The sequence below is a fragment of the Amphiura filiformis genome, chromosome 3 (genome assembly GCF_039555335.1).
Source record: "Amphiura filiformis chromosome 3, Afil_fr2py, whole genome shotgun sequence".
NCBI classification, from domain to species: domain Eukaryota; kingdom Metazoa; phylum Echinodermata; class Ophiuroidea; order Amphilepidida; family Amphiuridae; genus Amphiura; species Amphiura filiformis.
In genome coordinates this window covers 19,161,822-19,306,000 of record NC_092630.1, presented here as the reverse complement: position 1 = coordinate 19,306,000, position 144,179 = coordinate 19,161,822, and the positions used below count along the sequence as shown (strand labels likewise).

At 36.2% G+C, this 144,179-nt stretch overlaps 3 protein-coding genes across 3 annotated transcripts; 2 read left to right on the top strand and 1 right to left on the bottom strand.

Moving 5' to 3' along the window:
* The first annotated feature begins 15,012 nt into the window (after positions 1-15,012).
* On the top strand, positions 15,013-20,847 carry LOC140147649 (uncharacterized). Its single transcript, XM_072169419.1, has 5 exons — positions 15,013-15,373; positions 16,289-16,357; positions 16,992-17,153; positions 19,869-19,937; positions 20,458-20,847. The coding sequence occupies exons 1-5, from the start codon at positions 15,047-15,049 to the stop codon at positions 20,635-20,637; spliced, it is 807 nt and encodes a 268-aa protein (XP_072025520.1). The 5' UTR covers positions 15,013-15,046; the 3' UTR covers positions 20,638-20,847.
* Positions 20,848-86,979: 66,132 nt separating this feature from the next.
* Positions 86,980-119,405, bottom strand: LOC140148167 (zinc transporter ZIP13-like). Its single transcript, XM_072170028.1, has 9 exons — positions 118,917-119,405; positions 114,009-114,113; positions 112,704-112,804; positions 104,083-104,364; positions 95,674-95,763; positions 94,370-94,420; positions 90,925-91,057; positions 89,728-89,827; positions 86,980-88,688 (listed from the first exon to the last, which is right to left on the bottom strand). The coding sequence occupies exons 1-9, from the start codon at positions 119,257-119,259 to the stop codon at positions 88,613-88,615; spliced, it is 1,281 nt and encodes a 426-aa protein (XP_072026129.1). The 5' UTR covers positions 119,260-119,405; the 3' UTR covers positions 86,980-88,612.
* A 3,644-nt stretch (positions 119,406-123,049) lies between these two features.
* On the top strand, positions 123,050-142,485 carry LOC140148165 (protein-lysine N-trimethyltransferase SMYD5-like). The gene is made up of 12 exons (XM_072170026.1): positions 123,050-123,160; positions 124,847-125,095; positions 126,761-126,882; positions 127,575-127,644; positions 128,963-129,067; positions 131,446-131,508; positions 131,655-131,725; positions 132,530-132,636; positions 134,156-134,212; positions 136,715-136,809; positions 138,209-138,279; positions 140,215-142,485. Exons 1-12 carry the CDS (start codon positions 123,077-123,079, stop codon positions 140,333-140,335), a joined length of 1,215 nt encoding a protein of 404 aa, XP_072026127.1. The 5' UTR covers positions 123,050-123,076; the 3' UTR covers positions 140,336-142,485.
* The last annotated feature ends 1,694 nt before the right edge of the window (positions 142,486-144,179 follow it).

Here is a 144,179-nt window from a genome sequence, read left to right as displayed (position 1 = left end):
ATTATAAAGTATACCTAGTTGCTTCGAGGACAGTTGTTAAATGTCAATTTGTAATAATTTGCCATAACATTTATATTATGTCACGAATTTCAAACAATCCAAATTATTTGATATAAGAAGGACATTCCGCATGCAGTTTGGTGTGTCTGATGTGCTCTCATGCAGGTCTCACAAAAAAATACTGTGCAAAGGTGGGTTACGGCGCGGCGCCCTTAAGCGCTAAAGCATTACACAAAAATGTCAATGACCTGAGCCTTTTCGTAATTTCTATGAAATTATTATACGTCATTGAATTATAATTTGACAGTAATGCAAGGCCTTTGGATCATGTCTCACCTTCTGTATGAATTATGATATCCAAGAGAATCTTGTCTACCTGTCTTGAAGACCATAATCCTCATATCCTCAAATAATACCGCCCATACTTGATAATCCCCTGGGATAATCCAGGTTTAATGAGTTTTCAAACCACAAAACCGATTGAGCAAATCGGTGACGAGTATAACATTAATACAGTACAAAACTAGTCCAATTAGATCGATTTGATTTCCTCTTTCCAAAAAACGCAATATCGGAAACGCTTATCATAAAACATCGCAGTCATGCTTAGATGGTTTGTGGATGAAATATTTAAGTAACTATTAGCGTCAACATAATAAAGAGAAAATATCGGCAATAATTGGCAGATTAGATTAGTCCTAAAACATGAACTGATTTTAGATCATTGCCCCTGGTCGGTGATCCTAATCGTAAACTAACTACTAGCTTGAGTCGGTATGTTAAAAATCCGTGCGCAATAAAAATGCACCTTCCTTTTAGCAAGAAAAACTTGGCCCAAATAGGGTAAAATTACAACATTTAAAAGAAGTCCCAATAAAACCGGAACAAAATATGTTCTTCCCCAGACCCCCCCCCCCCTAAATTTTCATGCTTCCACCGCCATAGTCCATCCACACCCAGTGGCGTAACCAGATGTGACCTTCAGGGGCGGCAAGATTTAAAAATTTCGCAATTTCTGATCAAAAGTAGTGGTATTTATTTGCGGGGTAAATTTCTCAAGTGTATTAGAACCCATGTCATACCTGTTGTGTGTCAGCTTTATTTGTCTCAATATTTGAGTGCGATACAATTTACAGCCATGTGAGGGATGGAACTCAGACTTCAATCATCAGGCGCGGGCAATACACTGTGTGTACATAGGCATACTGCATTTAGTTAAAATTCTGACATTTTTGAAACAAATTGATTTTTTTTAAACTTTTCCACATCAGCAGTCTATCAGCAGTGAAAGGGAACCTAAAGAACATTATTTTTACATAGTACATATCTGTGCCAATATTTCAAATAAAATCTTCATTTTGATTCTGATACTGAACAGAACCCTCTGGTATAGCGCACATGACAAGGAATACTAGTTACCCCCTGTTTGTTCATGCAATACGAAAAATATCACTGGTTTGAGGTCGTATCACACGAGGCCACAGGCAACGCAGCAAAGTAAATCTCGGTCTACTCCCCTTAATCTTTATCACGTGATGAATACGGAATAAATCGCAATATTTTTAACCGGGATTGATGTTATTGCAATGACGCCCTACAATGAAGGCTGACAACAATTGAGCACGTCATTGCACTAGATAATTTCGGTGCGGGAATTTTGAATATCGCGTGTTGAGAGCCGGCTGTTTTTATTCGTTTTTGTGGTCAATATGAGTTTGTTTTAAATAAAACCATGTGATTCGTGCTTGATAATCATTTTTCTAACATAGAAGGCATAATGTTATAATTGCGGGAGACATCCTCTAATATTTTAGCTTCGAACTGGTAAGTATTTTGTGCGAATTTGTTCGTTAAAAGTTATTGTGAGTGAAAACACTTCATTCACTCTACTTCACAGATTTTCACCAAATACCACCCCAATGGCAAAAAGAAATCTATGCCACACTATAATGGGAGTCATACGTGGGGATGGATTTGGGTATGTGTTTTTTTGTGAGAAATCCTTATACACACTGTTACACGTGAGTATATGCTTTGAAGAAAATAATCCTAAGACATGGATTTCTTTTTCACGATATAAACTCATCATGTGAACTCATTTTACAGTTTAACCTAAACAAAAATGATGTTTTTAGCGTCACGCGAAATTTAGGTGCTAAAACATTTACTTCACCGAGGTGGTAAAAGAAACAAAAAACCAAAAATACTACCCAGCTCCCTTGATATTTAATGGCGTGTGTATACCCAGCAAACACAAAAACGTTTTAAAAACGTTTTAAATAAGTTATATTTTGGCTTTTGGTTTAGGTAAAAACGTTTTGATAACATTAAAATGTCGGGTTATATAAAGGTCATGATAACGTTTTAAAACGTTTTGTATGAAAACACACTACAACAATATTTTAAAATGTTTTCAAAAAATGTTATTGTAAACTATTTTTGCAAATATTTTTGCCAAATATTGTGTCAATACTTAAATGACATTATGTTAAAATATTTGAACCCAGCAACCACAGAAATGTTCTTAAAATGTTTTTTTCAAAACCTTTTAATAACATTTAAATGTCGGGTTATATAAATGTCATGAAAACGTTTTTAAAACGTTATTGAAAATATTTTGGGCAAACATTTTTCGCAAAATATTTTTTCAACCCCAAAATAACATTTTGTTTAGAATGTTTTGTATCAAGTTTTCAATAATGTTTTTGGAATGTTATTAAAACGTTTTATACCCTTTGTATAACCCGACATTTAAACGTTTTCTGTAAAACATTTTTGTTTGCTGAGCAGTAGATAATCAAAAATGTTTTTTAAGGTCATGAAAACGTTTTATACTGTTAATATACCCTTTATATAACCCGACATTTAAACGTTTTCTGACAACCTTTTATAACCTTTTGCGAATGATGTCGAAAACGTTTTGCGTTTACTGGGATGTTACCAGTGATGAATTATTAAGGAGGAGGTAAATTAAACTAGCCACTCGTGCAACCGCTAACACATACTTAGCTGTATACTTTAGTTTATTTAAACAAAATCAGTTCCGGTCTTATTCTGCAAGTAATCCTTAAATTATTTATTATTACTGTTACTATAGGAACACTTGAATAATTATCCATAAAGACTAATGACTGATTATCTGCTCTTTTTTTTGCGATTAGAGGAATGCCCAAAGCTTGAAATGATAAGAATAAGAGACGAGATCCGTGGGCGTAGCTAGAACAGTGATGTAGCCTACTGTAAGTTATTTGATGGTGCCATAAAAAGGAGATCAGTATTAGTATAAATAGACTTGTATAAAATAGTACGTGAGATATTCAAGTGGCCCAAAGGATAAGATTATTATGAATTGTTGCTAATAATATCTATTGGACACGGACATATTCAACTTAGCTGATGCTCAAAGTTTGGCTACATTTGTGATTCAATATTAATTCTCAACTTCGCTGGGTGAGTACATCAACTTTTCTGTCACGTGTTAGGAGGAGGACAAATAACGTTTGCAAGTATAACTCCTAATTTTTACTCTGGGCAATCATATGAATTTCGCGTTTCATTTTTTTATATGGATATTTACGAAAAACCTTCCTTGGATTAACTTAAATCGGTGACAAATCTAAGATAGATTAATTAAATATTATATCGAATCAAATTTGATTTTATATCACTATGGAATCACTAAAAGACTATATCATTAAATTTATCAAATTTACTTCGAGGACTGTTATATCTCCAAAATGTGAAAAATATCAAATTTTAATAATTTGTCATAAAATTTGTATTATATCGTGAATTTCATAAAATGAAAATTATTTCATATCAGAAAGACATTCTTCGTATTCAGAATGCAATTCGATAGGTCTGATGTGCTCTCATGTCCCACAAAAATGCTGTCGAAACGCTCAAAACGCTCATTCCAGTTCCCTTAAACTCTCTCAAAATCATGAAAAAATGAAAGTGGGTCCAATGATTCAATTTACTTGTAATATTCCTTTAATATTACGGGACCACGGCCCCTAAATTATGCCATTTATAATTACAAACTTTCTATTTATATTTCATTTCCTTAGCATTTAATGATAAAATATTTCAAATCGCTGTTTGTTGTAAGTTTACCGAAGGATACCAGTGATTTGATAAATCTGAATATGTAAAAATAATCTTCACAATTCAGGTGTGTGCATTTTTGTAAAGAGCATAGCGTGCTTAATACCCAGTGTGTTAGTGCAAATGACTATACGGGGACGTACCACAAAAGTGGGTAGCATTTTTGGCCTCAGTTTTGGTATATCAATGACCCCCTTTTCTAGGGCCATTTTGGTAGATGGATGGGTCCTTTTCAAAATGTTCACAATTTTTTGGAAAATATCCCAATTTTGCCTCACTGTAGCCAGAATGTTTGACATTTCCCCAACTGAAAATTGTGGGGAAAATTTGTAAAAATAATAATTTTGAATTTTGGTATAGGCCCTATCGATGTGTCCACATTTCTTGAAAAGTTGATATATTGATGGGTCCACTTTCAAATTCCTAGCGGCACAACCCTACCCAAACCAAACTTGAGTACCACCGTGGGGCTTAACATACCCTGGCCAGGGTATGTTACGTTTATCAACACTGCCTATTTCTTCCTTTTGTCATCATTTTTCATAATTCATGAAAAAATACCTAACATGCCTAATGACATGTGTATTGATTCCATTTGAAATTATCCCTACAATTTTAATTTTAGACGCCATAAGCTTCGTGATAGAGCCGATAGAGCCTTGAATTGTCCCCAAATTGTTACCAGATTAGGCTTAATTTTTGAAAAAACCATTAAGGGTAGACGAGGTATATTGTTGGTCGAAGCAACCTAAAAATCTATTTTCATTATCTAGATCAATATATTATTGAAAATTAACACCTTGATGCTTTGCAAAAGTTCATTCTACAAATCGTATACTTTGCAAACTTGCTTAATTTATTGTTGTTATTGAGTTATGTACGTTTTACAAAAGTGTTGTTGTTTCAGACCTCTTTACAATGTAACTAAAGAACCGCAGCACCTATAAAAGTATATCTGTGATATTTTAATAATCCTTCTACACGCTCGCTATGAATTAAGCAATGCAGTTTTTGCCAAAGCTCACTACCATTCGTAAGATGCTGTGAACTACCAAATCACAATAGTTTAAAATAATTAATAACCTTAAAGGCCCATTCGGTAATTTGCTCATCCGGACGATCGCAAGAACATCAAAATTCAGATTTTGGTACCTTTATCATTGTCATAGATGTGCTAACCCCGGGGTGCTAACATAGCCTGCTAGTGGTTCAGCCGAAAGCCGTGTATTTAAGACAAAATAAGGCATTTACATGAACTTGTAATTTATATACTGACGGTATAAATTAGTTATGTATTTGAATCAGGGCTTCAACTTCGTCAATACTGATGTTTTCTTCGTTTTTTGCCAATTTTTTCATTTCAAAAATACCAAATGACATTTCAATTTGAATGACTTATCCTTCACTGTTAAGCAATTTATAAACAATTTTAATGTTTTTGGGTGGGTGCGGCGTGCCGCACCCACCCTGTATTCTCTGACTATTGACCTACTTTTTCACATGCCGCAGTGTTGAGAAAATATTCGTGCCGGTTAGATCCCAAACACCCACAAAGGTGATAGTTTACGGCGAGTTTTGTAATTATTACTTGATTTTGATATATAAGTAATACGATAAAGTCGTCATAGGCAGTAATGTGTTTGTATTAAAAGAAATAACAAAAATAATTATTTAAGTAATAGAAATACTATTTGGAAATTGCAGCAAGATTTGCAGATGTTTTTATTTGAACAGTACCAGTTCACCAGTTTTGCTAGTTTTCCTTATCTTTGGGCTAAATTAATAGCATCGTGAAGGTCATATCATTTTATACTGACAGCTTCGGCATGTACTTAAATACAGCTTGTATGTGCAGTGTGTACATAGGCTATTTACTTTTCAAATCTTGTGACAAATAGTGCTTGGTGATGCTTGTATAAGGTATTATAGACAAATTATTAGAATGCATGTGCACCAAATATTGAATAAAATAAATAAACATATGAATGAATATTTTATTCCCTGGATTATTTTTGTTGGGACAAAATAATGATATAGTTTGACGCTTTGAAATACAGTTATGTTAATCATAATAAAGTTACAAAGTTAAAAATAATATCGAAATATTGTAAAATCAAACATTTCCCTCATAAGTTGCAATACAACATATTGAGGAAATTGATATGACAGATTTTTAAACTTTGATATGGAAAGATACCCCAGCCCTGTTGTCTCACCAGAGAAGATGAGCAGAAATCTTTCTATCTGATGATTAAAAAAAATCTAGGTATGATTACGAAAATGTTTTAAATAACTATTATCTACAAAAGTTTTATAACCATGTTTTATATAAAATGTTAACATAAAACGTCTTGTGTTATGATGTGAAGGGTTAATATAAAAACAGGGAAAATCTGTTCCAACTGACCAGCAGAGAACAAAGGATAAGCAATAGATCAGACTATTAAAATCAGGGAAAATATGACACAACCTCCAATGGGGGAATAACAAACGTATAAACGTATAAAGTTAAAAACTCTTTTAACTTTGTTTATACGTTTTGTGTTATTCCCTATTTGAAATCGATGTTGTGTCATATTTTCCTGTTTTAATTGTGAACTTGACTTACTCATTCTTTCATTTCTCTTGACAATTTTTCATTTGCCCACCCTATTCCTTTTAAAGGAATTTTTATTACTCTTGCGCTGGGATCACTGAATGGGCCAATTACCATCTTATCAACATCAGTAGGGCTCGCAAAATGCTTACAACAGAAGCTGCTAAGTTAGCCGTGCCCGGGAGCCGTGCATACCCTTGTTAGCAGCAGACTGGACTATTGCAACAGCCTCTTGACAGGCATCAGCAAATCTCTTATCATCTGACTCCAAAATGTACAACGCATTTCAGCCAGGATCATCGCTAAGCGTAGAAAATTCGACTCAATCATTCATGAACTTGTTGCGCTCCACTGGCGCCCCATACAGCAACGCATCATTTTCAAAGTCCTCCTTTTAGTCTACAAAGCTCACCACAAACTGTCTCCTTGTTACATCTCTGATTTGCTTCAGCCACAACCGGTTCGTCGACAACTGCGGTCATCAACATCATCTCCTCAGTTTCTTGAACTCAGAACCCATAGTGTTTCATTCGCAGACAGATCTTTTTCATGCTTCGGACCAAAAGAGTGGAACAAACTTCCCATCCATATTAAGAATGCTCAGACTGTTGGCATTTTCAAAAAGCTGCTAAAATGCCATCTGTTCAACAAGCCTATCAGACTTGAATTCTTGTGTCTGCCTTTCAGCGCCTTTGAACAATTGACTTTTTGTATATTGGCGCTTTATAAATGTTTGTTGTTGTTGTTGTTGTTGTTGTTGTTGAATATAAAAATATAATCCAAGAAGCGTTTTATTTATAAAATGCACTTTTTACGTTTTGTAGCTATATATGTATAATGTTACATGACGAGCCTCATAAAACATAAAGATGCAACTATATCCTTTTTTCTAGTAAATAGACCCATTTATATCAGTTCGCCTCACCACTTCCTTGGTCGCTGGATGCATGCACCACGCAGGATTGTGTTTTAAATATTCAATTATATTGAATAAAAATCACTAGGGGCCTACCTATTTACCGGCTCTATCGGCGTATTCTGCGGATGCTATATTGTTCTGAAGATTTGAGATTTGCTGTTGCTAGTGATATTGAGATACCATCGATGACATCACATGTGTTTATGACGTCACTTTGACTTAGAGTTGTTCATGTGACATTTGTACCACCAGCCTATGGTTCATGGTGGTGACGACAATGTAGACCTACTATGTAATTTACGGGAGCAGCAGCATTTTGAAAGTATTTGGTAAAGAAAAAAGAAAGAAAGAAAAAAAAAAAGAAAGAAAGAAAGAAAGAAAGAAAGAAAGAAAGAAAGAAAGAAAGAAAGAAAGAAAGAAAGAAAGAAAGAAAGAAAGAAAGAAAGAAAGAAAGAAAGAAAGAAAGAAAGAAAGAAAGAAAGAAAAAGAAAGAAAGAAAGAAAGAAAGAAAGAAAGAAAGAAAGAAAGAAAGAAAGAAAGAATGACCCCTAAATGACATTTGACCCCAATTCTGTGTACAACTTTTAGATACTGGCTATATAGACGATGCATGTGTGCAAGTGATGTCATGGTGCTATGTAATATGGGGAAGGAGTAGCATTTTAAGTGAAAACACGTTTTGGGTCATAATGACCTTGACATTTTCACGTGACATTTGTGGCACCCCCCCCATGGTCCTAATAACCAAATTTCGTCAAAATTGACAAACGCATATGGCTACGATGGCTCATTATACGATTGGTAGAAGAAAGAATCAGAACCTGAGAGAAACAGACCTTAGCCAAATGGCATTTGGCTAAGGAAATAAATCCAAAGCGGCCAGTTCCAGATCACAAATGATGGTGGATGCGATATCGTCATTTTTGACGTCGCCATTGGATTAACACATGATCATGAAATCTTCACAAACAATTCTAAATTTGTTATGTGTTGTCCAAGCAAAATTATGTTATTTAAAACCGTTGGGGTTCGTACCGTTACCTTGGTGGTAATGCATGGGGCAGAGCGACACGAGCATTGGCTGATCAGGCGAGTAAGGCGTTGAACGCACTTAGAAAAACGATGTCTGCTGTTGGAAATATTTCTTATGACTCATACTTCAAGATATTTGATACAACAATTTTGCCTATTCTTACATACGGCTCTGAAATCTGGGGTTACAAAAAATATGATTGCATTGAAAAAATTCATTTCAAAGCATGTAAACATTTTTTACAGATATCTCAAAACACTCCCAATAATGCTGCTGTTGGTGAATGTGGTAGACTTCCAATTTATGTTACTTGTATGATTCGTTGTGTTAAATTTTGGTTTCAACTTCTAAATATGGACAATAACAGGTATCCAATAAAGTGCTACCTTATGTTATTGTATCTTGACGACAGAGGTAAATCAACATGGGTAATGCATGTTAAAACATTCTTTTAACGTATGGCTTTGGCCACGTTTGGTACAATCAAGGTGTTGAAAATGAATATCTTTTTATGTACATATTTAAACAGAGACTTGAAGATGTTGCAAAACAAGACTGGTATTCTGATGTAACTTCACTTGATAAGCTACGCACTTATTGCACTTTCAAGTATCAATTGACTCCTGAAAAATATCTTTTTGATGTAAAGCACGCCTCATATAGGCGTTTTTTTAGCTAAATTAAGGTGTTCCAGTCATATTCTTAAGATTGAAACAGGTAGAAGACTGAAATTGGATTTGGAGGACCGGGTTTGTGATCTGTGCAGGGATGGGAATATTGAAGATGAATATCATTTTGTCATGGTCTGCAAGTTTTTTGATAAGATTCGTCAAAAATATCTTCCACTCAGGTACAGATCGGAACCGGGTCCCCCAAAATTCATTTCTATCATGAGTTCAGATACACCATCTGACATCAGTGGTCTTTCATTATTTGTTTTTCATGCTATGAAACTTCGTGAAATGATTGAATTTATGTAATTATTTCTTCACGTTATTTATATGTCTTCCTCATATGTAATTATTATGTTTGTAGTGCAAAGGGCCAAGGGCCTATATACAAATAAATCTAAACTGAAACTGACAAAGTACCCTACTATGATAAGGATAATGAACTGAGTGCAATGCATTAGTCAAGATAATCGCACGCGCCGTGGAGTTATTGCATTTAGCTCGAGAGCCGATAGGCTCGAGAGTTAAATGCAATAACTCCATAAAGTGCGATTATCATGACGAATGCATTTGCACGAATACATATCCGTCATATACTGAGTAAATTAAAACAATAGACAATATTAATTGCTGCATTCATTATATTAGTTTGAATATTAGGGAAAATGTCTTAAATTTTAACAACACCGTCAGGTCATTGACCAGGTAGCATTTAACTGGTCAAGAAAATCAATCACTGTATAAATTAGTTATCAATGATATCGATTGCGCCATACGTCATACTTTAGTAACTTATTCACGCATGGTTTGTAACCAATTGACTTTATGTTGTGATCATTTAATATCGTGGTTCCAAACACAGAGAGCACTGAATCAGTTGACCTGGAAACGATCGATTTTGACGTCCTACTAGTAGTACTACGGTGAATGGAGATGAGAATAAACTTATATATCAATATCAATTGGACTGTATAGTTCTATAATTTGAACTTTAAAATCTACTTATTAAAACACACGACAGTGGAATTTTACAATTTGTTCAGTATTATAAAACATGATCATGATATTATGCGCTAGTGTGTGTTTCCCGTGGGTGTTTATGTTATCTTAGATACAGGCCTACATATATTTCATTTGTAAAATGCTGAATATTTTGTAATGGTGTCATCTTGTATAATTATGGTCCACCTGTTTTTAGCCCTTTTTAATTAATAGAAGCTCGATTATTCTCATTTGAGTTCATTATTCATAATTTATGGCAATGATAGTTGCAAAATAGAACACAGTTTGTAACCTATGATTTACATAGTCGTACGCATGAAAAAATATACAATAACCTATAACTATTTTGACACCACAGAATATATATTCGTACTTTTTTGATGGTATATATATATCGAACAGACAAGTTATATTATGTCCTCTGAAAAGGACTTCTCTAGGGAAAGATCAAATCTTACTCATGTTTACCGACCTAGAGTACCAAGTAATTTCAAATCATTAATTATTGTTGTTTGCAACTAAGTCCGAGCAATTTTGACCTGTTAGGGGTGCTGTTGAACTTTCTCCATAGCCTATAATGATCTCTAAAGCTAGCACTATATCTCTGTTTGGTAAATTAAACATGATCTGCACGATGGTTACTCAAATCTACATGTATTATAGGCTTCCCATATTCAACTAGGCCTACTAACATAATATCAAGTTTTCATCAAATGATTATTTATGGATGAAAAAGACACAGACTGCAAATTAAATACAAATATTTGACCACCGGAATTGATGACGTTTGTTTCCGAAATTGGATTTTTTTTAAAATACAGGTAGTACCAGGTAGTACCATTTTTACCTTAAAGCAACAGAAACAGGAAGTAGAGCAGGAAAATCGAGAGTTCCTCTCAAAATAGCGGTGCGGACCAAATTAATATATTTTCAAACATATCATCTTCAGATGTGATAGCAAACATTTAGAAGTATAAATTATTGTTGGTTTAGTACTTGTCAGAGAGCAATCAAGGGGCTACAATAAAATTATTGATAAACTATCCAAAACTGAGCAAGAGGATAATACTGCGTGTCCCAGAAAAAGTTACCTGTACGAGATTTTTAAGCTTTTGAAAATTGTTTATTTTTTGATAACAACAATATTGAAGCCCATTTTTATTTGCAGTAAATTTTGGCATTATAAAGGTCAGTATATAACGGGAGTATACCAGTATCATGGAAGTGTGGGTTGGTCTGGGGTGTTGTTTTTTTGGTCTGTTTTTTTAAAATTATTTTTTAATTTGCTAAGTAACGATAAGGATTATCTATATAGCTGAGACTTGGTACATATGTAGTACATGTAAAATAGAAGTATATTACGTTTAGCATTTTGCTAATTTTAATCTGCATCACTGTAAATTGGTCAGAACACATGGAACGCGTTCATTAATGTAACGGTTTTTTAACACAGTCATGACACGTGTTCAACTTATTTAGAGAACACTGGTGTTAATTAGAGAACACATGTGTTATTACCTCAGAACACTAGTGTAACATGTTCTAATCCTTTAAACTCTGGTGTTCAAAATTACTATCTATGAACACCTCGGACACATGAAAGAAATGTAACGGTTTTTTAATACATGACACGTGTTCAAACATTGATTTTCAGAATGCTGGTGTTCAACCTTTATTTATACATTTTCAAAATATCATTACTCGACAATAAACAAATGCATGGTAGTATAAACAAGATAATGGCGGTGTTCCGAAGAATTCCGATGAAATCAGAGAGTTTTCACCTAAGGCAAGCCCAAGGCTCGAACCCTCGCCGATCGTATCTCCCGGCTGACAGCGCAACGCATTAATCGCTCGGCCATAGTCACCCTCTTGTGTCTCTCCGATGCTTGTTCATCGCTGTCAACAGATATACGGGCTCCGAGTCGCTCCCAAAGTTGCCCTGAATTTCATTCTTCTCTAAATCCTTCGAATTTACTGTCACTATCACCCCATTTGTCTTGAAAAAGACAGTTTGGAATAGCGTTTCCCGGGAGCGTTTCCACGTTGCATCGCCATTGTTGTTGTTGTTGTTGTTACTTATATCCCTCCTTCAAAGGAGCACCGTGTATTTCTCGCTGACACGTCGCAGCTCTCCAACGCCTCTATCTGCTCATGCGTTCCATTTTTGAACACCAGTATTCAATATAATCATTCAGAACACTTGTGACACGTTTGATCAATACTATGTGTTCTACATTATACTAAAAGAACACTAATGTGCAAGGCTTATCATATTTTCAAATACACTAGTGTTCTAAAGAGACAATTATGAACACCTCGGACGCGTCTGAGAAGCGTCATGTGTTCGGGAACATTTGCAGTGTAATTAATTAGAGGCTATTAGAGTTATATAAGAAATTAATCCTAATTAATTATGCAAGTAAGGCCAAAAAGTTTTGTCTCAGGACTTTTGGCTAAAAGGCTATGTCCTATGCGATTTTGTTTTTAGCAATCCTGTTTTGGGGGCTTTTTATTTAGCAAGAACGCTACCCCAAGTTACATGCCTTACGAAAATGTATTTCTACCTATTCTAACCGTCACTTCCTAACTAAACCCTATCCCTGACCTAAAACTAAAAATATGCGAAGTAATCAAACCATTGAAAACTTGCGAAGTTCTGAAAAATCACGATCATGTTGTGGGAAATGCCAATGGTGTAAAATTGAGCACCCCAAATAAAATTGAGCACCCCAAATATTAACAGGCCACTAATTTATAGCTATTTTATCCTACATTGAAACATTACCGTAAGTAAGGAGCTTTTATGTGCTGAGGAAACTCCAATATTTACTCGGCATGACATGAAAATTGGTTAAATGATGATCTATTCTCCGGTGTACTGATATTAAGGGATCTGGAATGAGCGTTTTGAGCGTTTCGACAGTATTTTTTATGGAACCTGAGAGCACCTCAGACGTATCGAATTGCATTCTGAATACGAAGCATGTCTTTCTGATATCAAATAATTTTCATTTTTTGAAAATCACGATATAATACAAATTTTATAAATCTAATGATACATTCTTAAAGTGTATGTAGCAGGAAGAAAAAGCCGACTGATCAATTGAACATTTTGACCTTTCATATTGAAGATATGGATTTTTTCCCAAAAAGACCTAATTTTTTTTGTGTTTTGGGAAAAAAAAATCCATATCTTCAATACGAAATGTCAAAATTTTCAATTGATCGTCGGCTTTTCATCCCACCTACATACACGTTAAGTATAAATCATCAGATTTATAAAGTTTACTTCAAGTACTGTTAAATATCAAAAATATCAATTTTTAATGATTTGCCATAAAATGTGTATTACATTGCGAATTTCAAAAATCAAAATTATTTGATATCAGAATGTGACATGCTTCGTATTCAGAATACAATTCGATATGTGTGATGTGATTTCCCGATTACGATGTTCTATACAAGGTAGAGATCTATATTGTTCCGCTATTTTTGACTTTTTGTCTAAAATTATCGTAAATTGTGTTGTGCCCAAAATGTAATTTTCTTTGAAACTACCATGATTTTATCAATAAAAATGCACTGGTATGGCGGGTTACGCTACTCGCCTAAATCTCATTCTCGCCGCGGTGTCCTGAGACAAACCCCCCTTTTTTGGACTTAACTTTATAAATATAATGATATGTATTTAGAGTGTATATAACGTATATGTAGGCAAAACCGTCAATCTTTTGAAAATTTTGACCCTTCGTATTGAAGATTTTAAAAAATTCCTAAAAAGACCTGCAAATTTTATGTCTTTTTTGTTGCTTTAGTGAAAGTAAACCATTTTAAATAATCATGTTCCGTTAATTTACCACTAGACCTCGAAAGATTAATACATTATTTAACTTGAGCCCATATACGGCAACGCCTATCAACCCATAACTTGTTAATTGCTTACACACCATAATTAAGCAGAAATATGTTCTTAGAAATGAGCAATATTAATTAATGAGTTCTCTTCATTTGGGTGTTTGAGAAGGGCATTCTTATATCACCTGTGCCGCGCCGGAAGTACGAGACACCCTATCGTTTGAATAATTAATTACTCAATAGCCAATCAGAACGCTAGCAATTAACAGATGTATTTCCGACACTGCCTACGTATACCATGTATACTGGGATCGTAGACTTACCAGACTATATATATTCAGTCAAATCTATCAATTCTTCAGTATTTTATCTGACATAGATTATTTAGATTTTCCGGTGCGTTGCAAATTTCCCTTTACATTTTCTTTTGTCTTATCGTATTACATGTTCGATAATTTTAAACATATTTCAAAAGGTTCTATATGATTGATGTATTTAGGGCTATGAAGTGATGTTTTTTTCTGAATCTATACGATATTTGCAATATCTTCCAGGATAGATGCTGAAAAGTTGTTAAACGTACTTTACATTGTAGTTTCGCTGTTGTAAGATAATGTGCATATACCTATACTTATAACAACTCAGATTGGGATTTTGAGTTACTGGAAATTACTTTCATATAAGCCATAGTTAACAGCAACTGTTTATTTATTTGTGTTTTGTGTGTCTGTCTGTGTTTTAAACGGTGGCGTTAAAATATATGTTACTAAACTTGGTTGTCAATTTTATTTCTTCACAGATATTCTCGACTACGAATGTCAAAGAATTGAACAAGTTATCTTCTATACTTTACAATCAAGATGTTTTCCAATTTATTCTCGCTACCATCATCATCATCATCATCATTTTCATCACGTGGAATTACTTTTTGCTCACACATAACCCTTGTGAACATTATGCGTCATATATATGTAATATGTGTACTCAACTCAATTTTGGCGCCATTTTACTTGTTTCACGCGGAAGCAGCTTCACTACGAGATTTTGGATTACTGAGTCCTAGACACAGACGGCAGCACCGTCAGCCAATACACAATATATGCCAGTTGGAACAATCTTCTGCAACACAAGTGCATGGAATTTTGAATTGGCTCAGGAATAAATCACATAGACTCTACATAACTTATGTAAGTACGTTATCATTATTTTGTTAATAAGAAAATCAAATCGGATATCTTCTATTGTTGGATATGTATCGGCTTAAAACCCACGATCATTCTTGTGACGAAACAATTTGTTTCTTTCATTGGACTTAAAGACCCATTCAGTGATCCCAGCGCAAGTGTAAAAAAATTAAAATTGTTTATAAATTGCTTAAAAGTGAAGGATAAGTCATTCAAATTGTCATTTGGTATTTTTGAAATGACAAATTTGGCAAAAAACGAAGAAAATTGCAGTACTGGCGAAGTTGAAGCCCCATTCAAATACACATAGCTAATTTAGATACTGTCAGTATCTAAATTACAGATTTGTGTAAAATGTCTTATTTTGGCTTAAATACACGGCTTTCGGCTGAACCACTCGCAGGCTATGTTAGCACATCTATGACAATGACAAATGTACCAAAATCTGAATTTTGATGATTTTTACGATCGTCCGGATGAGCAAATCACTGAATGGGCCTTTAAGTAATAAGGTAAATTACCTAAAAAGCAATGCTACAAGGTATTTGCTTTGATACCAGCATCTTTATTCGTAAATGTGCTGGAATTCTGTTATATAAAGGAATACTACTTTAATAAAATATATCAACATGGTCGGTAAGCGCATTGTATTGAAAGTTTTGCATGCACGACTCAATGTTACACTCATATCGAATATGCTATATGAATGATAGAGTTATATTTCAAATTTAATTTGCAGTGAAAAAATAGATCTTCAATTTGAAACTGTCTTAAACAGTGTTATATTTAACTTACCATGCTTACCATGCTTACCAACATGATCAGTCAAGTCTCTTGGCAAAGTATACATGATATATGGGCAAATATCCAACATCCCCAATGTGACAATAATTTTGGTAACTTTTTTTTCACTTTCAGAAAGATGAACATGAACTTCAGACAACAACTTTGCTGCCATTAAGACCGTTTTGCTTAGACGAAAACAATGTAAGTCAAGTATTAAATCAAATCAGACAATATATGAAATTATAGTTTACATTTTGATATTGTATAAAATTTACTCTGAGACTGGGTTCTTATATGCAGACATCGTCGAACAGGCATGTCATTTAGTATGGATTTATGAAGGACTGAAGATCTGAAAGCGAGCATTAAAATTACTGTTTGGACTCAAAATCAATGTGCTATACCCGATGTTCGATCATTGCCTAAACATTACTTGATCACCTTCGCAGACACAGCTGAATCCTGGAGCTGAATTGTATTAGTTTCTTCCATTAAAGGAGACTGTGTCTTTAAGCATTTTGCCACATTATAGAGTTAGGGTGTCAGGCTATAAACCTCTCTTGCAACAAAACGTTGCTTGATTCTTTTATGATATTTGAGTTGTTTGCAACTTGATATAATATAGCAAAATGTATAGCCACGTCAGCCCCACATTTCGAAAACATGTTATTCCAATGATTTCTATCATGTCTATACCCGTTTTCTTAGCATTCATGGTCGATTGAGTTATCATTTCAGACTATTTTGTAATGAATGATGTATCCTTTCTTACCCACAACATCTTGAATATCCGGAGTAACCAATGTCGAACATTTTCATATTTTCTTCTTTCTAGTTAAATCATGGGACAGAAACTGTGACCCGTTTACAAGAATTGCCGCAATTCGGTTTTTGGTTATGGCGAATGATGGAGCAAGAGAATAACACCGAAATAGCCGCTGATATTCAGTACTTGAGCGAACTTATCAATAGTACTTCCACAAGAATACAAGAAGCTGTAAGTACATAAATTCATATGAACGTTTAATCCTATATCTGACTCTAGACAACCAGAGAAATGGATTCATCTTTAACATGGTCGTTCAAACTCATTACATGTGTTGTATTATATAGGAGTGATGTAGGGCATTCTATTGTGGCGAATGAACTCTCCGACATTTCTTATAAACATCTCAAAAAAAGTAACTAAACCCCCCTTAAATAATGACCATTATTCAAAAATGGGCGATTGTATTACAAATCTGTTGGAAGCAAAATTTATTTCTGCACATTTTGACACCTCATAATGTAGCAATTGACTAAATATTGACGTCATAGCGTACATTTAAATCAATGTAACCCAAGATTTGAAGTTGCAGTAAATTGTATTGATTTTGTATTCAGTACATGCAGTTATAAACACCTTATTCGATTTGTATTTTTCATACCCTTAAGAAAATACAAAAATGTGCACAAGGGCACGTTCGCCCTTTGAGGATGGGGCATGTTCGCCCTATATCTTCCCGGGCGGACTTACCCCAAACTGGAGGGCGGACCTGCCCCATCCGCGTATTATGCAAAATATTGATAATTATACCATTAAACAAGGTAAAACAACTGAAAAGCATGTTTTTTAAAGTTATGTGGTATCAGTATATTGCTCATACCACCCTTTATTTCCTAATCCATAATCTCCCCGAAGTTGTAAACATGGTACGTTTAAACTCACTTTGGACCCCTACATTTTACCCTGACCCGACCCCTGCAACAAATTTAGTGACTCCCCAGAAGAGAATGAATGCCCTGTATACCCTTGCTAAATGTTTGCATTGAATATGTTATTGTTATGCAATGTTTTTAAACATTAAAACCTTTTTGGGGGATTAGGGTGAACTTACCCCACCATATGGGCGAACCTGCCCCAATATGGGGCAAGTTCGCCACTTTGCAAAACTTTTTTGTTTGCTCTATCCTGTTGCTATTGTAAGCCCTATAGTTCTGGGATTGTGGCCGTATATAGCTAAGACATAGGGCTTTCACATGGGCTAATCAGGTCATCCCTAACCTTAAAATTGACATCGCTAGGCTGGTCAGAAAAAAATAGGGCGAACACTCCCCGCTCTCCCCTATAATGGAAGGAAACCTGTGTAAAGGAGTCTTTTCGTATTCTATGTAAGTGCAGCTTTCAAATCTGGACCTCAGTACATTAAATTGACCGGTGTTTTATTGTTTTCTGGGCTATCGTATTAAATGAGGTGTCAACATACGCAGAAATAAATTCTGCTTCCAACGCATTTTACAGATTTGTAATACAATAGTCCCTTTTTGAATAATGGCCATTATTTAAGGGGGGTTAGTTGCTTTTTTTGAGATGTTTATTTGCGCCACTGATGTTCGTATATACATGGATGACAGAGTATGATATCGCTCTATTGCTCAGCTCGTAATCGGCGGAAAATGTTAGGCTTTTACCACTACTCCGAAAAGTAGACCGACAGCTACCGACGTCAAGAGTGATATATACTGCGCCAATAAAGTATCCTTGCACTTGGAAAAATAATCACAATTTCAAAACTGAACAATATTGGGGTAAATTTGTTTTTTTAATAGATGCACTTTCTAATCCTGCACATTATGACACCACATTGAATCCAATGTGACCTCAAGAAGTATTACAAGCAATTGAATAGACGAAGGTCCGGTTTTAAAAGTGACAAACTGGCCTATACAAGGCGCAAAAAGATTCCAACAAGCGAAACAAAGAGACAGCACAGTTTCTTCAATGAAGCGTTATTTAAAGCAGTTTTTACCCGGGAGTTTTTATTTCAGTTTTGTTTCTCTGTACTTTTCATAACTTTCATTTTATTTGTCAGTTCTTTTGTTTTAGTTTTCTTGTGTTCCTTTTGTTTTAAATTAAAGCCAAACGCATAAATTAGCCATTCTCCACTCTCAAACCAGATGTCTAGTCTGTGGAGTTTTGAATAGGCCAGTTTGTCACTTTTAAAACTGGACCTTCGTCTAATCAAATGCTTGTAACTTTGCTTCTTGAAGTCACATTGGATTCAATGTGGTGTCATAATGTGCAGGATTAGATAGTGCATCTATTAGAAAAACAAATTTACCCCAATATTTTTCAGTCTGGAAATTGTGATTATTTTTCCAAGTGTAAGGATACTTTATTGGCGCAGTATAGTTGACAAGTATAGTTTAGGTTTGCGTGTTAAAGAAAGTAGACAAAGTATAGGACTTCAATTAATAACTTGTGATGCTCCAGGCGAGATGACACAAGACAATTCTCAAAATAAAATAGATTGGTATTAATCAGCGATGTTATAGGCTCGCCGATTACAAGCTGATCAAACTGTAGTATCATGTGTGTGTTCAATTGGGTTCTAGGCGCTGAGTACAGTTTGTCCACTCTGAAGTACAAAGTGACAACGCGCGCGTATGCAGCGCGTAAACAGTGCGCAGTGATGCGTCTCTGCTGCAGGTATGCGTGCCTTCAAAGTCGGCACACTGTGTGCGTCCGCGTCGGTACTTTGTACTTCAGAATAGACAGACTGTAGGTTGAGACTGTTTGCGGATATATTCAAAGCATGGATCAAGACATGTATATGTACTGACTGTGTTTTACAATTCCAAACAGACTGTTCAAAATGTCCCACAGGCCAGTCTAACCATTAAAATAATTTAATGCTAATAATTTCACCTGTTCATTTTCTTATTTCTTCAGGTTACCTCAAGAGTAGAGCAATGTGAATGTTATACACCACCCGTGCCATATACATCTGAAAACTGTTCGGTAAGTAGTACATCATGCACGCTCTGTTTGCATAATCATCATAAAATATTCCGCGTATTTGTGAACCTAAATAGTTCTAAAACCTTAATTATATGCATAGGAAACAATTCGAATGAACGAATTATGAGAATGCATCGTAACAGCCTTTATCATGTACATTCTGATGCTTTTTAGTCGTCTTGATTTATGGCTCCGACTCGGTACAATAATAGATTGACAAGCATTAATGATAGTCTAATCAGATATTTTTTATGAACTAGACATGTGCATATTGGGCTCCCTTGACATAATTTTAGGCGCAAACTAAAAGTGTCCTCCAATAAACACAAGAGCACAGAGTCTTAATTATTGTTGGGATGTTCAGAGGAGGGATATCCCGGGGATATCTCTATTTGTATACGACATTTACCCTAAAGCAAAGGAACCCATGTGCGCCACTATCTATTATGGTATAACACATTCTTTTGGGTTGGTCTCAAAGAAACTAAACAGGTTTGGTTGATTTTTGTTTAATTTTCAGATACCATCTCCGCCGGCAGCATTCAGTAGCGAATTTTACAGGGAAGGAACAAGAGTATTATTTGAAATTAGTCGTACTCTTTATAATCTCAACTTGCATTTGGCTCGAGTAGGTGGATTGGCTCGAGTAAGTGGATCTGCTCAAGTAGATGGATCTGATCCAACAACGTCAATTTGCTGAAAACATGGAGGAGGAGAGTTGGTGCAAAACTTTGCCAATCTGAAGATGTGTAAGCTTACCAATAACAAAGATGTTAGGAAATATTCTCTATCATATCATGCCAAAATATGTTGACATTCCTGTACTAGTTTAAGATCAAATCAAATTTGAATACTCTAAGTGTACACGCACACTTGTAAGAAAGTTAAAGTACTACATATTTATTATGAACAAAAATATCTAATATTTGAGCAATCAATATTTATATGAGTCGCGTAGATTGAATGCGCGCACTTGAAACAGTATATGTATATAAAAAAGTATCTTTAATATATTATGTCAATCATATCAGCCGTATTTTTTTAAATTATAAACAAAATTCTGTATTAATAAAGCCGAATGTGGTATGACCAAATTTGCTATAAATTAATGGCCATATTATAGTTCGAGGTCTTACGGGCGTTCATTGTGACAAACACATTTTTGCCCAAAGAAGTCCTGCAGCACCAAAATGTACTATCGCAGCGGGTAATTGGTTAACGTAACGGTAACATAAACGAAAGACGCACCGCTTACCGCACTCATGATCAAAAACGCACGCAAAAACATCGGACTACAGCCTGTCTCAAAAAAAATTGTGCAAGTGAAAAGCGCCCTCGTTGGCAATTAGAAAATACCGTTGTGACACAATGCTTACATCAACGCCAAGGGCATAGTCTTAGCTCTCTAATGCTGTTTAGTCTGTTCAATTTGCTTGTTTTAATCTCGAGATACGCTTACTTAACAACGAAAGGGTAAAATCACAATTGTGCCACTTTTACTAGGGAATAGGGCTGTACATGTAATTGTAAATCAATGATCAAGAGTTCCTTCATGAAATCAAAAGAATGCATCAATTACACAACAATACAAAATTGTTTTTAGTGTTTTATCATGATAAATGTATAATGATTCTCTTTTTCCACTTACGACAAATTAAACGATAAATGAATATATCACATTCTGCTGTAAAATTAAATACATGTGCATGTCAATGATTTTACCATGGTAAATGCTGTTCTCTTTGTCATTCAAGACATGTTAAAAGACAAACAAATATTGCACACTTATAGGTTAATGAACTTTAACAAGTTCATGAACTTTGACAAATTAATGAAATTAGACAAAATAATGCACGCACGCTGGTGTTTATGCGTCTAATGCACGAGCCCCGAAAGGGGGGGTGCATTAGACGCATCAACGTCAGCTATCATTGATTTACATGTACAGCCCTATTCGCTAGTAAAAGTGGCACAATTGTGATATTACCCTTTCGTCGTTAACTAAACATATCTCGAGATTAAAAAGAACCAATTGAACAGAATAAACGGTATTTGAGAGCTAAGATTGTGCCCCTGACGTTGATGTGAGCATCATGTCACAACGGTATTTTCTTATTGCCAGAGAGGGCGCTTTTCACTTGCACAACTTTTTTTGAGACAGGCTGTATATCGGCTACTGGCCCTAACTGTACTATATACTGATTGTACTAAAGGCGTGCAATTTCCTTACCATAATTCTCAGATTGCGATTTGACACTACATCGTAATCCGCCTTACGGCTTTTGTGCTTATTTTGATAATTACTCTCAGATGTACCTAATTTTTGAGGAATTTAAAGAAGTAAATCTAAGTCGCAGTACAAACGCATGGAATGACTATCCCAGCAAACACAAAAACTTTTAAAAACGTTTTAAATAAGTTATATTTTGGCTTTTGGTTTAGGTAAAAACGTTTTAATAACATTAAAATGTCGGGTTATATAAAGGTCACGATAACGTTTTAAAACGTTTTGTATGAAAACACACTACAACAATATTTTTAAATGTTTTCAAAAAATGTTATTGTAAACTATTTTTACAAAAATTTTGCCAAATATTGTGTCAATACTTAAATAACATTATGTTAAAATATTTGAACCAAGGAAACACAGAAATGTTCTTAAAATGTTTTTTTCAAAACATTTTAATAACATTTAAATGTCGGGTTATATAAAGGTCATGAAAACGTTTTTAAAACGTTATTGAAAATATTTTGGGCAAACATTTTTCGCAAAATATTTTCTCAACCCCAAAATAACATTCTGTTTAGAATGTTTTGTTTCAAGTTTTCAAGAATGTTTTTGGAACGTTATTAAAACGTTTTTATACCCTTTATTTAACCCGACATTTAAACGTTTTCTGTAAAACATTTTTTTTTGCTGAGCAGTAGATTATCAAAAAATGTTTTTTTAAGGTTATGAAAACGTTTTATACTCTTAATATACCCTTTATGTAATCTTTTGCGAATGATGTCGAAAACGTTTTGTGTTTGCTGGGTATACCTGTCTCACGTATTGGCTTTTTGTTATGAAATTAGCCTAAATGCTGCTACTTGGATGGTGTAACCATACGAATTAATAATTGCAAAATTATGTAATAATATTATTACCCTTGATTACTAATATTTGAGGTTTATTATGAAATGAGAAAATTCTTTGAAAATGTTTACGTAATAAGCATTGGGGATTTACCAATCTAACCGAATTCCTGCTGATCACAGTATGTGCAATGTGTCAATCGAATTGCGGTTTATTATTAAATCAATTAATTAAGACGACGATTAGTCATTGTATGTGTTTTAGCCATGTTAAGGGTGATGCTGACCAGTGATATATATTTTTTTGTAAATCACCACAATTGTGTGACGAATTTAAGCAACGGTATTAACGTCAGTTTTACAGTGAACCACCAGATTCCTAAAGATTTTGGCATTATACTCTGATCAGCTCGTATTAATAGGCGGGGCTCATAACTTCGTGGATTGATATAGAATGGCGTACAACTTTGCGTAGCACGCGAAGTGCGCTTTGCGTATTGCGTGACCGACTCGCGCTTTTGTGAATTTACGCGGGCGTAATTTGGAACTTTATTGACTCGCGCAGTAACAAAAACTGAGTAATTCTCGCCTATTACGAGCTGATCATAGTAGGCCTATATATAAATGAAACAAGTGCAATGATACAGACGTTTGAATGTTGACCACGGTACAATAAAAGTACTCAAGAACGACCTGACCACGCATGACCATGATGACCACGACCGGCACAACGATGTCGACCAAAACAAAAACAGCAATTGTGATAATGACGGTATACCACAACATCATCTCACCATTATCAACAACAAATTGAACATCAACATTAACAACAATGCAACAACAAAAACAGCAACAAGAATAACCAGAGATGATGACACCAAAAACAATAAGGAAAACGACGACCAATAACAGTGATAACGCCGTTATCACTTTAATGTTCACTGAAAAAATTATAAATTATTACAGGGTGTCCTGAAAAAAATCCACCTTGCACATGTTGCACTGACTAAAAGTCACGCTTCGGGCACAACATGTTATTTGTATCATTTTAATATTAAGATTGTAATTTATTTATGTGTTATTTATTATGTATCATGTGAACTTATTATATATCTGTAGTTTTATTATTTACATAGTAATTATTTATTTATTATATAACTGAAAGTTCAAACATTCACCTTGATATATCAAATACTTGTTTTTGAGGATTGTCGATGTAAATCGCACTTAAATTGACTATGGATATTTTTCCTTCCTTCATATTCGATATCAATGTATAACCGACTAAATCGAACCCAAGGCGAAAAACAGAACAGAACTGTGATATTAGATGTTGTTCTTTAAAATACATAGAGTGTCAAACACATTGAAAAAATGTATATATGTTAATTGTGTGTGATGGTATTTAAATTATGTACTAATCTTGTCTTTTATTGTTATTTAAACATGCGAAACCTATTGTCATAACATGTAAAGATGTTAATTATTTATAGATTAATAAACATGATAAATGAGTATCACTTGTTGAGAGAGAAATTTGACTCAATGATATACTTGCGCTAAAATGTTGATGAGTCCAATTTGAGAGCCCCGCAGGGGAGTGCATTGGACCAGACACGAATCAACATTGGGCTATGCCAGAAAATAAGTGCACATCTCCTATACCATGTATATACTGGAGTAACTTTAAAATAAAAGAAACGTCTGGATTTCCAAGTTGTTTTCTGAAAACGAAAACCCTGGAAATGCTATTTTATTTTTTATTGATTTTAAAATCAAAGGAAAATCACGGAATTAGCTATCAAATTGAAAATAAGCTATCAAATTGGGATTTTTTTGTTTTGAATAATTTTCTGCTGGATTTTTTTCGCCTTTGGACACTTTAAAAGTCTGGATTTCAAACAATCACGATTAGGCAAAAAGTCTGGAAATCCGAACTCCTCTACTGGGGGTGTGCATCTATTTTCTGAAATTCAGCGACAAGGAATTTCTGCAAGTTCTACATAAAAATGATGTAAAATTTGACTAATATCAATGCACCATAAATCCTGTTAACATGGTTAAAGTTAAGAACGCACCCTCCCATAGCGTGTATACTATGAGAGTGCAATTAAACAATAATATTTTATGCACTCCGCGTATTTTTCTTACAGCTTTTTTGATTGGCTATGTATAAGCTAATTATAATTAAACTGTTGCGCATGGAAGTATGTTGGTAGAATTATGATAGGATAATTTTTATGATGATTGTGAAACTTTTAGAATAAAAAAGTTAAGGGAAAAATCGGTTTTCAATCAAGGTTTTTCCCACTTCAGTTTTCAATTTCAAAGAACTTAAAGTGTAGGTACAACATATTTTCAGTTGTTAGAAATATGAAGACGTTTTAATTTTTAATCAATTTACAAAATGTATTTTATGTTTATTTAATGTATATTCCAGTGCTAGTGAATTGTTCAAATGTCAGTAAAAACTTTTTAAAGTTTTCGTTTAACATCTTTAAAAAAAGAATGCCTTAACTCAATACGGGTTTAGTGACCCAAAATGATCTCTCTTCACCCATGGTTCTGCGGATTGGGGAATTTAACTTAAAACATCGGCAGCAAAACTAAAACTTTCTTAAACATTCACAAACCATGAAGTGTCTTCTTTAAAATGGTGCAAATGTGATCAAAATGGTACAAATGTGATCAAAAATCCGTATTTTAGTTTAGAATGGAAGACTGTTGGGTAGGAGATAGAACTTGCCTGATCAGCAACTATGCCTCCTCTGTTATTGATGTTAATTATCAGGTTTTTATTTATTTCACTATCACTTGGAACATTTGCTTGTTCGCTGTTGACAATGGGCAGTCTTCAATGAACGGCTCTTTTCAGAGCCATCAAACCTTTTAGCAGATTGATAAGGTCTGCTTGTTCTGCTTTCGTGGTTTTTGAATCTTTAAGAAACAGGGACGTAGCGACGGGGGACGCGTTCCCTGTGCGCCAATTTAGGGGGCGCCGAATTTAACCAATTCAGCATCGATTCTGCGCCCCCTCCAAGCGATGAAAGTCACAAAATTTTTGCGCACGCGCATTTCAGCACAAATAGCAATTTTAAAGTTCAATTTAAGATCGAAAATCAATTTCATTTTACCCAAAATTAATGAGCAGTATTTGTGTGAATTTGTATGCGCTCCATGCGCAATTATTTCAAGAGTAGGGGGAATTACGTATCCTAGCTACGCCTCTGTTAAGAAAGTTTAAATTTTACTACCAATATTTTACGTTAAGGGATGGGGTATGAACGTTTGGACAGTATTTATTGTGGGACATTAGAGCACATCAGACATATCGAATTGCATTCTGAATACGAAGAATGTCCTTCTGATATCAAATAATTTTGTTTTTTTGAAATTCGCAATGTAATACACATTTTATGGCAATTCATTAAAAATCGATATTTTTGATATTTAACAGTACTCGAAGTGAAAGGTCAACATTTTCAATTGATCATCGGCTTTTTCTCCCAGCTACATACACTTTAAGAATATGTCATTAGATTTATAAAATTTACTTCGAGGACTGTTATATATCAAAATGTGAAAAATATCAAATTTTAATAATTTGTCATAAAATTTGTATTATATCGTGAATTTCAAAAAAGAAAATTATTCGATATCAGAAACACATTCTTCGTATTCAGAATGCAATTCGATATAACTGGTGTGCTCTCATGTCCCACACAAAATACTGTCGAAACGCTCAAAACGCTCATTCCAAATCCCTTAAGTTCTCTAATCTACAGAGCCTATTTTTATTGAGACACCCTGTACGTTGCCCATAATGCGAGCGGATTGATCGATTCAAAGTGTAAATTGGTAAATTTTGGGGAACAATCCAGATCACATAATTTATTTATTCATAAATAATGGTGTTGTTGTTAGCTTCTGTGGCGCATTTAATCTCATACCATAAACCTACATTCTTTGATCATGTCTTCAAATGTTATATTATGTGTCGCCCGTGTGATATTTTAAAAGCATTAATTGGATGCACGCCAATGGCTCAAATGAATAACGTTTATTTATTAACCATCACCAATGAGAGTAATGTTCATGTAATTCTCTTTAAAAGTGTGCGCTAACTGATGATGCAACAAAATACATACTGAAATGAAATATATTTATGAAATATAACTTATTTTGATGTGAAATAAATATTTTGCCTGAATCAAACCCATTTTTGTGATTGTGTAATCATTGTGATGTTATATGTTTTTCATAGCACGTTTAGATTCCTCGTGGTATATAACTTTTGAACAGTGGCGTAGCGTGGGTCATCATATGGGGGGGCACAAGCCGTTTTTGGCCATTTTTCTATGGGATTTAAAAAAATTTCAGATCGATTGGGGGCACGTGCCCTGTGACGCTACGCCACTGATTTTGAAAGAAAAACAAACCCTTCACTTTAAAGAAAATAAGTTGCTTTTTGTTATAGATTCATCAGGATTGTAATGTCAAATTAATTTATGTAGACAGATGCAAAATTCTAGTCACTGTTAGACAGTTTCGTCACCCAGGTCGGGTGACTTCTTCAGTAATGCGATGATCCACCTTTCCCACCCGCTTTTCCGCGAGAGTTCTCAACAGCGGATAATATATGCCTTCATCCCGATTCAGCGTGTCATGCCCCCTCTTTCTGATCCACAATGCCTCGCGTTTCCATTTTGTGTGTTTATTTGAGTTTTTCAAGTATCTTTGCCCCTCCCAGCATGTCCAGGGTATGATATGATTCTTCTATGCCACGTGGTCAGTGATTGTCGACTTGTGCCGTTCTGAGAGGAGTATTTTTTGTGTCATTCAGTCTTGTTTGAAACTTCTTTCCTGGCGCCGATAGATGCTTTATAGAAAGTTTGGCCCAGAATCTTATATACATGCACATCGCAGGATTGAGGTACTATCTTGTCTTTTGGATGAACAAGCAATCGAGTGTTGTGGGCTTCATAGGTTACTTTGTGGCAACAATTTATAGAAGTGTCAACAGCTATTAACGTTTTCTTCCAAGCAAAGAATTTCATTTACTGAATTGTCATGACTAATCCAAGCATCGCCGTCTGATAGGTATTGCTATCTTGTTGTTTGACGTTTTTCCACGAACGAGATTGCGATTTCCAAACGTAGCCCTACATATCAAACACCGGTGCAATTTATTCAAATTCCCTTCACATGAGAGTGATTTTGAATAGATTGCACGGGCGTTCGATACGTACGTTTGGAAATCGCAATCTCTCTAATGACTGATTATCGATCAAATTATGATTTTTTGAAAAATTGCACCCGAGCTATCAGTCACTAATATCATTATGTAAAAGAAAATATGTTAACATTGACTGGGTACAGTAGCGTAGCCAGGACTTGTGCGGGGGGAGGCAACTTTCGAGTGAGTAAAATTTGACGAAAATGGTCAAAATTGGGCTAAAAAGTACAAAAAGGGTTAAAAGTCTTCATGTATAACAGGATGGCTTTAGCATTCCAGTGGGAACAAGGGGGGCAAGACTTCTAACAGGAGGCCAGCCCCCCCTTGGCTACATCATGGGTATGCATAGTGCAACAATCAAGACGTATCTCTGCGTAGCAGTTCTTAGACCCCTAGTTCAGCATGTTGATATCACTTTTATTCCAAGGCCAACGGTTTGCGGAAAATAAGGATTCAATAATATATAATTTGAAAATATTTTATCTACATACCATCAGAAAATAGATTCAATTTTGACGTCCTAAATGCAAACAAACTTTACAGTCTTTCGCACCAAACGTGTTATTGATTCAAAGGGGAACAATATCAAAATGTTAGTATGTAGTATTTTTATTATGTGTAGTACATTTTTCGCATTTGGGCATTAATGCTCCTTTAATGCACTGTACATCTATACATAGTATTAAATAACCTGCCAGTTTGATTAGGGAATTTAGTTCCCAGATCTTACTCAACTCAAAATAATGCATTGGATCTTTTTGGAGACCCACAATTTCCACAAACAGGGCTATTTTTGCATTTTAAGCAATGTCATGGGCAGGTTATCATGGTTGTTAATGTATATATAAAACAAAAATCAAAGGTCCAATTATTGAGCCCTGCGGAACACCAGACTCTACAGGAAGCCAATTAGAATGAATACCATCAATAATAACTCCATGTCTTGCTATCAGGTATTTGTTTAACATACCGTTGCAAAAGTTCACAATGAATTTCAAAAGAACAAAGCTTGTGCATAAGAAGTTTATGAGATACGCTACGGAAAGCCCGGATCGGAAGCTTCAGAAAAACCTAAATGTGACCGTACAGCTCGAATGAGCCGTAAATTCCCTAAATTGTATTCTGAGTTACAGTGTAAAATGTGTTTGCAGGTCGTATTCATCGGCATCTCTAGCTGGCGCGACATCTATCTCATTTTTATAGTCAAACACCAATCAATAATCCTATTATTGAAGAGGATAATAAGCCTCTACCTTAAATGGCAATATAATTTTTAATAGTTCTGGTCTTTGTTTGCTTTGGCTAAATCCTGTTCAAGTGGTGGGTATACCAGGCATTGTATTTTGTATAGGTATGTATAACCAACAATTAACAATGAGAGAACTTTCTTGAACCTCGTTGACTTGGGGATGATTTGATATGACCGCCAATTATGACTGTTTGATATTTATTGCCAGCAATGTGGAAAAAGAGACACACGTAGAAACGAAAAAAGCTACCATTTTGTTGAAGGAGCAAAGTTCAACAAACCATAACCCTGCTACTGTATATCGTTTGAAGTCAAATAATATACCATGTTAAAGCTTATGATGTATATTTTCTAAACACAAAATAAAACAATTTAGACCGGGGGAGGAATTTACGGCTCATATGGTCACATATAACAATAGCCAGCGTAGCTCAGTAACTAGCGTTCTGAGTGCACACGTACAGATATGGAACAATAATATTTATCATTGTGAGTAATTCGTTGCCGCTTTGTTCTTTGTTCTTATAAAATGTGTATTATGAATGTTGACTCAAACCTTTCTGTCCTTTGTTTTAAATTTCATTAATTTTATGTTTAGTTCCCGGGGTTCAGTTAGATTTTACTATTTTAACACAAACATGTTGGAAGAAATAATACGATCACTTGCAAAAAACATCACAGTCTCTTGTTATGTTTTAATAGTTTGAAAATAAATACGTATACAAAATAACATATATTAAAAAATATGCTAATGATCCTAACCCTCATTTTGATCAATTTATTTATAAGGGGACTGGCATTTTCTTCGGAAGGGAGGGGAGGGGTCCCAAATTTACAAGAAGTCTGCGTCAATAAATTTGCCCCCCCCCCCCTATTTCGGCAACAAAAAAATTATGACACCCCACCACCACCATAAAATAAACACACTATCTGTGGTCATCTTGTGACTCACTACATTTTGGTCATCAACATTTTTATGAACCCCCCCCCTATTTTCTTTCCAAATATTTATGACCCCCAGTATATTTAGGACCCCCCCCCCCTTTCCGAAGAAAATGCCAGTCCCCTAATCTGTATATGGTTGGGCTCTCAGGATGAACAAGGGCATGTCAATTGTGAGGTTTTTATTAGTGGCTTTCCATAAAAAAAACCTTTTAGGTCCTACGTGCATAATCGAAGCAAGTGTCTTTTAAGACACTTTTAAAAAATACACGATATTGAAGATGTAAAGTATATTGTTAATGCTCTGCGTGCTAGCCATGCGCTTCAATGGAAAAATTTCAAGTTTTGAAATATTTTCTCAAAATATCAAGAGCTATCTTAAGAACTACTGAATCAATACTAGGCTTGTTTGTACTCATTTTAATGCATTTTTCATGCTGATTCCAAATATGGTCATGAAATTTTACATTTTTGAAATTTTTGAATTTTTAAAAAAAATTTAAAACTTGTCGTCTGCAGTCGACACCCGCGTGAAGAGAATTAAGTTTACGTTAATAAACGTTAATAATACATTTGTCTCAAAATTAGGCTGGCCAAGACATGCATAACAGATTGAGGCTTCGGGTAACAATATATGTTTCTGTAAAAATATAATGGATTTTTCTTCTATTTTTGAACGTATGCCTGGATGAAAGAAACTGATACAATGATCCAATTGTAAAATTGTACGCAAAAGTCGTCTTAACATATCTAGTTATATTTGAAGTCATTCCCAAGGAACGTAACTTTATGCTTACTTTACAGATAATACAAAAATATATACGAGCGTATTTTACCTCCGTTAATATTGCACTGTATTGAGTAACTACCACTTCTAGTATGTATTTATCATAAAACGGGGTTTCTCTTAATATTATCATTATTGCTCTTTTAAATTAAAGGAGTATTTCGTGATCCTAGCATCCTCTTTTTATGACATTTTTCAGTACATATCCACGAAAAAAGCATATTCCCAAAATTTCAGTTTATTCCGATTTTGCGTTTGCGAGTTATGCATGATTATGTGTATTACACTGCTCCATAGACAATACGTTGTAATTTCGTTCTGCACCAGAACGAAATTCAAATTTCGCGATATCTTTGCTAAACGAATTAATCTGCAAGAAATAGTTTGTACATAAACATTATGTAACCAGAGTATTCCAGTGATATAAAATGAGAAAAGTGGGGGGGATGAGGCTGTGGATCACGAAATGCCCTTTTAATTGACATGTTAGAAGTTTCTCACCACCGTATATATCAAAACCACTATAAAAACAAATAAACAAAAAGTTTCTCTTCTCACTGCACTCTTTACCTTAAACCTTATAGTTTGATCAGCTCGTAATCGGCGAGAATTGTTAGGCTGTTACCACTACGCCGAAAAGTAGACCCACGCCTGATAGTTGACATCTCTGGTCTTACTTGTCTTATGTGCGTGTTAAATAAAGTAGATAAAGTATTGACTTGAATTATACTTCGTGATACTTCTGGCGAGATGTCACAAGACAATTCTTGATATAAATTATATTGATATTAATCCGCGATGTTATAAGGCCCGCCTATTACGAACTGATCAAACTGGAGAAATTATTTCCAAACCGTGTTAAGTCAACAATCATTATGTTGCTCATTTTGAAGAATGCTGGTTAACAAAAAGCAGGTCATTGTCTCATTTCGTGAACAAAGGTACACATACCATTGTTTCCTTTCGTTTCCTTTATAATCGGTTACCCAACTGAAGCTATAATACCAGCTTTATTGCGATGTCGCACATGTAAAACAGACACTTGTGCACAACCAGAGAAGATCTGATTTAATCAGTTGAGCTGCTTCAATGAGTGTTATCTTTGTTTAATAGCTTTTAATGGGGTTTAAGTCCTGCAAAGGTCGAGATGAATTCTACTGTAGACATGACTGCATCATGGGTCATAGGGCAGAGCCATTATGCCCATATTAGGCTGTTTTATGCAGACATCCGCTGCGCTCCGTGCGTGCGGTACAAAAAGGTGATCGTAAAAGGTTTATTACGTTGAGGGCGGTGCACAGATTGCAACCTGCACTGTTTGTCATGTGGACAGACCGTGACCTGGTCGATGCGTACAAAGCAGGGGATCACGACTGTTACACAGGTCTTGTCCTCAGATATTTGTACCGCTAGCCTGATCGTACATGTACTGGTCTACTGGGAGCACGTGTGGCCGAGTGGAAAAGGCGCCCGACTCATAATCCATAGGTTGCGAGTTCGAGCCCCGCTCGTGCCAACGTGTTGTGTCCTTGGGCAAGGCACTTTATCCCCATTGCCTACTGGGGGATGGGGTTGGGTTGGATTGGATGTTTGTATAGTTGTATGTTGCAATATTGGCGCTGATTAAGCTGCTGCCTGCAAATTGCATTGTGTCTGTTCAGTTGTGTTTAATGTACAATTCTAGCAATTTGACCTGCGGGTCACCATTAGAGTTTGAAATAAAAACCTTCCTTTTAATATATTTACGCGTTGATTTTGAAAAATGTACAGTCGTAAGTGAAAAATGCCGGTGCAATCAAAACGGAAATTCTAACAAAACTCTCATATAGCCCGTATGATTAATATGCATAAACAGACACTTCATTTCTTATCGAAGGCAATGTGATCATACAGACCGTTACTGTTTATGATATGATGCGATTTAGTTGTTTTTGCTGACTTGAAAATTTCGCCGTATTTGACTATGTCCGAAACAGGGGAATTTTATATTATAGGCTATACATGGGGTATGACCTAATTTTTGTAAGACGAGGCACGTCTCCAAATTTTGAACATGAACTCCTCAAGTCTATGAATAAATAGGAATAACTTAAGTTTTAATAAATACATAATAAATATATTGCACATTATAAGTATACCATAGGTCCTCTATGCAAAACGGTGGGTGCTGGACGGTAGACTGTTTGGTACACTCGCATGAGTTGTAGGTATTTCATCTTTGCCCTATAGGCCTATACCCTTTGTTGCTTGGTTATGACAAATGGCTTCTGAATTTTAAAACCTGTGTGTTAAGATACAAAGAAAACGTTATGCAAGTCTTGAACCCCAATATGGGCTCCCAAACGCTCAATGCTGAAAAACCACAAAGGCAATGGGTTAATTTGGGTATGAATTGTGAGACACTGTTTGCTATTGTAGCACAGTCTCGGGCCGTTGTTTCACGATTCTAAACTGGCCTCAAAAAGAAACTTTTTTTCACAAGGTCATATCTTAAAATCCTCTCCATAAAAATGAACAAAAATTGCACACAGGATTACTTCAATACTCTACTCTAAACACATGTCAGTAACCAAGCAGTTGTTCAACTGACACAACAGCAAAATGCACTGACATGGAACACCTTCCTGGACCAAAATTCACAGCCAGGATAACTTCAATACTCTACTCTAAAAATATGTCAGTAACTAAGCAGTTCTCCAACTGACACAACAGTAAAATGCACTGACACGGAACAGCTTCCGGGACCATATTCACAGGCGAATAATTGCAACCCTTAAAAAGGTCCGCTACTTCTAAGTTTCGATATCACTAATTCAGAATAAGGTTCGCTAGTTCTAAGGTTCGATATCACTAATTTTAAATAAGGCTCGCTATCACTAATTTGTTGAAGGTTCGCTATCTCTAAGGTTCGCTATCACTAATTTTAAATAAGGCCCACTATCTCTAATTTTATACACCTCACAAGTTTTGTTTGCAAGCTATTGATTTTCTTTAAATCATCATTTGGTTTGAACATTTCTAAAATATAGGATCATGCATCAATAGTGGTATGTTACATGTATCCGTATGCGTTTCAGATTTTTTACTCACTCTAATAGGTTCAAAGTAAAGGTGTATACCTATTATAGACCGTCTTCATCAAAGGCTAGGCTGAAACCTCATTGAAACCGTCATAAGAATCTCTTCCATTCTCATCATCGCATGAATGAGTTGTACAGCAGTTGGGTTGATTGGGTGATTAATCTGAAATATTTACACATAATAAGATTTGATAAATAGTTTGAGGACACGTAATTCCCTACTTAAATTATTACTTGTTGCCTTGTAGAACAACAGTATACGAAGAGAGTTCTTCTTGTTGTCAACAAAAACAAATACAATATTTCATTCACCAGGCCGAGATTGAAAACCATGGCCAGGTGTGGCCGCTACCTGGCTTGATCAGGCCGTTGCAACTCATATGCTAGCGCAATACAAAAAGGTGGCGACAGCGTCGGCTTTCCCTGCGTCGCCAACAGGCACCAAATTGATTCACGGGCGGCGCCATATTGGACAAGTAAAGAAAAATGCTGCTGCCACCACGATAGTACTAAAAGCTACGTAAAAAAATATGCGTAGTGCTGTGGAGACTTATGCTAATCAAAGAAAAATGCTGCTGCCACCTACGTCCACATGTTGCAAGCGTGACGACGTCGGTGGCCTCACATCGACGAACGGAGTTGCAAGTCCATCGCACTTCGTGCTCTATTCTTCGTCCATGGCTTGATCTGCATCAACATTTGTTCAGGACGTGCACAGTCTTGAAGATATGGTTATTATTATCAAGCCCAGGTTTATATTACATCCTGTTGCCCACCATTTCGCTCGGTCTATTGCAACCTGCCACCGAGTCGTATTATTTGGTTCATAAGTTCAAATCAAATAAGTCTTTTGCATAGTTTTTGCATTTTGCAAGCATATAAAAGTTTGTCGATTTAGGGATTCAATCATGTTTCACCGTTGTTCATCACCGATTAACAACGATGCGTCCGCGCCGTCTGCGTGGTTTACTTCGCTCGGGCAGCTTCGAGCTAAAGCTGCCCGAGCGAAGTAAACCACGCAGACGACGAAAAGAAATTAAATATCGTATATAATTCACGAAAGAAATTAAAGATCGTATATAATTCACGATTATTTTATGAGGAATGTCAGTTAATCATTGCCACTCAGCCTTACAAAAATTTCGATGATTTTTATGTTGATATCAGCAATAAAACTACAGAATAAAATGGCAATGTTTAGCCGCTACCTGAAAAATACTGAATTCAACTTGCAAGCTTGTATACGCACAAAGGTTCCAGGCATCCCAGACAAACGAGGCATGACGAATTTTACGCGCTCTCGCGTAACGCGTAGTCTCGCTCGCGTTCGCGTATACGCTACAGTAAAAGTGTTGATTCATCACCGCGGATTAACAACGGTTGGCTCCTGTACAAAGGTATAGGAAGAGTTGTTGAAACACTGATCAAACTTATTCCCACGTCAAGATGCATCCATTGCTGAAAATAAGGACGTAATTACGAATTGCCCTTGAACGTGGTCTAGTCGAAATCTGGCAAATTGCACCAAAATGTCTGTGTCTTTTGAACCCTTCGATGCTTTCTTCTCATATAAAACATGTTTTATTTTGGTTTGAAGTCCCAAGGCATGTCAGGGAGCTTAAATAGGAACAAAATATTTATCATGAGTAAGTAGTTGGACAACTGCATCTTAAAAACATTTTTATGGAGATTATCCAAAGCTACAATAAAGCTTACTAAACTTTCGGCGTAACTTTTTAACCGTTTCCGACATACCAAATCTGTATTCACTTTGACCAGCATATCTAAACAACCAAAAAATAACTTCTTCTTTTTTTTTGCCAAGATTTAAGAATATAATCATGGGTAATTTTAATATCCTGGCACATAAGATAAGAGAAATGTGCTGATGGAGGTAGAATGTTTTGAATGACCCTCGTACTTCTCCATCTAAAAATTTTTTCAAATAGGTTGATTATCTCCAAAAAATGTATTAGGCACAAACCAGTCAACCAACCAAAGGAATGGATCAAGCACCCGGATCAAGCAGCACCAGTTGATCTCGTGCGCTTGTTTGAAATGTTTTATGTTCCAGTGTATGGTTCGTAACCCTCTTCCTTTGTATGAATGAGAACAAGTAAAACATTTCCATGATGCTAGCTGACCTGCCTGCTCTGGCTGAGGAGACTAAAGGCTAGGACCAGGTGGAGAGAGGTATTAAACACCAACATGTCAAATTATTGTCCCTACTTGACCTTTATAGTCTATTGGGATGGGGAAGGCAAGACTTGCAAGCCTTTGAAGAAAGTGCAAGCACCGTTCAAGGTCATTGACTCTTCAAATAATTGTACTGTTGACATATCTTCCTGGTCTTCTTCAACGTTAGGAATGTATGATCTTGCGACTAATTCCCAACTACCAAATGTCTTGTTGTTTTTCGCCAGCCACCACATTTTGGTAGCTCGTAGCGTAGCTCTTGATATATATAGTGTCTAGCGCATCTTTACTTCCTTATTTGTCAGGCTCAGGAATTTGAAGCAGGTTCTCAGTGTCTACAGGGAAGTATTTCAGCTCCCATCCTGCTTCTTGTCCTTTTCTAATAAATTCTTCATTTCTGCATTTTTGTTTGTAGTTTGCTTGTGCCATATTCGTCAACTCATTGATGCCTGGTCTCGTTGACGAGGTTATTCCCGGGAGGTTACTATTTCTGGCGGGAATATGATTCGGTGCTTGCCTTCGTCCCACACCGCTTTCCAGTCGTCAGAACTATCATTGTGTTTGTCTTCTAATGTCTTGAAAGATATGAGAGTGTGGGGTTGTCTTTCATTATCCATATTTCTCATAGTTCTTGCTCGAAGAAATGTTAATAGCGTCATCCATTATGGCTGACGCTAACTGTTGGACAATTTCTAGGAGTACCATGCCATGTCTCAAGTTATATCTGCCAGAGCTAATGGAATACTGACATCAATTGAAGATATGCATCATTGTATAGTTCTTGTAGCCACACAATGCACACTGTCCCAGTGCATGTTGATTCCAGTTCTTCAGATTGGCTGGATACCTAGTGTCTTGAATTGTGTTGAAGTAGAACTTCAGCATTTCTGCAGACCAAGAGTAGAGGAGCTTGTTTCAGCTGGTGTCCATTTATATACCTGTTTCTCAGCCCAGCCATCTACCTTGTTGTGCCATGTTGTGGAAGTCATCCGCATCACATCTGGTTTTAGACATAATTCACCTTTACCACCTGTTCAAATTTGTGACTCATTTATTCAACCTGTAAATAATGCTCGCAATCTTGGTGTAATTGTCCAGAATGATCTGAGAATGGATTCTTTTGTTAATAACATTTGTCGCTCAGCATCTTTTGCTCTGTATAAAATTGGCCAGATCAGAAAATATCATGATAAAAATTGTACTGAAATGCTTGTTCACGCTTTTATTACATGTCGCCTTGACCAATGCAATAGTCGTCTTTACAGTTTACCCGACTCACAGATCTCCAAACTCCAACGAATTCAGAACTCGGCTGCCAGATTAATTTCGCTTACTAATAAACGTGATCACATTACTCCAATCATTCATGATTTACTTTGGCTACCTGTGAAATACCGCATTATATACAAAGTTCTCCTCCTCACTTATAAATGTATTAATGGTCTTGCACCTGTCTATCTTCAAGAACTCATACAGCATTACGCGCCTCCACGTAGTCTTCGATCGTCAACACAATTTCGTCTAACTAGTTCATCAACTTCTGCTCAGTATGGTCATCGCTCATTTTCTATTGCTGCCTCTGAACTTTAGAACAGTTTACCATTACATGTAAAAAACTCTCAGACTGTTAATCAGTTTAAAACATCTCTGAAAACTTTTTTATTTAAATTTGCATACTAATGTTTATTTGTTATGTTTTTGTCTTGTATAATTTGTTTAAGCGCTTAGAGACTTTGATGTAAAGCGCTATATAAGCATGGTTTATTATTATTATTATTATTATTATTATTATTATTATTATTATTATTATTATTATTATTATTATTATTATTATGTTGTAGAAGGATATCAACATCTGTTCCTCTGATACTTCTTTCACCAGGCAGGACAGGGCATTTCTATTAGGCTGGTCTATGCGTTTGCCTGTTCTAGTGAAACCAAGGCCATGCCGAGTATGTTGTCCTCTGCAGACCTCGATAAGCCGATGTCTTTCCATCCTTTTCATGGAGTTCTTTCATACCATTCCACTGCTTCTTTCCTCCTTGTTTTGATACAATGTGACCATACACAAATTGGTTCTAAGAATCGATAGCATATTTCATGATGTGATGTTTCATAATTTGCATACACTTGAGGTGCGTGGCGAGGGCCTTCAGTTGCAGTCCTTTGTTCCCTCTTTTCTTATACATTTGTATATCTTGACAACCCTGTCCATCTCTTGAGGTAGTTGGTGCCAATACTCGAAGCGCTTTTAGGATAGGGAAGAACTATTATGCCCGCTATTATGATGAACTCCCATGATATTCTACTCACAATGTGGTTCATAAATTCACAATTTTCCTATACTGCTGACCTGGTCTCTATTTGTTTTCTCCAAAAGAGTCTTCAACTTGGCTTCCACTCTGGATCTCATCTCTTTATCACTGAGGTCCTTGAAGATCTCTTGGTCCAGCAATCTCATTGAAATCTGACAGATGAAGGAGATCTCTTCAATGCATAGGTGTGGGTTATAGGGCGTGTAGGTTGTAGATATCATCCCGCCGGGTTGAAACACTCTAACCTTTTTCATGGTCAAGCTCTTTCTGGGTTTCACCTTCACTGTTCGTGTCCACTTCAGGAAGGTTTCCACCAGGTGTAATAGTTCTCTAAAACATCAATGTTTCCTGCTATCAGAGCCAGATCGTCTGCATAAGCTTTTTGAGTTTGATTGAAATTTGGGCTCTTCAGTTGATAGCCAAGGTCTTGTTTGGTCTTGGGAAGATCTAGCAGGAGGCATATTGTAAAATTGCTTGCATCTGCTCTAGCACACATAGAGTACAATCAGTACAATGGAAATACCGTAAACGTTCGCCTAATGGCGCACCTGGGCTCATTTGCCTTGGGGTAAATTTCATGTGCAAATATAGAGCTCCCTCCTCTGAAATCCCAACAAGAATTAAGGTTCTGTGCCATTATTTGTTGGTGGGAATTTTACGGGTGGGCACTTTTAGGTTGTGCCTAAAATTCCACTTGTGTCAAGGGAGCCCATTGCGCCATTAGGCGAACGTTTACGGTATCATCAAAATATCATGCAATTTTGCACTTATACACCATGATTGTACACCTACCACAAAATCAAAACCCAAACTCCGACCATGTGGAGCTCCTTTCATTGTATAGGTCATCGTAGTAGGTGTATATTAGTTCTTTGTCAAGAATTGGATCTCAATCAATAAAAAGAAAATCCGACAAGTTGTCCATCGGCTCTTATAAGAACCACTAATTCAATGAAAACACAACGGCAGTGGACAAGTCATTATAAATACGGAATATGTGGGTTAGCGTTAGACTTCTTGCATTTCGGTTCAAAAACATGTACCATTATGTCTAACATATACCATAAAACACAATACCATTATGTCTAACATATACCATATATGTTTATGTATAAAGAGCGAATATAAAATCAAAATTCTATTTAGCGTTTAACGGTTATCATGGTTATGCTGAACTATGGGCGAATATATTTTAATCGAAAGAATCTGCCAATATAATTAAAGGAAGGAGATTTTTAGAAACGTTATGTTCAATTTCAAGCTTATTTTTTAGCATGAAAAGTCTACATGTACGTATGTCCGGTCCTCCACCGATTTTCCATTCGTATTTCAAATGGAGAGCTAAAGATATTTCTCATTATTATGATAAAAATGGAAGACCTCCACTTCACTTGATAAGATGCAACCACAGATCCTGGACAATTATTGAGCCAGTGGCTCATACATATTCATTATAATAATATAATATAGTAAAAATTAAACTCTAGTTACCGAGACAATGTAGCCTTTCAAATACTAACCTGATAATCTAGGCATGTATCAGCTGGTCCCCATAATTCATGACAAGCTTCAACGGCATCCATGTTTGTCAACTGTCAAATTAAAGAGCAGCTTTTAAAATCTATGCTTAATTCTATTACCCCCACGACACATTATTCAAAATCGCGCACTGTGATTTGTTGAAACGCGTCACGTGACAGACCATTAATTAGCGATAAAGTGTCAAGGGCAACGAACTTTATGTTCTTCTATCATCACAGCGCACAGCAAATCGAACAGCACACCTGCTTATGTAGGGAAGAAAATGGAATGTCAGGGGTGTGTTATTGTATGTGCATACCTGCTTATAGGGGAGAATGGAATGTTAGGTTGTGTTATTGGAATGTGCATACGCTTTGGCTACGCGTATGCGCTCCACCTTGAGGAAACAACTTGAAATATTTGGGCAAAAATTGAAATTTTTTTAAATTTTCTCTTTAAATCACACTAGTTTGTGGTAATAGAATAGAAATAAAGGGTGCAGCATTATCCTTTACACGTAAATAATGTGTCCTCGGCAGTAAAAACGTTTAAATAATGAGTTCGGCTGCGCCTCACCCATTATTTACGTTTTTACTGCCTCGGACACATTATTTTCGTGTAAAGGATCATGCATTACCCTTTATTTCTTAAATAGAGTGTAGTTCGTCACGTCACATGTCGGCCATTATCAGGAATACGTCCAGGTAATATATTGAATATTCTCAATCATCCATTTCATTCTAATAATGCAACTAATGGAATCTTTTTGTACCTGTCAAATATTCCATGCAATTATTGAATACAATAGTTTCACCTGTTGCACTTGTACAACATTTCACCCAACACTGTCCAATCATTGGATACAATAGTTTCACCTGTTGCACTTGTACAACATTTCACCCAACACTGTCCAATTATTGAATACAATAGTTTCACCTGTTGCACTTGTACAACATTTCACCCAACACTGTCCAATCATTGGATACAATAGTTTCACATGTTGCACTTGTACAACATTTCACCCAACACTGTCCAATCATTGGATACAATAGTTTCACATGTTGCACTTGTACAACATTTCACCCAACACTGTCCAATCATTGGATACAATAGTTTCACATGTTGCACTTGTACAACATTTCACCCAACACTGTCCAATCATTGGATACAATAGTTTCACCTGTTGCACTTGTACAACATTTCACCCAACACTGTCCAATCATTGGATACAATAGTTTCACCTGTTGCACTTGTACAACATTTCACCCAACACTGTCCAATCATTGGATACAATAGTTTCACCTGTTGCACTTGTACAACATTTCACCCAACACTGTCCAATCATTGGATACAATAGTTTCACCTGTCAGTGGCATGCCTGTTGGACAAAGATTAACCGGTTTCTTCCAGTATATACAATATTTCATCAGTTTATAGACGAATCCAACGAGCCAAGTCATGGTCAGGATTTGGTCGGCCATGACGGGTCCCCGCATGCACCAAACTGGTGTAGTGACTGCCCAATTGGGTGGATTAAAGCCGCTTAAAATTCGATGTTAGATTCTTTTGTGTTGTACACTGTCATTATTCTTTTGTCTACGTGTAACACAGGTGATAGAATGCAGTTTAAAATACCCTCCAAGGCCGAATCATTTCACATTTTAGGTGAGATGGAGCCGACGGGGACCCAACTTTGGCAGCCATTAAGGTGTAGGAATGCGTGATATTGGATTCGTCTATAGAAGCACGTACCAAGGTGAATAGTGATATTAGGATCGATTTAGCACTGAGATGGCGAAAATGTAATTACCTTTATTTTGCACAATTCGAAAAGATTTAAACTGGATAAACAGATAGATATTCTTGTAATTGTCCAAACTATACGCTTTGACACATGCACTTTTTTCTTTAAGATGGGAAAATTCTTCATCACATATAATGTATTTGACCAGATAGGTAGTTTATTATAGATGGCAATCGATAGACAAACAAATGACTTTACAAACAAAATGAACACTATACCTCTTGATTCAGAGTTCTCAAGGTATCTTGATGTATTTGCAATAGATGGCCTGCTTCAGTTTTTATTTCCAAATTTGCGTCAACTACGTCTGATTCAATTTGTCTGCTCCACCACACCATGTTGTCTAATTCTGTGACGAGTGACGACAGTTTATTCATTTTCTGTATCAAAACAATTAGAGCAAGTTATGTTGTTACGATTAATTTGATCACACTTATTTCGAAAACAAATAGATATTGAGTTAAATATTTCCGTACATGTATTATTCATTTCAATTGCATTATTAATAATGCTGATAACTTTAGGCTTTTAGCTTTACTCTTTTTTATTTGAAGAACTATTCTTCGGTAATAAAGACACTGTCAGCGATTCGTTATATCAACAAATCTAAAAACATCACCAGATTTAAAGAGTACACATAAGACCAAACACGAACATTCCCGGGCTGAGTTCTTATGACGCAGAGTGTATCAAAATGATTGAGTACACCACATTTCGCCATACTGCATTTTAGAAACGCTTGCTGTTAGAATAAAAAAAAATTTAATTGTAATTATTGCACAGGTCACGGCAACCCTGTGACCTTTCCGGAAAAAGCCGAGTGGCAGGTTTTTCAAATAAATATTTTCTGTGTAAAAACTGTACCATCAGATAGGTAATGGAATATATGAATATTAACTGTACATCTATCATAACAATTTATGATAACAACTTGCGTCACAATTGATCTAGTATAAAAGGTAGAGAATTTATTTCAATCTTATATACGCCATTTTTTTTTGGGAATTAAGTGAAAATTAATTCTGTAAAAACTGTATTTTTTTATGTAATTTTCACATTATACCCAACAAAAGATTACCGTTTTGTTGTTATGATAATCTAATCTTTTGATTTCGTAAATAAAATTAGGGGTCTAATGTGGATTTAGGATGCCAACTGGAACAATCCAATGCCTTGTCAAAAGCATTTGCTTCAAAATGGAGTTCGGATGCACTTCGTAATACAACTTCCGCTATTTGCAGGAAACCATATGCACAGCAGAGCACGTGGCCGCCATATCAAATCTTAAAATGTTAAATTTTAAATGGAGAAAATTGGGAAAACAAGAGGGAACGCGAAAATTTTGAGCGGACGCGAGGGGGGAACGCGAAATGTTTTGTCGATATTTTTGCCAAAACACCCATTCCCCTCCCCCCTGCCGTAAATAACGATCGGTCCCTTAAACGTCCAAAGACAAAGCACCCCATAAGTATTTAAATAGTACTAAGGAGTCACTTTTCTTCATTTTTCTCTTGAGTTATGTGGGTTGCTTTATATACTTGACAGAGGCTGATAAGCAATCCAGAAGTTGCTCTATATCGAAGACCTGAAATAGAACCGTAATAACAATCCCAATTTTCATCTAAATGTAAACCGGGTATATAAACAACCATTATTATCCCATTGAGATAGAAAGTAATAAGTAATCAGCTCAGGTAACACAACAGTATCTTAATAATTCTGACATCAGAATTCGGAAGACTTACAGTCTGTGTGTTGGTTGGTGAGTTTGGCAGGTTGCATCCTGGGTAACTAATACCATTATCATCCAGATTGCGTAGAGTCATCTGTAAAAAAATATTTGCAAAATGTTGACTTAAAACTAGTCTTTTGACATTCACATTTGTCTAAATAACACAATTTTTGTTTTTATAAACCATATTTAAATGTCTTTTTTAGTGATTTACTCATCTGGAGGATCGTAAAATTATCAAAATCCAGATTTTGGCACCTTTGTTGTGCGAACATATCTGGCTAGTGGTTGAGCCGAAAGCCGTGTATTAAAGACAAAATGAGACATTTAACGTGAATCTGTAATTTCTATACTTAGGCTTTAGTAGAGAAATTAACTGCATTTGGGGCTTTAACTTTGTCAAGTACTGCTGTTTTCCTCGTTTTTGCCACATTTTTCATAGCACAAATAGGCCTACCTAATGCCAGTTTTAATGACTTATCCTTCACTATTAGACAATTTGTAAACAATTAAAATTTTTTACACATTCGCGTCAATCGATAATAGCTGTAAATTATCAAAGAAAATACGTTAACAATACTGTTTCTTATATTCCCGCATGGACTACAAAATAGCAAGTTGTTAACTAGTCAAAAGTTCAAATATTGGCAATCTCTTTTGGTTTGGGATATGTTGTTGTATATTAGTGATTGAATTCGATTAAAATTATTTTCTGTTCCAAACGTCAAGCTTGGTATATACTTTTGTGTGTGATCATGGCGTACAAGAAATCATCTTGCGAAATGTCGTTCTGTGCAAGGGGATTAAGTTCACGTAGTGTCCTACTTCTAAGGGGCCGGGATTTGACAAAGCTAACGATAACTTTAATTGAGCCTTTAAAAATGGGACCCCTGTATAATATACATAATTGAAACATATAATATGATAAGAAGATTAGCGCTGGCTCTTGACATAATCCCCATTAGTTATTGCCTAGCGAGTTCATGCATGTTTATTTAAATCAAGCGCCAAAGATAGAGTCTTTGGTGTTTGAGTGTGACCAACAACCCACTTGACAGAAAAGGTAGAAATGTTGCTGCAGTCGCTTACACATGGCCCCGCACATGGCTTTCTTTTGATCACCTATTGATACACATGTCCCGAGTTTAAGACGCTGTTGGTGGACTAACCAATTAAACGTTCGCGTTGAAGTAAATTGGAGCAAGGAAACTAATCGATATATGTGAAGTTGACGTAGAATTGATCTTTTAAAAGAAAACATTCGTAATTTCCGGCGTAATTGCCTCTATATTATATTATATAAGAGGACGCTAATTCCAATAACATAATTTATGGTATAAACTTTACGGTACTACTGGATTACCACTATTTTTCACAGATTTTAATGCTACATACGTATTCTTCTTTAAATTCGGAGAGTCGTGTTCTCCATCCAATTTCTGGTATTAACCGGTGTGTCAGTAAGCTGTAAACACGAGGGCATAAGGTACAATTTCCATCTAAGGGTCGGGAACATGTATATATCGGATGTGCTTCGGTAGCTAGAAGGAATACAGCAGAAGCGAGAAGACAAATTTGAAAGATGGCTGGATGTCCTGAATACATTGTGAATGAAGTTAAATATCTGCAGGAGTGTGAGAGGAAGAATAGTGTTACTTTATTTATTATATCATAAGGCAATAAATGAATTATCAAATAAAACGATGTCAAATATGTAAACACGAATATAAGTTCATACGTGCTAATAGACTATCCCGGGGGGGGGGGGTACTCAGTACAAATGACCATACGGGGACGTGCCGCAAATATGGGTAGCATTTTCAGCCTTCTGGTATATCAATGACCCCTTTTTCAAAGCCTATTTTGGTATATGAATGGGTCCTTTTTCAAAATTTTCTCAATTTTTTCGGAAAATATCCCAATTTTTCCTTAATCTAGCCAAAATTTTCAAAATGTTCCCAAAATTTTGGGGAAATTTGCCAAAACTAAGACAATTTGGGTTAAATTTGGCCGAAAATTTCGACTTTTGGTATATCAATGGGTCCAAATTTCTTGGAAAATTGGTATATTTATGGGTCCACTTTCAAATTCTCAGCGGCACGTCCACACCAAAACCAAACTTGAGTACCCCCGGGTAGACTATAAACGAGTTGACACTGAGGAATGAATGGATTTTCAATTCCTGTGTCAAAACACATCGAAAGAAAGATGGTCTAATATACATTACAATAGATACAATGGTTCAGGCCACCATTTTGCTTTGCCTTAATGTGCTTTGTAATTAGTATTTATGAGTATAATATAACTTTTTCCGTTTCAAACCTTCATGAAGTTTAGATATTTTGAACACTTACTAGGTACCGAAAAACGAATAAAGTTCCGATTTGATGAGATGAGAATTTTAGCAAGTGTACAATTAACAGAGCTCTCTTCTGATAATAATGACTTCTAGCGTCTGCACAGGTCCTCCCAGGTTTGTTCTCACATTGGCCCGTCGGATCCATATTTATACCACTTCTTTAAAAAGCAAACACTGGTGTAAGTTAGATAAATTGCAACTTTTGTCTTATTACCATACTCATGTGGTAACGGTGCATAAAAGGGGAATTTTTCTTCACATGAAACGATCTGGTATCGAAAGCTGAAATGTTTGCGCATCAGGTAATACAAAAATAATCTCGACAGTTGACTTAACGCGTGGTGTGTGTGCTAAACCAGTACATGGGTCAAATTTATTACAACACTTAATCAATGAAGTATGTAAGAACGGATATCTGAAGTGAAATATCAATGAAAACCTATCTGGAGGGCACTATCTTGGATATGGTTTTTTTTTTGTTTTAGGTACATTCATTGAACTTAATTCTCTCCACGCTGGTGTCGACTGCAGACGACAAGGTTTTTTTTCAAAAATTCAGAAATGTAAATTTCAGAAATGTAAATTTACATGACCATATTTGGAATCAGCATGAAAAATGCATTAAAATGAGTACAAACACGCCTAGTATTGGTTCAGTGGTTCTTTAGATAGCTCTTTTAAATATTAAAATATTTTGAGAAAATATTTCAAAACTTGGAACTTTTTCCATTGAAGCGCATGGCTAGCAAAGATACTGTTTAAATCCTTCTGAAACTACTAACAAAATTTGAAGTTATTTTGTTGTTCAACAATATTTGATCACTTGTAGACGTTTTAAGTCTTCCGCACGAGAATAAACTCATTTTTTAAAATCTAACATATTTGCTCTGACGTAAATATCTCATAATTAAAAATCACATTATTTTATAGCCCTAAATATTAACTGATCCTGAAACGATAAAAGTTATGCATACATAAGTTGTGTGTGATGGACTTTCTCTGCTTGATTAGTTACCATGATTTATACGAGCCTCCCCCGCTAAAGCACACGAAGGAAAAGCATATTTTGTAATTATGGAATTATATTTTGTAATTATGGCAAAAGTAAACTTTTATTTATCTTTCCGGATCATGTTCATAGTTCACACACTGACCGATGGAATTAGTTTGCTTTGATACTATACAATGGTTCCTGGAAAAGGAGCCAACGGAAGTCCGTAATTTTAATCATTGTATAAAATAGGCAAATGTTTGTATATATGCCTACGCGTAGTATTTGCATACATTTTAATCATCTATTCTACGAAAAAAGAGAAGCTGTTGCATGGATCGAAATTGAATATCAAAACAAATGTGTGATCATTTATTTTCTTCTATGTTATACTTACACAGTGACTAAAAGATAATATTTTAAAAAGGCACTATTCTTCATTTCAGTTTAAATATCAATTTCGTTATCTTTGAATCAATTTAAGAAACCACGCACGCGCATCAGTGATCGACACGTTTGGTTTATTAACTCAATGCGTCACGTGATTTATTTGACCTGTAATCCTGGATTACAGAAAAATATTTCATCATGTTCATCAGAAGTTCAAAATATTTAATTAGCATGATTGTATGACATAGCAACTGTTTGGAAAACAAAAATGTCCATTGCATGGTCTGCTTGGTACGATCGAGTGCAGATCCGTCGGAACACGCTTTTCAATACGGAATAAATGCTAACCTCATCGTGACATCATCCAAGCAGCAAAGTTCATTTCCCATTGAAAAAGCGTTATCGGACGGATCTGCAGTCGACCATTCTGGTACACACTGGGTTTTAAGGCCCGGTCACACTATGACGGCAGATAACCAACGGAAGGTGACGAACGTGAAAATCACAAAATGTTGACTGCAAAGCGACGGCAAAAAGAGGAAAAACAAGATTCGCTGACGAGTGGGAACGACCTTCAGCGACAACACGACGGCGAGGGACGAAAGACTGCGACAGGAAACGGATACTAGCGACCAAAACCGGACGTTGTCTGGGCGGCGAGTGACGATGTCTCGACGGAGCCCAACAACAAGCAACGAGGTCAGACGGCCGGCAGCGGCTTTGCTTGCGGCAAGGAACGGCAGCTGACGGTGGATTGCGGCGATGATGACGTGACTCAGCGGCCGACATCAAAGCATGTGTGTTTGTGCGGGTCGTATAGTCCACTTTGGCGTTCCCACTCAAAAATATCAATATCAATAATAATCAAAAAAATTAACATAAATATCAGTAATAATCAAAAATAGTAAAATCAATATCAATAATAATCCAAACTCTTAATATCTATATCAATAATAATCAAAAATATTAATATTAATATTTTTGATCAATAATAATCAAAAATATTAATATTGTTTATTATTATTGATATTTCTTTTTATATGAACTTCAAAATTGCATCGTGCCGGACAGTCTATTGAAATCGAACTGACGTCAAAAAATGTCAAAAATCGCACAAAAAGTTTAAAACCCATCGCAGACCACCGTTTCAATGCCGCGGGTACTCGCAAACGACCCACCATCAACAGTCAACATCCGTCACCCTCCGGACACAATTCGCAAGTCACTGTCGCACCAAGATCGTTACAATTTCGTTACTTCCCACAATGTGTCGTCAGGGTTCGAGATGTGACGTCACTTTCCGTTGTTTTTTCGTCAATGGTCGTTGACAACGACTACCAACGAAATTGTGACGACCTCAAAACGACTAAAGACGGCTTCGCACGGTATGGAAACGTCAAAGAAATGAGGGTTGCGGTCTCCAACGAAATCTGAACGGAATCAGAACTACTTCTTTTGCCGTCACAAAATTTTCAACATGTTGAAAATTTGCCGACGGACGCGACGAATAATTTCGGCCGTCTGCGGTCGCTAACGGATTCGTCAGCGACAACTAACGGCAACACACGATGAGTGACGGTAAATTCAAAATTGCAATTCGCAGCTTAACGTCGCTTGCCGTTCACCTGTTACGAGTCGTACTTGACTCAAGGCCAAAATCACCTTTTGCCCGAACTCACACGAATGCACAACACAAATACACTGTTTGATTAAGCTAACAAAATCTAAGTCTTTAATTGAAAGCACGTTATGATTGGTACAATATATGACAACAAATGCACATACACAATAATCAAATATAATCACTCTTTAACTATTTAGTACTTAGCCAGCATTCTTCTTCTTGGTGATCATAAAGTTCTTGCAATGTTCTGGACGACTGATGTAATATATCCTTATTCACTTGTCCTGCGAAAATCAGCGAAGTCCAGTGAACACTGAACACAGCGTTTATAAATATCCTTGCGTATGAAATCCTCACACAAAATGGCGTTGCTTTCTCCTTGCGCTGCTTTCTCCAAACTTAACTCCTTGCGCTGCTTTCTCCAAACTAAGGAGTTAAAACTCCTTGCGCTGCTATGGTGCTATTTCCACCTTTCACACAATATCTTCAGGAAGCAGGACTGCGATGCAGTTGCCCCCACTTATATTGACAGTTGTGTTGCTCCATTAACCAGACTTCAGCAAATCGGCAGAAGAATATATATTCCTTTCTTGGAAGAAGTACGTTCTTTGACGTATTCTAGATCTTCTTCGACAACACTGGCAGGCAGTAGTGCATAAATATTTCTGGTTAGCAATTTCCTTTCTTTGAAGGAATTGGACTGTAAGCATATTAGCTAGCTAGCCCAGATCAACACTATAAACTGTGAAGAATTATGTTTACCTTTTCTTATAATACCTATATACCAAGCAGTGGGAAATCCCAAATATTAATAGCCAAATGTGATCTTGGAAATTCCCAAGCCTTAATTATAACATTAACCTTTCACATGACATCATTTCCTGAGGAGAATCCGTGATGTCATCTTCACTTTACAACCTCAGGGGTTTCCAAATATTCCAAATTAGATATGATTCAATTTGTTTTGCTCAATTTAAGAGGGGAATTCTCCCAAAATGTCATCACTCATGTAATTTTGTAAACAAAGATATTTATTTATAACATTCGGCCGAAGCCAGGCTAATCCCAATAGTGCTCAACGGCTACTAAATTTAAGGGACGCCACCCGGATATAATGGGACAGGGATATGGGAAGAGGTCCGATTTTAGATGCAGGAGAAAAACCGGAGCACCCGGAGAAAAACCTGCGAGGACGAGCATGGATCGGCAACCAAACTCACATGTGGCGCCGCGGGGAATTGAACCCCGGCCACAGTGGTGAGAAGCGAGTGAGAAGACCACTACACTAACCCCGAGTAACCCGCCCTCAAATAAATAATCAAATCAAATTACTCAGGGCACATCACACACCCCTATTCGTCATAGTGTGACCGGGCCTTTAACTGCGGGACCTGCTTCGTACACAAAAGCCTTGTTGTGCTCCAGCTGTAAAATTATGAGTGCAAAGAAATCCCACGATTAGCCAGAGTTTGCTTACCCTCCACCGACCGACCCAAAATTGGCCAAAATCAGGGTCGGCTCTTTGAACAAAATTATTTTTTATTTTTTAGTTTATAATTTTAATGTTTTTTTATTACTTTTTCTGTGTCTAAATTTCATTTCAAAGCTAAATTTGGCCAACAACATTTTTTTAAAGAAGAAATTCATTGTTGTAAACTCATTATAACATTTATAACTATCCATTCATGCATCAATATTTCCAATAAACTTGGCGTCTTATGCCTGTAAGTATGCAGTCATTCTAATTGAATCAATTTCCATGGTGCATCTTGCGTATTGAAGTGAAGTATGTATCTTTCCACATGACAAATGTTCATTGCCTATAGGCCTATACAGTACTGAGTCATTAAAAAATATTTTTCCGACCGACCCACCCACCCCAAATATCCCACTGGAGGATAAGGAAACAATTCTTTTCTTGGCCTTATTTTTCTGCATTTCTGTTTTTTACCTGCATAAAGACTAGCCCAAATTAAGACATGATCTTTTGGGATTCAATTAGGTTACATTCATGGTTACGGGTTCATACGATAGTCCCAATACGCAAACGACTTCCCTAATCTTAAATCCTAATCATAACCCTAACTTGCATATTTGGGACTATTGAGGCCCATTACCACATTCTTGGAATTCATTTTGAAAATAATTCAAAGACATCACGTATTCCTTCGACAATTGATCAATTCGCTGCCAATTTGATATGGAATACCTTAGTTAATTAATGCAGGTCGTTGGATTTCTATTGTGATCATTTTGACCGTGGTGCAATCACAGATGAAGTTAGCATGAACCGGTTACCATGAGGCTACCAGGCAGTGAATTTGACTATTATAGTCTATTCGTATCGCACCAATAGTGCTGCAGAATCATGTTATGTACCACAAGTATTGTGCAATTTTCCAGAAAAGAGTTAAATTTGGTTCAGTTTCAGCTTTTGATGTGCTGAACAAATCTGGAGTAAGGGCAAAAATGTCTTTCCACGATGGCGGAAAAATGTCCCAAAAATATCTTATTGCAAACCACCAAAGAACACCTCACATCGTCAACACCGTGGAAATGTAAACGCACCATCAAGCTCGATTACAAATAAACTGAATTAATAAAATAAAATTTACTTATAGAGATGTCTTTCCTAGTCTTTCCTATTTAACTTTCTTCACGCGGGTGTCGACTGCAGACGACAAGTTTCAAATTTTTTTTTAAAATTCAAAAAATTCCAGATATGTAAATGTTTATGACCATATTTGGAATCAGCATGAAAAATGCATTAAAATGAGTACAAACAAGCCTAGTATTGGTTCAGTAGTTCTTAAGATAGCTCTTGATATTTTGAGAAAATATTTCACAACTTTTTCCGTTGAAGCGCATGGATAGCACGCAGAGCATTAAAAGAGTCATAATCCCTCTCTAACTGTGTCTATAGAATTGTCAGCCACATACCACATAATAATAATTATATTTATACAATACATAATTATAAGAGCTATAATTGGAAAAAGAAAAGCATGTTGCAGCGTTAAACTATTTCTGGTATTTATTCCTAGCTATAGGCCTAATGAAAAATGACTACATATATGGTGATAGTGGTGCATTTTCCTTTGATGTGTCAATGTGTGATTATAATCTCAAATCATAGACAATATCCCTTTATGATTGGTCTATGTTAAAACCTATTGTTGGACTTGCAGTTGAATGTTGAAAGAATATTGTAATCTCTTGCCAATGGATTGAACTTCCAGTCAGTGTATTGAAAACAAAAACTGACAAATAAAATCGAATTTTCTTGAGTTGGAAACGTAAAAGAGGATAATGAGCATGAGCATATCTTAAAAATGAGTCAACGAAAAGTTTGGCCTATCTGTGACATACGGTTCCCGAATCATAAGCAAAAAGATCGAAGATCATTTTTTGACCAATCCCTTTAAATGCTCCGATTTTTACCAAAATTGTCTCAAATTGTTCATCAAGCAAAAAATAATGTCCACATATTCAAATGTTTCGTTACCTAGATAACAGGGTCTAGTTACATAATTTACCATTGATCTCTATTGACCGTGACCTATTTTGCGATGATACCTATTTTTTACTTGACTTATTTTTGCAAGAGGAACAATTTGAGACACTTGTGGTTAATCTGAACATTTTTACATATGACCTTTGACCTATAGCTCAAGAACCGTACGTTACAAAAAACAAAAGTGCTCAAAAACAATATTAATCAAGGTTGCCCCGCAGGGTTACAAAGAAACAATATTACTACAAAAACAATAGCGATTAAGCTTATAAGCTATAAATTAGCCATCGATAGAGGGCAGGGCCTGAAGAATGAGGGAAATTAAAAAATTAAGAAATTAAGTGTTCAAAAACAATATTGTTCAAGGTTGCCCCATATGGTTTACAAAGAAACAATATTACTACAAAAACAATAGCGATCAAGCTCAAAGTACTCTCCCGACGAAATGTCTTTCCGCACCCCTATAACAGCAGAAACTGTTAAATTATAATGATACTATAAATGGAAAACGTATCAAACCTAACTGTCATTAAAATATAAACCTTTTAGTCATAATTGCAGGAACCTGGAACCCTCATTTATTACAAAAATAAATAAAGATAAACTATCCTTATTTTGCGGTAAATTATACACAGTAAAATTCCATTGAAAAAACTGGCGGCGCTGTTTAATGAGGCTCATTATGACGTCAATACCCTCTTGCTATCAAAAAGTTATGATGATCGACTTGCAGTTATCCCGTCTGCACTGCTGGTCATCATCAACAATGTTTGATACAAACGCTATTTGGGTTCGGTTGTTATTATAATCTTGGTGTTGTTGTTTTTTCGGCCGTCCAGATTACGGGCGATTGTACATTGAGCCATGAATATCCTTTTTTCTCAAATTATATCGAACAGATCCCTCGTGAATATTCAATAATCTTACAATTTCACGGTTAAACATACTGCAGTTGCTGTCCGTTTTCCTATACACAATACACAGTGCTCTCACCATTGACGCGTGACCTCTACAAATGATGTATGTTGGAAGAATGGGCACTTGCCTAGTTAACATCACTGTGTGAAAAATAACCAGCCAATATTTAACTTATTCTCCAAACTTCTAGCAAATATATTTCTCTAACATGACCTAAAATTACAGCTAGGTTAGATGTTCAGAAATAGTCGCACTTTTGTAAAATATGAGTGAGGGCAAGGCATAGCTACCCAACTCCCCGCGTTAATTGAATGAAGATTTGACCGAAAATATTAGTATCGGACCGCTCACTTCTGAAGGATGCCACAAAAAAACGGTACAAGCTACATTTAAACTATTCTCTGGCAATCATCATGATGAGTTTCTTATAGTATGCCGAAATTGGGTACTGTAGGTGATTGACAAATGGTCGCACTTTTGTGTTTTAGGAAGGATATGTAAACGACAGATAACACCAAAAATATGAAGAAATTATTTCCAAACCTTGTTAAGTCAACAATCATTATGTTGCTCATTTTCAAGAATGCTGGTTAACAAAAAGCAGGACATTGTCTCATTTCGTGAACAAAGGTCCACTACCATTGTTTCCTTACGTTTCCTTTATAATCGGTTACCCAACTGAAGCTGTATTATAGCAGCTCATTGCTATATCGCACATATAAAACAGACACATGTGCACAGCCAGAGAAGATCCGATTTAATCAGTTGAGCTGTTTCAATGAGTGTTATCTTGGTTTAATAGCTTTTAATGGGGTTTAAGTGCTGCAAAGGTCGAGGTGAATTCTACTGTAGACATGACTGCAGCATGATTTTCCTTCACTATGATATGCTTCTATCGTTCCCTTCTGGTGATCGGTAATTTTTGGCATTTTGAGCCTGATCTGAAGTTTAAGACTGAACAATTTTGGAAGTCGAAATGCGCTGCTAGATAGGAAATCCCTGTAGTGAGGCTGCATGATATTAACTGAATGGAAGTTATCTCTTTTGGATCGTGGCAAATAACATAATCGCATAACGATTACTAATCCGTTGTAATCGGGGGATACCTTTATTCCTCTACTGTCGTTTTATCTTTTCTGTTTCGGGAGCTCTATTGTTCAGAAACGAAAACGCAGGGGATTATGTGAGTTGATCTGTTCCTTGAATTCATTGTTAAGTTTGAAGTACCAATCAGCTTATTTCAATGGAAGTGGATGCCTGTTGTTAATAAAGGCTGGATAAGACAAGATTATGGAACACCCAGAGTGTGTGGAAGATTGGTGTTTTAGTGGTCTAGCGCCCCTTTCGCTGGTCAATGAATGACAAATAATATAGATTTAAAATAGATTTGAGTCTGGCAATTTTGCCTGAAGCAATTATCAGATTACCAATTCCAATGAAAGAAATCCAATTCATTTCAATTCAACGCACTTCTTTGGTGTTGCATATCACCAAGTTTTGGGACCAAAATAATTCTCCGTTTCATCTCTACATAATCATATGACCGATTGTTGCGCGATTGCACGAACAAGTATACGTAATTCTTGGCAACACTGATTACTAGTGATTAATGTATATTTCTACGCTGGGCTATTTTCACGAGCCACTCCCGCCTAGGCGGAAGTACCTATACACCCAACGCAAGTCAATTGAAGCCGTACAATTTATCGCGAATTTACGATCGTAAAATTTGGACACTTCTTTTGTCTAGATAAGCACCAACCCTCTTATCTCACATTTGCATGTCAAAAATTAACATAACTCCCGAAATCGAAAATAGAAATTATCTTCGTTCAACTTTTCTGTAGGCAACAAAAGACTAGAATAAAAGAATTGTTCACACGTACCGAAACCGAAAACTGAAACAAAAACAGAAACAGAAAAGATAAAACGACAGTCTAGTATCACAACTCATAACCTTAAACATTTGTTATGCATCACATGTTTTAAAAAAGAGTTCAAATACCCCGGGCGTCATCTGTTGTTATGGTGGTCGTTAAGGACTGACGTCATAATTAGCTAACTAAGCACAGCGCCGCCACTTTTCCTATGGGGATTTTGTACAGGTTTTTCATGAGATCATATAGAAAGTTTGTTTCGTTATTTTCCAGCAATCTTTTGATGTTGAAAAGTTGATTAAAACTGATTAAAGGTATTATAGATGATGGTGAAGTAAATAAATAGGTTTCAAGTTATATTTACTAACAATTCAACAATTGTTACTGCGGAAAGACATTTCGTCGGGAGAGTATATATTAGCCGCCGATATAGGGTAGGGCCTGAAGAATGAGGGAAATTAAGGGGTAAAAATCAAAAAAGTTTTTAAAAAAAATTGATAACTTAAGGTTACGCTTAGCTTTTTTGCCCTGCGGGGCCATTATTACATATTGAAAATCCATTATTTGAAGGTGCTCACTATGGGATTTCCGGCCTCAGCCCTGCTGGTCTTGCGGCATTGATGTTTTTTGTTAATATCTTTGCGTAATCTTAACCTTAATTATGCGTAACTTTAACTAAAAAATGTGTGAATCCATAACCTGAACTATCACTGATGTATTTTTTAAATCTACCTAACCTTGCAAAAATTGGGTTATATAGGTTGAACGTAACCTTAAGTTATCAACAACCTCACTTATCAAACATGCTTGTATATTCCATGATGTTAAATACAGCTTTAAACCATTTTATATACGACAGATGGCAATGATTCATATGATCATTTTAGTGGGGTAACTAGATTGAAAATTGCTTACGTTTAGCCCAGTCAAATTATGAAATCACAGATCCGTCTATCTCCCAAAAGCTCGCTCACACAAAAACATGTCAAAAGTCCGCCCGAAAAATCCAAGTAGTGGAACAGCGCCTAATAAATCCAAAATGGCCGCTTATGCAGGGAGGAAATTTCGAAGTTGGGCAAATCTGGTTAAAAACCATACCAATGTATTCCCATCGTCATAAGGATTCAAAAAAAATCAGTTTGACCTATCTCCGATGTACAGTTCTTGAGTTATAGGGGGAAATGTCAAATTTAAAAATTTGAATTCCACAGTGGATAGGATTCCACAGCGGATAAAAATTTAAAAATTATCTGATTTTGATTAAAATAATCTCAGATTGTTCCGATTGAGTCTTTTTTTTAAAGAACAGTTTGCTATATCTCATGTGGTTTGTAACCTTGACAATATGGTAAAAAAAATATCCAATACCATTGAGCCCTGACCAAAACAATGCAACTTTTCTCATTTTGATCAATTTGGATTAAAATTGGAGCATTTTTCAATTGTAGACACCAGTGGCCCCCAAAATTTGACCTTCGACCTTTTTGCCTAAAACGGAGACAGTTCAAACTATAATTTTTCTGAATCCTTATGATGAGAGCAATATATTGGTATGTTTTAACAAGATTTGACCAACTTTGACATTTCACCCCTGTATAAGCGGCCATTTTTGATTTATGCAAATAAGGCACTGTTCCAGTTCTTGGATTTTCGGGGGCTTTTGATGTGTAAATGGATTATGTTGCAATAAATGGTGAGTTAACGCGGCTGTGTACTCAAGACGTTGCTTCTTTCGCAAAATTGAGTTTTTTTGATATTTGTTACTTTGTTATGTTTTTTATAAATACAAGGAAAGAAAATCCAGATTTATAAACTCCAACTGCGCTATTTTATGGATTTTATTTCACTATTTCATTCGTGTTTGCAATTTAAAAAGAGAGAAAATCTTTGTTGTATCAGCGAGGTACACGCGCGCAACAACGCATCGCGCTGCGTATCGCGCAATTTGTTAACGCACAGATACGCTACGCATACGCGACGCTTATCTGCATGCGTGGCGCATACTTTGGAAACACTAATTTCAAGTGGTGAAATGGCTCCGTTTTAGCTGATAAAATGTGGGTTTTTCAAGTTCTCTCCCTCGATTTGAATATCAAGTTATGAATGGATTTCGCTCAAACTTCTCAACGGGCTGTGGATTTACCCGATGTTCACGTAATATAAGGTAGAAAAACGAAAACTGCCGCATTCTCCTGTGAGATTCGATGAAAGGGCAAAATGTGACCACTTTAAACGTCAACGGCCATTATTTCAATGTTCATTTTCTCGGTAAAATGACGATTTAGGTACACGATAACTCAAGTACAGCATCTATAGGTAAGCAAATATGATCATCGTGAAAAGCATGATCGACTCAAGAAACGGTTTTCTCATTTTTTATATTTTGGTCTATTTCCGATTTTAGGCATCATTTTGTGCAAATAGGCGTTTGTGAATTTTAAAAGTTCATTTTGATGCCTTATATGGTCAATATCTCAAAAACTAAGGCCAATATCAAAAAAATAAAAAAACGTTTTTGGAATGGAGCCTCAAGATTGAGCTAAAAACAAAATAAAATATTTTGGAAAGAGTGTTTTTTTGTTATGATGTACCTAACAAATATTGCCAAAAACTCACTTTTTTGTGATTTTCTTCATAATTGTTGTTTTTACCCCAAATCTGTATTTATATTAAGATTTATTGATGTCTTGCCTTTATAAAAATGTATACTTTTATATGTCTTGCGCGAATAATTACAAAGTTATTGCACTTTTACTACATGCATGTCTGAGAGTACACAGCCACCTTAACAATTAATTATTCTTAATTTAACTGGGCTCAAGTGCAGGGCGCTATGCATGTGGAGATATTTGAGTTTACATTTTGCCTTGCTACATTAGTGGAACCAATGTTTTTGGCATCCTTACACCTCAAATGATAAAACTAGAATTGGTTCCATTTTTTTCCTATGTCTCATATGCTTCCAACGAGGGTCGAAAGTGACAACGGGGGCCAAAATGTAAAATTTGTTGTATCATGTTGTAATATTATATTAAAATTATTCCTCTCATTGTTAGGAATAAAATAGTAAATTGTCATATTGCACTAGGGTACTTAGTTCATAGAGTAAATTAGGTCAAGATGTCAAATATCTCATGCTCAGAGGCCAAGTTTTCAAAATGCATCGATTCAATCGCGTCTTGTCTCAAATTACTCCTCTTGACAAAGGAAATAGGAAAACAATTTGTTTGAGAAATGTATAACTTGGCCAATGTTCGCGGAATCGGGTGAAATCATGGAGCAAAGGACTATTGGACTTTGACTGCATTAACTCTGAAGGGGGACATGACAATACAAATTGCACCAAAATTGTGAATTAAGTATATGTTTGAGGTTTCTTATGTTAAGGGGAGTATTAATTTGACACCAGTTTCGATTAAATTTGACCTCTGTGTATGACAGTTTTGACACTTGACATATTCGACCTTACAACTCAACTAACTGACTAATGGATATAGGTGTAGGGCTGTGCAGTAAGGGGCATCCGGTGAGAGCAAGGGTTACTGCAAAGGTGAGAGCATGATTTTTGGCATTCGGTGAGACCAAAATGTACAAAATATGGGGTCACTGGGTGAGAGAGCAGATCCGTTTGGATCTAAATTATGGGGGGGGGGGGCATTGGGTGAGAATATGACTTTTTTAATGGGGTCTTTGTGTGAGAGCCTAAAGAAGCCTCAAAAATTGAATTTCTAGTTCTAAAAGAATTAACAAAATCAGTGATAGATGAGGCTCGTTGCTGTTCAGATGGAAATATATGGGTCCAGGTCTTTGGGTAACAGATCTAAAGGAAGCATATGGGGTCTTTGGGTGACACAGCATGTAAATAGGGTTTTGGGTGACAGCGATGGTGAAAGGGGGGTCTTAACAAAGTGGGAGTGCCTCCCCCCGGGTTTCAGCACTTCACATCAAAGCTCCCACTGGGAGCCCCATTCCTTTTTTAAAGGAATTTTTATTTATTCCCTGTGATGAGAAGAACAATTACTTTCGGTCCCAACCGAAGTTGTGCTCCTTCGTCACTAATTTAGTGACGGAGGAACACAAACCGGCTGGGTACGAGACAAAGGAACAATTTGAGACACACGATGTGACTGTTTTTAAGTTTTTGCCCGGTTTTGGCCCCCCTGTGAGTGACCTTCGATCCCTCGTCAGAACCACAGGGGCATAGAAAAAATAGAAACAATAAAAGTTTTATCCTTTCAGGTTAAAGGATGCCAAAAAAAAAAAGATTGGTTCCACTCCCGGGGTTTCACTATGTAGCAAATAAAATCCCAAACTCAGTCATAGCATCCTGTACTAAGAGTTCATACAAGGACAAGTACACTGTACACGATGTACTTTCGGTTGCCGCCCGCTATCCATGTGTAGAGGTCAGTGATAATTACAGACATACACAGGTGTTACGAGTCGTACTGACTCAAGGCCAAAATCACCTTTTACACAAATTCACACGAATACACAACACAAATGCACTGTTTGATTAAGCTAACAAAATCTAAGTCTTTAATTAAAAGTAAGATATGGTTGGTACATTGCACATTATACAATATAATCACGTATATGGTCAATTCCAGCCAAAGCGGGCCAATATTCTCTCTGGGGGCCATTTTGAAAATGTTTTCCTTTTCAATTCTAGACTTATCAAATGAGACGATCATGTCTAGTGAATCATCAGGTGGAAGTGCCATCGGATTGAAAAATAACTTTTCTTGCTAGACCAAATAAAGTGTTAAATGCGCATATGCATGTTACCCACGAATTCAAGCATTTTTCACCTGTTGTACGCCATAAAATTTCACTTTCTTTAATATCTTTCAATATTTTATGTGTGACTCATATACACTAGAAATCGGTGAAGACTTTGAACGTAAAATAGAATTTTATTACATATATCTACAAAGAAATATTTTGGTTATTACAAATTTTAAGAAAGAACCAGGTGTACAGGTAAGATTGTGTCAATTCTTCGAACTCTTTCCAAAGTGGCTGTCATTTAACATTACTGTATTATTTCGAAAGATTAGAATAAATGCTTCATATAAATATAAAGTTAGATTTTGTATCTCGTCGCAGGATGAGGATCTCGGATGGATTCGTGGGTAACAGCGTCTGGAAAATAGCAATTCCTATTAAAAAATTTTAATAAAAATAAAAAATACTTTTCCGTATGTCATTAATTCAGGCTGCAATGGCACTAAAATGAATTTTAATCAAAATTCAGACTACATGGAATATTTAGAATGGATCATTATGGCATTTTGGGTATAAAAATTTTGAGAATAATGAAGTTGCCAAATTCAAATAGACAGAGCAAACAGTTTTATATTATTATTTTAGTAAAATCATTCCATATTTTCATGCAGCAATATTCTATTAACTCGTGTTTGACAGTTCCTATGAACTAAAACACTATCAATACATTGTTAACTATAATTTAAGTAGGGATTCGTGGGTAACCAAAATGTTCGTGGGTAACACATATTTGAAGGTATGTATTGGTAAGCGGCAAAATAGAAAATATTACAGAAGGTTGGAAACCACCATGCGGTTATTCCTCCATTGTGTTTCAATGATTCCCGTTTCTCTAACCAATTAAAAAAAAAAAAAAAATGGTAATTTAGGATAATCAATCAAAACTTCATGATACAGCTTCAGTATACCTTCAAGAGGACGCTATTAAACAGGACTGTTTTGGAACCTATTTCGCATGTTTTCAAAATTTTAAGATGCATAAGAAACATATAATTTACGAGTAAATCCTTGGATTCGTGGGTAACGCCGAATTCGTGGGTAAAGCTATAAGTACTATAGTACCGTTTGTGGTTTGCGTTTCTTAGGTGTATAAACTGTAAGTACTGTCAAAATTATAGCATACCCATGGCTTGAATATGTGCTGATTTAAACTTAAAATAAACAATCTCCTTATTTTTCAAGGTTAGCAGCTATTCGGGATTCGTGGGTTACAAAAGTTTAAGCCGTCGTAGATTCTTTTTTAAAAGCGGTGAACGTATTTTTACGATTTACAATTTTAAGCGCTTGTCAAACTAAATTCAGTGTCCAAAGTCATTAAATGTTAATTTAAGTTATGGCAATTATATTTGCTGGACTCGTGGGTAACAGTTGATACGTGGGTAACGTCAAATTTGATTTTATGGAATTTTATGGGTAAAACGTATTTGCATAAAATAATCACTTGGACCTCAGAATTATAGAACGAAACTTCGTTTCATGATATAGTCATTTATGGCATATTCACTTAACATTTTTCAGAACGATCATTTTATTTTTGATACGCGGGTAACAAAATTATTAGCCAAATTGACTTAATGGCCTCTAGAGTCCACAAACTTTGGTGGAATTCAATCGTTTTACATATGATGAGAGATCATGCAAACGTCTTTCTAACGGTAATAATTTCATTTTGATTGAAGGACATTCAATGACATATAATGGTGCTTTATCTTTGAATTCGTGGGTAACGCCAATTCATTTAAGCTATCATAACTTGTCCCCTGGTATGACTTGCTAGTAAAGGCCTATATGCACAAAGAGAGCACATTGGACGTGACATGATATGCTCCATCAATAACGTGATTTCCTTTATTAATGACATTTTAAAGTGGAAAGTTAACATAGAGAGAATTTTGTCCGCTTTCGCTGGAATTGACCATATATATATCCTTGAGTGCGTATAAAATCCTTGAACAGAAATAGTGCAGAACTGACACCTTTAGTACAGGTTTGACGATCACGTGACAATTCGAATCATCATATCGAAATATCACGTGCTCTGTAAAAATATCAATATCGATATCGATACTATTCGTCAATTCAGCCCCAAACCAAATCGCCCACATGCCAATTCGGACCCTGTATATTGATGTACAAAAAAAGTTGGCCAAATTTAACTATTTCGTGATTTTCTCCATAACCGTTGTTTTTACACCAAATCTGTATATTTAGATGAATTGATGTCTTGCAATCGGTCACAAACCAATTCGTTGTACTTTGTGCAATAACCCTCTATCTTTTAAACCAACTATCCTAAAGAGTCGTGCGATATGTCGAACTTTACTCTGGTCATAAAGAACAAAACAAGTCAGCGTTCGCGTATCTGTACGTAGCCGCAGTTTGTGGCCCTCACAACACGGGCTTCCGGTCCTAGGAAATGGAATATTACTGATAAATATATAAAGATGGCAAAATCAGTAAACCAATTTAAGTTACAAATAAAGAAAAGTCTAATAAAAAATTACATCTAATATTTAGGGATTATTTAATGACCTCACCCATCCCCCCCATCTCCAACCAACTATCAATTTCTTGTGTGGACTGTGGAATGTCTATATGAAATGTTATAAATATTTATATTGGAGTCTTTCTTTGCATGTTCTTCTCCTCTTTCTTTTTTCTTTTATTTGTTAACTTTGTGTAATTGTATGTTGTAACTAGGCAGTGTAAGGGGTGCTCGCTTCAGGCCTTTGGGCCTTTTGAGCATCTCCTCATTCAAATGTTGTGTCTTTTATATTTTGTATGTTGATTTGAATGAAAATAAAATGATGATGTATGATGATGATGATGTACATCATTTCCTACAGAGTCGTGAGATATGTCAAACTTTTCCCTTGGTCATAAGGAACAAAAAACGTCAGTGGTCGCATATCTGTAGGATCATTGGTTAATAAGATATACTCACTTTTTTTTTTTTAACCAAATATCCTAGAGAGTCGTGCCATATGTCAAATTTTTCCTCTGGTCATAGGAACAGAAAAGTCAGTGGTCGCATTATCTGTAGGATCATTGGTTAATGAGATATAGTCACTTTTTTAATTTTGTGCACTTAACCCTCTATTTTTTTAACCAAATATCCTCGAGTCGTGCCATATGTCGAATTTTTCCTCTGGTCATAAAAAAAAAAAAAAAAGTCAGTGGTCGCATATCTGTAGGATCATCGGTTAATGAGATATAGTCACTTTTTTGTACGTTGTGCACTTAACCCTCTTTTTTTTTACTTCTGGATATCGTTTGGAGTCAAATGAGTTTTCATTTTAAAGCTTATGATATATTTTCTAAACACGAAATAAAACAAAATTGACCGACTTTACAGCTGTTTCGAGATGGACGGTCACATATATTCATTAACATATTAAATCGTTTATCCCTTTTGGTCAATATCGAATTGGTTTGTGGCCGACTTAGCTTGGGGCCAAATGCATGAATTGGCATATGGCCAAGTCAACTGTGGACGAATTGATTTGGCCGAGTCGACCTGCTTCCATGGTGACCAGGAAGTGCCGAAAAATTACGTACTTTTACAAGGCAAAAAGCAACTTTTCTAGGCATTGTTGACATGGTGCCTTCGCCCAAAAAGGTTTCCTACTATAAAGACCTAACTTTTGAGATGGTTTGTATGTTTGAAGGTGCAAAATTAACAATAAGCTTAAAATCATGGCCCGGTTAACCGCCGAGTTTTGCAAGACTTTGACAGATGACGTCAGACACTTCAAACATAAGTCTTGATAGTAATACGCTGTTTTACTTAGCCTATCTGGTGGCAGCAGCATTTTCTACAGTCACGTGATAATGGCGCCGGCGGATAATACACGGGGGGAACTGACGGTGTCCACATCTTTTTTTTTTTTTTTCTTTCTTTTTCAGTTTTTTGTATTTTATCAGTACTTGGAGCTGGTGGGGGAGAGAAAGCATTAAAATACATTCAGGAAAAAATACAACTCGAACCAAAGATGAAGGCTCCATTTCAAAATCAAAATTACTAAAAAAACACACCAGACAATGAGCAGGTTCAAAGACCCACAGAAGGAAGATGACAAAACAGAGTCTTGACCCTATCCGAATCCTATTTTGACCTTTACACAAATAAACCACCAGCCCCTTCTTCATCACATACAATATTTTTTATAAAAACATCCAGCATGTCCAGTGTTAATTAAACAAAAATCTTTTGTATTGCGCTGGTATAGGAGTTGCAAGGGCCTGATACTTTGCTGATATCGAATGATGAAATTCGCCATCTTCCTCCTGTGAAAAAATTTGAAGAATAGAAGGCTGACGTTGCGCCAAAACACGCACGCCTATGTAAGTGTATAATTAGGCCTATTTAATGATAAAATGAACTACCACTAAATGTTCTTGTCAGTGCTGCAGTGCAAAACTTCTCTTTAACATTACATTAAAATAATAGTTACATTGTAAATTGGAACTGACACCAATTTTTTTCAGGAATACTTGTTTGGGTTACTTTCATTTAAAAATGAGGTGCTGGTCATCTTTGATGGCCGGTCCTACCCCCGCGGGTAAAATTTTATCACTAAAATGAGGATGGATCTACGATTAGCTTAGGTCGTTTGGGCGTAAACCCGTGCGGTTTGTTTTTATGACTGATAAAAAAAATCTTAGGGGAGGGGGTTGGAACACCCCACCCCCTCGTCGTTCTAGGGTGTGTTTTTTAATAGCGACAAAATATATAGATTCCATTATTGTAATAGAAATAAATAAACATTGCGGGAAATATTATTTCTTTTCATTCTTCAATAATTAATAACGTAAATCTTTTAAAAAGTTGTATACCAAATCACTGATTGGATTTATCGGCATTGTAGGTAAACAAACTGAATAGCCTAAATTTCTTTTGCACAAAACCAGAATTTAATACTCAACTGGTCCGAAGATGACCTTCGTCAATCTGAAAATGTTTATAGACGAAAACGTCAATCGTGATTGAAATTCTGGTTTTGTGCAGAAATGTATTCAGTCTATTGTGTAACAAATATGTTCTCAACGGTGGTGAGCTATCTTCTCAAAGGACTAGTACCCAGTATTTCATCACACCAATCGTCCATTATTATTAGCAACCGTCTCAACACGATGTAAATTTTATTTTAAGATCATTATTTGATACAAGAAGTGTGTGACCTCTCTTGCTCTATTCATCAACCTGTCCCTCAAGGGGATCACTGACACAGGTTTGAAAAAAGGTGTGAAAGTACCACAAGGCACTTTCTTTGGCCCACTCGACAGGTTCCGTCTTTTCTTTGCAACATGTAGAGGAGGTGGCAGATCTGTGGCTATCCATTGTATTTTCTATATAGCTGCGTGTGAAATTTAAATCGACAAGCATTATCCCCATCACCCTGATCTTCTTCCCTTAGGTCAAGTGAATTTTAAATTCATCCAGAAATCATATCTCGATAGTGTCGAATGTTCAAGTTCATGAATGGGGAAATCTATAATAGTCATTTTACTCATTTATTTAATTTATTATCCATAAATATTTTAAAGACACATGGTTTGCTATTTTATAAGCTTCATCACGTTTGTGCATGATACGTGTTAGGGCCTATGTTTACTCTCTGTATATTCTAAACAAAGACAAATATGTCATAATTGAAACTAGCAGCCAATAGCTGCATCATTTAGATGAAATTTAAGATCTCGTTTGTTGAAATTGTTCAAGAAATAAAGATACGACGATCCAAAAACCCGAGAAGATGCCAAAAAAGTTGCTCCATTGCATGCCCTATTGATTTGTACACAAAGCGTTCTCAAACAAGAGAACTAGTGCTTTCATTGATTTGAATACAAAAGTGCAACTTTTAAAGCCATATTATAACATTTCCATACAAAATAGATAAGTATTTCTTTAAAAATTGGCACTTTTGGGGCTAAAATGGCCAAATATGAGGTTAATGTGGTCAGAACCCCGGTCGATGACAACGGCGCACCATCATTCAAGAGCAGATCATAAGCATCTTATTTTTCCTTTACTGTACCCCTTCACTCTTGTTGTCCCTAAGCTGATGTGAACCACTGATTGGCCCATGTTGTTATCTTTTATAGTGCCTATAAATTCTTAACATACTGCAGTTACTGTTCATTTTAAGTCCTATACACAATACACAGTGCTCTCACCATTGAGGTGTGACCTCTACAAACAGTGAATGTTAGAGGTATAGGGCATTTCCTAGTTAACGTCACTGTGTGAAAAATAACCGGTCAATATTAATTTTATTGTACTCTCTGAAATTCTAGGAAATATAGTTTTGTAACATGTCCTAAATATTTAGCTAATTTAGATATTTGGAAATATTCGCACTTTGGTGTTTTGATAAGTAGGGCACGGCATGGCCTGTAAAATTCCCTGTGTAAATCGAATGCAACTTTTAGTGAATATCACTCACTTATAGACCGCTCGCTTCCGAAGGGCATTAAAGCTAAACCACTTGACGGATATTTTTTGTACTTGCTGTCAATCAAGAATAATGTATACATTCCATGTAGGCTAAAAACTAAGTATATGGGGCATCTGCAAATGTTCGTACCTCCCTGATATGTAAATGACAGATAACTGCAAAAACAGCTCCCATATCTGTCCATAACTTTGATCAGTGCAGCGAGTCGGGGATTTCAAGTGGGTGATTATTGATTGGCAGGTGCCATATTTGGGCATAAGTGGAGTCCACCATTCAATGTGGAGGATAGACTAGTCTTTATCGATTGATTTTGCTGGAATAGTTTCCTGTTAACCAGGTTTAAGTACTGCAAAGGTCGAATCATGTTTGCTGTGCAGTATAACTGCACTATGACCTGTGTCACTTCTCATGGCTAATGTTCACTATAGCATTGATTTCAATTGGAATAGCACATAAGCAGTGAGAAAAATATACCGTGGTTATCATTCTAATTTTAAGTTCTATATGCGCACCAGAACATTAATCACTCGTTGGCTATTCGCTGCACACCATCATCGTCCCTATATCTTCGTGTCAAAAATTGCCGTGATAGTACGATGAATCCTCACGTTTTTCAACAGCTACGCATGGTGATTTTATTCGAGATAGGCCGAGCGACTCAGGCTAAGCATACAATGTGAGATTTTGAGAGTCTGCCACACTGTTTCTATTCTATGTTTTTACGATTTTCGCATGATCAGATATGGCTTGCCGTAACCGCCCTAACGTGGAGCTGCTACGCGTAGCTTACTTTTCGCTTCGCGGAGCTAAATTGACCAATCATGTTAGATCTTTACGCGGAGCCAGTTGATGCATCCTCGTTCCAGAGAGAGAAAACTCTTGCCAAAATTAATGTTTACTATGTGGATTTTAAATGAATCGAATGTAAATAAACCACAAACAGTTGTACAGGATCAATACCATTGTTTGATTAGTGTATAGTCAATGTTACCTTACATGCATGTGTCATGTGTGTGGCGTGTTTGTTTGTTTGTCTACTGTGTCAGGCCAGGATCACTGACACCCACGGTACTGATACTGTCATACTATCACGGTGATCATATTGTTGAATGTTGTTGGCTTTAAAATAATCATGATGCAGTCATGTCTACAGTAGAATTCACCACGACCTTTGAAGGACTTAAACCCCATTAAAAGCTATTAAACCAAGATAACACTCAATGAAAACAGCTCAACTATATTTATGTTACATCAGATCTTCTCTGGTTAAATACACATTGCACTTGTGTCTGTTTTACCTGTGCAATGAGCAATGAGCTGGTATTATAGTTTCAGTTGGGTGAATGATTATAAAGCGAACGCAAGGTAACAATACTGTCTGGGCTTTTGAAAATGAGAAGCATAATGGTTTGCAGACTTAACACGGTTTAGAAATAATTTGTTCATATTTTTTGGTGTTATCTGTCGTTTACATATCCTTCCTAAAACACAAAAGTACCAATATTTCCAAACACCTAAATTAGCTAAAAATTTAGGAAACGTTACAAAACTATATTTTGTAGAATTTCAGAGAATACTTTAAATATTGGCTGCTTATTTTTTACACAGTGACGTCAACTAGGCAATGGCATAATACTTCTAACATACACTAGGTCACGCGTCAATGGTGAGCGCACTGAGTATTGTGTATAGGAAAACGGCCAGTACCGTAACTACATTATGTATGGCCTACTACTAGTATATAAAGTAAATCCGAACTGGTTTGCTGAAGGTCGAATTCCGCAGGCCACGCCGCGCAAGATGTACAAATCAGCTCCCGGCGATACACTGCAGATCGCAGAATTGTGCGCATGGTTTACCACCACTCTGCCTAGCTATATAGTTGTGTACAATACTGTATGAGTTTCTTGTGAGTGCATGTCCATCTTAAATAAGTCGGTTCGTACTTTTCATAAACTACTTTTTGAATCATAACTTTCGTGACCGAGGATATCTTGCAACTACGTGAAGCTCGTCTGGCAAATTCTTAATGAATAAATTCGCTTCACGTAATGAGTAAGTCGTACTTGATTGGTCAGTTTTACCTCCGAGTAATGAAAAACTCTAACATGATTGGTCAATTTGGCTCCACGGAGCAAAAAGTCAGCTACGCGTAGCAGCTCCACGTTGTGGCGGTTGCGGCCTACCATATCAGTATCCCATATGATATTTCTATTGTAAGAAAATTTTATTTGTTGTCACGTAAATCACAGGTTTCGTTTAAATTAACTACCTGGAAATTAAATTAACTAATTAGTGAGGACCGGTATTTTGCTGTGGATATGTTTAACTGCAATTTTGATGTAAAACATTTGAAATCCGCTGTAAAAATTGTGATAATATTCAACTCTTTGAGAAAATATTATATAAAGGAATGCATGTAAAACCAGGTGCAATACAATGTACATTATTGACACACTATCACTCTCTTTATCTACGTCAATAATAGAATAATCGATTTCAATCGAATTGAATACATTGCTCCATTTTGAGTTTGTAGTTGACTACTGAGCGACCTAAGCGATCGATTGCTAGCGAATCAGATAGAACTCCTTTTCTTGCGTTCAGTGAAATACCACTCGCCTGTCGCTCACTACCACTCGCCCGTCGCTCACCAACGGATTATTAAATTTATATTTATCGTATAGGACGTCGACACTGTGCGCTGTCGTAGTGATGATGTAACATGATTAATTACCATAGCAATAGATGAATATTATTTTTGAATTGATCGCTCTGCAACGTTCACGCGGTACTTATATAGATTGTACCATAGATGTCAAAGAAATGCTAATAACTCGCACCTGTAAGATTAGAATCTTTTAAAAGAGCGGTATTGTATTCAATCTATGATTGCAGACATCAAGGAAGTTAGATAGAAAGGAGGGGAAATAGACTACGTAATGCTTTGTTCCTTTGATGCCGATTTGATTATCCGCCAAGCTATTCATCGAAAAGTACCTTTTGTTCGGGACAAAGGGCTTCCGCCATTAAATCGTTAAGCTGACCTGACAGCGTATTAACGCTTTACCTAGCAGGCTACTGTCAATAAGTGATCAAACGAAAGTCGCATGAAAGCGCCTACTGGAACGAAAAGTACCTTTTGTTCCCATACAACCCAAGGGTATGATTGAGTAGCCGTAAGCACAAAAGGCACACACTAGCCGTCGATGTACAGTTCGTTATCACCCACTGACTTTAGGTGCTTCATTTAAATCAATTGAATGCGCTTGCTGATCGATTACACATCATAATGTATTAAGGCTGCCATGTCCACATGTCTATAGTACTGTATAATGGTAATAGCTACGTATACATGTAACATATAATAAGTGCCGGCATAGGCCTATATAAAAGTTGTTTCACAAATTGACATTTAATTTTATTTTAAGAAGGAGATTGGCATAAACAGTGGCGTACCCGGGGCAGCTCTTCTTTGAGAGGTCTTGGGAGGGGATGAGGGAGGAAGAGGTGGAGGAGGGGATATGGAGAATGAGAGGACTGGAGGAAGAGAGAAAGAGGAAGAAATGAAGAGAAATAAATAGAAGTAAATAAATAGAAAGGTAAGGAAAAATGATAGGAATGAGAGGGGACAAAAGTAAGAGGGAATGGAGAAGGGAAGGGAGAAAAGGAGAGGAAGTAATACTTTAGCAAGGAAAGAATAAGTACAGAAAACAGAGAAAGGAAAAGAAAGGAATGATAAATAAATGTAGGCCTTGTAATAATTATTATAGAAACTAAACACAGCCCCCAGGCCTTACACTAACAGCACTATAGGCAGCCATTCGATGATGTCAATGCCTTTATGCGTTATGTAATGAAATCGCCCAGTCAGATGTATTTCACACCTGCCAAGCACAAGTCACCCAATTTCGAAAATTGGACGTTGAATGTACACTCTCATGAATATTGATTGGCAACATTTTCCAATATGTCAGCGCTCACATCGGACACAATAGAACAATAGACCCTGCAGTGCGTTGACAGACATACACATGTGATGAGTGATACCCATTTGAAAATCGCCTGCTAATGCAGATTGGGAACAAAGTTAAAAAATTCCAGTAAACTTGCAAATAACATCTTGCTTTTTCTAATTAGAATTTTTGATTTTGTCCTCATTTTGCTGAAGTGGGTGCTAAAACTTTTAATGCTAATTTATTGCACATTCTAGGGAAGCGTGGTTATCTTTTTGAAATAGCCGAGTGAGAGGGTTTTCAATTAAATATTTTTTGTGTCAAAACTGAAGCATCCTCTGTATAAAAGACAATATGAAAATACCCATTTGTGGCACATTTGATGTCGTTTAAGAGGCAGAGAATTTTATTTCAATTTTATATACGCCAAAATATGTTTTTAATTTAGTGAGAATGACGCCTAGAAAAAATCTGTGTAAAAATTACATTAGACCCCGCCAAACATAGTGCGGTTATATCCACGGCAAATTCACCGTGACCTTTCCAGCCATAAACCCGCTTAGTGAAGATTAAACCGAGACATGCAGTACTAAACCATTATAGTAATCGATTGTCCAATGCAAATTTATTACCACGTGATAATATTAATCCAATGAGCTATCGAATTATCCGCTACGGTCGACTAATCCAATCGATAATGACGCTATTGACATGTACGGGCGTGCTCCACGGACAGAGTTTTGGGGGTATTTTTCAATGGTTTGCTGTCATTTACTCATCAAGGCGGTCCCCCGTTATTATAAGGACTATGCTAATGATTTAAAGATTGACATGTAGAGAATAAACCATACTTGATTGACAGAAAGTACTAAATTTGTAGTTATTACGGTTTCGTGACACCCCTCTTCCAAATGCGAACAAGCCAGGGCGGCCCGCACACCGTCATCATCCCTATATCTTCGTATCAAAAATTGCCGTGATAGTACGGCGAATCCTCTCGTTTTTCAACAGCTACACATGGCGATTTTGTTCGAGATAGGCCGAGCGACTCAGGCTAAGCATACCATTTACACCATATGACTATCATATGAGATACCACAGAGTTTCTATTCTACACATTATTACGATTTGCGCATGCTCTAGTACCCCATATGATGTTGCTATTACAAGAAAAATCCAGGTTTTGTTTCCAATACACTAACTTGAAATGCTAATTAGCGGCGATTGCTGTTTGCTGTGGATATATTTTACTGCACTTTATTCGTAACGATTTTTAAATCGTTCATCAAAATTGTGATATATTTAATTTTGAGAATAACAATTATATAAATGAACACGTTTAGCCCATTCAGCTAAGATCCAGGTGCTTGTATAGAATATTAAATCACAGGTCTATAACACAATGCATATGTAAACTTTCTTTATCTGTGTCAATAATAGAATATTGATTTCAATAGAATTGAATACATTTTGAGTTTGTACTTTACCACTGAGCGATCTAGCGATCGATTTCCAGCCAATCCTTTTCTTGCGTTCGGTGAAATACCAATCGCCCGTCGCTCATCAACAGAGTATGGAGCTGTATAGGGTGTTGACACTGTGGCCCGGTGAAGCAAAATGTGCAATGGAATAACACGGGCGTTTAGATATAGATGGTAGGATTTCTTTCTCATAAAAATGTATGGTCCCCCGTTATTAAAGCTTGTACTGGGTTAAAAATTCTGATATTTTGAAAAGAATAAGTAATTGAAACATAGAGCAAGTACTAAAATCATAGCTTTTATACTTTTTGATATATGATGCTAACTAGTTCATATCCTATATCTACAACACAGCGCTACCAGTAGGGGTCAATTGCCTATTGTGAGTGCCCCTGTGTTGTGTGCATACATGTAGGCAACAATAACTGCATGATGAGATTACTCTTTCGTTTTTATGGTAATCAAATCTTTTATTTCCTGAAATAAACTTTGGGGTCTAATGTGGATTTTTAATATAAATGATAAAAATATCGACGTGTATACAAGAAAAATGGTAGGCTCCATAATACTGACCCACATGTATTATACGAGTACCACGTGCCCGAGCACGTGCAGCCCGGCGAGTCAAAATCGATATGTATAATTGTGCATATATAGAGGCCCATTTATTGTCGGATTTCTATATGTAGAAGACGCAGTTATCAACATTGAGCGCTATTAATACACATTAATGTTTTTAGGCAATTAAATAAAATTCCAAAATGTGGTACGTTTTCTGTCTTTGCTTGTCACGTGGTAGGCCTATGTTGAAGTTGAAATTGTATGTTCAAATAAGTTTCAAGTTGGATACCAACAAGTCAGGTGGCCGAGCGGTCTAAGGCGCTAGACTCATACAGTATCCATGATAGCGGCGCGGCGTGAGTTCGAGCCCCATCTTCAGACTGATTGTGCTTGATCACACCACATATGTTGGTCACAACAAACTTGTGTTTGTTTTAAGTTATATTTTGGTTGTAATGCTTACCGTTTTAAGTTATATTTTGGTTGGTACGCTTATACCGTCAGAAAACAAATGGTGTATTAAGGGTATACGATGTATTGTTGGTCGAAGTAGCAAAAAAAAAGTAGTTCACAGCATCTTGCGAATGGTAATGAGCTTTAGCAACAATTGCATTGCTCAATTCATAGCGAGCGTGTAGAAGAATTCAAATATCACAGATATACTTTTGTAGGTCCTGTGGTTCTTGAGTTATGTTGTAAAAGGGCTGAAACAACAACACTTTTGTAAAACGTACATAACTCATTAACAACAATAAATTAAGCAAGTTTTCAAAGTATATGATTTGTAGAATGAACTTTTGCAAAACACCAAAGTGTTATTTTTCAATAATATATTGATTCATATAATTAAAATCGATTTTTTTGGCTGCTTCGACCAACAGTACCTCGTATACCCTTAAATGGTGTATTTTAGTTCACCCGGGCTTCACATCCAATTTGGTCCTATAGAATTATCGGTGCCCGGTTAGGTACCGATGACTCTTAACATCACTCCCTGGATATAACAAGCATAATAATAATAACAGTAATTGTTGCATAGTGTTATTGTTTTTCATTTAAATAAAAACAAATGCATTGTACAAATGTTCAGGGTACTATAAAAAGTGACATCGGTACCTCTTCGGGCACCGATAGCGCTATAGGACCAAAAAGATGTTGTGCCTGCAATGGTTATTTGGACAACCACTATATACATGATATAAGTTCTTTACCTGTATCACTCCTCATGGGCTATTGTTCACTCTAGCATTTTATTGAAAAACATATAATAACAAATAGTGAAATTGAAATTTGGTTGTATTTACGTCGCTACAACCAATAACCAAAATAAAACCCAGATGCAGCGTCATATTGACGTCAGAATCAAAATTGTGCCCACTGGGCATGCTGGGAGGAATTATTCAGTTTAATGTTACCGTGTTAAAGACACACCACTCCACGCCATACATAAATTCTCCCAGTCACATTTCCCCAATATGAAATTTTAAAAAAGTTGAAATTTAATTTTAATTTTACTTCTATTAAAGTTTGGCAGAGGCGGGGTTCGAACTCACGGCGCACCACGCCGCTTTGGATATGCTCTATGAGCCTAGCGCCTTAGACCACTCGTCCACTTGTCTTGATGGAATCCATTTGAAACTTATTTGAAGATATAATCGCAACTTCAATATAGGCCTACCACGTGACAAGCAAAAGCAGAAAACGTACCATATTTTGTAATTTTATTTCCCTAAAAACATTAATGTGTATTAATAGCGCTCAATTGTTGTTAATCCCACAATAAACATGATAAATGCGCGTCTATATGGACAATACATTATATCGATTTTGACATGTGCTCGCACGGTGTCATTTCCATGGTCAGTAAAATACTATAGAGGAACCTGCCATTTTTCTTGTATACACGTTCGATGTTTTTATCAATTACATAAAAAATCCATTTTAGACCCCAAATGTTTCTTCGGGAAATAAAAGATTAGATTACCATAAAAACGAAACAGTAATCTTTTGCCGGGTCTAATGTTATTTATACATATAATTTTCAACGTTTTTTCTATCCTTATTCTTGCTCAATTAAAAAATATTTTGGCGTATATAAAATTGAAATAAAATTCTCTGCCTCATAAACGACCTAAAATGTGCCACAATTTGGTATCACGAATCGTTATATATGATGTGCAGTTAATATTCATATTTTCTTTTATACAGAGGATGCTTCAGTTTTGACAGGAAAAATATTTTCTTGAAAACCCTCTCACTCGGTTATTTCAAAACGGTAACCACGTTTCCCTAGAATGTGCAATAATTTAGCATTAAAATTTTTCTTATTCTAACAGCAAGCGTTTCTAGAATGAATTATGGCGAAATGTGGTGTGGTTAATAGACGACTGCTCCCATCGATCGTTCGACAGTCCTATTCCCACATGATCATCCCCAGGCACCGCTTGGTTTATGCTGAAACAGTGTATTTTACCCATTGACTCTGTGTGGAATATTCATAGAGCTGTCACAAATGTTGTTTTGATATTATATAATTATAATGCGTGGGTCCTGAGAGTGAGTGGGCAGCCCATTTATTATTTACAAGTTTGTCTCCCAAATGGAATCTTCGAAAGAACAAATATAATAATTAAACATGTAGGTAACAAAAGTCATTCAACCGAAGTAAAAACAGAATGGGATTAAATCGCACCCCCCCCTGCAAAAGTACAAAAGTACTTTTTCGGATAAGTCGACGCCAAGAATTCCGAATCTGGCATTAGTTTGACGTTATAACATAAATTTTGCACAGAACTCCAAGATGCCCCCCCCCCCCCCCCATTTGATAGAGTGTAAACGTAACTTTTGATGGGGGCCAGCTTGGATTTCTTAGCAAAATTTATGTTATAACGTCAAACTATTGTCAGATTCGGAATTCTTGGGGTCGACTTATCCGAAAAGGTGCCTTTGTACACGATTTTAGGTACTTTGGTTCAAAACTTATTTTTTCAAGATGGCGCCGGCGGCCGCCATCTTGGATGAGGTCGTAATGTCAAAGTAATGTTGAAATCCTCGTGGTCGACTTATCCGAAAAACATTTTTGTAGAATTTTTAGCCGAAAATCACTTTTGCCAATATACTTTTGTACATAGCCAGAATTTCCCAAATTCAGTTGCATGGGCGCCCTCACATTATGACTTCACAGCGACATTGTGTCGGGAATGTTTGTACGTATTTTGGTATCACTGGATAGCGGGGACCCGAAGCTATACACCCCCCCCCGTAGTCCATGTTACAAAATATGGCTCAGCTAGTACCCTTGTTCTGGGGTTAAGCGGCAAGTTCGCGTAAAAACATAGAATAGAAACTGTGTGACAGGCTCTGTGGAATGGTATGCTTAGCCTGAGTCGCTCGGCCTATCTCGAACAAAATCGCCATGCGTAGCTGTTGAAAAACGAGAGCATTCATCGTACTATCACGGCAATTTTTGACGCGAAGATATAGGGATGATGAATTGATGACGCTGTGCTCCAAATTCTCAAATTATTCGGTGGATCACTGATGAATATCTTGATTTGCGACGTCAGAGCCAAAAGTCCCGTGAAATTGCAGAAAAGACCAAATTAGATGCAGACTGGGTCAAATCAAAACTATTGCAAAATAGAGTCAATAACTTGCGCAATAAGTTAAAGGCCAAAGACCTCCACCAGCAAATCAATGAAAACAAAAGTGATCCTCGTAGATTGTGGGAGACTTTGAAATGTGTTTTGAAAAAGTCAGAGTGATATTACATCTTTGAAAAGTGAAAATGGCATAGTAAATGAGAAGCTTATGATTGCAAACACTTTAAATAATTTTTTCTCCACTGTAGGAGAAAATGTCGCCAAAAAGTTTGGTTCATCAAATGATTTTCAACAATCTGATACATGTTCTAGTAATTTCAAATTTGTCAAAATTACAAATGATCAGGTTTTTAAATCTCTTCAAACTTTAGATGACAGGAAGGCGACTGGTTTAGATGGTGTGCGTAGTCGTCTGTTAAAAGCAGGGGCTGGTCCCCTGAGGCTGACACCTCATTTGACCCACTTGTTTAACTTTAATCTTTCTATGGGGCAGGTTTCCCAACCTTGGAAAACGAGTAGTGGAGTTACTCCTCTTTTTAAAGAGGGTTCTAGATCTGAGGTAAATAACTACCGCCCAATATCCGTCCTTCTTGTTGTCATGAAGATTTTTGAGAGACTGATCCATAATCAATTTTATTCTTACTTGAGTGAAAACAACCTTCTTTCTTCAAACCAATCTGGCTTCAGACCCAAACATTCCACACTCACCACCTTAGTTGAGGTTTCTGACTACATCCTTACAAACATGGATGCCGGTCATCTTGTAGGAGGCATTTTTATTGATCTCAAGAAGGCCTTCGATACAGTCAGTCATTCTATTCCGCTTCACAAACTCAAATCTTTTGGAATTGCAGGTCTGGAGCTGGATTGGTTTAGTTCATATTTGTATGATAGGAAGCAAGCCACTAAAGTTGGAAATGTTGTTTCTGAATTTGAAATAGTCCAGTATGGGGTGCCTCAAGGATCAATATTTGGCCCTCTCCTTTTCACAATGTATATAAATGATCTTCCCTGGTTGTTTCTAAGGAAACAAAATCAACCTTTATGCTGATGACACTGCCATATTTTTCGCTTCCAAAGATGTTCACAACATTAATGATCATCTCAATTCTGACCTTTCTCAAATTGCATTGTGGATGGAAAGAAATAAACTCACTCTTAATGCAAAAAAGACCAATGCCATGCTCTTTTGCTCAAGTCGTAATATTAGTAAATCTGATGATCTTAGTTTATTTTTGAATAATGACGTCTTGGAAACTGTAAATAATTGTAAATACTTAGGCCTCACTCTGGATCAAAAAATGTGCTGGGAGCCTCACATAAATCAAATTTGTTGTAATGTTTCAAATTATATTGGTCTTCTATATAGAATTAGAGAGTGGCTATCAGCTGACAATTTAAATACAATTTACAAAGCTCTTGTGCTTCCCAGACTCAGTTATTGTGACATTGTATGGAGTAACTGCAATTATACTCTCCAGAACAGGATAGAACGTCTTCAGAATCGGGCTGGGAGAGCTATCCTCAGGGTCCCTGTTCGCACACCTTCTTCATTTATTAGGGACAGGCTTGGCTGGAAGCTCCTAAGTGATCGTAGACATGATAACTTATGTATCACTTTCTTCAAATGCCCAGCCGGGCTTGTTCCTATAGGCCTAAATGATGTTTTTACTCTTATTAGAGACAATCATGGCCATAATACAAGAGGTAGCTCTCACGGTAATATAGCTCTCAATTTTAAACCCAGAACTGAACCTGTTCAGGGGGCCAAAGCATGGAATAATCTGAAATCTGATCTGAAATATCCAATACCAACCAATACTTCCATTTTCAAAAACAGGTTTTTAAGTGTGTAATAATATTAGCAATATTTAATAGTGTAATATGACCATTTGTGTAATTAAGTAGCAAACCTTTTTAAAAAATTGTGTGAACATGGCCTTAGGCTTGTATTTGGCCAATGTTGCAATCAAAATTTTAGTTTTCAAATGTGTATATATAATTGAAATGCTGATGAAATTTCTTACTGTATTTATTTTTAGTGTGTTAAAAATCTTCGATTGTTTTATAATTTGAGAAATATGTTTATTTAATTCAAATACTAAATGATGAATTTTCTTGTTATGTAAATTCTATTGTGTCATAAATCTTAAACTGTGTAAATTATTTAGTTTCCAAAACATGGCTTTTATGCTGTATTTTGGCAAGTATAATGGCAATCTGAAATCTTAAATTTCTTTCTTGAAAAAATTCTGAATTCTTAATTTTATATTTGATAAAAACAAATTGTAGTTAATTTGATGCGCTGTGTTGGTTATGTATTTTATTATATGTATTTTATAATATGTTAAATATGGGTTAGTTTCCCCATTTTAAATTCATGATTGTGTATTATATTTATGTATCCTATGTATTTAAATATTTTGTTTCATTATTTTGATGTATTTTAATGTATATTTTTATGTGACCCCTGGGCCTCATGAAAGAACAGAGGATACCTTAAAACAGCCACTGAATGAGTAACCCATGCAGGCAAAAGAAGAAATAAAACAAACAAACAAACAAACAAACAAAAGGTCAGTTTGCATGTTATATAGGGGTGAAAAAGTTGCTGCATGATTTTCATAAAAATGGATGCAAACTGTTCCTGAACTTCACGGGATTCAGGAAAAGAATAGTTTTTACTATATGCGATGTCAAGTTCAGAAGATAGATGTTAAGTACAATTTGCATTGAATCCTATGCAATCCTACACATCTTTTGACTTTTGAAACAATCCCGGTCATAAGTTGTTTGAACACTAGCTTGTGTAAAAGTAGGATTGTTTTAACCCGTATTTTGGTTATACTTATACTGAATTTAGCTTTCTTTGATGTTAAGTCTGAATCGTTCCCTGCTACTACAACCCTCCCCTTTCCCCACCAATCAATGTTGGATGTCTCTAGGGATGCCGTAATCCGTAACCCGTATGGCGTTTGCAGTGAACGCCTCTTCGCAATCTCTCTAGTATCAATACCCGTACCTAGGATCCTTTTGTCTTCTCAAAGAAAAAGAAAGTTGTCGAAATGGTAATTGCACAAAAAGCACATATAGAAGCAGGAAATTCAGTATCGAAGTTACGTAATGTTACTATGTCAACGGGATCACGCGCTTGAGTTATGAACCACGATCGAAACAATCACCACACAAAGTATATGGCACTTGAAGGCATATCGAAATAGCGTGATCCGGTAACCAAGAGAATTACGTAACCACTTCGATGCTGAATAGACTAGTAAAAATAAAACAATGAAGTGAAGCATAATACAGTATTGGAACAAAGGTATTGTACACGAGGTAATTGTATAGTAGATGGTGCACATAGCCATAGCAGCTGAAAGCGCCAAACCTCTTCAAACAAACTCGAGTGTCTATTCTTTTGTAATCTCGGTGGAAATATTTCAATGGTCTATATTTTTGACAGAGAAATATTTGGTCTCTAAAACACGCTTTCAAATGTAGATTGACTTGTTTGATTTCTGTGATCGTGAATATTGGACTGCGAAATTTAAAAACTAGGTTATCCACCAAAATGTAGGTTATCCACTTTACTCATGCGTGACTTCTAACAAAAGGCGCTTATTCCCGTAGTATTCCTCATTCAAACCAATTCAATGCACGACCTCGGAGTTACCTGCATGACTTTGGCGGGCTATTTTGAAGCAGACATGGTTGCACATGCAGGTACTTCTTTTGAAAGTCCTAAACAAGGTATAGCAGTCGTTGATAGGATATGTAACTCATAGAACACGGATAACCTCTATACTTTGATCAAGGTAATTTCAAACAAAAGATATTCTGTGGTCACGCGATTATGTAACAAACTGTATTGAAAAGCAAAACTGCTTCCTACAAATTTTAAGTTCTTAACAAAGGGCACAGACAAAGATATCGGTAATGACGTCAGTCAAGAGCTCAGGCAGGATAATAGGAAACCACATGAGCAAAACCAAAACCAATCCTGAAACTCATAACTTGAAACGACTGAATGGTTCGCTAGTAAATAGCAAAAACAGCTTTGCCTTAAAAAGGGCGAGGTGCCATATTTACAGATTCAGGCTAAATTCATATCAAAACGTTTGTTTTTTGACCTATTACAAAAGTTCATTTTTGTCATTGAATGAAATGTTTACAATTTTTACTCCAAGGGCTCTTTGATTTCTTTAAATATTTTTTTAAAATAATGATAGAGTCAATCCCCTGGCCATCGGTAACTACACAAAAATGACCCGCTGCCTTATGAAACATAGGCGACTAGCATTTCCTGCCGTGCTGACAAACAAACACGGGCGGGTACAAATATTTTATGTACTAACTTACATTGATATTAAAAACACTTCCAACTCAACAAAATGAACACAAAACACTTATTTATATGGTAGTGTAATTTTATTAAGAAATATATGGTAGAAAAAAAGTCCATGACTTTCAAGAGCATTTTTTTAAATTACATGTTATGCCGGTATACCATTTAATAGAGAATTGTATTGTAGTTTTTGATTACCTAACCATAACTATACCATGCTAGCTCAGAGTTGTCTTTTAATTACCTAACCATCAGTGTACAAATTAAGTGGTAATCCGGTAGTCCTGACTACCAGATTTGCAGACACCCACACTTTTTTCACCTTCATGCAGTATAAAAATGATTTAATCCCGATTTTATTAAGCTTACGAAAAATCACATTGCTGTCCAGTTCTGTCTAGTCTTCATTCGCCTCAAACCACCACATCTCCACATAATTAGTTAGGGCTTGAGTGTGCGCTGTGTGGCCTTAATTCTTTCAGTCCAAACTAGTACTGTGGCTTTGTGGGCCTGTGATGATGATGAGGCTTTGACATCAGCCAAAAACTTAGATTTTATCTTATGACACTGGATTTTGTATTACCAAAAACTCTGGCGGATGACCAGATTTCATGACCTGGTCATCCGCCGGATAACCCGACTTTTTTTTCTTAATTTGTACACTGCTAACCATGATTATACATATGGGTCAGGCTAGCTCAGAGTTGTCTACATATTATTTTTATCAGATGAGCATAAAAAAGGTTATTATTTTATCATGATTTTGGATTTTGATAATATCATAGTGTGTACTAAATTCCCAAACAAAAGTAAATTAGATCATTACCAAATAGGCAGTATTTTTGAATGTAAATGGTTTGTAACAGACCCTATCGAATACTATGTCACTCGTCCTCATTATTTCTACCCTCCATAAGGTAGCACAGGGCAATTCGCATGAAAATAATCAAATATGTGATAGGTATGAATGGTTGTGGAATCATACTAGAGACCTGTCGCTTTGTCACTTAGAACCAACATGTCTGCCATCACATAGAATATCCTTGAATCCCTGCAATACAAGAGGTGGGATCGTTATTTTGTGTTTAGTACAAACATAACAAATACTGTGTCCATGGTTCAATCCATGTACCAAAGAAACTGACTTTAGTATTTATATTTTTCCATTCACAAATAATATGATTAAATTACTTAACTATACAACCTAGCTTTAGGGTTAATTTATTTCATCTTAAAGGGGCATTTCGTGATCCACAGCCTCATCCCCCAACTTTTCCCAAAAAAAGTTGAGATTTTTACACCACTGGATACCCCTGGCTACATAATGTTTATGTACCAAATATTTCTTGCAGATTAATTCGTTTAGCAAAAATATTGCCAAATTTGAATTTCGTTCTGGTGCACCAGAGCGAAATTACAACTACATTGTCTATGGAGCAGTGTAATACACATAATCATGCATAACTCATAAGCGCAAAATCGGAATCAACTGAAATTTTGGAAATAAGCTTTTTTCGTGGATATCTACTGAAAAATGTCATAAAAAGAGGAGGCTAGGATCACGAAATCCTCCTTTAAGGATATGAGTAGAAATTAAGCACTTAGTTTCCCTTGTTAATCCTTTCATTTTAGGGCATGCTACCCAAAGCCAGGGAATTTTATCTACTTTCATCACAAGGCACGACTTTTAATAAATTCCCCCTGGTTAAATCCCTGGTTTGTGACAAATTGTTACACCGTTCCGGTTGAGATTATTCGATAGGGTCTATAGTAGAGCCATGGAGGTATAAATAAATTTTTATATATTTATATACCTCCATGGTAAAGCCACTTTTTGAGAATGTCTTGGGTATTTTTCCAATTCAGTGTGAAGAATATAACACATAATAGGCCATGCAAATATCATTCTCAAATTTACAACAGTGCTAGTAGTACATGTATCGCCTTATAATACTCAACATAAGCAATAATGATGTCAATCCCAGTGTTATGCGGTCTACCTATTTAGTACTGATCATTTAATTTTAGTAAAGGATCTATACAGGCCTAACATAACCGGCTGGTATTTTATGCCACTTTCAATATCTTTTGGTATAAAATGTGATTTATAACAAACATTTATACAGTTTGTTGTTGTAATATTCTGTCTTAAAACAAACAATAAAAAAAAAAATGATTCAGCCTGTTGTCAAATATTTTTTTCCCTTTTTGTATGAACATACATGCAAAGCAATCAAGCAAAACAAATCATTTGTCCTTAATTATGGTCTTGCCTTACTGACTAATGGACTTCATACTTGTCCAATTACTCTTAAAAAGAGAAAATTTTCAAAGACCCAGACAAAGAGGCTATTATTCTGATGCTAATTACATAATCGTATTTTCTGTTTGCAAAATTTTAGTGTATGCTGAAGAATAATATTATAATGATGGCATTTTAAGTCCTCTCAAATTTCCAGAAACCTGTACAGTTGTTTCACTCTTTAGAATCCAGAAACAAGGACAGTTTTGACTTGCAGATAGCCTCACAAATTACTTGAATTGATGGACCAACTTCATTCACTATCTTTTTTATAGTGAAAACATGGCTCTTTTGCTTCATTCCTTCACATTTGTTATAGATTTACCCTAAAATGAAATCTACCGTAAAAAATTGATAATAAGCATAATGTCCTATTAATGAGTTGCTCGGACAAAAACAAACTTTTGGTGTAGTTTGTTACAGTTTTACATTTTTCTTTTAATTTACTAGTATCTATAACACAGATATTTATAAATTAAAAAACAAAAAATATGAAAAGCTTACCCAACTACCCTAAAAACTAGTTCTTGTCCGAGCAACTCATTACTAAGCACATATGCTTAATATCAAATTTTTACGGTATTTCAATTGATAAAAGTTAGAATTACAAATAAAGAAAGGTACTTGCTTGTCCTAGGAAACATCATGAAGAGCAACAATTTGAACTTATCTTACAGATATAGATACATGTCATTGCATAGTTTTGAAACCAAAAAGTTCACAGAAAATAATTTGACATTACATAATGAAACTTTGTAACCGCAAAACAAATTAAGATGGTTTAGTCACTCTTTACACCACAAGCAATTAAAAATTAATACATTGATAGAAGTCATAAATTTCAGGCTACATTGCTAATTAAAATAGCAAAATCGACATGCAATTCAGTGTTTAAGGGTAGGAATTGCAATGATAGGCACACACCGACATCGCCTGGCTAATAATTATTGGGTGCAGCAGAGATACTAAAATAAATACCGGGATCGATACCGTGAATTGCTATGCACGATTTTGATATCAGACGAAAATCTTCGGATACCGGGTGGAAAATGATGAATATCTCCCGTAAATGATTTCGTCTCATGAAACCAGATCTGGTCTCATACACTTGAAAATATGTATTGAACAGATATGATAGTCGTTAGTTTGCGCTTTGAGAAAAGGCCGTGAGTCTTGAACTCAAAATCTGACCAAAATACTCATTTTATATTGCGTTGGTCCTGTATGGACTACAGCGCACAGGCTATATACTGCACTCACTACTCCAGTGGAGGCAGTATGACCATTGACCGCAATGTCGTATACAAGCTTACTCACACATCGAGAAATCAATTACCCCGGCTATTGTCAGTAGCCTTAGTCAGGTCACTTGGCTACTGCGTCTCATATTAAAGGTGGAATGAAATGGCCATGCGTGGCTGTGGATTCAACCTACCATGGCGATTTCTACCATGAAGATATCGGGGCGATGACACTGTGAGGCACTACATTTAAATTGTTTTCCTGGTCATTTCACAAAGAATTTGACAGACAGACCAAAAGTATCATTATTTAAAACTGGGGTCAGTGCAAAGGGTCCCCTTTTCAAGGTTTCAAGGTCAGTGATTATGGTTAGTATTTTCCATTGAAGCAGGGCCGTGTTTTTATGTTAGACATACAAGGGCCTGACATAGATGACAACTTCAAGCCATATTCTTTAAAAATAGATTAGTATTCATTTTCAATAAATTGTTAGCATTTACTGTCAGATATGTCCCTTTTAATTTTGAGCCGAACAAGTGAGGTAAAGCAAAGAAAATTGGAATTTACTACTAGCGCCAATGCATGTTACTCTGGCGTTTGTAATATAGTTATACAAACTTAATACCGTATTTCGTCAAATAGTCGCCCCCCCTCAAATAAACGCCCCACCACTTTTTTCAACCAAGATGTTTAAAAAAATGCTGATATTTCCATGCTATCTTGTGTAGTAAGCTTACCAAGTTGCCCACATGGTCGATAATAGCGTCAATAATTGGCGAAAATTCTAATTCTAGTTCTAAAATTGACCTTGAATAAACGCCCCCCCCCCTTGGGAAAATGTAAAGCCCCCGGGGGCGTTTATTTGACGAAATACGGTATTGAATGTTTATGATGAGTTCAATGGTAACACTGTTTTCATGAGGTGAAATATTTCACCAAATGTAAAATTTTGCAAAAAAAAAAAAAAATCAATTTCTGTAAAAGAAAGTCAAATTTTCATACCTGTTACTTACAATAATATTTAATAAAATACATGTACATCACTATAAACCTTTTGAGGCCTTTTTCATGTTTTGTAAAATCCACCCCAACACAACGTGTTCATCAAATTCTCTCAAAATATAACCTTCACAATTCATATTCAAACAAATAAATTGTTAAAAAATACCCAGTTTATGAAAATTATTTAAAAGGCACATATTATTACTATTAATATACTCTTACTTTAATACCTATGCTATATAAATTTGGTAAATTATATGATACAGTGGCATAAATTATTTATGAATATTTGAGCTGAAAATTGAAGCACCATTTTGATATTAATAATATATATATTTTACACATTTTTTTTACAATAATTGGTGAAATTCTTTGTGGCTATTACATATCTTTGGTACCACATGTTTCTTCACCCTTCTCTCCGTAAAACAAACTTGGCAGTCTTAAAAAATAATTTCAAACTACACAATAAGCCTAACAATACACTACACATTTTGACATAAAATCTGATTGAACTGGTTCATTAAATATGATGAAAATAGATCTCCAGATTGGATTACTGGACTGTCAATACACTGTCAAAGTAGCAGCAACATGTTTATTTTCATGTTTTTCACATTCTTTTCAGCTTAAAAGAAATTAAAATTTGTGAAAACTATTTCATTAAGTGTGTTCATCTATGAAAATTATTATACTTAGTTCTCTGGGTTAACAGATTAAGTGTGTTCATCTATGAAAATCATTATACTTAGTTCTCTGGGTTAATAAGATGAACAAATTTTAATCTTTCCCCAGAATAGGCCAGTGCACATAAACGTTGAAAAAAACACCAGTGCATACGGCCAGATTCGAACCGACGACCTTCAAAATACTAGCACGACGCTCTAACCAACTGAGCTAAAGAGGCACATTGGAGAAGAACGGAAGATATAAATCTATAGGCATTAGGTTCTAATGATGTTCGCCGCATTCCTAGTGTTCATCTATGTAGAAACCTTCAAAATTAGCCCCTCAACGCTAATGACCAGAAACTGCAGGGATCTGGAGCACAGAATGGCAATACCCGTATTAAATCACCACTATCGAATCTAATCAAGTTACTGCAATTAATCACACAAGGCATCATTATGTGACCTATCACATCAAACATGACAGGTATTTCTAAATATGGATTACCAGATTTCTTAACCCAGTTATAGAGCTATTTTTATGGTTGAAGTGACCCTTCATCTGTTGATGCCAAATGTTTTAAAAGGCGATTTTGTGCGATAAATATATGCCAAATTCTTTTACTATTTTTTTTTCAGTTTCTTCATATATTTTCATAATTATGGCGTTCCAATAACTGCCACGTTTCATTGTGTTGGGTCACATATCTACAATTCATCTTAACTCAACTCCAGTCCAGTCTGAAGAGATTATTTGAAATTTTATCTTGAAATTTTTGCAAGAAGCATATCTCTCCCCATGTTACGTCTTGTCATTCAAGATTACACCTTCAAATATGAAATGGTCATTAAACATTCAAATAACATACTACAAACCAAACTTATTTACTATGATACAACTTAAAATACATTTTATAAGGCTAAAAAAATTGTTATGTCTCAAAGCCCATGGCAGTTTCAAAACAAATGTAGAATGAGGTTTTTTAAAAGATTTTTTGTTAATTTTTTCTAAAGATTTGTTTAAAACTAAATATTGAATTAAGATGTCATTTTCGAGTGTTCAAAAGTACACAGCATAAAATTGTGGTTGATTTACACTACTGAAGTACAAATATCAATTGTTGTATGCCTAAACAATGCGAGTATCGAATCAAGTAACTTTTCTTCCAAATTTGACTCGGAATTTCATGATTTTACGGCAGAAAAAATGGACGCCCTAAGAAAAACGAACGCGTGCGTGGGCTTTGAGACATTTTTTTAGCCTAACTGAAGCTAAGGTAAAACTACATAGAAGTAAAAAATAATACATATCTACAAAACAAAGTTATTAACCTACAAGTAGTAGGTGTGACCCTGTGAGAATGGAAACTAAACATCTCAAAAAAGTAACTAACCCCCCTTAAATAATGACCATTATTCAAAAACGGGTGATTGTATTACAAATCCAGTAAAATGCGTTGGAAGCAGAATTTATTTCTGCACATTTTGACACCTCATTTGCAGCAATTGATCGAATATTGACATCACAGCGTACATTTAAATCAATGTATCCCAAGATTTGAAAGTTGCAGTAAATTGTATTGATTTTGTATTCAGTGTAATGGAAGGAAATCTGTTTAATGACATCTGAGTGTTTTTGTATTGTAAAAATTTGTATGTAAGTGCAACTTTCAAATCTGGACCTCAATACATTAAATTGACCGGTGTTTTATTGTTTTCTGGGCTATCGTATCAAATGAGGTGTCAAAATGCACAGAAATTAATTCTGCTTCCAATGCATTTTACAGATTTGTAATACAATAGCCCCTCTTTGAATAATGGCCATTATTTAAGGGGGATTAGTTACTTTTTTTGAGATGTTTATATAAAGTGTAGAAAGTTCAAAAATGATCATTAATTTTTTGAAAATGTATAATCATTCTACTAACATTGAAATGTGCATTTATTACATAAAATACAAACATTTGGAAACTGCTCATTGTGATTAGGTTGAAATACAAACTATGCTATATCAGGAGCATTTACTACAATAATATTGTAGCAAGTGTTGCTAATATTGTTGAATTTTAAAAATAGATTCCTATTTAATATTGTGACTGTTTCAAACACTACTAGTGTCCTCCTTGTAACATAATGTCATTATTACAAAATAGTAGAGGGAAATAAGCTTTCAGTTATACCAACATGTAATACTGCAATGTGTGTGTACATATGCATACAAGAGATTTATGACATGCACATGTAATTCACATATAACTACTATATAAATTTTACATAACCTGTAATACAACGTTATCATAAGGAACAAAGAACTTTTGAGGTCCAATAAGGAAATTCATGGTCCCATAACTGGAAAATGAACAGTTCCCAATTATGCTGGTTTTAGTTATATTGTTCTTCCTTTCAAGGACTACTGGGCAACCTTAGTCACTGATTCAACATAATTACACATACAAAAATAAATTGTCTCAATACCCAGTTTATTGAAAGTAAACTATTCCTATTTACTTCACCATCCTTTGTTCTAATAACTTGTTCACTGGCTCTATGCTTATTTCCTCCACCACCCACTTGGCTTGTTACTTGTGTGTTGTCTTATAAAGTTGTTGTTTTTCCCTTTCTGGATACAAAAATAACAGTTACCACCACTGTCGTTGTCATCATTCTGCTATTAAATTCACTGCTGCCATGACGGCTATCCCACTTAAAAGACATAGTACTTGCTTGATGGACTCCCTGAAAAATAGTATCAAATACATCAATAGATAACATGATATACGAATCAAAATGGCATCACTGAAATAAACTCAAAAACACAATATGAATATATACGAGGGATATTAAGTTAATAACCTTGTTGTTTATATTATTTATATGCTATGAATGTTATTGCTGTTTATATAATGTATTTTTAAAGAAATAAATGCTCAATTGTATGTTGCTTGCCTTATTTTATCATGTAATATTGTATTTTTCATTAAAATCAAATTCTTAAAATTATATTTGTAAAATCTCTCCGTGCACCATAAGATCAGTTTCTTATGTTTGTCGGCTTTTGGAATCTTTTCATGCTGGTAAGCCGAGAGTGACATGGACAAAAAAGAGTGTTTTGCATGTAGTGAATTATAAATTGTATTAATTTTGTTGTAGTTTCTATAACATTGTTAAGTGCTCAAGAGGTTCTATCATTGTGCATTATACTAAATCCCTCATTATTATGTTATTACAAGGGTACTGTGGTACAGTATTAAGGCACACCTTGAGATTTTGAAGAGTGTTGACACAGTGCACACTTGCTGGCACAGCAATAACATTGCATGTATCATCCCAAACAAGTCCAAGGGGGGGGGCTATGAGGACGAGGATATAAACACAAGTGCTGAGAAGCCCTTTGTGATAGTGTTGAAAACAAGGAAGTCTGATGGATCTCACTGACATAACAGCACTCTAAGTCATCAGCATTTAGTTAATATCATTGTTGGTGACACATTGTTCATTGATCCACGGTGATATGATACCACACAATATGGGCATACATTAATGTAATATCTTACTTTCTACACCTTTGTGAGTCACTCGCAAATGTGCAGCCACTGATCCTGTTAATAGCAGGTTGATAATCATACATTTCCAATTCAAATTGCTCCAGAAAATGCACATCTGTTTCCATTGTTTCACAATTTCATCAATTTATTTCAAAATAAGATCTGTTACCTTTACCTTCTGGCATATTCTGGTATATGTTAATTAGTTTGAATGAAACGGGAACACTCACCTTGGATTTGTCTCTTCCAATAAATCGGGTAGAACTGTAACTAAAGCTATATTAAGAAATCCCCCTGATGTGAATGGTAGAATCCAGGCTGAACTAGCCCCTGTAAGAGGCAGGAAAACAACAACAGATGGCTTTATTAACGTAACAGTTTATTACTTTCTTTTTTATTAACATCCATGCAGCTGATAGTATTAATCATATAGGCAGAATGATATGCATAGGTTCTTTATGGTATTGCATGCCCAACCTACCCAACCCAATTTTGACATGTCCTCTTTTAATTACAACATGCTTGGCCCTTACCATCTGAAATTTGTCCACATATATTTTGTAAAAAGTTGTGTATTTCTGACATCACACACCACCCTAAACACACACACAGCTGATGACTATACATGTACCGTACTGAGGCGAGTATAGTCCCACCTTCGAGTAAAGTCCCACCCCCAAATTTTCCAAAAAAAAGTTATTTATTTTTTCGGCTTTGGAGTGTCCCAGGACCTAGACCTAAATGCTAGGATCATTCATGGTTGACCTAAAAAAAAAAAAAAAATTCAAGATGTTTTGTATTTTTAATATGAAAATTTTTTTTTTTGAATTGAGTATAGTCCCACCCCCAATTTTGAAAAATGTTCACCCAAAAAACGGGGTGGGACTATACTCGCGTCAGTACGGTATTTAAATTTTTTAATACAGATATAAATATTTGTGATGATATTTGCATAGTAGCACATATTTCATAACTATTATGCATCCGTTTGTAATTAATAGCTGCCTACAGAACAGATGTTTACAATTTCATCCATTTTATAATGCAGTTGAATTTAATTAAATTGAGGCCTCCAATGTCATTCGCAGCATAAAAAGCGGGAGTGCCAAGCATACCATTTTGTGTTATCCTGCTAAAGCAGGTCATTGGGCTGTTCGAGTTGAAATCCATACACCCCCTACATTAGACATTACCTTCATATCCTGCACAGGGGGGTATGGATTTCAAATGGAATCACCCAATCAGGTAACCCATTTGAAATTCACACTTCTAGTGTGGAAGATTTAAATCATGCCTTTTTTGGGGGTGTATGGATTTCAACTGGAATAACGCACTGTGTTCTGGTGGGATAGTGCGATATCATATTGCTTATTTATCAATTGTTTTTTCTTCACTGTTTTTTGTTTTTGTTCCAAACTATTTCTTACCAGCTTTTTCTGGTGATTCTGACATTAAAGCTAGTATAGCACCACATAGGCCACCAGTGGCAGTATAAACTTGAGCCCTAGCTGCTCTCCATCTATCAAAACCAGATCGTAGTAAGATGGCAAAATCGCCAATCTGAAAATACAATACAGGAAGTTATATCATATAACACATATATCTTTCACCTCAAAACCCTGGTGTATCCTATTTTCAAGAAAGTGTTCTTTTTTTTCCAAAAAACATGTGCAAATATCCTTTTAACTAATGAAAACACACTCAACACTCTAAATCTGGAAAACCCAATTACTTTTTACATATATTTACTCATGAATAAAATACTGCAACACCATAAAATATCTGACCTATCAAATAAGTTGTGCATGTATGCTTTTTAAAATTAATCAAACAGCAAAGAAAGAAATACCCTGAAATGTCCTGTATCTTTAATAACCAAATCAGGCTATGACGTTAATAGGGGTGTAAATTAACGGTTATTTGTCTAACCGTTTAAATGGACCACAATCCGGTCGGTTAACCGTGTAAACGTATGTAAAAAAAAAGTAAATTTTTTAAGTTAGTTATATACCCTATATTTCTTGTTATTCAAGGGTTTTTTAACATGCCCCCCAAAAAATCCGGATTTTTTAAATTCAAAAATGACAAATTTCCGGCCAGAAATGAGCTGGAAATTTGTATTTTAAATCGCATTTAGCGATTTGCAACCATGATAATTAGCATATTTTTGGTAGGAAACCAGTCGGCAACCCGAGATCTGAAATACACCGCGATGGTTTGCAAATGTGTGTATCCTCAGTATTCTATCGTATTGTGTTTTAAGCTGCCGGGAACCAGTGGAACCAAAAAAAATATGGCGGCGCGCAATCGGCATGTTGTTCAGTGGTGAGAACACGGGTGAGAATTGCTTATTTCTCACCTAGCTAGCCTTGTCAGAGAGGAAATCCTGAATCAAAACTAGGTAGATGTTATTTTTAAGGGAAAAATAATTCTATTTGGTTTCAAGTTTGAGATAGTTTCGTTCAGAAATTGGTGCTCTGGATGGGCTTCTGAGCATTGCTGAATGCCTTCAAACTGCTACGGCGGATGGCCCTTGACCCCCGGCCACTATTGCGCCGCTCACTGCGCTAAATCTTGGCGCTAATTTTTTTTTTTATGTTTAAACGGTTGGTGATTTTCCTAAACGGATAGTGCATTTTACAGTCGGTTAAACGTGAAACGTGTAAACGTAGACACCCTTAGACGTTAACAACCCCAGCACTTGTCCCCTCAAAACTACACCCCTGGCAAATTTTGTGCATATTTTTGCATTATAGCGCATTGGTGACAAGTAAGATATGTATATTTTAGGGGCAAGGACTACAACTACTGCACTGAAAATTCAGAAACTCAAGGCAAGTAGTTATTGATTTATTGATCAAATATTGGTTTCCCTCATTTTTTACTGTAACTCCACAACTGTTGTATGTGCTGAAATAAAATTTCCAGTGCAGTAGTTGTAGTCCTTGCCCCTATAATATACAAATGTACATATCTTACTTGTCACCAATGCACTATAATTTTTGAGAAAAATGCAAAAATAGGCACAAAATTGGGCAGGGGTGTAGTACCCCCTTAATACTTTTCTGTCAACAGGATTCATTAAAACTACATAACACTGCATGTTTGAATACTCTTATGTAATTTGTATATTTTATTCCACCATATTTGTTGTTTTACATAAAGATTTCAAGCATACACATTTACCAAAATATTTGTTATTTGAATAGACTGCACTGCTGCACGTGTCAACATTGATTTAGCAGTTAAATTATTGTTATTTTGGGGTGTTTGATTTAGAATTTTTTTATTTGCAGCAAACAATGAGTTTAAACAAGCACAGCTATTTTCCATTTTGCTCCGTGCACATCCTGGTGATGCAAATACCGTATTGTTTGTAATAAACGCTCCCCTCTAATAAACGCCCCCCTCCAATTTTTCTGTGAAAATTGACAAAAATGCGAAAATTTCCATGACATATCGTGTAGGTAAGCTTAAAACTTGCATCAGTCATGTCAGTCACGAACGCTAAATTGAATGGACAAAACCTATTATGACTCAACTCCCATCCATTTCATTGCCTAATTATGGTAGAATTTCACTAATTCTATGCACTTACAGGTGTAATTTTGTTGTATTCCCCACGAAAATATCATTTTCCGTGGGCGCCGCCATCATGTATAGTGTAAATCCTCCTTTTAATAGGAGCACCATCGGAAATTGAACACGATTTTTAAGCTTTTTTCACTGACAATTCACTTCCAATAAACGCCCCCCTTTTGGAAAAATGCAACGCCCCCCGGGGCGTTTATTACAAACAATACGGTAGATAAAAAATATATTACATTATGTATAACTCATGCTGAAAACCACCAAAAAGCAATCCAGAGAAAAAGCAAACAAACATAATAAGCAAAATACAATCCAAGACGAAAGCAAATTGTACAAAATTAAACACCCTTTCCCATTTTTGCTATATCATTGTCCTTACTGTAATGTTGATACTGACCGTATTTATCTTTCTTCAATAGCTTTTAACATTTCTTAAACAAAATGAAATTTTTTATCACAGCTAATGTTTACCAATATGCTCGAAATGAAATACTTTATTAACCCTAACCCGCCTGTATACTACAAAATACTACTTGATATATGCGCTATTCGTGCGTGCATCCCACGTGGTGTGATGACGCAATCGCCCTAAGTGATATATAGACACGGTTTCGCTGGCCAGTGAAGCCCAAGACTTGTGGCAAAGTGTCGCCGACCGAGTGCTTGGCATGCGAGGGGTCTCGGGTTCGAATCCCACCCAGAGCAAACAACTTCTTTTATTTCTTTTCTCTCTTTATTCTTTCCTTCTTTCCCTTCCCGTCGCCAAAAAGCCCTTAGGGGGTTAGGGTTAGAAGTACAACAATTTGCAATTTTTTTTTATAAAACTACTTTTAGTTGCGACTCATATCAGTGTTTAAACTCAATTAATAAACTGCTGTCAAGTCAAATTTTTTTGCAACATTTTCCTTACATTAAATTTAAGGGGCTCTACTATTTCTGCTACTCATGCATGTACCGGTCTTCTCCCTTAAAAATTGCCCATCATCATTAACTTCTCTAGTAGGCCTCACCTTTTAGAAACACATTTCAACTCTGATCGGCTAAGATTTCAGTTTAAACCACAGATATAAAGTGGAGAATGCGGACCTGCGCCATCTTGGTTCAGGAAAGGAGAAAATTGTTGAGTGTTTAGGCATGACAATCATACAGACTTCATGCTGTAACTATGTTGTAACATAACGATTGCCATCAAAGGACCCAAACCCTAAAATATCTACCACATCGCCATTAAATAAAGTTATTTTGCAAGTTGTGATTTTCTATTTCTATAGTTGTTCCTACCTCATGTGGGATCTCATGCAGCATGATGGCTATAGTTGTCAACACACCGACCTAAGAAAATGAATAAAACATGTAATATTTGATTTGGTAATATTTACAAAGATACAAACTATACAAAACTGCCTAAGAATACACCAGCATCAAATATTTAATGACGGTAATAGCTGTCAACATACACCAACCTATACTGGCCAAATAGATAGCTATTTACTTATTTAAATGGCAATATTTTGTTAACTCATTAAACACAAACGTTTTCAAAACGGTTGCACAAAGGTTGCTAAAAACTTTTAAATTAGTCACTTTCAAATGTTTTAATAACTTTCTATTATAAGAGAGTGGGCAGCCTATATTAATAACTTTTCAAAACATCTCAAAACAGTTAGTTTTATAGTTGCCACATAACCTTGCCACATAATGTTATTTCATTTCAGTGTCAATGAAAGAGTGAACTTCTAAAATGTTTGCAAAAACATATTTTACAATAACATTTTGACAACATTTGATACAGAATGTTTTAATAACTCAAAATTGAAAGTTGCTTTTTACGAACCAACTAAATAAAACTGTGTTTTGGGCTGACAACAGCTGTTGTACTCTTTTCATTGCTACATGACATTTTTCTGCACAACTTCCTGTGCAGCCTGTCAATTGTTTCTCTGCCAATTTACAATTTTTCCCAGACAAATTCTTATAGCACTGATAATACAAAATATATTCTGATGTATATCATATATGCTTGAATTAACAGTGATTCCATAACTGTTTAAAGGAGGATTTCGTGATCCTAGCATCCTCTTTTTATGACATTTTTCAGTAGATATCCATGAAAAAAGCTTATTCCCAAAATTTCAGTTGATTCCGATTTTGCGTTTACGAGTTATGCATGATTATGTGTATTACACTGCTCCATAGACAATGTGTTGTAATTTGCACCAGAACGAAATTCAAATTTGGCGATATATTTTTGCTAAACGAATTAATCTGCAAGAAATATTTGGTACATAAACATTATGTAGCCAGAGGTATCCAGTGGTGTAAAAATCTCAATTTTTTTGGAAAAGTGGGGGATGAGGCTGTGGATCACGAAATGCCCCTTTAAGTGGACATTTTCATTCTACTCTGACATTCAATTTGGTACCATTAGACCTCGAAGCAGCTACAAATAACATGCAAATATATTTCTTTTGTACATAGGACTATGTAAAGAAGTTTAAAATATGGAATTTAAATAACAAATGAAACCGCAGAATCATGACAAATTAATCGCACCAAAATTGCCTCTTTTCTACAGTACATCTTACCTTAAAACTGACCAGAAAACTGCCTGCTACTGCCAAGCCATGTGTGAAATTATCAATAAAATTGGCAAGAAGATTTAAATAACCTGTAACCTGGCAAAACAAAGCAAGCAGAGAATGAAAATGGAGTTTATAGGTTATGTTTGCGGAGTTCAAACAAGATTACTGAAGGAAAAGGCACACATTAGGTCAAATGTGGTACACATTACAGTTGGGAGATCTGAGGGCCAGGGGCGTAGCCAGCTTTCTTGGTCAGGGGGGGCAAAATAAAATTTTGGGGGCACAGACGAAAAAAAATTGCAGTTGCATCATATAATACATAGAGACTGTATGTCTTCGAGCTTCCCGAAAAGGGTCTTATTGCGATGATGTGCGCACGTAGCGTGAAATAAATGGTATTTTACACTATTTTCGCCCATTATCCGCTAAAAAGGGCTTTATTGTTACAATGTGCACGCCAGAAGCGTATGGAAAAATTTTGTATTTTACACTATTTTGGCCCTGAATTTTGCTAGAAAAGGGCTCCTTGCCCTTTTTCTTTTCCTTTGCCCTCCTGATTTTCTCTTTCATTTTTTTGTCAGTGGGGCACTTTTTCTTTCATTTTTTTTTTTGTCACGGGGCACTCTGCCCCCTGCCCCCCCCACTGGCTACGCTACTGCTGAGGGCTACTTAAATTTCCCTCTGAATTTGGACTTAAGGTGAAGAAGAAATAAACAAACAAACAAACAAACACATCACAAATGTAGATTGAATATGACCATCCACAACAAATTGGCTGTAAATGTATAGTTGGCATTTTCACTTGTGATATTAGATATCACAATAAGCTTTACAGTGATATATTATCTGTAGGAAAACAATGGGTCAAGAAAGCTTTTGTTTTCTATTGTTCATTGAAACGTTCAATGGGCCATATCTCAGAACTAGTTCTGCCGACATTACAGCCTCTTACTGGTGGGTGGTCAGGTGGATGGTCACCAATATGGCACACTACACATTCAACTTCTCTTGAATATCTATTAGTTTACTTACAAGTGTTTCATTAATCAAATCAAACGGCTAGATAACTTCCATTTTGTATTATTACAAACTTGTGCTAGTACATAAGACAAGAAACAATTCTTCAAAATTTTAAATAGAAGAAATACCAGTTCAAACAGATTTTCCTTGTTTCATACCCACCCCTGGAATTACTTTTTCTGTCAGGATTGTTCCTGCTGCAAAATGATTTTAAAAACCTCTTGAATCAACTCAATCGGACAATCTGTTGCGAAGATACAGCCGGCTTTTAAAGATTCACAAAATTGGCCATTTTACCCCATTTTTAGGAAAATCCTGATTTTGTCATAAATTTGCATATTCACGGAGCGATAATTGTGGGAATAAAGCCAAAGAAGGCACAAGATGTATTCATTTATGCAAATATTGAAAATCCAGGGTCATAATTGCTATATTTGCTTCTTTACAACATTTTAAAAATGGCTGAAATCACAAAAATAACTCTTTTGCCAGGACTTTTAAGGTAAATATATGTGAGGGCGCTATTATGTGCCAATTTTGACCTTCAAAGGCCTGTATTTCCTAAACTACACAACCAAATTGTCTGATTTTTGCACAGGATTTTGCTCTGAGGGTCTAGATTTTAAAACTGAATATAGCATAATTGTACATCTTTGGGAAAATAGTTTTATTTGATGACAAAAAATAATTTTGTGTGTAACTTTTTTATGCGTGACCGTACAAAAATGCTATATTCACCTTCATTACGAGCAGAATATTTTCTATCTAATTAGGTAGTCGGGTTTGCACAGAAGTTACTTGGAGACAAATTATATGGAATTCAAAATGCCCAAAAGTTTTCCAACTGCTGCAGAATCTGTTACAGTTTCACCATACATTTGTGCATGTAGGCAGGGGTACACACAATAGCTAGCATTGTGGCCACCCTATTCATACTGATGTATGCATTTTCAATACTCTTTATATTGAAGGATTCCATGGTAAACACTTGCAGTACAAATGTGCCACGTCGTCAGTTATTTTGACAGCTAATTATAGCGGTACCAAATACAGGAAGACAATGCAGGAAATAGATTGTAAGAAATGTACTCATCCTCGCAGACTGCTTGCCTGTCTCATGTCTATGACAATGTGCTAGTCACAATAAACTGGTCAAAGTTATATGCATTGGCAAGTGCATAACCAAGGAGTGGTGGGGCATGGGAAACTGCCTCCTTGGAAAAATATATTTTTGGTGAAATCAGAATGAAAAACAATGTTAAATTGGTCTGTTTTGGAGTCTGTTTCTGCTTGCCGCATTGGATTGATCATGTCATGATTGGATACATGTCTGAATATTTGAGGATGGGTTCAATTGAGTTTACATGAAGACATTAGAGGCACAACAACACCTACCCCTGCACACACCCCACATAATCACTCTCTCTCTCAACCAATCTCTCTTTGATATTTCCTTCCTAATCTTCTCTTACTTTCCTCATTCTCACTCCAAAATTGCCAATTTTACAGACACAATTAAAGTCTGCAAAAAAAGTAACTCAGCTGTTATATATACGCCTATAGCTTCAGAACTAATAATTGTTTTCACAATATTTCTACATAGAAAGAAGGACGATTTATTTACGCGCATTTTGATACCCCATTTGTCAAATATCGCTCAATATTAACAACACAGTAGTGCTTTTAAAGAAAAATACCTGAATTTAAAAGTTGCAGTTTACAGCGATCAATGGTTTTTACGCAAGCATTGTGGCACGTAACACCCTCCATTTATCTTCGCGCTGACGTCAAATCAATACAAATAGCTGTAACTTTTAAATTCGGGTAATTTTCTTTGAAAACACTGCTGTGATGTTAATATTGATATAAAATTGGACGGATTGAGCGTGATACCTGAATTTATCGGTCGAAGCTAGAGTTTTCAAATATCATGCGAGGCGAAGTCGAGCGTGATATTTGAAAACTCTAGCTAGACTGATAAATTCAGGTATCATGCTAAAGTATCCATTCAATTTTATCATTATTATGTCTTCAGAATCTTTTTTTGGTCAAAAACATGATTTTTTGTAAAAAAACATGATTTTTGGTCAAAACATGATTTTGCTTAAAAATGTGATTTCTTTTCAAAAATGTGTTTAGTTAAGAGCCAATCTCCCTTATTATGTACCCATCTGTGATACAAAAAAAAATAGAATTTTCTCTAAAAAATAATTTTGGTACATATTAGCACCAACAACTCACATGTAAAATATGAGCGTGCTGGCGCCCTCGTTCAGCTTAAAAAATTCTTGAAATTTCAGCCTCTCTGAGCCTTACTTGCAAATGGTAAACTTTGGAGGTGCATAACATCCTGCGCCATCATCATCCCAACCTGCCTTTTGCATTTTTTTAAAGTACCAAATGCTTACATTACAAAGACCAAGAAAAAAAAGTGGGATCTTGATGGCGCACAAAATCAGCAAATCCAATGATTTGATGAAAAGCGCCCTCGTGCAAACTTCAAAGCATCATAACAGGCTGCGCCATCAAGATCCCAAGTCCGAACAAGTTTGAAATTAAAGACCTCCATGGCAAGTTTCATTTTTCAGCAAAAAATTTGTGGGATTTCATTGGCGCACCGAGTTAACAGAGGTCAAAGTTCAAAATTTCCTATTTTCGCACATATTTGCACGCCTGTATTATTGCGCGCCAACGTCACCTGACTCTCCGAATAGCATTTCATCAAAGAAGAAGTAATTCTCTGCAAGAACTGAAAAAATTAGCTTGGGATCTCTTGATCTTCATATTTTTCTGATTTTTTGAAAATGGACTTAGCCTCATTTTGGAGGTCAATTTGACCTCTTTTTCCCACTCGCTGCACAATGTGGGCTTTTTACTGCATCACAAAAAGATGCGCCAACAAGATCCCAATTTTATTAGTCATCATCTAGCTTCTTTGGCGACCAGTAGATAAAACACAAGCAACAGCTAATTGGGATCATGTCACATGTGGGCGCACTAATATAAAAGAGGTCAAAGGTCAAGCTTTGTGCCAAAGTGATGCATATTTGCCTATGTGCAGCACGAAAGTGGAACTTTGACCCGCAATAAAAATGTGCGCCAACAAGATCCCATCTTACTTTTTGGATGATTGGATAAAGGGGCTTATGTATAACTGATAACAAGTAAAAAAAAAGTGGGATCATGTGGGCGCACTAATTCAATAGAGGTCAAAGTTCATACTTTGTGCCGAATTGGCATTATTTTGCCTATGTGCAGCACAAAAGTGGAACTTTGACCCGCAATAAAAATGTGCGCCAACAAGATCCCATCTTACTTTTTGGATGATTAGATAAAGGGGCTTATGTATAACTAATAACAAGTAAAAAAAAAGTGGGATCATGTGGGCGCACTAATTCAATAGAGGTCAAAGTTCATACTTTGTCTTTGTGCCAATTTTTTTTTTCAATGGGGATCACCAGACATGTCTCATAGAAACTTGTGTGAGTGCATTTCAGATGATGCTGATTCCATCATGGTAGTTGGTGAGAGTAAAAAAAAATTTTGTCAAAATACTTGGTCATATTTTGCAAAATTTGAGTGAAAGGTTGCTGAATTTGGCAACTTTAGGCTAAAAATCGTTTAATTTTGTATGAAGTATGAACTTTGACCTCTATTGAATTAGTGGGCCCACATGATCCCACTTTTTTTTACTTGTTATCAGTTATAAATAAGCCCTTTATCCAATCATCCAAAAAGTAAGATGGGATCTTGTTGGCGCATTTTTATTATGGTCAAAGATCCACTTTCGTGCTGCACATAGGCAAATATGCATCACTTTGGCACAAAGCGTGACCTTTGACCTCTTTTATATTAGTGCGCCCACATGATCCCAATTAGCTGTTGCTTGTTTTTTGTCTACTGGTCGCCAAAGAAGCTAGACAATGAAAAATAAAATTGGGATCTTGTTGGCGCATCTTTTTGTGATGCAGTAAAAAGCCCACATTGTGCAGCGAGTGGGAAAAAGAGGTCAAATTGACCTCCAAAATGAGGCTAAGTCCATTTTCAAAAAATCAGAAAAATATGAAGATCAAGAGATCCCAAGCTAATTTTTTTCAGTTCTTGCAGAGAATTACCTCTTCTTTGATGAAATCCTATTCGGAGAGTCATGTGACGTTGGCGCGCAATAATACAGGCGTGCAAAAATGTGCGAAAATAGGAAATTTTGACCTTTGACCTCTGTTAACTCTGTGCGCCAACGAAATCCCAAAAAATTTTTGCTGAAAAATGAAACTTGCCATGGAGGTCTTTAATTTCAAACTTGTTCGGACTTGGGATCTTGATGGTTATGATGCTTTGAAGTTTGCACGAGGGCGCTTTTCATCAAATCATTGGATTTGCTGATTTTGTGCGCCATCAAGATCCCAATTTTTTTCTTGGTTTTTGTAATGTAACCATTTGGTACTTTAAAAAATGCAAAATGCAGGTTGGGATGATGATGGCGCACAATGTTATGCACCTCCAAAGTTTACCATTTGCTAGTAAGGCTCAGAGAGGCTGAAATTTCAAGAATTTTTTCAAGCTGAATGAGGGCGCTGTGCACGCTCATATTTTACATGTGAGTTGTTGGTGCTAATATGTACCAAAATGATTTTTTAGAGAAAATTCTATTTTTTTTTGTATCACAACCCCCCCTGATTTGGGTACATAATAAGGGAGACTGGCTCTTAAATGTGTTATTTTGTGTCAAAAATGTTATTTTGTGTCAAAAATGTGATTTTTTTTTTCAAAATGTGATTTTTGGTCAAAAATGTGATTTTTGGTCAAAAATGTGATTTTTTGATTTTTGGTAAAAATGTGATTTTTGTCAAAAATGTGATTTTTGGTGAAAAATGTGATTTTTTGGGAAAAATGTGAAAATGTGATTTTTGGTGAAAAATGTGATTTTTGGTGAAAAATGTGATTTTTGGTCAAAAATGTGTTTTTGGGTGAAAAATGTTTTTGGTGAAAAATGTGATTTTTGGTCATGGCATGTCACATTTACAAAAAAAAATCACACCAAAATAGACTTTTGCACATAAAGTATATGAACTATGCACTCTATGAAGAGGCTACAGATATGAAAAAACCCTGTAGCTCCAGGCGACCGATACACAAATTGATCGGACAGCCAGGTTATGTACAAAGTATAGGATGCAAGATTCTGAAGACATAATAATGAACGAAATTGGACAAATGGGGTATCAAAATGCGCGTGAATAAATCGTCCTTCTTTCTATGTTGAAATATAAGCTATAGGCGTATTTATAACAGCTGAGTTACTTTTTGTGCAGTCTTTAGATTCATATGTGGTTGCTACACACAAGCGTCATTCCATGTCAGTTCACCCAATGAGTTACATCTGACCCTCTTCAAATTGGCTCAAATTTGGTTTGTGGGGTCATTGGGGCTAAAAAAGGCTTAGATTTCAAATTCTAGCCACATTAGAGCAACAGTTTTTCGTGCTATGGCACAAACTTTTGGGGCGTGCCAACTTTGCCCAAAAATGAGTGTGCCGTCAATATTCAAACAACAATATCTCTGAAAATGCATGGGATAACCAAATCTATCCATATTTGTGTCTTTCCTTTAGAATTTACATAGTAAGCAATCCAAAATATTCCATTATTTTTGTTGCAGGAGCAAATTTTAGGTTGGATGACCGTTTACCCCTTACTGACCTTAAATGTGACCTTGAAATTATACCCTACATATTAAAAAATATTGAAAAATTAGAAATATAATATTTTTAGTTTCCTTTCAAGCTCTTCTCAAAGGTGGCATACTTGATGGAAAAATTTGATTTTCCCATTGAAACACACAGTTAACCCTTAATTCGGGACTTTGCATACCGACTATTAGAGTGCAAAGTTCAGCATTGCAGTTTACTCCGTGCTTCAATGGGAAAATCACATTATTGCATCATAACTTTGAGAAAAGCTTGGAAATCAAAAACAATCACAGGGGGTATACATTGTATACCTAGGGGTATAATTTTGACACAAGTTCATCTTGTAGTCATGTCACTCATGTGGACCACAAAGTCAAATTCAAGGTCAAAGTAAACGGCAAAAGATCATGAAACTTTCACTTGCTCCTACATACTAAATGGCAGATTTGGATTGTTTATGAGATTAGCTTTCAAATTACACTAATAGTATATCAACACATTTGGCCCAACGGTATATGGTTTGAAAGTTGGCGGTCACAATCTTTATCTATCTGCGTAATGAGCAGGCCATATCGTGAGAACAGTAATGGAGCCAAAACTTTAAATCCTGATTGAAATTTCAGCTTTGGCAGCCAAAATCACCCTATTATCCAATTTTGAAGACCCCCTTCAAATTGGTTCAAAATTGGTTTATAGGGTGATTTGTGGGTGTAAACTTCCATTATTTGAGGGTGATTTGACATGGAATGACTCATGAATGGGTGACATGAATTTGATGTCACTTTCACCACTGTAACCAGTTGGCACTCTTGAATCACCTCAAATTGATGTCATGCATTCTGGTGTCTTGCTCTCACTCACGTCTCCTCATTCCTGTTAACCCTATGGACACTGCCTTTCTTATTCGCCACTTGCAGTTTCGCCATTATGCACTATGTGCGGGGAGAGCCTCGAACTGGCAGCATACATGAATGGGAATTGAACCAGTCATATAACATTCTGTGTAAGGTTACGTAATTCTTCCTTTCATGTATGCTGCCAGTTCGAGGCTCTCCCGCATATAGTGCATAATGGCGAACTGCAAGTGGCTTAATGGCTTTTCTGATTAGTCAATAAAATTTTCTGCGATTCCTTTTCTCCGATGAAGGCACCAGGCAAATTAAACTTCCTTTTACTTGCTATTACCAATCACACGCTGTGGGGAGCTGATTGTCAACAAGTATTTTTATCTCCAGCTCTGATTAGGCTAAAAAGATTTTTTTAAACTCAATTTTGAGTTGAAATGTAATTTTAAAAATTGTGGTTGATAAAACACAATTGAAGTACAAATATGGATACCTAAACAATGTGAGTATCGAATCCAGTAAATTTTCTTCAAAATATCTCTCAGAATTTCATGATTTTACGGCAAAAAAATGTAAAAAAAAAAATGAATTTGCTGTTTCAGCTGACATGGACATTAAAACAAACGCTTTTTTTAGCCTCCAGCTCTCTTTCTCCGATTCTGTATGTCTGTCTCTCTCTCCCCTATGTCTCTCTTCCCCCCCCCCCTTATCTCTCTCTCTCTTCTTCCTCTCACCTCCATATTTCCTTCCTCTCTGTCAAATTATTACACATTTGATCTGTTAAAGTTACACAAAATTAAATGGTGCGCATTTAATGGAGAAAATCAATTCCATCTCCCCATCCAGCTATCATCTCACCTTGATGTTATCTACCCTATCTTTTTTCTCTAAATCAGACTTCTTTTGATGACTGTAATTGTTGCCATTCATGTGATGTTTTTCTTTAAGTCTCCCATTCCTCTTACATACTCCATCTATCTCTCCCTTGTGTTTGGACACCGATCCATTTGTTTTTGAGCTGCCGTTGCACTCGCTATGTCCATTAGGAATTGAGGCTTGCTCTGTTATTAATGATGCTGTTAACTTGTTGATGTCGTTGCTTTGGAGTGCTTTGCCTGGCTGCGCAGCCTCTTTGGAATCCTAAGGGAGAGAAAAATGCAAGAATGTACCAAGCAAATTATTTGAAAGTAATAATTCATCTCCTTCAGCATCACCCTGGATTTCATTTCAAATTCAACCAAGGCGTCTTTGCATAACAAATAACCCATGACATCAAAAGGCTGCAACATACAGGATTAAGGAACAAGGTACACTATCATACATTGACACTTTTTAAAGCTATTTTGGGGCTATTTTGCTATACTTACAAACATCACAAACTAGTTTAAGCTACATTCTGAACAATTATTGTTTAGAAAGGGTTTATTGTTAGAAAGGGTTTGCAGTTTTTTTTCATAAAAACTACAAAAAATAAAAAGATTTATTTACAGGAAATGAAACAAATGTATCCATTTTATTGCTGTTGTTGTTCAGAGATGTTCAAGTGACAAAACAAATGGCATACTCGGCAGTGGGGTTTGACTCCCACCCTTTTTATTTTACCCCCACACTTTTTATTGAGGCACCCTTTATACTGAAAATTCTTGACCCCCACCACTTTTTGCTTTTTCTGCTATTTGTATACATTGACGAAGTCACACACAATTTGGTTCAAAGTAAATCAAGTAAAACAGCGAGTCCGATGTTTTTCTCTCCATTAAGTCGATACATTACATGAACAATGCAAATTATATGTGAAAAACTACTACTGTACTGTATAATAAACATTTTAATGAATAAAGTTCTGTACTTTTATGGTGTTCAAATGTTGTTCTTGTCATGAAACTAATTCACATCTTGATGTGCGCTGTGTTCATCAGCGACTATATCCTATTTCTTCGCTCAATCAATTATGCATGATTATTGACATCACTCAAAATATATGATCAATGTAAAGAAAAACTACCACTCATCGTAACACGTCATGGAAAATCGGACATTTGCATATCACGTGTGCGAATTTTGGCAGGGCTTCAGGGGAGGATATTGTGTATATTGCGCTGGACACTCGTAAACAAGCGCTAGTCTGCATCAAATGGAATTTTATCTTGCGACATGGTGTGCAGGTTTTGGCGATTTTTCTTGGAACTATGATTATTTTATCATTCAATAAAAATATACTGTAAGTTGGAAGAAGCCCCACGCTTTTAAAATTAATCCCACGCTTTATATCATTCCACGCTTTTTACCCAAAAAGTTTAAACCCACACGCTTTTACCAATTTTCAGAATTTCGAACCGGCACGCATTAAAAAGCGTGGACTGCCGAGTATGATGGCATGCTGAAAATGCACTAAAAACAAGATTTACCCATATCTACATCATCCTGAAATCAAGATATTACCTAAAAACTTGAAGCTCTGGTTGTTGTTAAGGGCAAAATAAGGGGAGACACATTCATCCACGCCTGAATTTGAAATCTCTTGATACTTATGAACACTAAGATGTATTCTTCCACTTGAAAATGATAAAATACAACTTGTTTTTAAATAATTTCCCCCATTTTTGCTTGATTTATTTCACTCTTTTCAACTCTATAAAGTCACATGGCTCAAGACAGCTTAGTAAATTGGCGGGAAATAATGACCCAACATTTAACAGAACCACTTCTACACACCTAGATGCTGCCTTGCTAAGTGCATATTTTAAATATAATTGTTTGCGATTCTGACAAAGGGGCCCTTTGTACCTATGTTAAATTTGCTTTATAACCTCCATTTTGCCAAATTAGTAAATTAAACACTCACAAAAATGATAAATGACCAATAATTACAGTATATCAGTCCCTGGGGGCATTACATAAGAGTGTATGCCCCTGATGAGCAATCCAAGTCATTGGGATGATGAACTTATTAATGAATTCTGATTGCTTGCTGCTAGACATAAAACAGATGGTGCTGATGCTGCGTGTGAATGCTATATAAACAGGAGACTCAATACATTTAATGCAAGTGCTCTATAATTATCAAGTCACAAGAGGATAATTAACGCGGGATAAATGGTAAATTACATTTCATATTACGGTATGTTTAAGTGGAGTTATGATTTTACCGTATTTAATTAAATTTGTGTGTTTGAGTGTTTCCATTATAGCTTTCAATGATCAACTGCAATTGGAAATGAACACTCCATCAATACAAAGCTGTTTTATTGTCATTTTTGGCAGGGAAAAATGATTTACCATCAAACTTTTCATAAGCAATGATTATGATATTAAAGTGTTCATCCATTTTTAATAGAGTTGTTAATAGTGAATTTAAAAATTGGTAAAACTGCCTATTTGACTTTTTATTTATCCTTTAGAATATCCTACTCAGCGGTCGAAATCGACGGTATCGCATGGCAAAATGCGATGCAATTTCCATCAACTGCTATGCACTTTTCCAAAATGCATCTAGCTAAAAGTGCTATACATAAATTTGAGCTAAATTCCACATTGTATTTACCTCAAAAGTTCCCCAACGCATCACAATTTTCAAGCCAAATTCCACATCGCATTTTCTTGGTATTTTGACACAAAGCATGTGGGGATATCCCTCAAGCTAGCAATGTAAAGCCCCAGGTAATTTGGGTGGTTCCTGAATCTGTCAAGCTCTTGCAATAGCAAAATTATGTCTGTCAAATCAACGGCTATCAGCCAAAAAACCTGAAGCTGTATATGCCAACTGCGCATAAAAAATTGTTTATATGTTTACTGAGCATCGGTTTCAAAATACCCACTATATGTCGCGATAATGAGCTCATGAATAATTAATGAGGGACATCGTATTAATAGATTCTAAAGCTGCAAAAATAATTGTATGGGTGAGAGTTTAGTTTGGGATATGTTCTAAATTTTAATATTAGTATGTTATGCAAATATCAGCGTGTTTATACTGAGCGCACGGCTTTTTGACCCGCTATTTGCGGGCACAAAATACCGATTATAATCCGGCCACCGTTACCCAGCTTGTTTCTACTGAGACCAGAAAGCCGTGTCTCGCACGATGCACAGCTTTCCCCTGTAAACCGGAATTTCGGAAAACAGATTTGACGGTTGTATCCTAAATTTAAATGTCTACGCATGGCAGCTCATGGCATATGACCTACAATCACAATTTAGTGTTTTCGTAAAATCCAAATTGCATTAATTTACCACTGAGTGGATCTACTAGTAATTGGCTATTATGATAATTAATTTACAGCCAAAATATAACCAACTCATTAATTATAAAGAAGTAGGCCTAGACTAAGTAAAGCCATATCCATTTTACTTCACCAAGTTCATGCGGCGAGTCACACATGTGGCCAGTGTATATAATGTCAGAAAGAAAGAACCTACTACATTATAGGCCTAGTCTAGACTATACAAGTAGAATATAAATCGCGTTATTTTTGCAACACGCATGACCTCGACCCGCAACCGATCACACGACTCGCTTCTACTGCGCGGATTACACGCTTTGATTCGGCATGATCCACCTCAAGAGGTGGATCACAAAAGGCGAGCACATGACCCGGCATCCGATTACCCAGATCGTTTCTACTGGGCTTGTTACCCGGTATGACCCGGCACGGCATGGCACGGAATTGGGCCCTCAGTAGAAACACGCAGTTTGTGTAACTGTAAACAGGGCTCTCAGGGAGAGCAGTACATTCATGCTGATGATGCTACTGAGTACTCTGTAAAATGTTAATTAAAAAGGACAGTTGAATCTCTTTTCAGTATTCACCACACACAAGTGATGCTAAGTTTAGTATCTTGTGACTAACCTATCACATCTAGCTAGTTATTTATATCCATAGTCTACTAGCTCAAGCAAATACAAGTCTCTTACTGGCACTAAAACTGAGAGCCATTTAATTTGTTTGATCATTTGAATTATTTAACTTGTCTCAACGGATGGTATTGATGATTCAAATTGTGCTCTCTGTGCATCCGGTTTCTTTCCTTTCTGTTTCTTTACTTGCGTTAAGTTAAGTGGAGGGGGTCTAAACCAAGATCTAAGTGGAGAGTGGAAATTAAAGAATATTTTCTCTCAAGCACATTCAGCTATTTTTTGAGTCATCTATTTTAGTGTGGTCAATTGGGAAACTATTTAAGGGAAACCGCTAACCAAACATATACTTATGGCTACCTGAATTACTTTAAAAAGTATCTCAAGTGTCAAGTTTCCATGGTCACATACTGCTCAAAACTGAACACCAAGTTCTAATAACTTTTAAATGTGGCTGGAACAGCATTTTCTTGAAATTATGAAATAACCTGAAGATTTTTATATAGATTCATTGAAAGTGGTGAAGTACACTGTCACACTGAACTGGTTTAGAAATTTGGTCTTTTATCAATATTTTCTCCAAAGATCTGAAAAAAGTGCAAATTCTTGTTATGCGTTTTAGCAAAATTTGTGAACATTTTCTAAAATTGAGCAAAATTTGGAACAGAAATAATCGAACTGGCATATTTTTGGTTCTCTCTTTTGTGTCAAATTTGTTATATTTTGAGTATGTTTTTGGAATCCCAGTTGAACATCCTAACCCAATGATTTCAAAATCAAGACTCCCTGATCAATACATGTATTGTTTGAAGCAAATTACATATAGATAATATCTATTTCATAATATATACATTGATTTTTAATTTCCTAGTAAACAGAAATAGAATACTACTGTAACACATGTTAGTAATATTGATCTCTTCCCAGCTGCAATGTAATACAAAGCACAAATATAGTGTTAATGATCCCCTTCAAAGCTTCATTACACAACATTTGAAATAAAATTTTGCAATATATTACTTTCATGCTATGGAACTATATTGTATGTAATTCTTTCTACAAAAATTGCTTGGGACAAATATTTGGCTTACAAGGGGTGGGTAGACATGACATTTTAATGTTATGTCTACCCACCCCTTGTAAGCCAAATAAAAAGACCGTATTGTATATCACTGCTGGCATACAAAAAAAGTAAAAAGGGCATTTTTTCACTGTCAAACACAATACACAAGTTTCTCGTTTAGGATATCAAAACCAGCAACAATGGGGAAAAGGGTACTCTTTTTCTTTCCAGGATCTTTAAAATCATACAAATGGTCGCATGTCATAAGTTGGGTACAATTTCCATTACATGGTCAAAAATGACAAAAAATTTATTTTTTGATATGTTGTACATATTGACAACCTCTAATACTTAACACCATTTTAAACCTTATCACATGTTTAATTTTTGAGATAATGCTTAATTACTAATTAATTAATACACAGGCGTCTATGCAAATCTCAATTTTCAAATGCGTTTTTCTCAAATCGGACCTCAATTACAAAAACGACTGTTAATTTTTTATTTTATGCAAGAATGTCATCAGATTTGGAGGATATGTTCTCAATACATTAATGCTTCAAATGAACTATTAAAAATAATTGTACGTATGTTAATTACATTGTGAAGGTCAATGACCTTTTTACGAGTAATTAGCGAGACAGTTAGTATTCTATTATTGAGGAAATGAATATCGAGAAGAGAACTGTACATTAGCATGTTGCTAAAAATACTGAAATTCAACTAGGATTTCATTTAAAATTAAAAAATGGAACATATAACCCTTTAAGGTGGTACTACACCCTTGATAAATTTGTGACAATTTTTGCATTTTTTCTCAAAAAATAATAACACATTGGTAACAACAAAAGTTATGTATATTATAGGGGTAAAGAATCAAGTTACTACACTGGAATTTCAGTGACTCAAGACAAGCAGTACTTTATTTATGATAAAAAAAAGAGGAATGTACCTCATTTCTTAACATATATAATGAACCCCTTGTCTTGAATCACTGAAATTTCAGTGAAGTATATTGGATTCCTTGCCCCAATAATATATACATAACTTTTGTTACCAGTGTGTACACAAAATGTAGTTACTTTTTGAGAAAATGCAAAATTAGTCACACAATTTATCAGGGGGTGTAGTACCACCTTAAGTAGTTAGTAATTGTTTTAGTTGTACAAATTCAACATTCAAAGCTGTCAATACATCATACCCTCACTAGATTTGAAAAAGTAACCGGTAGTTTTGACATGCTGACATGTGATTTTTCACATAGGCCCTATTGCACACTCCCGCATCCGCCTGCTCCACATCCGCCTGCTCCTCCACCCCTGGCATTTTTCATTTCAACTCATGTGATTTTTTTACTGAATAATGTATAATTATATGCTTCAGTAGATTGAATAAGTATAAAATTAGGCTTAAAATGAGGTATGAACCACTGCTGTAGGATATGGGGTTACGGATTGCCAATCAAATTTGTATCACACTTTTCAGAAAAGTGTAATCCCTCCACCCTTTTTGCATACCCAACTTATGACATGCGACCAAATGTTACTTGTAAAGGGAAGTTAAACTCGGCACCCAGATGCTAAAAAAGTTCAGTTGAAATGAAGGTAAAACTCTGAATCATGGCATGTTGCCTATGGGGATCGACGCTAAGTCAGGTACCGTGTGAGCAAACTCAAAAATAGCACGAGCATACACAAAAGAAACTTCGCGCAATGTCGCCAGGTATGAACACTGTACCGGCGTCAGCTGATTCAAGTACTGTATGCTTAGAGGGCACAGGCATGGAAAATTCCAATCTGTGTATTTATTAATAGAAGGAAATTCTACTAAAAAGATAAAAACTTGTCATGGTTTTTCATTGTTATTCAGACCTTCTGATTGATCACTGTCGGCCCTACCAGCCTTCATTTGCTATGGGTACCAGAGTTTTTAGCTGTGTTCATCACGACTCATAAAATACTTGCTTATATTAAGGTTGACCCTGTAATTCTTGATTTGAGGAGCCCATTTTACACAATGAAAAAATACTTGCTGTGGGTACATTTTGAAAGTGCCTGAATGCAGGTGATTCACCCCCCATTAAAGCATGCCAAGCATATTGCATATTAGCCACGTTTAGGACTTTCACTACATGTGCATCATATGCATGTGTACAAAAAGTACATGTATATACCTCATAAAATAACATATGTTCGCAACATGGCAATTTTACACAATCTTTTTAGGTAAAAGGTTTTTTTAGAGTATTGTCGCATATTAAAGTCATGTAGTTTTCAACCAGTGTTCAAAAATAGGCGGGCAGTCAGGCCATTACAGCTTGTGAAAAAAGATTGCTGGTCTGTCAATATGCTAACTCAATATATAAAATAAATGAAGTTGAACCATAACAATAGATGTGATGTCATAGGATGAATGAAGAAGCAAAATAACAATACATACATGAAATTCTAAACAATGTTACATTAAATTCAAACAGAATTGGTCATTGTCATTTTTAGAACTTGTTACTTCTTGAGACTACGCTACCACTTATTAATTTCAGTTTTCTCCATCAATTCGGTTGCAGAAATATGATGGCAGCTCGGTCCCATTACAGCATTGACTTGTAACCTTTGAAGCAACATTACACTTTCAATATCTTGGCGTCAATGACTTGTGAATCGGGTAATCTTATATTGCAAATGGCAACTTTTATTCATTTCACTGAAGTATAACAACATAATACATGTGAATGTCAAACATATTACATAACTGGCAAAATAAAAGAGGTTTAACTACATACAGTAGATAAAAATGATAACAAGACTAAAAAAACCCATAAATGAATGGGTAACCCATCTTACTTAGTATAAATTTGCAAATTAGCAAACACAATATGATCAAAATTAACTTTTCAATATTTTGGGTTTTTTTATTGAAAAAAAAGTCTAATACATAAGAAGTAAATTCACAGCGAGCCAAAATTGAGGTGCTGATCCCTGCACATCAGCTAACCAGAACATGCCTGTGGTGGGAACGGTGTAGGGTGCCTTCTCTTAAAATGGCATCTTGGTCAATTTCTAGGAACAGGTCAGGCACCTAAACAGTTGGCACCTAAATATAACCGTATCTCTACCAATCCCACCCTCAAGGTGGATGGGACAGAGCTGGATATACCATTTTTCACCCTGATATGGAAGTGACGTCAGTGTGCTGTGCATTTCATTTGGCGCAGCTTCAAGTAGCTGGCGGAGGCTGTAAGCGCTGACATATGCACACACACGCTTTAAAGACCTTTTTAAAGATTTTGTTTTATGAATTTTTACAATGTATAAAATTATGTGCAAATTTGTTTTCTTGTAATGTTGATAATTCAAATAAATTCAAACAAACAATTCAGTCAATCAATATAGAGAACTTGTACTTGTTGCCCTTCAAAACAGCTGGGAAATGATCCATGCAAGTATTTTGTACAAACACTAAACTCACAATGCATGTACGTTGCGTCAACCCTCGTGGACACTCCCTTCCCACTACACATATTATGTTGATAAGAGTACTACTTGAAGACCTGTATCTCACCTTGTTCTCTCCTTCATCTGAAAACATTTTCTCCAATGTTAAGAATGTCAAGATGCCAACTAGTACCCATAAACCAATTTTCATGTGTCCCATGTGATCATCTGTAAGTGTAACAAATGAAAATTATGATCATTCAGCTTAATGAACTTATAAACACATCTTAAAGGAAGGTGACCTGATATTTGGAAAATCATGTAATATATTGATTTCAAGTGAAAGGCCGTATTTTTCTCATAAACATATTGAAATTAGAAGTTCCAACTCAGTGTATTTCCGAAGATATCATCAAAAAACTGCCTAATTCGACAGTTTTTTGATAATTTCTGCGGAAATATTCCGATTTGGAACGCCAAATTTCAATATGTTTATGAGAAAAATATGAGCTTTCATCTGATACCCAAATCAGCATTTTGACGAGGTAAAGTGGGGGATGAGATTGTCAATCAGGTTACCCACCTTTAAGTGCAAGCACAATATTGTCAGAATGTGATTGAAATGCATGGCACCGACTGTTTGGGCATAAAATTTGGCCTGCTACATGAAGATCATTTGTAACAGCTAAGAAACTGCATATCGCCACATACCTAAAAGTGGGTCTCTTTTGCAATCTGAGAGACAAAGGCTGTGGCACCATAGAGTACATTGTTTTGTTTTGATAAAACATTGCAAAATTCTCTTTGTGAAGCCCAAAATTATTAAACTTATTCTGCCTACTTGGGAATTGGGATAATTGCTTTTCTGATTTAATTGAAAAACATCCAGTTTTGATAAATGTGGGTGTTTGTGGAGTGTGCTTCTTGAGACTTGTTAGGTGACTGAAGTTTTGGCGACACCATTGTAGACAACTTTCAAGTCTTGCATCAATTTGGGCATGTATGGCATTTTTAATAAAGAAGACATACCCGGTATATATGTTTTCATTAATTGCAAAATTAGCTTAAAATGCTATGTGGGTGAACATGAAGCCTTGAGGTGTGTCCATTATACATTGGGTGCAGCTTCACTCAAAAAGCTGGTGTATGTACTACACACAGATGAATGTAATCTTTATACGTTTAGTATAAATGCCTGTCAAATGGCTACCCTATAGGCAAAAATTATTCACCCTTTGTTACTACGCATATCAACTTACACTTGCAAGCGTTAAGTCATAAAAGTGTACATCAGTACCTTTGCGCAGATATCTCTGCGTGTATACGATTCTACATACATCAATCTATGATGTAATATCATCTATTATGAGCTGATCATAATATAGACACATTGACGACACTGACAGCAGGTCTAGACAGCATATTTTCTTACCTGGATGGATGTGAGCCCAAGCTTCTGGTAGTAGATGAAGAAATACATCCCCTAATAAGCCTCCAACAGCAAAGCTTAGTAAACACTTGAATCTGGCTGCCCCAGCTAAATCACAATGCAAGAAAATAAAGGCATCAATAAAGATATTAACAGATTCCAGACTGAAGTGTAATAAATGTTGTGAGTTTGCCTTTTTCAAACATCAACCTACAAATCTGTCCCGGGGCACTGGTCATTGACAAGGGGGTATCATGCGTGGCCACGAAGTCCCAAATAGCACCCTAAACAAGTATTTACGAGGTCTAAAAATGCACCCCTAAACAAGTATGAAAAGTGCAATTTTATACCCTAAATAAGTATTGACTATTTTTGCCCCCATTAGAAACAAGTAAATTAGTCATTTTTTGACTCTAAAACCCTTCATAACAACTGGGAAAACACAAATTCAAAAGTTCATAACTTTTAACCTTTATTCCATGCTATATTTGTTTCAAAGGACCCCAAACACTGTGATTTTTGTACAAGGTATACCCTTTTTCTTAAATTTCCTTGTTTTAGATACCCTATTCACGATACGTACAAGTACAGTGCCTGATCATGAAAAAAGACCCTTTTTACTTGAATCTTTGGCTACGCATGATACCCCCTGGTCAATGATCAGTGGCCCCCCTGGGAAATCTGTGCTGACCATGTTTGGAAGAGACACCATAATATAGTATTTATAAGGTGAACTGACAATCAATCTTGAGTTTCCGTCACAAATTTCTTAAAACAAGTGAGGTCACTTTTTCATTATATTCATTATTTTTTTTATGACCAAACCAAAGGCTATCACTCAGATGCCAATCTATCGCAACAAGTTGACTGAATCGCTGATAGCCAAATGGATGTTTTGATTTTTCCACTAAAAATGCAGAGACATTCATTAATATTGTTTTTTTGCCAAAATTACAAATTTTTATTTTCTTTTTTGGAAAATCACAATAATGAATTCAAGTGCGGCCTGAAACTCAGAATCAACTTTTTGTAGCCTAATGTAACTGCCATTTTTTTTTAAAAAGATAAATTTAACGAATCACTGATAGTAGTATAATGCTGCTACACCCCATTATTTAATATTTCATGTTACAATTGGATCATGAAAGGGATGTGCTTTAATGCACAATCGCACATGGTAGCTCTGAACCTGTATACAAGATAAACTTTTTTAAGTGCATGCAAATACCGTATTTAAACATCGCATGATTAGTTGTAATTGGTCGCTGGCGGATCGACTATTCAATTTTTAAAGGGAAAATGAAAGATAAAGTTAAATTGTATTTTGTTTAAAAAATATGATTAATTTTGAAATTTATATAATACTCTTTTATCGACTGGCTCCAAACAAACGATTTGAACCGGTGTCCTTCACCGTAATCATGGCGCAGTGCAGTCCATTCAATCAAATGTTGTCATCAACCTATTTGATCATAGTGCATTTGTTATGTGTGTGAGACGATGATTGCAATCATGCTTTTGTTGAATGCATTTGAGAAGTCTGCCATATTTACAGGATGATACGTCATATACATGTAATGCAAAACCTCTATTAGTTATTAGGGGTGATACAGATTATATCTCCGAGACTAGATGTAATCCATATCACCTCGTAAGTAGGCCTAATTCTCCAATAAAGTTTGAGAGCTCAACCAGCACGGTCATCTTCCACACCAATTTAAGGGGTACTACACCCCTGCCCAATTTTGTGCCTATTTTTGCATTTTTCTCAAAAATTACAGCACATTGGTGACAAGTAAGATATGATAGGCAAGGACTGCAACTACTGTACTGAAAATTCAGCAACTCAAAGCAAGTAGTTATTGATTTATTGATCAAATATTGGTTTTCCTCATTTTTGACTGTAACTCCACAACTGTTGTCTGTGCTGAAATAAAATTTCCAGTGCAGTAGTTGTAGTCCTTGCCCCTATAATATACATATCTTACTGTCCCCAATGTGCTATAATTTTTGAGAAAAATGCAAAAATAGGCACAAAATTGGGCAGGGGTGTAGTACCCCCTTAATTCTGCTGAGACCACTGAAACCGACTTTTCGCTGCAAATTCCGTTCAGAAAAGCTCTCTGTATTATTTGGAAATCTGTGTTTCAATAAAGGACACACTGACTTTGTAGCCTATTATTGAAGCGCCATGATTGTTATCGTTGCTGTGCGAGTTGTCATGCAGAGCCGCGCATGCTTATGTCCTTACTAACATGATACGGTGCGTCGATACGTGCATGTGACATGCTCAGCAGGTATAATACGAGATATATCATGTCAGTAAATTGGGGCGCTTATCCAATGAAAACACAGGAAACTACTTGATGGTGTGATAAAGATGGAATCAAACAAATTGAAAGTGTTTATGAATGAGGCTATTAATGGCTTTGCATCAGTTATTTTTGTGTATTGTGAAAAATCTGAACATTTTGCTTCGGTCCAAAAGCAAAATGTTTAGATTTGTCATAATTACCTCAACACAATTGAAGTGCAGTCAGTAACCTCTAGTGAATTACATGTACCATTGTTAGATTGATCTTTGTCTATACAATACCAGCAAGTCCTAATCCACTATCTTATCTATAAATTATCTGATAATATTATTTAGAGTGTATGATTGAAAGATATATATGTATGTACAAAGTGGGATTAATTCAGTACCTGTAACTAGACTGCTTGTTTGTTTTACGGTCTAAATTTTCTTTAAATTTTCTTAATAATTCTCTTGAATCTCTTCATTACTGGTTATTATGATATCATTTTAAATTAGACTGCTGTACCATCTTCAATCTAATCATTAGCACCTTTCAAAAACATATATTTGAAAGCATTGTCTTGCCACAATTAATTAAGTGCTAATTGTGACTCCGCTGCAGCTACATTAATGTTGACATTGATCACCACTTATGAATCCCGATATGTAATGTTGTTTATACTGTACATCGGAAATATGTGTCATGGAAGTAGGCTAAATTAATGCAACTTACTAAGTAACACAATGTCTAGTCTACTCGCTTCTTTTTATCAAAATGTGTCAACTAGTTTGCATTTGAACATTTTGACAACACTCATGCAGATATATTAAAAGACACATGGAAACATGCAAGAAGCAAGTCAGGTCTCATGAAACAGTATTTCAGACCAAATTATAGGAGCCGAAAGTCAATTGTTTTGTTTCCTGTCTTTTATTTTATTTTAGACTGAAATGAGGCAATCAATTTATTCATCATTTTCAAGATTTCATTAAATTTAGCTTGAAAAACATGTCAAGTCATGAAAATATGTGACATGATCTGGTCCATGGGGGCCAAAGGAGGCATTTTTGAAAATTGAGTTACTATAATTTTTACAGGCCTCGAAATAAGCCAGAATTTCTGAGGGCCATTTGGGCCCTTGATCTTAAATGTTTGAGGGCCCTCACAATTTTTTTTGGGCCCAAGAAAATCCCCAGATGGAAAATCAACTGGCAACACCAAGACCTACGCTGGAGATACATCTAGCGTCGGTTGCCAGTAGGAATCACTCATCATCAAGTGTTGACAAAGGCAACAGTGTTGCTGAAACGCATACACAAAGTAAGTGCAATTTCTGGATCAGATATCAAGAACTTTGGTTAATGAGTTTACTCTACCGATCCTGATGAATTTGTTCAACCACCTTCAAAGCTAGTTGTAAATCTTGAGCTAGATCATTTTTTGGTAGATCAGCTTTGACACTTGGTATTTTACTATTTTATTTATATAGCATGTAACTTGTTAGTTCGCAAGGCAAACTTAAAAAAAACTGGGCAAAACAGACGTGTCATTTATTGGTATGACATTTTCGTTATTGATGCTGCCCTATTTTAAGTTTGCACCGAAGAGCCATCTCAGTTTGAGTGCATCGATTTGTCAGTACATTACACATGTTACTCACTCTAAATTGTTCATCAAACTAATCTAGAGGTCCTTATAAAGAACCATAATGCTGCATTGTATGCAAAAATCGCCACAAAAGATGAAAAAAGTGCATGGGAAAAGTTACATGTTAAGGGGGTACTACACCCCTGGCCAATTTTGTGCATATTTTTGCATTTTTCTCAAAATTATAGCGCATTGGTGAAAAGTAAGATATTTATATATTATAGGGGCAAGGACTACAACTACTGCACTGAAGATTCGGAAACTCAAGGCAAGTAATTATTGATTTATTGATCAAATATTGGTTTTCGCTCATTTTTGACTGTAACTCCGAAACTGGTGTCTGTGTTGAAATAAAATTTCCAGTGCAGTAGTTTTAGTCCTTGCCCCTATAATATACATATCTTACTTGGAATTCTGTTCAATTAACCTCTGACCTGACCAAGTTTAAGCTGGTAGTCTCCAATCCGGGAATCCCGTACGTTAAAATTCAAATGACACAGTGCTCACCCAAAACATAGACTGGGTAAACTTCTAATTCTGTGGACTGCCCTCGGTCATCGCTGTGATTAAATTTATTTTCCGGGGATTTTTGACACTCACCTGCACTGGATCGTGTACCAATCAATATTTATTTTTTTCTGGATTCATAATGGAGTATTAATTACAATTTCAAACATGAACGTTTAGGTAAGAAGTACAACAACCCGTGTAATTTATATTATGACAAACATGCAGAGCTCTATGAGCCTTGACTTGTATGTTTTCGTACTTGCTCTAATTGAAATTATGTTGCACTAGCTTTTTGCATACATTACAGATCATCCCATACCGTACTAGCAGAGCTAAGTACGGTATCGGTATGGGTTCCTCGTACTAGTAACTTGTATTAGTAAAATTACTCTTCTACTAGACTACTACCAGTACAACAAGTTACAATAAATTCATGAATTTCAACAGATAATCTTACCTCCTTTTTGGAGGTCAGGTCCTTCTTGTATAGGCAATAATAGCGGGAAAATCCCAGCCATACCAACCACCAGGGACGCAACTATTGAACAAACCCATGCTTGTACGTAGTGTTCGTCTCGCCACCCCGACTTCTCACCCAGTTTATCCCCGGTGGCCCCGGTAGACCTTGACTCCGTGCTACCGCTACCATCACCGCTACTCGTGCTGACGGGAATTTCTCCGGAAGGATACGAGAAACTTTTTCCACCGTGAGTTTTAGCTCTGTGAATTTCTGATTCTGAAAATTGTACCGATGCAAAGAAGAAAATACATAGTAGTAATAACTGATGTAAATAATGCATCTTGATGAGGTCAGACAGAGCTAAAAGGTGGCTTTTGAAAGGTCTTCAAGACCCCAAAAGTTGTTGTTTATGCTCACGTAGTCACATTCCTGCTCGCTTATGCCCGTGTTTCATCGCGTCAGTTATGTTGTACGCTCCTGCCAACCACGGATCCCACAGAAACCGAGAACCAATTAGTTGTGGCAAAGTCCAGAGGGGGTCGGAACGCTTAGATTGATGGCATATTAAAGTTCATTAACTTTTTGACAAAAAAAAAAAAAAAAGTTTCTGCACGAATGAGCATGTGTGGTTAATATCGAAAATATTTTAAGAATATTTAATAATAGGAATTATTTAAAGAAGTTCAACACACTAAATGAAATGGCCAAAATGCCGGGCCAAAATGCCAATGCAATCAAACACACGATCAAAGAAAGAACCGGAGACGGGGGGTGAAGATGAAAGTGAAGATGAAGATGAAAGTGAAGATGAAGATGAAGATGAAAGTGAAGATGAAGATGAAGATGAAGATGAAAGTGAAGATGAAGATGGAAGTGAAGATGAAGATGAAGATGAAGATGAAAGTGAAGATGAAGGTGAAGATGAAGGTGAAGATGAAGATGAAGATGAAGATGAAGATAAAGATGAAAGTGAAGATGAAGATGGAAGTGAAGATGAAGATGAAAGTGAAGATGAAAGTGAAGGTGAATAAAGATGAAGATGAAGGTGAAGATGAAGATGAAGACGGAGATGAAGATGAAGGTGAAGATAAAGATGAAAGTGAAGATGAAAGTGAAGATGAAGTTGAAGATGAAGATGGAAGTGAAGATGAAGATGAAAGTGAAGATGAAGATGAAAGTGAAGGTGAAGATAAAGATGAAGATGAAGGTGAAGATGAAGACGGAGATGAAGATGAAGATGAAGATGAAGATGAAGATGACGGTGAAGATGAAGATGAGGATGAGGATGAGGATGAAAGTGAAGATGAAGATAAAGGTGAAGGTGACGATAAAGATAAAGATGAAAGTGAAGATGAAGATGAAGGTGAAGATGAAGGTGAAGATGATAAAGATGAAGATGAAAGTGAAGGTGAAGATGAAGGTGAAGATGAAGATGAAAGTGAAGATGAAGATGAAGATGAAGGTGATAAAGATGAAGATGAAAGTGAAGGTGAAGATGAAGGTGAAGATGAAGCTAGATGAAGATGAAGGTGAAGATAAAGATGAAGATGATAAAGATGAAGGTGAAAGTGAAGATGAAGATGAAGATGAAAGTGAATATGAAGATGAAAGTGAAGATGAAGATGAAGGTGAAAGTGAAGATGAAGATGAAAGTGAAGGTGAATGAAGATGAAGGTGAAGATGAAGATGAAGACGGAGATGAAGATGAAGGCGAAGATAAAGATAAAAGTGAAGATGAAAGTGAAGATGAAGTTGAAGATGAAGATGAAGATGAAGATGGAAGTGTGGAAGTGAAGATGAAGATGGAAGTGAAGATGAAGATGAAGGTGAAAGTGAAGATGAAAGTGAAGATGAAGATGAAAGTGAAGGTGAAGATAAAGATGAAGATGAAGATGAAGATGAAGATGAAGATGAAGATGACGGTGAAGATGAAGATGAAGATGAGGATGAGGATGAGGATGAAAGTGAAGATGAAGATAAAGGTGAAGGTGACGATAAAGATAAAGATGAAAGTGAAGATGAATATGAAGGTGAAGATGAAGATGAAAGTGAATATGAAGATGAAGATGAAGGTGAAGATGATAAAGATGAAGATGAAAGTGAAGGTGAAGATGAAGATGAAGATGAAGATGAAAGTGAAGATGAAGATGAAGATGAAGATAAAGGTGATAAAGATGAAGATGAAAGTGAAGGTGAAGATGAAGGTGAAGATGAAGCTAGATGAAGATGAAGGTGAAGATAAAGATGAAGATGAAGATGATAAAGATGAAGATGAAAGTGAAGGTGAAGATGAAGATGAGGGTGAAGATGAAGGTGAAGATGAAGGTGAAGATGAAGTGAAGGTGCAGATGAAGATAAAAGTGAAGATGAAGGTGGATATAGAAGTGAAGGTGAAGGTAAAGAGGAAGATGAATGAAGGTGAATGAAAGTGAAATTGAAGATGAGGGTGAAGATGAAGATGAAAGTGAAGATGAAGATGAAGATGAAAATGAAAGTGAAGATGAAAGTGAATGTGAAGATGAAGGTGAATATGAAGATGAAAAGTGAAAAAGTGAAGATGAAGAGGAAGATGAATGAAGGTGAATGAAAGTGAAATTGAAGATGAGGGTGAAGATGAAGATGAAAGTGAAGATGAAGATGAAGATGAAGATGAAAATGAAAGTGAAGATGAAAGTGAATGTGAAGATGAAGGTGAATATGAAGATGAAAAGTGAAAAAGTGAAGATGAAGAGGAAGATGAATGAAGGTGAATGAAAGTGAAATTGAAGATGAGGGTGAAGATGAAGGTGAAAGTGAAGATGAAGATGAAGATGAAGATGAAAGTGAATATGAAGATGAAAGTGAGGTGAAGATGATAGCGAAGATGAAGGTGTAGATGAAGAGGAAGATGAATGAAGGTGAATGAAAGTGAAATTGAAGATAAAGGTGAAGATGAATATGAAGATGAAAGTGAAGATGATAGTGAGGGTGAAGATGAAGATGAAGTTGAGGATGAAGATGAAGGGGAAAGTGAAGATGAAGCTGAAGATGAGGGTGAAGATGAAGGTAAAGATGAAGATGAAGGTGAAGATGAAGCTGAAGATGAGGGTGAAGATGAAGGTAAAGATGGAGATGAAGGTGAAGATGAAGGTGAAGATGAAGGTGAAGATGAAGGTGAAGATGAAGGTGAAGATGAAGATGAAGGTGAAGGTGAAAGTGAAGATAAAAATGAAAGAGAGGACGATGAAGAAAAAGGTGAAGATGAAGGTAAAGATGAAGATGAATCGAAGATGAAGATGAAGGTAAAGATGACAAGATGAAAGTGACAGTGAATATGAAGGTGGATTAAGGGAAGGTTAAGATGAAGATGAAAGTGAAGGTGAAAGTGAAGATGAAGGTGAAAGTGAAGGTGAAGATGAAAGTGAAGATGCAGATGAAGATGAAGGTAAAGATAACAAGATGAAAGTGATAGTGAATATGAAGGTGGAAATTAAGGGAAGGTTAAGGACCGTTCACAAACACTTGTAAGGGGGGCCTGATAGAAAATAATTATCGCGAACATTTTTCGGCCTCCCCCCTTTACAGACCTCAACAATTTCAGCCCCCCCCCCTCTTTGACATGAAAATTATGGGTCAACCCCATAGAAAAGCATATAAACTCAATTTTTCCAGGAAAATTTGTGATCATTTTTTTCAGGGCCCCCCTTAGGAGGGTCAAAAATTGTCAGGCCCCCCTTACAAGTGTTTGTGAACGGTCCCTTAATATGAAGATGAAAGTGAAGATGAAAGTAAAGATGAAGGTGTAAGTGAAGGTGAAGGTAAAGATGAAGATGAAAATTGAAAGTGAAGGTGAAAGTGAAGGTGAAGCCGGGGATGATGAAAAAAGGTGAATGAAAGTGCTAAAGTGAAAGGAAGATGAAGGTGAAGATGAAGGTGAAAGTGACGCCAGTGAAGATGAAGTAAGCTGGAGATGGATGTTGAATCATGGAGGAAATGTGCTGCATCAGATTCTTGGAATTATTCTGGAATTTTGACAATTCCAAGATTCTGACGCAGCCGGAGGAGATGACACACATTGCTGCATGATTTTGCCGTCTCTGTCTATATCATGCCGCTCGCCGCCTGGTCCCGTTAAAACGCAACGTTACATAGCGCCATCTATCACTGGCCTTTTAAAAATGGCAGCCTCCATGGACCAAAACATGCCTGGAAGTATTCTTCAAAATAATGGTGTGATTGTCAAGCAAATTGATGATATCAAGGTAACGATTTGCTATAATTGTTGTGTTACGTCACATCTTATGATCAGTGAATGAGTGAGTGAAGAGCTTCGTAGTAGCTGAAGTATCTTGCACTGTTGATGATAAACGTGGTCGTGACGTGGATGTAGTATAGTCCGAATAATCAGACCCAGAACAAAGTATTAAAGCTTAAAGTTATACATGATACACAGTCCACTCACAGCGTCATCATCCCTATATCTTCGGGTCAAAAATTGCCGTGATAGTATACAAATATTTACTGCTCATGACGGATCTGGTGGAATCTATTGGTCCCCGAGGTGAACTGGAGACCGTCCGGGAGATACGATCGACGAGGGTTTGAGCCTTGGGCTTGCCTTAGGTGAAAATTCTCTTCCCTCCCAAAAAGTTCCTATATGGTCAGAAATCCTTCAATTCAGTTCAGTTATTAATTTCAGAATTTAATTGAAGAATTTCTTCTCGCCCCCATACATAGGCCTACACTGCTTATCACGTGCATATATAGGTATAGTCCGAATAATCAGACCCAGAACAAAATATTAATTTCTGACATGATCGTGTACTGGGTCTGAACTGTTTCCATATGAAATCTTGATGGCAAATTGGACAATAGAAGCACATGGTTCTACGTGACAGCTTTTTAATCCCTATTCAGGTTACGTGAATCACGCTATTGTGGACCATCCTTCTGATACTTGAGTGTTTGGACAAGCGGAACGGTTTTTGTCTACCTCTCTGTTTGTAAACAAACCAGGAGGTCGAAATAAATCCTCCTCGCCGAATCTGAAAGTCAGCGTAATAGTACGGCACTGATATAGGTAGTGTATTTGCTTCGTGCGTGATTCGGAAGTCACGTAAAGCCGTTGGTCCCGTGTACAGGAAGAGTCAAACCCTGTGCACATTAAGTGTCAGACTAGAGCTATTCGAAAAGAGAAGGGGGACCATCCCCGGTTCTGATATCTGCAATCAATCCTAGGTTCCAGGATCGTGCATAGGTAAAAAAACTATGCACGTTAAGCCTTAAGCGTTTGAGGTACCGTATGCACGTATATAGGAAGAAGGAAGAAGAAGAGCCTACTATTAGTACCAGGTACTAGTAGGCTCACGGTCTCCAGTTCACTGAGCGGCAGCGGTCGAATTCGACGGTATCGCATCGCATTTTGCGATGCAATTTCACCCAAAGACCCTTACTTGTTCAATTTTAACAGCAACTTTCATTTATCACTTATTTTGAAAAAACAAAGCAATTTGAAGCCATTTAGAACTAGAAATTCGATTTTCGAGGTTTCTGTCGCGCTGTTTCGGCTCTCACCCAAAGATTCCGTTTAAAAAAGGTCATGTTCTCACCCAATGACCCCATATTTTTACATTTGCTCTCAACGAATGCCAAAAGCATGCTCTCACCCAATGACCCCATATTTTTTACATTTTGCTCTCACCGAATGCCCCTTAGTGCGAAAGTGCCAGCCCTACACCTATATCCATTTCAAATTGAAGTGCCCCCGGACTATACTGTGTGTCGTGGTGAATAGTAAATAGATTTCTTGATTGGTTTCAAAATTGATTGGTAAGTGGAAGCAATTTTAAACCAAATATCTCTACATATGTGAATATATTAATGTCCCTTTAATTTTTAACATAGATAAATAACATATAACACGCATCAATATGTCAAATTCTTATCAGGGCCGAGGAGTGTTTGCCGGTAAGAACTTCCAAGAAAATGATGTTTTATTCAGAGAGACGCCAATAGTCTGTGCACAATTCTTATGGAATGACTCCTACCGTTACTCGGCATGCGAGTTTTGCATGAGATCTCTGGAGACTGCTGACAAGATGGCACAGAGATTAAGTGGGAATTCTAGCCTTGTACTACCCCATCCAGAGTGCTGTGAAGTTAAGCAATTACAACATACTAGATGTCCACAATGCCAGGTAAGTATTATAGGATGTACAGTGGCGTAACCAGTGGGGGCAGGGGGGGCTGCCCCCCCCGGACACAAAAAAACTGGGAAGAAGAGCAAAAAATTGGGAAGGGGAAAAGGGGGAAGGAGAGAAAAAGAGGGAAAAAAAAAGGGGAAGGAGAAGAGAAAATGGGGGAAAAAGAGGGAAGAAGAGAAGGAGGAAAGAAGAAAAGAAAAAAGAGGGAAGAAAAAAGGGAAGGGAGAAGAGAAAAGGGGAAGGGAGAAGAGAAAAGGGAAAGAAAGAGGGAAGAAGATCTATACTACTTTCATTGTGAAATTTTGTACTCTGAACACTGGATTTTTAGCTTCTAATATGCCAATATGCTCCGCCCCCTTGACCCCCACCGGGGCTTTGCCCCTGGCCCCACCAGGGGCCCTCGGGGGCCCCTGGCCCCCACCCGTTAATCACTTCTCGGCAAGCCGCTCGCGATGCGCACATAATTAAATAATACAACTTTTGGTCAAAAATTGGGAAATTTTTCAATCTTCCCCCCCCCCCCCCCCCCGGAAGGTCAGGTCTGGTTACGCCCCTGAGGATGTAGCTCTAGTTTAGCTGAGATTCTCAGCCTTGATTCGAGTCAACACAAAAGTTGGCAACCATGAGAGTTACCAAATAGCACGGAAAAGGGCTAATATTTTTACCAGTAACAAGGACCGTGAAATTGGCAAGATAGGGGATATTTAATTTGGACTGTCCGCGATATTTGACCGTGAAGTCAATAAAATAGGGGGTATTTAATTTGCACTGTCCGCGAAATTTGGATAAAAGGGGTACTTGGGGAAAAAAAAAAATTTATGTCAATATTTATTGTCATTGAAAAGGGGTGTTTGAAATTCTAGTCATTGAAAAGAGGTGTTTGAAATTTTAGTCATTGAAAACCACAAAAAAGGGGTTGTTTTTGGCCAAATTTTGTTCTTGATTTTGCATGAAAAAGGGGGGTAAATTTGATGAAAAATCATTGCAAAGGGGGTCTTTGAAAGATTTGGTAACTCTCATATTTGCCAATGTTTGTGTTGAGTTTGGGCCCGGGTCTTTGCCTCCTCAGACAAAGACCTCCCCAAAAAGGATTTTTACAAACACCACAATGGACATGACCTAATGATTAATCTCTTACACAGAGGATGTAGATTTCAAATAGAGTCACCCATTCAGGTAATCCCATTTGCAAATTCTATTACCTATATGGAAAATTAAGGTCATGCATACTTTCATAGGGATGCATGGATTTGAAATGGAATAGTCCAATAACCTGGGGGTCATCATCATGTCATTGACTATCTGAAGATAGCCGATAGTACAGCATTGGACTCAAGACGGTGCCGTATGAGGCTGCTACTTCAGCCAAAGTTTCTTTGCTCCCTTCTTTAAAACACCCTGATGCTGCAAACATCACACATCAGGTTTTGTTGTCAAATAGATTACTTTGAGGAGGACTCAGAGACATATCTCCATTAGCTGCAATGTCTAGCCTGTTATATGAGCTATAAAGTAAAATCAATACACAGTACATGTTTTATATAAATTCCTGAGTGCATCTGATGCATAACACAGGTAATCAAATCAAAACTTCACCTTACTGTCACCAGGCCATTGACTTTCAGTTCTCACTTGTATGTGTTGTTATCATGTTATCAGGTTGCATATTGCAGCAGTGAATGTCAAGACAAGGCTAAGAATGCATACCATGAGGTGTTATGTATGGGACAGAGTCCACCAAGCCCTAAGCATCCATTGACCATCCTACAAGATGCATGGAAGTAAGTTACAAATATGATACAATCGGATCCAATCAGGGTACAGGTCATGTCTTCTAGAGGGGTGTGTGGATTTCAACTGGAATTGCCTATTTTATTGCTGTTATTCCTTAAGGTGGTACTACACCCCCTGATCAATTTTGTGACTAATTTTGCATTTTTCTCAAAAAAACAACCTGACACACTGGTAACAAAAGTTATGTATAATAGGGGCAAGGAATCCATTTACTTCACTGAAATTTCAGTGATTCAAGATAAGTGGTTCATTTATATGTTAAGAAATGAGGTACATTCTTGTGGTACCTCTTTTGTTGTCATAAATAACATACCGCTTGTCTTGAGTCACTGAAATTCCAGTGTAGTAACTGGATTATTTTTTGAGAAAAATGCAAAAATAGTCACAAATTTATCACGGGGTATAGTACCACCTTAAACTCCTAGTATACACGGCATGAGCTTTATGTAACTTTGCATTAGGTTACAATACATCTGCAAAAATTCAAGTTGTCCATTCAAGTTTACCATGTAAAATTCAGTATCCAATGGTCCATTTCATCCACTCTTCTGTTGAAGTGTCTTCATTTTGCTTGCCTGTTTCAAAAGATGGGTATAACCATCAGATGATAAAGAACATAACTGCAAAAGACATTTTTAATCACTCTTTTGGCTCTCTTTCTTGCCCTTCTTCCTTTCAGGAGTATGCACTACCCTCCTGAGTCAGCCAGTATCACCCTGATTGCCAAAATGATTGCTAGTATTAAACAGGTACACTACTATAATTTTGCATAATATTGGATATTAAGAGTACATGACCCATATAGAGGCCCTGCATGAAATTATCGATTGGCTCCAAACAAAGGATTTGAGCCGGTGTCCTTCACCGTAGTTATGGCGGAGTGCAGTCCATTCAATCAAATGTTGTCATCAACCTATTTGATCGTAGTGCTGGGTTATGTGTGTGAGACGAACTGTCACGGTAGATTGCAATCATGCTTTTGTTGAATGCATTTGAGTAGTACGCCATATTTACGGGATGATACGTCACATGCAAGGCCTCTATACTATCATCTTCAGTAATTCACTACAAGATTGCTATTGTAACCATTTGCACAGTGCATTCACCAAGGTACCTGACTGCTACACACAAAGTACCTAATTCCAATGCTGCTACTGTACCGGATCCACCAGCATTGGTACTGCACAGTTACTACACTGGTACTCCCCTGGTACAGCATATAATTTTACATCAAAATACATGTCAACAATTAAAGGTGCTTGAGCAGATTGACAGCCTCATACCCACCTCATATCTTCCTTATAAGCCCATTGAAATAATAGACCTGAAAAACATGGTGACTGGGTGATTACCATCCTGCAAGACATGTACAGTACTGTTCAACTTCAAGTCTATGGGCCACTGTGATATTCAATTTATTTTCTTTGGGAATCCAAATCGCTGGAGCTATCAAACTCAAACTTGGAATAAGAATGTTTGGTGATGGGCTCCAATGTGAGGTAGAAACACACTGTGACAATTCGGTTACAGTCTAGTCAAGCACCTTTATTCACTGTGTTACTAATTCCCATACCACTGCTATTGTAAAACAAATTAGGCATTTTACAGTGTTGTTGCATCAACCATCAAATTAGCTCCATCGATAAGGCTTTCAACTATGGTGCGAGTTTGCAGGTTCAAACCCTGGCGGTGCCTAGTACACTCTTGTGGAAAAAATGAGTTAGCTTGAAATTCCCCTGGACAACTTACTGCTAATTTGTCTTGTTGTAACCTGTACAAAACTTGGGGAGCTGATCCTGGTTGCGAAGGTTATTTGTGGAATGTCTAGGGTGTGCACTCTTGAAGCAGCAAAGTCCCTGAATTGTTGTTTAATGGTTTATGGAATGATGTGGGGCCGTAGTGGTCAGCGACAACCTGTAAAGTGTGCTGAGGCTTGTGGATCAACGTTTAGGCATTGTACCTGTGCGTAGCGCACTATAAATCACTGCACTTTTTTTTTTACCTAGATAGGCAGCTACAATGTATGAATTCATGACTTAACCTTTGATACATGTGATTCTATTTCAGTCTAGAAACAAAGATGACACAATCGCCCAATTTAATCAGTTTTGTCAGGTTCCTGTTAATTCTGAGAAGCAGTTAGCTCATAAATTGCTTGGGGAGAAGTTCCAGGTAAGCGAGCCAAACAACATTTAGGTATTGTATGCAAACATTCAGTAACATTTTAATTTTATAATTACCGGTACTTTAAGGGCTGGGGTATGTTCATTTGGACAGTATTTATTGTGGGACATTAGAGCACATCAGACATATCGAATTGCATTCTGAATACGAAGAATGTCCTTCTGATATCAAATAATTTTGATTTTTTGAAATTCATAATGTAAAACCAGAGAAGATGTAATAAAGAGGAGGTTGATCAAGCTATCCTCAAACAAAATATGTGTGAGACCGTTACACTCAAAGTAAATGATGAATCACCCTATTTAGCTGCTTAACAATAGAATACCACAATAGGGTTTGAACCCGGGATGGGTGTGATACACAAGTTGCAGCTAACTGCTTTTAGGGATAGGTCAGTGTGTGCATGTCATCATGCTATACACATCATGCATGCAGACCCTGTCATCTTGTCAGATTTCAGATAAAATATGACTGAAGTTCTATGGCAAATTATAATTTTTGCTACTTGTTGCCACTTTCAGACTCTATTATTTAAGATAAAGAATGTTATCAATTATCAGAATATCTTTATTAGGTTGGCAGGAAATGACAGGAAAATATATAAAATAATAAAATAGAAATGATCAACAATCATCACCTCTCTAAAAAATCCTTAAAATTTCTTCTTTAGAAATTTATATAATTACAAAAAACGGTGGATTTGGGGGGAAATTTTACAGCACTCGATTTCTTTCTTGTATTACCCACATGTGGTGTCCCATCCAAGCAGCAGGTCCTTAACACACACGTTTCATACTTTTTAACAAATTCTTTATAGAAACATGGGAAATATTTTCAATTCTGAAGTGAAAATTGGTCAACCATGGGCGGTCACACACATAACATCATAGGATATTTCAAGTGGATGTCTAACTACTTGAGAATAAAGGACTATGAATAGATGCGACAGGATTACCTACGGGATTATCTCAAGGATATAATTCCGTTGACCCTCCTCTTTATTACATCTTCTCTGGTAATACACATTTTATGGCAAATGATTAAAAATTGATATTTTTGATATTTAACAGTACTTGAAGTTAACTTTATAAATCTGATGATTTATACTTAAAGTGTATGTAGGTGGGATGAAAAGCCGACGATCAATTGAAAATTTTGACCTTTCATTATTGAAGATATGAATTTTTTTCCCAAAACACCAAAAATAATTAGGTCTTTTTGGGAACAAAATCCATATCTTCAATATGAAAGGTCAAAATTTTCAATTGATCGTCGGCTTTTCCTCCCAGCTACATACACTTTAAGAATATATCATTAGATTTTTAAAATTTACTTCGAGGACTGTTATATATCAAAATGTGAAAAATATCAAATTTTAATAATTTGTCATAAAATTTGTATTATATCGTGAATTTCAAAAATGAAAATTATTTGATATCAGAAAGACATTCTTCGTATTCAGAATGCAATTCGATATGTCTGATGTGCTCTCATGTCCCACAAAAATACTGTCAAACGCTCATTCCAGATCCCTTAATATTGAGCTAATATTCCAGTTGAAATTCATACACTCCCAGTAGAAGACATGACCCACACAGAGGTGTAGATTTCAAATCGAGTTTCTCATTCCATGTCTTCCATAGGGGGTGTGTGGATTTCAACTGGTATAGCTTGGGTTATTCAAGCACACTGGGACACCTTCGCTTCTTGGCCATAGTAGTTATCAGTGTTCGAATTTAGGAAAAATAAATGGTTGTCCCACGGACAACCAGATTACAATTTCTGGTTGTCCGTCTAAGTTTTTGGTTGTCCGTAGGCCTACAAATGTGACTTTTGGCTAGATTTATGGTTGTCCCGCGGACAACCGAATCAGTATTTTTGGTTGTCCGGCGACTTTTTTAGTTGTCCCGGGCAACCGGACAACCAAAATTTCGAACGCTGGTAGTTATACCTGTCCCAGGAGTAAACTGCCTATCGCAAATGACAGGTGGAGGATTGCTAGCTAAGACAATGTTCATGTTAGACAATTTGGCGTCTTTTGTGACATTATGATTTAAATTACTGAAAGAATGCCAATAAAGGTTTTTTTTTTCAGTCTAGTCTAGTTTATAAAAAGGTCCTACCTATGACCATTGTGTGGACAAATGTCATTATTTCCAGTATGGCTTATAGTGGGCTGACTTCTCAACTTTCCACAACTTTGTAAATTTGGCTTGGAATGCTTCTTAGCAACTGCATCAGTCTGCTTAACCAGCTTATAACTACAGAGGACAGACTTTGAAGATGGACTCATATAAGATAGAAGTTTATAAAGTTATTTGATTTCTTGCGTGTATGCTAATCTGATGTAATTTCTTCTCTTACAGGGTCAGCTAGACATATTACAAGGTTTACTCACAAATGCATTATTTGAAAGCTGCATTGAAACGGTAAGTAGTATCAGTTTGTACCTGTTATATGTATTCATCAAATTTACAAATATACCTTTTCAACATTTTTGGATTCTGATGTCTGATTTGTGCAGTAACACTGAGTAATGATTGATTGTGGGTGCATTTCTTGTATTGCATTGCAGTGGTTTACAGCGGATGGTTTGCGGAGGGTATTTGCTCTTATTGGCATGAATGGACAAGGCATAGGGACAAGGTATGTGAACTGAAATCTGACAATTATGCAGGTAGTAGGAGAGGTATGCCCAGTCTGATCACAGGGTCTTGATAAAATAGCGGGCATGAGCTAGGTGCTGGGCACATATCCTTGGCCCCAAAACTTGTATTTATCTGATAAATATGATGTGTATATAAAACAAGTTACCTCTGTTTGTTTGAATTTCGGGTTGTGCATTTTATTACAGGTAATTACAACAGGCAGGGATGTAGCTAGCACAGGTTAAGTGGATGGTGGCAATTTACAGACATTTGATACTTTTAAGATACATTCTGTAAAATGTTCTTTGAGTGTGAGTGGTGGGCTCCATCCAGCATTGAAATTAAGTGTTGGGCTTGATGGCTCCAGAAGTGAGCGGTATGCTCTGTCCGGGGTATCCTCTGCCCACTGCTGCCTACTGTAGCTACATCCCTCACAGCAGGTATAACAAATCTGTGTTTGTGTTTAGGGATGTTGGCATATCATGTGACACACACAACCCCACCCACACACACACAGCATGCTGGTTTCACAAAGTTGAGAACCCTCAACAGCTTGCCCAAATAAGCACCTAATTTGAGATCTGAGTCGAGGGTCCCTGTACTCTCATTTTAGATCACCAGTAGTATTAAAAAATGCCATCGTAATAATCAGTGACTTGAGACAAGGGAAGAAGAAATATTCCTACCAGGAAGGGGCTCCTGAGCTCATACCAGTAACAGTTGCTTTCCTTTGGTTGCACCAGTGACACTACTTAAATAACCCCAATCAGGTTTATGATATAATAATGTTGTTCATTTACAGTTCCTTGAGTGTGTATGTACACAATTGTGATGCATTAAACATACCAGACGATGAGAGAGAGCAGCTGGATTCTTTCATTGATCAACTGTATATTGACATGGAAAAAGGTCAGTTTTGCATAGCACCTGGTGTACTCCATAAACCAGCACCCATGCTGGGTTTTGCTGGAAGTGAGGAATTTTAACATGGCGACTTACATACATACTATGTGTGATCGATCACAAATTACACATTTGTTTCAATCTGAAATAATATTTGTGTAGAAAATACTTTCATGTACTACTGTGTTAAAGGAGGATTTCGTGATCCTAGCATCCCCTTTTTATGACATTTTTCAGTAGATATCCCCGAAAAAAGCTTATTCCCAAAATTTCAGTTGATTCCGATTTTGTGTTTGCGAATTATGCATGATTATATGTATTACACTGCTCCATAGGCCAGTGTTGTAATTTCGTTCTGGTATACCAGAATGAAATTCAAATTTGACAATATTTTTGCTATACAAATTAATCTGCAAGAAATATTTGGCGATCCTGACTTTTAGACCACCCGCGCTATATAGGGCTCAAATATTACTATTTCATCAAGGTTTAATATTCTAACTAACTTAAACTAAAAGTTTCATCTAAGGAGTCAAGCTTTAAACTATTAAGCAAAAATATCCAACAAGCTAAAAACGATTTTTTACCCGTTTTTTAACAAGCTAAAACCAATTTTTGAAAAGAAGCTTAAAACATCAAATTTTTCATCATAAAAATCATCTAAAAAATCATTAAAAATACAGTGACCTATCTAATATTACTAATCTATGTTTCCGATGATATCCAAGAAGCTAAAATATTGTGAAAGAGGGCAGGGCTTTGAGTAATGAGGGAAATTACGGGGTAAAATACATCACGTTTTTCGAGAAATTCGTCATCTTGAATAAATGCAGAATTACGTCACGCAGTAAAACGATGTCAAACGCGCTTGAAAATGCATGATACGCTAGCGTAAATTGCCGTCAAAACGAGCGTACATCAAGCGCTTATGCTACGCGAAAACTTCGAAGCTGGCATCACCGGTTTTGTTACCAGCTCTTTTACGTCAAAAATAGCTATAAAAACATGAATTTTGGAACAAAATAAAGCTTGTTCGATGGAATAAAAGGTATGTTTGTACAGTTGAAAACATGTTTAACCTTGTTGTGAAAGTTTAATATGATAAATTTGCCATTTGTACCTTATATAGCTCGGGTGGTCTGAAAGTCAGGATCGCCAACTATTTGGTACATAAACATTATGCAGTCAAAGGATTCCAGTGGTATAAAGATCTCAACTTTTTTTGATGAGGCTGTGGATCACGAAATGCCCTTTTAAGTAATTTGGTTGCAATAGTCTCAAAATTGAGCAATTTTCGAAGGTCAAATTTTGTAAGTTCAAGTTGTTTTGAAGCTTAAAAAACATGATGATATATCATATTTTTTTGCCTCAAATTATGATATGGATAACACTGGCAATGCTCAGGCCTATTGTGAGGCAGAATCAAAGTGCTGTGTGAGTCAAGAGACATCCAATATTTGGGGGACAGACGTTTCTTTTATATTCCATCAATATGGACTGAATTTTAAGTGTTTCTTTATTTCAGAGTCTGGATCATTCCTTAACTGTGAAGGGTCGGGTCTTTACTCATTGCAAAGTTGCTGTAAGTATGTTTGGCTATTCTAGTTGAAATCCATACACCCCCTGTGGAAGACATGACCTTAATCTCCCACACAGGGAGTGTGTAGGTTTCAAATGCATTGAGTCACCCATTCAGGTAACTCCATTTGAAACACATACTCCCTGTGTGAAAGATTGAAATGTCTTGACATTCATAGGTCTTGTACGGATTTCAAATGGAACAGCCTGTTGCACAAAGTGCATGTCAATCTAATCATCATAATTGATAGAGGGCGTGGTTTGTAGAAATACATGCGCGTATTTTGGAGGGGCTTTGGGGCACCAGCCCCGGGTCAAAAGCAGGGGCGGCAAAATCGAAGGTGCTTAAGGAAGAAGAAGGGCGGCGAGAAAAAGTAAAGAAAAAGGGCGGAAAATGTGAAAAAATTGTACTTTACACACAGAATTAGAGAAGGAGAACCGGGACTCCCTATACCGCCACGTACAATCGCGCCGTCAGCTATGGGGAGAAAATTGGGGGTATTCGGGTCCTTGCCGACCGCGGCGCGGAGACGAACGAAAACAATCATGCGTCTCATCTGAAGCGTTTCAGTACTGCGCGTGGTCGCATCGCGTCTCTCACATGCGCCCATCATCCATGTCGCGCTTGCATGACAACGAATGCCTCGAGCGCATTCCGAGGGAAACCGAATACCCCCAATTTTTGCTCCATGCCTGTATCAATATGGCGGTCGAGTCCTGGTTCTCTGGTTTTAATTCTGTGACTTTACATCAAAATGTGTTGCTTTTGGGGCGGTAGCGTTTATAAATCCTTCTTTTTTTTTTTTTTGATCTTCACTTTTTCAAACGACCGTAAAAAAATTGGGGCAACCTTTTCGGGCTGTTGAGGAAGGGCGCAAAATTGATTTTCTTCAGCCCCGGGAAGAGGCGCCACGGCACGCCACTGAAATAGGTATGCATGATGGGACACATGATCTGTGTTTGACCATTGCAGAAATGGATAACAAAATTTATGTTTATGGCAATGCCAGGGACATAATTATAATAATAAAAATAATGGCATTTTATATAATTCATCATCAATCTGTAATAAAGGTTCCTTTTATCCGTTAAACGTCGCGTATACGCACGACGGACGTCAAGCGTGTGCATAGGATCTTGTGGAAAACAATATGCGCTGGAAGGTTAGCAGTATGCTTAATTTGTAAAAGGAATTCTGCAAACAATTTTAGTGACCCTATATGGAGGTGCATGAAAAATACATACAGAAATACATTGAGTTCACAAGAAGCAACAAATATATGTATATATATGCGTGATAACAATATATGTATGAAGTAAGATGTACGTAGAATTAATAAAAGCGTCTTGAACAAGTTCTTGAATGTCTGAACTAAAATAGAGCATGTCTAAATGAAAAGAGTTCCATTATTTTGGCATGGTAACTGAAAAGACACTGTATCCAAAGATAAATGTTGTTTTAGGTGGTGATGAGAGCAAAAGTGAATTAGATGATCTGAGAGTATGACTAGTATTGTACAGAATGTGAAGACTAGTGATTTATATTTCCATTACATATACAGTTAGATTACAACAGTTACATTCCAGAAAGAATATCAATATTCATGTATCAGGAGAAGTACTCTCATGGCTCATTTACCAAATTCTAATTGAACCATGGGGAGAGTAAGTCTGTGAATTTAACCTGTTGATAGCTAAAGTTGTGCTTTTTATGAGCAAATACCCCAGTCGCAACATAAATCAACTAGCCCAGATCGTCAACTTCCCCAGGACTAGAGAAGATGATATGGACCTTGAAACCATAATATGACATTTGCTGAGGAAGACACCCTCAATGTTTTTCGAAATTCTGATTTTTATATGATTGTAATTGTAAACTATTCATAACCTCATTAATATACGCGAAAACGTACAAATTGTTTATTTTTTAGGAAAATTGTGTGACATTTTGTTAAGTGAAGAGATGAAAGTGATGGTTATGAATGAGGTTAATAATCGGTAATATGTCGGGCAGTGTGAAAAATCTAAATATTTTGCCTTTGGACCTCGGGATATTCCTCGGTTCCAAAGGCAAAATGTTTAGATTTTTCACAATGCCCTCCAAATAACCGATGCACAGTTATTAACCTCTAATCATACCCCGCAAAAATCGAGGCTTCAGGTGCTGTATTTGTGATAAAATGTGAGTTTTGGAATAAAACGCTGGAATACATTTTCTAATTCTTACGATCAAAATATTAGTAAAATGCATATGCGATGTTCATAACACTGGACGTATGTGGCATGCACGAAGGTCATAACCCATTTCTTTGTTTTTGCCTCATCTGCAGAAACATCTCTGGCAGTAAAAACTAACATTTTGTGGAAAAGAACAACAATTCTCTTTCTTATAGAAATGTTGCTTTAATTTGAGGTGAACAATCTTGTGTCTGAGTAAGTAAATACAGAGATGTTTAGAAAGAATACCTGGCTATCTTATCACCTGTATTACATGTTTTCTCTGAAGGTAATCATAGCTGTGTGGCCAATGCAGAAGTAAGGTTTAATGATGGTAATTCAACATTGACAGTGGTTGCACTCAGGGATATTGAAGAAGGTCAGGTAGGTACATGAAAGATAATCTGGATGAGAAATTCAAACAATGTCTAAGCTTCTGGGTGAGAAGATGATAATGGACAGGTGTTTCACCATATGACTCATTATAGTTTGGTTGGTAGAGCATCGGTCTAGTGATCTTATTGTCCCAGGTTCAAATCCTGGATGGTCAGTGAAAAAATTGTCACTGTCATTTATGTATGTGGAGACTTGTGTCAAAAACATTTCACATAATATCAAAATGTTAAGTTTCTTATATATTATGACACATTTCAAGTGTTGTTGAATAGGACACCTTTGAATTTCTTGGAATCTCTTCCAAAAGCAGGTATTTTATATTTAGGTATTTTATTTTACTTCTTATCATATTCATCTTGTTGGAAATTATTATGATACGAAGACTTTATAACATGTAGCTATAAATTACCTTGGGAGTATATGTCAAAGTTTTGTTTTTTGATTTGAAATTATGCCCTTTGATTGCACTGGCACCCAAGGAAGGAGCAGACCTTTGACTCATAATTAATGGAGAGTAGATTGCAGTCACTGGCACCCAAGGAAGGAGCAGACCTTTGACTCATAATTAATGGAGAGTAGATTGCAGTCACTGTTTCAATGCTGCACATGTTCTTACTAGGATAGATACTTGACTGTGTTGCCTCACACAGTGTCATCGCCCCGATATCTTCATGGCAGAAATCGCCATGGTAGGTTAAATCCACCGCCACGCATAGCCATTTTATATCGACCTGTTCAATAGTTTTGTGTCGCATAAGAGCCGAAGGGCATCTGACTAAGGCTACTGACAATAGCCCCGATTAGCCCGGTTACTGTCCTCGCTGTGTGTTAGTCAAGCATGGTACACCATAGGTCATATGGTTTTAGACTACCTTCACAATTGGCCTATACACTGCGCTATATAATTCGGCACATATAAATCAAAATTATTGTCAGTTTTTGACTCAAGACGCAAGCTAGTATCTCAAAGCGCAAGCCAGCGATATCATATCTGTTAAAAATATATATTCAAGTGCAAGGACCCACATCTGGTTTCTTTATACGACATCATTTACGTGAGATATTCATCATTTTCAAACCCGGTATCCAAAGATTTATCGTCTGAATATCAATCGTGCATAGCACATCCACGTGTATCGATCCCGTGTATTCATTTCAGTGTCTCTTGCTGTATAGTGTAATTATTAACCGGGCGATGTCGATGTGCCTCACTCTCCACCAAATGTATGAATGGGTAGCTGTATATGTTGTAAATGTCAACTAGTCCTGAAGAAGGGTTAATGGTTAATGATGGGGATATTGAAATATCTGCATGGTCCAAAGAATAACACTAAGGAAACAGATAATAACCTTAACATTGACCTTTGACATGTGTTCCTTGTTACAGGAAATCTGCATAAATTATCTGGATGAGTGTACAAGAGAAAGTAGCAGACATTCAAGACAGAAATTCCTCAGGTAATACCCAGCAAACACACAAATGTTTCATTATAAGTTACTAACTGCATATTACTGTTGAGAGTGAAATTATACAATATCATGCACACATACTGAGACGTTGATCTAATTTAATGAGTCCCTCGGAGGGAGTGCATTAGATGCATCATCATCTCAGTACAAGTGGATCATTTTGTTCTTGAGCAACAAGTAATACGTAGTTTTTAACTTATTTCATACATGAGAAAACAATCTGTTGCTTTGTTGGCCTACAAAAACAAATTTGCAGATTTCATTTAGGTTTAAATTGGAAATGGTGTAAGTGTTACACATATGCCAAAAAATCAGATTTGAAAAAAATTAACCAATTTCATGTTATAAGATCATACATTTTGGCATTAATTGTGTGAGCAGATATTACAATAAGGCTGTAATGTGTCACAAAACAACAAAAATATGAGGTGTGCCACCATTCAAGTTAGCTCATCCATAAACAAGAAGTGTAACAGCCATTTTTATTCAGTGGGAGTGGTCTAGTTTGCAGACACAAAATCGGATTGGCCAGTCACATGGTTTCAGGTATCATTACAGAAATAAAGCCTGAGAAGCTGGACTCCTTATATCACCATGTACAATAGCTCCATCAACAATGGGGTGGAAAATGTGGGTATTTGGGTCCTTGCCACAGATGTGCAGAAATAAACAAAATCAATTCTGCATCTCATCTGAAGTTTTTAGGTAGCGCGTTCAGGGTGCATCAAGTGCATTTGTTGAATGCATCTATTATGCAATGTCACGCTTACATGACAATGATTGCCTCAAGGGCGTTTTGCTCCATGCATGTATCAAGATGGCGATCGAGTCCGAGTTTTCTGGTTTTAATTCTTTGGGTGTCGTCTATCAGGCCGTATATGACCCTATGTCATCACGAGTCTTGATAATGCATAACATGCTTGAAGAGGTGCACGTAAGAGTAGGTAATCTAAGTGAAGTACATCATCAGTATCCTCAGTCAGATCAGGCAGGTCAGCTAGCCATATCTTTTACTTGTTCTCATTCCTTCAAAACAACTCCAGTTTATAGCTAGGGTTAAGTGATTCCAACTGTATGGTGGGGGTAGAGGCGTCAGATCCGGTCTGTTTACTGTAGACTAGTTTGGTCATCTGGGAATACATTCACACAGATCCCCCTGTGATGGCATATCCCCACATGGGCAAAGCGTCTTGCTTTGTCAACCTGACATAGTATGAATGCTAACTGGTGTTTGATCCCTTCTTTTGGTTGGCTAGCCTGTGCCCGATACTTTTTCTGAGAATTAGTTTATTTAATTAGCAGCAGAGTTTTAGTTTCATCAGTGGGATGTAGTGTTTTTCACTGCTTAGCCCCCGCCTTGAGGGAGTTTTGATAAGAGGGCTGAAACTCCCTAAGACAGGTGGCAGTCAACTAATGATCCCGCTGGTGAAAGCACAAGGCAATTTCCATCTGTAGTTTTGTGTGTATATTTAACCTATGCACACTATTGCAGTTTGCGTAACTGAAGTTTTGTTCATGTTCATTTTAAAATAAGGGGAGTTTTATGAGAATAAAATTGTTTATAGTTACCAAAATAATATTTAACTGACTAAGAATTACTACTCAAAATATTTGACCTACCTGTCGTGTATCACATGGGTCGCTGTATATGTTGTAAATGTCATCTTGTCCTGAAGGACAATTTTAAAACACTTTAACTGACTTTCAGCACAGGAATTCAAAAAATCAACTAACCTTGATTTTCGACATTTGACACAACATCTTCATTGGAAGTCTATCACAACATCTCATGATTTCTTTTGATGAAAATGTTCTGTCGCACATAAAATATTCAAGGTTAGTTGAATTTTCAATGTGTGTGCTGAATGTCAACATTTTTATTGTTATTCTTGTAGTAATTTGATGTAATCTGTATCATTTCAGGGAGAACTACCTGTTTGAGTGTGATTGTGACAAGTGTAAAGACCAATGTGATGACCCAGATGAAACATCCAGTGAGGAGGAGGAGGAGGATGAGGATGGAATGGAAGAGGATGCATCATGACCATTGGGATACTGACAAGAAGGGGGACAAGGACAGGGGTTAACTTTCTTTATTTGGTTCATATAATTTCAACAAACTAAGACTAAAACAAACCACCAGGAGAGTGTACGGGGGCAAATGTCTACTGAACAATGAATTAATAATAATGATGATTAGGACCATTACTGAAAAGCCAATACACAGCAAATTGGAAGGAATACCCATTCATTCTTTGAGTAGAGAATCATTTTCTTCATTGATATGGGTAAACCCTGGGAGATTCTAGTCCAATCAATTGTTATGTTAACATACAACCAAGTGCAAGGACCTTTCCTCTATTGCATGGCAAATTGGAGCCAAGTGGCACTGTCCTAGGCATGGGAACGTTAAACGCATGTACCGTTAAACGAACACATGATCCGTTAAACATTTAGCAATTGCGGTAGACGTGTAACACGCAAGTCATTTTCAGCCTTCAATTTTCTATTCTTCAATGCTAATCAACAGTTGAAAGTAACAAAATCTGAAGACGACCTTAATAATTTAAATGAAACTTGCTAAAAACATGCATTCTTTAACAATAATACATAATAATAATGCATAGTTTCTGACATGTAATAGGGCCGTCGCATTTGTGTGAATTTTACCTCACGTACCGCCCCCATTGTTAGAAATTCCTGTTTTGTGAGGTACACCGCATCTATCATGTATTCATGAAATCTTACCGCCAGACGGGGCTGGAATTGATGCGTGTTAAACGTTTTAAAAATGCATGCATCACTGATGCGTTAAACGTTCGAGAAAATAAACCAAATAACACATGCCTACACTGTCCTGTGTCAGGAATTTTAAAAGAGCCCATAGAGAGAAATACAGTATAAGTGGTTATTTTGGCGTACAGATATTTTTGCTATTTTCCAACACAGAAGACTTTTTGTGCGTGTTGATATTTTCGCCAGATTTATGCCTTACCAATGTTAATCATATGACAAAATTTCATATTCGTGTGCGTATTTCACGAAATTAAAACCCTCGTGAAAATTACCACTTATACACTGTACAGTACAATAAAAGGGGCTACCTTTGGCATGCTGGGGTATCTTTTGCACGTCTATAAATCTGTCAGAAAAAAGTTGTAGTAGAAAATCAATTTGTGATAAAGTTATGTAGAGGTGAACTTGTAAAATGTGACCTGCACAAAGCTGCTAAAGTTACCGGTGCATGCCAAGGGTACGCTCTTTACAGTATTTCAGCTTTTCATTCAAGAAATAATACAGTACTGTAGTCATTAACTTATAATAATAGATGATTATGGTATATGATGGATCAATTAGTGGCACACAGAGACTAAGTATGCTTCATATAATAATACTTTGTAGTATTTTTTAGAATAACTTTCATGATTAGAAGAATTTTTTTTGACTTCAACACTACTTAAAATTTGATTGCTTACCGGGAGCGCTTTCACAGTACCAACTTCGTCCTCAGCCGCTGGACTGGACTGGACTTAGATCCAGTTTGGGACAACCTACTCATACCCAAGACCACCAGGGGGACGAGGACAACACCTTTGACGTCATCTTCTTCTAGTGTGACGTCATCGAAGGTTGTCAACAAGCCATAAATCATCAGAGCCATAACATCCGGCTGAGGACGCAGTTGGTACTGTGAAAGCGCTCCCGGTAAGCGATCAAATTTTAAGTAGTGTTGAAGTCAAAAAATTCTTCTAATTTAATTTATACCACTACGTATGAATATACAATTTTATAACTTTCATGATTTTTAAACCTTTTTCAAGACAACTCCTAATTTTTTTTTACTTTAAAAAACTTGAATAACATCTTTAATTGAATGTAAAAAAGCACATGAAGGTCAGAAGTAAGCCCATTAAAACAAGATCTATTTTGAAGGACAAGTTTGGTGTAAAAATATAACTTTGTGTGTGTGCATGCTTTGTGAGCCTTTCCTGAAAACTGGGCTTATAATGGGCTTTTATAGGTAAAATCCATATACCCCCTATGAAAGATTTCAAATGGAATCATCCATTCAGGCAACCCCATTTGAAATTCACACTCCCTTTGTGAAAATTTAAGGTCATGTGTGCCAAAGGGGTGTATGGATTTCAACTGGAATAGACCAATCTATTCTATCCAACCTAAGTTAAGATGCACCTCTTGAGAGAACATATAGACACACTGTACGGTAGTCTGAAGTGTAACAAAAAACAGAATTGCAAATGTTGTACCATGTCATTTGATGAAACTTAACATGAAATACATTATGAATAATGTAATATGAAAAGGTATGGTATGTTCTTTTGAGTGTCTAATCTATGGTAATAATATTTGGATTATGGTGCAGTGAGGGGGGACACATGCCCTGGGTGCCACCTTGAGGGGGTGCCAAATTGACCAATTCAGCAACGATTCTACACCCCCCCCCTCCAAGCGATGAAAGCCAAAATTTCAGACAAATATTCACTTTAAGATCAATAGATCAATTTAAGACTGAAATTCAACTTCATTATAACCAAAATTAATGAGTGGTATTTGTGGAAATTTTTGCGTTCTCCGCGTGCAATTGTTTCAAGAATGGGGGGCACCATTATGCCCGGCCATTATGTATCCTTGGCCCTGGCTGTCACAACCACTAACTAAATAATAAAATCGTTAGTGATGGTTTATTAACTTTATTTCACTTTATTATGTTGAATTTTGAAGCCGATTTTATTATTTAGTTCACATAAAAAATATTTGTTTAATTTAGTTTTTTAAGCTTTTTCAGTTCATTTTTTTCTCTTTTTAGCAAAACTGCTTTTTTTCTGTGCTTCTTCCCGAATTCTGGCTTTAAATTTGAAAAAGCTAAATTTTTGTGTTGAAAAAGATCAATGAAACCCAAAAAGTTGAAAAAGGTGATTTAAAGCCATATTATAACATTTTCATACAAAATAGATTAGCATTTCTTTGCCATAAAATGTTAGTTTTTACTGTCAGATATACCCCCTTTTATTTTTGAGCCGAACAACTACGGCAAAGCAAAGAAAATGGGAATTTACTACCAGCGCATATGTCGCCAATACGTACCACTCCTTCAGTCATGTTATGGTACAACCCTTTGTTGTGTAGATCACCGTCCCGCACGCCGTGTACGTACTGTGTGTTATGAACATTGTGTATGCGTTCGACTAATAATTCCATCGTAATAATAAAACGCCAGTTCCATCGTTTTATTCAAAATCTCGGATTTTGACAAAACTACAGCACCTAGAGTCTTGATTTTTGCAGGGTATATTGGTTTAATAAAGTACAATATAATCGTGTAAATAAATGAATTTTAAAAAATCAGTGAGGGTGTCCTCCTCAGCAAATGTTATAATATGGCTTTAATAGTTAAAAAATATGAATAGGTGAAAAAAGTATGTAAAAAACAGAAGGAATAAATCCCGGGGGTCACTCCCATTGTGGCCTGTACACCATCCGCGATAATCAACTTTTGAAAAGCACCCTAAACACGGATTTAACCCTTGGCTAAAACGACACCCTAAACAGGGATTTCATTCCTAACATCAAATTTCATACCCTAAATTTCATTTTCGCGTATTTAGAAATTGCAATTTTGCTACCCTTTTTCCAATTTTTCATGTTTTGACACCCTAAACGCGACACGCCAGCGTGTCGTGCCTACCCACGAAAAACTACCCTTTTTACGCGTTTTCATTATCACGGATGGTGTACAGGCCACAATGGGAGTGACCCCCCCGGGAATAAATCATACATTTAACATTTAATAGTTTTATCTGCCAATTATTACATTGGCCCATTACAACCTGTATCGTCATCTTTATGACAATTTTTCTGAATGCATG

Excerpts from the sequence above, each read along its gene's own strand:
- LOC140147649 (XM_072169419.1), top strand. The coding sequence starts at position 15,047 with ATGTTTTCCAATTTATTCTCGCTACCATCATCATCATCATCATCATTT. Across the intron at positions 16,358-16,991 it reads TTTGCTTAGACGAAAACAAT|TTAAATCATGGGACAGAAAC; the intron begins GTAAGTCAAGTA and ends TCTTCTTTCTAG. Across the intron at positions 17,154-19,868 it reads CCACAAGAATACAAGAAGCT|GTTACCTCAAGAGTAGAGCA; the intron begins GTAAGTACATAA and ends TTATTTCTTCAG.
- LOC140148167 (XM_072170028.1), bottom strand. The coding sequence starts at position 119,259 with ATGCATTATTTACATCAGTTATTACTACTATGTATTTTCTTCTTTGCA. Across the intron at positions 114,114-118,916 it reads ACCTGACCTCCAAAAAGGAG|CTGGGGCAGCCAGATTCAAG; the intron begins GTAAGATTATCT and ends ATTGTGATTTAG. Across the intron at positions 88,689-89,727 it reads TTGGAAGAGACAAATCCAAG|GGAGTCCATCAAGCAAGTAC; the intron begins GTGAGTGTTCCC and ends ACTATTTTTCAG.
- LOC140148165 (XM_072170026.1), top strand. The coding sequence starts at position 123,077 with ATGGCAGCCTCCATGGACCAAAACATGCCTGGAAGTATTCTTCAAAAT. Across the intron at positions 126,883-127,574 it reads ATCCTACAAGATGCATGGAA|GAGTATGCACTACCCTCCTG; the intron begins GTAAGTTACAAA and ends TCTTCCTTTCAG. Across the intron at positions 134,213-136,714 it reads TTACTCATTGCAAAGTTGCT|GTAATCATAGCTGTGTGGCC; the intron begins GTAAGTATGTTT and ends TTTTCTCTGAAG.